The sequence below is a fragment of the Microcaecilia unicolor genome, chromosome 6 (genome assembly GCF_901765095.1).
Source record: "Microcaecilia unicolor chromosome 6, aMicUni1.1, whole genome shotgun sequence".
NCBI lineage: Eukaryota > Metazoa > Chordata > Amphibia > Gymnophiona > Siphonopidae > Microcaecilia > Microcaecilia unicolor.
The window spans coordinates 14,547,501-14,691,679 of NC_044036.1; the positions used below are offsets into that span (position 1 = coordinate 14,547,501).

Genomic DNA, 144,179 nt, shown 5'->3' on the forward strand with positions numbered 1-144,179 from the left:
CCGCACCCTGGTACATTCAAAGGTAATAAGCCATTTGGATTACTGCAACGCACTATATGCGGGCTGCAAAGAACAGACTATCAAAAAACTCCAACCAGCCCAGAATACTGCCGCCAGACTCATATTTGGAAAAACTAAATATGAAAGTGCAAAACCCCTAAGAGAGAAACTGCACTGGCTCCCACTTAAGGAATGCATTGTGTTCAAGATATGTACGATTGTACACAAAATCATTCACGCAGACGCCCCTGTCTACATGCTGAACCTAGTGGACCTACCTCCCAGAAACGCCACAAGGACATCCCGCAAATTTCTCAATTTGCACTTCCCCAGTTGTAAAGGACTAAAATACAAGCTGATGCATGCCACCACATTCTCCTACGTGAGCACATAGATTTGGAATGCCCTACCCACAGACCTGAAATCAATTGTCGAAACAAATAACTTTCGCAAATCTCTGAAGACACACTTCTTCAACAAGGCCTACAACGAGAACCAACAGCTTCACTAATTCACTTTCCCAACCCAACCAGTTATGAAAATCCACTTCTACTATCACCCACCCAATCACGTCCACTTTCTTCCCTTACTTAATCTCTGCACACTACTAACTGTATCTGATATTCTGGAATGACAATGTCATAACAAAACTATGTAAGCCACATTGAGCCTGCAAATAGGTGGGATAATGTGGGATACAAATGTAATAAATAATAATAATAAAAAACTCATTTTACATGGTATGTGATACTTTATACCCATGTTTGATTTGCCCTTGCCATTCTCAGGGCACAGACCCTAGAAGTCTGCCCAGCACTCTTCTTGTACTAAAAGTTCTGAAGATTCTGGAATCCTAAAGAGTTACAAGATTCCGGAATCCCAATTAGTAGCAACATTCCATGTAGAACCCCAAAGAGTAACATAGTAACATAGTAAATGATGGCAGATAAAGACCTGTACGGTCAATCCAGTCTGCCCAACAAGATAAACTCATTTTACATGGTATGGGATGTGCTGTTCTGAAGCAGCATCAAAGGAGCACTGATTTCTAAAAACTATTTGTGCTATAAATTATGGGGAAAGGGATTTTTTTTGTTTATTTTTGGTTAGAATTATCAAATTGTTTAAAACATTTTTCGCTGAATTGCACTCAAACGATAGTGGTGAATCAGAGCTAAACCAAGAGTAGGCCATGTAACCTCTCCCCCCTTTGACAACAGCTCAAGCCTATACCCCTCCTCAGGTAGCCAGCATCTCCCTTCCCTTTCCTAACCACCCCCAATTCCCCTCTCTACTCCCCAAATGAGTAGCTGAAGGACATCTTTTCTCTTCTTTGCTGTGGTCCAGCATCTCCCCTTCCTCTCCCCCATAGCCTACATCCCCCTCTCCCTTCCTACCCATGCCAAATGGCCAATAAGTTCCCCCCTTTCCTCTCTCTACACCTCCACCACACAGGAGTGCCTGAAGACCATACTTTGTGTCAGCTCATATAGGGGAAGGTAAAGATGCCTCAAGTGTCTTCACTTTCCCTGCCACTAAACCTCTTCACCCATTAATCCACTGTAACAATTCACCTCGTGTCCTCCCCCCACCACACACACATGCCAGTTCTTGCTCCTGAGGCACCATATGGTTCTCATCATGCTTCTGAAGTTAGCGTCTGACGTGTCAGCGCCATTTTGGAGAGACAAAGGCAGAGAGAGCTTGTGAGCGTTGCAACAAAGTGTTCCGAGCTGAAGAGTTAAGTACACCACTTTTGTGCTTCAATGTTTAATAAATCTGATCTTAGAAAGTTTATGCCGACAGTGTTTGGAACTGTAAGCACGAGTTCCTGACGAAGCCTCGCTAGGGGTGAAACGGTGGCCCCGTAGGACTTCATGAAAGTTAAGTGCACAGTTTTTCCACATATATCTTTTTTCAACCTATTTTATTTATTTGCTGCATTTGTATCCCACATTTTCCCACTTATTTGCAGGCTCAATGTGGCTTCCATTAACAGAGTAAGAGGTTCAGCATATTGTTACAATTAATGTACAAGAATAACAGGTAGGTAGGGTAAATAAAATGATAACACATAACATACAAGTGAGAGTAGGAAAAAATGTAATGTTCAATAATGATAATATGATAAAATAATCAAATCAGAAGGGATCAATATTGGTTGGTTCTGGTATAGATTAGGAAACATATGTGATTGATGCACACAGTTGAATACACAACATTGCGTGAAAATTTACAAAACAAACAAATAAAGGTTTTCTACACAAGGAGTGTTTTTGCCCAATGATTGAAACATAGTACTGGTTTTGCAAACATTGAACCGGACTTTATACTAAAGGCATAGGGCCAGATGCACTAAACCTTAACGACCCTTTTAACGACCCTTCACTGACCCTTAACAAAGAAATTTTCAACCGTAGCATGCATCAAAGGCCATTTTCCGACAAAGGTAGCAGCTAACGAAACCGGAATGCAAACGAGAAACTACCATTGAAATGTTGACAATTCGGAATGCACTAACCATACCGATGATAGCAACGAATCACTTACCGTCAGAAATTTAACGTGAGCTCAGACCTGTCGTTAAGGCCTGAGCTGTCATCTCTCTGATGGCCCCTGCACCATAAAAATCATTTTTAAAAAGAAAAGTGAGCTCCCCGCTTCCCTCTGCCTACAATAAAAATGAAACTAACAACAAAAAAGGATCGGGAGGGGGCAAAGGCGCTCATCAGGAGCGTCCTTCACAGACAGCCTTGCCCCCGTCCCGCCCCACCCGAATTCGCCGCTGCTCCCCACTTTCCCCCCCGCTTCAAAACCAAAATAAAAATAAAAATCAAACTAACTTTTAAGGCTGCCCCGGCCCCCCTCCCTTCCTGTCTCTTTCCCAGCCCCGCCTCCCGACATCCTCCGCCCTGTGCCCCGCCCTCTCTGCCCCCTCCTGGGGTCGTCACCGCCATTCCCCTCCTCCACCGGACCCCCTCCTACCGGGCCCGTGCAGCGTCTCTGCCTCTGTGTGAAGGCGCTGCACGGGCAAGAAGAACAGCTCAGCTGATGCCTTCGCCCAGTCTTCTCGTTCGCGTCTCTCTCCTCCTGGGCCCGCCCCCGTCTGACGTGGGGCGGGCCGGAGCAGTCTTAAAAGTAAGTTTTATTTTTATTTTTATTTTGGTTTTGAAGCGGGGGGGGGGAAGCGGGGAGCAGCGGCGAGTTCGGGCGGGGCGGGGGCAAGGCCATCCGTGAAGGACATTCCTGATGAGCGCCTTTGCCCCCTCCCGATCCATGCAACCTGTTCGGGTTTTTTTTGGTAGTTTTGACATTTGTGGCATGCGCAGAGCAGCCAGCATAACGCTTGGCTGCTCTGCGCATGCGTTAGGGGCCGATTACCGACGGGGAATACACAGGTTTGATGCATTGTACTTTACAGTACCGCACCGAACATGTGCAACTTTTTTTTTTGGTGCATCCTTCGTTTTTTAAAAATTCGTTAGGGACTTTAACGTTTCAGATTTTTTAATGTTTGGTTGATGCATCTGGCCCATAGTCCTTTAGATTCTGAGGGCTTTTCTCTTTCATAAGGACACTTAATCATCATTTATAAAAGTTCTAAGCTACAGCGTTGTGTTGGATATTTCACCTCCCCAGGCGTTTATTCTACACCTGTTCACAAAGGCAAAATTTCAACATTCAGAGAATCTACACTTCCCTGGGAACATATTGTCAATGCCACTAGGATAAAAGCACAGTAACCCTATTGTCATTCCATAGGAACATAACTAAAAGGCTCTGTAACCTGAACACGATAATCTAACACCTAAACTGAAAGAAGGGAGCAATCTGGAAATAAATATCATCATACGGTCTGTGCCAGAGCCGGTGGTTAGGAGGCAGGGCTACTGCTGGGCAGACTTATACGGTCTGTGCCCTGAAAAGGACAGGTACAAATCAAGGTAAGGTATACACATATGACTTTATCGTGTTGGGCAGACTGGATGGACCGTACAGGTCTTTATCTGCTGTCATTTACTATGTTACTATGTTACTCTTTGGAGTTCTACATGGAATGTTGCTACTAATTGGGATTCCGGAATCTTGTAACTCTTTAGGATTCCAGAATCTTCAGAACCTTTAGTACAAGAAGAGTGCTGGGCAGACTTCTATGGTCTGTGACCTGAAAAGGACAGGTACAAATCAAGGTAAGGTATACACAAAAAGTGGCACATATGAGTTTATCTTGTTGGGCAGACTGGATGGACCGTACAGGTCTTTATCTGCTGTCATTTACTATGTTACTATGTTACTCTTTGGGGTTCTACATGGAATGTTGCTACTAATTGGGATTCCGGAATCTTGTAACTCTTTAGGATTCCAGAATCTTCAGAACCTTTAGTACAAGAAGAGTGCTGGGCAGACTTCTATGGTCTGTGACCTGAAAATGGCAAGGACAATCAAACTCAGGTATAAAGTATCACATACCATGTAAAATGAGTTTATCGTGTTGGGCAGACTGGATGGACCGTGCAGGTCTTTTTCTGCCGTCATCTACTATGTTACTACTACTACTACTACTATCTAGCATTTTTATAGCGCTACAAGGCGTACGCAGCTATGTTTTTAAGTGTATTGGAGGCGCTGGAGTCGGATGCAAATGAAGTTCCTTCAAGGAGACTTTCCACTGTTTCTTTGATGAACAAATGTTTCCATCAATTTACTTTAATATTACAGTCGAGTTGTCTTTTAATTTTATTTCTCTTACCTTCTATAGATCTGTTAAATACTGGAGTGCCCAACAAAGGGACTTTTTAATCTTAAAGCCACTCTGGTCTCCCGGACCCTTTTTCCTTCTGATATTTTATTATACCTAACTCTGCTTTACAGTCCGTGAGCCCAGGTTTGAAGTTAAGGCAGAAGGAAAATCTCTTTGCCATAGATGTAACTGCCTCCGGGGTGAACCTGAGCTCCAACTAACAAAAGTATTTCCCAAGTCAGTCCTGGAGTACCACCTTGCCAGTCAGGTTGTCAGGATATCCACAATGAATATGCATGAGATTGATTTGCATATCCCGCCTCTATACACTGCTGGTGCTCTGTTTCTGATCTATTAATCAGAGTTGATCAGAGAGGGACAGTGGCTACATTACCAGTGTGATGGGAGTGCAACAGCTTTTACCGAAATCTGGGAAAGATCTTCACATCCTAATTGCCGTCGTGGGTGGCTCAGCTGCAGCCTTCCTCGCCCTGAAATGGCTTGAAAGAAAAGAAATAAAAAAGAATATCAAGAAAGCCAAGCAGAAGAGAGACGATAGCCTGAAGGAAATGCGAGAAGCAGTTTTACGCTTTAAAAAGCAGGTATTTTCTCCAAATCCTATTTTCATTTGCAGAAGCTCGGAATGATTCCTTGACATCTGTCGGCATATTTATAGTATTATTGGAGGGTGACACATTTCCTGGGATTCACTTATATACACTGCCAGCTAGCACATTTGCTTATTTCCGATCTGAGGAAGAAGGGCAACCTTGGAAAGCTAATCAAGAAATGTATTAAGTTATGTCCAATAAAAAAGGTATCATCTTATTTTCTTTTCCATGTTTTATTTTGTTTGATTTCTATTGATAACCTTAAGAGTGGACTAACACGGCTACCACACCTCTCTAATTAGGACAGAGAAACAGGACAAATAAGGGATAAGGACAAAAGGTAGCAAGATTCCGGAATCCCAAAGAGTAGCAAGCTTCTGTGCAGAGTCCCAAAGAGTAGCAAGATTCCGGAACACAAATAATAGCAAGATTCCGGAATCCCAAAGACTACTACTACTACTTATCATTTCTATAGTGCTACTAGACTTACGCAGCGCTGTACACTTGAACATGAAGAGACAGTCCCTGCTCGACAGAGCTTACAATCTAATTAGGACAGAAAGGCAACCTTCGAAAGCTAATCAAGAAATGTATTAAGTTATGTCCAATAAAAAAGGTATCATCTTATTTTCTTTTCCATGTTTTATTTGGTTTGATTTCTATTGATAACCTTAAGAGTGGACTAACACGGCTACCACACTCCTCTACCTGGGATTCTATAAATCGTGCCTTAATTTCCACGTGGAAATCAAAGCGTAGCAGTCTATAACAATGTGCGTAACTTCATTGCTTATCTAGCTAATCAGCAATGTTAATTGGATGTTAGTAAGCAATTATCGGCACTTAATTGGCATTAAGGTTTTTAATGTAATTAAATCTTTACTTTTGAGCTACATCCAACAATGCGAATTAAGAATAAAGAAACAATACAAAATATAGAAATAACAAGTAAAAGGAACCAAGACTAATAATAAGAGGAAAAATGGACTCTATATAGTCCACAAATATAAAGGGAGCAAGAATCGATTCCCCTCGAGGAATACTACTACTACTACGACTATTTAACATTTCTAAAGCGCTACCAGGGTTACGCAGCGCTGTACAATTTAACAAAGAAGGACAGTCCTTGCTCAAAGGAGCTTACAATCTAAAGGACGAAATGTCAAGTTGGGGCAGTCTAGATTTCCTGGATAGAGGTACAATGGTTAGGTGCCGAAAGCGACATTGAAGAGGTGGGCTTTGAGCAAGGATTTGAAGATGGGCAGGGAGGGGGCTTGGCGTATGGGCAATTAAAGAAAGTAAGGTGAATATCTATAAACTATAATGACCCAGATCAAGGAGGTAACTCTTCTCTATCTGTTGACAATGCTTTAACTTCCAGGAGAAACTGCAGCTGAGAAGCATCATTAAAAAAAACCCCATAGGTATGATTATCAAACTGAACCATACATTTGCAAGGGTATCGTAACTGAAACTTAGCTCCAAAATCAATGACAGGATGACGAAGGCTCAGGAATTGCCTGGGTCTGGATTGTGTAGACTTGGCTACATCAGGAAATAACAAAACCTTCCCTCCCAAGAACTTTACATCTCTATTCTTGAAGTAAAGATGCATTAAAGCTTCCTTATCTTGGTTACATGAGTACATAAGTATTGCCACACTGGGACAGACCAAAGGTCCATCAAGCCCAGAATCCTGTTTCCAACAGTGGCCATTTCAGGTCACAAATACCTGGCAAGATCCCAAAAAAGTACAAAACATTGTATACTGCTTATCCCAGAAATAAGCAGTGGATTTTCCCCAAGTCCATTTTAATAATGGTCTATGGACTTTTCTTTTACAAAGCCGTCCAGATGGTGTATAAAATAATGAGTGGAGTGGAACAGGTGGATGTGAAGCGTCAGTTCACGCTTTCCAAAAATACTAGGACTAGGGGGCTTGCGATGAAACTACAGTGTAGTAAATTTAAAACAAATCAGAGAAAATTTTTCTTCACCCAACGTGTAATTAAACTCTGGAATTCATTGCCGGAGAACGTGGTGAAGGCGGTTAGCTTGGCAGAGTTTAAAAAGGGGTTAGACGGTTTCCTAAAGGACAAGTCCATAAGCCGCTACTAAATGGACTTAGGAAAAATCCACAATTCTGGGAATAACATGTATAGAATGTTTGTACGTTTGGGAAGCTTGCCAGGTGCCCTTGGCCTGGATTGGCCGCTGTCGTGGACAGGATGCTGGGCTCGATGGACCCTTGGTCTTTTCCCAGTGAGGCATTACTTATGTACTTATGTAGACCTTTTAAAAACTCCGCTAAGCTAACCACCTTTACCACACTCTGGTAACGAATTCTAGAGTTTAATTACACATTGAGTGAAGAAACATTTTCTCCGATTCATATTCAATTTACTACTTTGTCCTAGTATTTTTGGAAACAGTAAACAAACAATTCACGTCTACCCGTTCCACTCCACTCATTATTTTATAGAGCTCCATCATACTGTCTTTTCTCCAAGCTGAAGAGCCCTAGGCGCTTCAGCCTTTCCTCATAGGGAAGTTGTCCCATCCCCTTTATCATTTTCATCACCCTTCTCTGTTACCAATAAGGAGGTAGACTGTTCAACAACTTCATCTTGAGATTTCTCCAAAATGCCAGTTACACCCAAAACGTCTGAAGAGACTTCCACCATAGAAGATTCTCTCACAGGAGTTGTCTGCTTCTTAGAAATTGGTAACTAATAAAGTGGGGGAAGAGCCGCTGGAACATGTGTCTAAGTGTATTCTGTAAAGTGATGCGTTTAAATTCTAAGTTGCATAGTTGAAAAGGGGAAATGGCCATGGGTGGGGATGTTTCTAAAATCTATGTGCATTATTAGAGAATAGTCCCTCTCCGCGCCTAATTTAGGCATCAGATTTTACGCCAAGTAAAACATGGCCTAAATGAACACAACCAAATTTGGTCGTGTGGAGAGGCGCTTGGTGTATTCAATGTACCGCGTGGAAATTTAAGCCCATTCTGTAAAATTTAGGCGTACTTTACAGAATACGCTTAGGCGTATTTTTTTTCCATTAGGAAATTTTAGGTGCCACATATAGAATCTAGCAAAGGTAAGGGGGCAGGCAATGGGAGTGGTGGCTTGTGGCAGACCGGTTCTGCCCCGGGTCCGGCTATGTCTCTGGGTGGCCCTGATAAAAGCAGTCAATTTAGCAGGGTTTAAAAAAAGTTTGGATAACGTCCTAAAAGAAAAGTCCATAAGCCATTATTAAAATGGGCTTGGGAAAATCCACTGCTTATTTCTGGGATAAGCAGTATAAAATGTATTGTACTGTTTTGGGATCTTGCCAGGTACTTGTGACCTAGATTGGCCACTGTTGGAAACAGGATGCTGGGCTTAATGGACCTTTGGTCTGTCCCAGTATGGTAATACTTATGTTCTGAATGGAATCTTGCTACTCTTTGGGGTTCTACATGGAATGTTGCTACACTTTGAAATTCTGCATGGAATCTTGTTATTCTTTAGAATTCTAGAATCTTGTTACTCTTTGGGGTTCTACAAGGAATGTTGCTATTCTTTGTTTTTCTGCCAGGTACTTGTGACCTGGATTGGCCACTGTTGGAAACTGGGCTTGATGGACCTTTGGTCTGTCCCAGTATGGGAACTCTTATGTTCTTATAGGCACACAGTGAACCATGTCCCCAACTGTATAGCGTTATAAGAGGAAGCACAAGAAACCACAGACTCTGTGACTTGTACACACTAGGATAGGTAATAATTCTTTTTTTTTTATTTCAGAATCTCAAAGATTATATAATGTTTCCAGTACTATGTCACTGCATATAGTTATAGTATGCTATTAATAGCTTATCTTTTATTTCATATGTTCTCCCCCTCTCTTTTTTCCATTGTTAACCGCTTACATAATGAATATTTTATATACACTATATCAAATAAAGATAAACTATAAACTGTAAGCTACATCACTACAGATAATTCAGAATTACCATTCAGTATCACCACAAACTCAGTTTCACAGCATACTTAGTGAACAGTATAACTCACGCTTATTAGATTTCTTCTAAGTATACCCTATCTATCCGGTGATTAAAACGTTCTCACCCTTCCTGGGTTGGCCGTTTTCCAGGCAATGCCCAAATTCTCTGTTCAAGCAAGCTCTCTCTCTCTCTCTCTCATGACTTGAAGCTGCTCCCAGGAACAGCTGAATGGTCGTTGCCACTGTTTCAACAGGAGCTGCTGGCCACAGTCCCAGAAGCTCAGTTTTTCAAGGTTAGAATATAAAAGTTAAATACATTTAAACGTGCTCAGAAAACAAACTGTTGTGGCCTTCACCAGTGAACGCTCACTGTTATCTATCTTTTGCACGAGTCCCAAGTCCAAAATTCTTTAGAGTATTATCTTAAACCATTGCAACAAAAAGTGAAAAATCAAAATCATTTATCTTTTTGGTGATGTTCAACAACCCTCCAGTAGCTGCGCAACCAGCAAAGTAGAGAATCCTCCAGTTCCAAAAGTTGTCTTTTCCTCAAGTGTGAGTAGTAACAGTGATATAATTTCCCAACTCGGATCTGGGTTTCGCCATTATGGCTTCATCAGGCGATACTAAATTTGAAAAAACGAGTAAACTCTAACAATTTTAACACATTGACAGGAGCAGAAACGCTACTGGTCCTTCAAAATGGCTGCCAGCGGTGAAAAGATGCCGTCAGATTTAAATAATGAACTAGCAAAAATTAGTTAGTGACTACTGGAGGGGTAAGTGGATGTCAGCACTGATTTCTTCCAGTGGTCATCTGGTCATTTAGGGCACTTTTTGGTTAATAAAACAGGCGTAGACCATAACGTCCAATTTATAATCCTGGATGTTTTATTCCATGTGGCAGAAAAAAGCCCAAGTGTTAAGAATGCCCAGATCCCACCCTTAACACACCCCTGACACGCCCCCTTGTAATTTGAATGCACTTCTGACAGACTTTGAAAATAGCAATTTGGATGTTTTTGTGAGAAAAACATGCAAATGCAGATTTATGACACTTTTTGAAAACGGACCCCAAAGTGTTGGCAGCAGGGATTTGAGTGTCCCACCGTCAGTAAGTATTCCTTTTGCACATGCAAAGCATCTAGACTGGCCTGGTGGGATGATTCTTACCTGCTAATTTTCTTTCCTTGAGTCCCTCCAGACAAGTCCAGAACCCATGGCTCTTAGCATAAATTTGTTTTTTTTTCCTCTTATGAAGTGTAAAGATTTTAATTTTTGCTAGTTCATTATTTAAATCTGACGGCATCTTTTCACCGCTGGCATCCATTTTGAAGGACCAGTAGCGTTTCTGCTCCTGTCAGTGTGTTAAAATTGTTAGAGTTTACTCGTTTTTCAAATTTGGTATCGCCTGATGAATCCATAATGGCGAAACCCAGATCCGAGTTGGGAAATTATATCACTGTTACTACTCACACTTGAGGAAAAGACAACTTTTGGAACTGGAGGATTCTCTACTTTGCTGGTTGCACAGCTACTGGAGGGTTGTTGAACATCACCAAAAAGATAAATGATTTTGATTTTTCACTTTTTGTTGCAAGGGGCGTATTTTCAAAGCACTTAGCCTTACAAAGTTCCATAGGTTACTATGGAACTTTGTAAGGCTAAGTGCTTTGAAAATGAGCAAGTGGTTTAAGATAATACTCTAAAGAATTTTGGACTTGGGACTCGTGCAAAGATAGATAACAGTGAGCGTTCACTGGTGAAGGCACAACAGTTTTCTGAGCACATTTAAATGTACTTACTTTTATATTCTAACCTGTAGAGACTGTGGTTGAAATATGATAAAAATTGCAAGACCTGGAATTAATGGATATAAATATCATGACATGTTAGTCCAGGGTTCAAATCTCTCTATATAAAACGCACCTCCAACATTCTAATGAAGCCTCACTTTCCCAACGTTCTAAAGTGAGGCGGCTGAGACCACTTTTTTGCTCCATGAGTGTCTGCCCCGCCCACGCGTCAAACGTAATGACGTCGAGGGCGGAGCAATGACACTCAGCAAATAACAGCGCTCAACGTAAAATGACGTCCCATTAGAAGGTTGGAAACACACTATCCACCCTTCCCAACTTCCCCCACCCCCCAAAGTCGCCGACCGTCACCAAAACACCCCCCCCCCAAGGTTGCCACCGCTAACACACGGAACAAAACCCCCCAGCACGTCCTCCACCCATCAAAGTCGCCACCCGTCACCAAAACACCCCCCCCCCAAGGTTGACACCGCAAACACACTGAACGCCACACCCCAGCAAACACCAACCCAGGCAGGGGAGGAGTAGAATCGCTCAAGACTGCTGCCAGGGGCGTAGCCTCGGCCGGCCCTAGACGGGCCCTGCCAGCCCACTTTTCCTCCACCGCGACAGCGCCAGCTCCAGCTCCCATTGCCGGCCACTGCTGCTTTTCATGTTCAGCAGCAGGGCCGGTGCTACAAAAAAAAACAAAAAACAATCAGCTGACTAACCTGAGCGCAAACAACAAAAAATGTAAAAAAAAACCACAGCACCGCAGGCAGCCTTGAGCCATTGGCTGCTGGCTGTGCAGGCTCCACCTGTCTCTTATGTCACACACACATTCCAAGGAAAACCTTGCTAGCGCCCGTTTCATTTGTTTCGGAAACGGGCCTTTTTTACTAGTATATAATAAAAGTTAAATTACAAATATTCCAAATAATTCATTTTCGATTTCCAAAACTTTGCCACGTGGATTTCTTAGAGATTGGGCAGGGTGCTGGAGCAGAGTAACTTTGCGTAACTTTTGAATATCACTGGCCTGATTCATGAAGGTTGTTTTCCCAATGCGAGTCGAGCCTTGTAGATGCTCTACTGCAGTGTTTCATGTACCGCTTCCTAAACACAAAGCAATCCTATCTGCTTTTTTGCAGAATCCAGGTGTTGACTATAGATCCATCCTTGCCCTATCGCTTTTGGAACTGACGGAGAAACTGAAAGAAGGCGCCTTGTCTCCAGAGAGTGTCCTCTATGTCTACATGAGGAAAGTGAGAGAAACACTGTATAGTTCTGTCATGTATAGTATTTATATGGATTTACAATTCTTGATTAACCTATGCCTCTTTCTATGCAGATTATTTTATAAAACTGTTTTCACGCGTATATTGAGAGCATGTATGCATAGAACAGTTCTAGAACTGTGAACCTAATGGTGGGGAACTAGAGGGCACCTGATAAGAGATTATTTTATAAAGGTAAGTAGGACACAGGCGAAAATATACCTGGATATTCAATGGGCCAAGTTGAGGCTCTGGGATTGTATATCAGGGGCAATGCCGGCATGCAGTGGCCGCCAGAGTAGGCCAGAGTGGCTCATGTGGTTTCTGGCCGAATCTCACCTGGGACCTGCATAACTTGATGCAGGGGCTTTCACCTCATCTGATTCCCTCCTCCCTCCCTCCAATTCCGATTTCCCCCTCCCCCCTCTCTGAACACGTCTAGCCCCCCCAGGCCTACCTATGATATCCATGGCGGTCTAGGGGCTCCTATGGGCGGGAGCGATGCCCACACGTGGCTCCAGGCCTGAAAATGGCTGCCGTGACCTCTAGCAGCAGTCTCACAGTATTTGCTAGAACCATATGGCTGTTTCCAGAGGTCAAAGAAGTAAATCACAATGGATCCATACAAAGGACAACGGAAAGCTACTGCTGGTGAGGTTTGGGAACCCCCGCCAGTCCAGGTATGTGGGGTTGCGGCGGGGGCAGAGAGCGGTGGGGAGGCGGGGTATAATGTGTGACCCCTGCCAGTCAAACCAGCAGTCTTTGGGGGGGGGGGGCTGAACCCAAATTGGGCTTTCTAGGCCCCCAAGTCCCCCATGGCTATGCCACTGTTGTAATGTATGACTTTATCGAAATTCCTTTCTTAGTAGGAAACATTGCCAGTACAGGTTAAGAGGTCAACCTTCAGAGGCTGCAGAAAATTGCAATATCTAGGAATATTCAGGCTCTTGGAATGGGACCAGCAATAACTGGGGGGGTCCTTGGTGTAAGGGATTACTCACTCTCAGGGTTCCCTCCAATAACAGTCCAAATTGCAGGTGGTTTTTCCAAACCAGAAGAGTGTTAATGACAAAATCAAATGGTAACACACAGGGCGGTATTAGGCAGGGTCGACGGCACAGGGCCTCACGCTCCCGGTGACCTCACAGCCCTCCCCAAACCTACCTTAATTCAAAGCACACTGGTGCTGGTGAAATGGCATACTAAGAGCGGGGAGGTGGGGGTGGAGCACCCTGGTGGCCGACCATGAAGGGATGCTGCATAAGCACCTAACTCCCTCCCCGACTGGTGCTGTATTCTTCTCCTTCCTCCCTCCACCTCCCCGCCCGCTCGCCTGCTGCAGGCTGCTGGCAGCAAGATCAGTGATGCAAGCGCTGCCTTCAGGCTGCCCCCGAAACCTTCTTTGTACAGCGTCCTGCCTATGTGGGAACAGGAAGTGGCTGTACAGAGAAGGGCTTCTGGGGCAGGCTGAAGGCGGTGCTTACATCGTTGCCAGTGCTGGCGGCCTGGAAGTTTAGATTCCTGCTCCTGCCTTATGGTTCTGGCTGCTCACTACTTGGCTCTCAAGGAGGGAGGCTGGGGCTGCGGGACACCATGCTGCCTCCCTCCTGTGCTCAGTTCCGGGCTTCATCCTCCTCTCCCCGGCTAACATCATCGAGCTCTGGTGGTAAGTGGCAGTAACCCCACCCCCCTCAACCAAGGGGCAGGGCTAGGCAAGGATCTGGGGGGGGGGGGGGGGGCCACCAAACTGGTCTGTACAGGGCCTTCGCAATTGCTAAGACCGGCCCTGGTAATGTTGCAGGAATTGATGCATGAATTACCCCTATTGTTAGCAGAATCTGTGGTACTTCAGGAGTCAAACAGCACACACCAGAATGAGGGAGAAATCTTCTTTATTTGCCAGCAAACAAAGTAGGACATCAGTTCTAGCTCTCTTCTCTCTCTCTCAGTGTTACAAGAAATTCTACCCAGTTCTCCAGCAATTAATATGTTGGAAGAAATGAGTTATTTTGGGGAAAATAGCTCTAGAGCAACTCGCCACTGCTTAGAATTTAAGAGCAGGTGCTGTATTTATATTGATTTCTCCACCAATCACCAAAGGTGATAATTGCAATAAATTAAATAAATTAAGTATATATATATATTCAGAACACAAAGAGACCATATTTTTAGCTTCAAAAAGATTGATTTAATTTACAATTGCACACAAGAGGTAGGTTTTAAAAGGGATCTTTACAGGTAATCTGTGCTTAAAATAGAACAAAGTAGCAGGTAGATCAAAAGTTGTTACTCACAAGTCCTTGTTACACAGTATGAACAGCATTAGGTAAGCACATGTTTTAGGCGCAAGGCTTCAGCGGAGCGGACCCCAAAGAGAGCAGCAGTTTCCAAGAGAGGCAGGTTTCCAGAGGAGGCAGGTCCCAAGAGAGGCAGGTTTCAAGAGCGGCAGGTCCCAAGAGAGCGAGCTGGGCTGTTTCCAGGCCTTTTATAATGTTAGCAGAGAAGCATGGTGTGTGCATGTCTTGGATATTTTGCAAGGCATTATGGTTAATGTAGTCTCATGTCTGCACACGACCCCTGAGTTGGTCTCATGTCTTATGACATCACGGTCTGGATTTTGCTGGCAAATGTCTTTTGATGTCCTGTTCAGTCTCTGGGGCAGATACACATTCCTTTCTGCACATGTCTGGAAGCTGATGGGAGGGGCAGGTATACCTTTGACAAGCAAATGTCCTGTTTATGCTTCCTTTGTTTTATTCAGGTGCCCACCTTAGTCCATCTTTTGTTAGGTGGGAGGACAGAGGAATAGAGTCAATTTAAAACTTTAAAGCAGTCTTAAGTCTTTTGTTTGAGGAATGAGAAAAGGCAAGGTGAGGCCCCAAAGGGGGAGGGAAGAGGGCTTTTGGACTGAGACTATTTTCTCTGCTGCTGTGTCAAATATATATTTTTAAAAGATACACAAATATATTGCTGTATATATATCCAGCAAATATGCTACATATTTCAGTAATAAACTGATACCGTTACATTCCCTCTCTTGGCTCCGAGTGAAAATAAATTTTTAATATATTGGAATGAGGAGCCATAAAATGAACTATAAAAGCTAAAATTAAAAAAAAACAACTCTAATCTAGTACAGTAGCATGATAGCAAAGGTACTGAACTGTTTACATGGGCATGTGTACTGGAAGAGGTGAATCTTTTAATAATGGACATTGAACAGACTGGGCCGTGCAGGTATTTTCCTGCCGTCATCTACTATGTCACATCACTATGAATCTTGGAATATGTCCATAGCTGGAATATGACTGTTATAAGCAAAAAGACTCATCATTATTACTTTTGTTTACTCATGACTTACATTTAGGTAGCTAGGGTTAAGTTTTCTGTGGTCAGTTTCATTAGGCTTCCATTCAGTCAGGTGGCAGAGTATGGCTTTGCTCTGGTTTAAAATAGGATTGCAAGTACACTTTATATGACTTCAGTCACACAAGCGTCATTTTGCTCTATTTCCAGAGACCACCTCTGTTTGTGTCACCTGCTCAGGGGCATAGGCTGCTCCCAAGTTTATGCCACAGGATATCTTACCCAGTATGCTAGCCAAATCAATGGCATGAGAGTGCGCAATTGACCAATTTACCACCGCAATGGGGTGGAACAATCTATTCAGTCATATTTTCAGCGTTTGACATTCCAAGGAAAAATATTCTATGAATGTTTCCTAACACTGTGAATGTTTCCCTATATTCTCTATTTCAGAGGCTAACTGAGGTATTCACAGCAGTGATAAGCAAGAGTGTAAATGTGGAGCTATTATACTACTGTTTCATTAGAAACAAGAAAGACATATGTATGCAATTATAATAATTTCCTAGGCTACTATTACACACAAAACAATTATTCCTATCAATCCTATGCAATAATATTTACTTAATCATTGACCAAATTAAAAAAAACAGAGTCATGGTATAGTGCCATGAACTACCTTTCAGAGAGAAACTTTTTATTTTTCAGAGAGAAACCTTTTATGGGTAATGAGTGTGGTAAAAGGTTACCATATTTATCTGCTTTAGCAGTGTTTAATGTAGCACTTTAATAGACAATACTCATGTGTTTAATGTTATAAAGAATTTAGAAAAGATATGTTAATTTTACTTTGCACACAGCCAATATTTCATTCCAGGGAGAGACATTGTGTGCGTCCTGGCTGTAATGTAGAATAAACTAAAATGGTCAGAAACATTCCCTGTACTGATTGTACCTGATAGATCATGTAAAGAGAAACCTTTGCTCATATTTTCAAATATACACCTGTGAATATATAACCTTAGATAGCAATTGGTAGAACTTAATATATGTGAGCCATAGCTTGAATGATTCTTTTCTATAGCTTGCCTGCCAGTGAAAATGGTCTCTCTTTTTTTTTTCTTGGGCAAGGACATGGTACAATGTGAACTAATGGAAGGACTGTTAGTAGGGAGGGTCTATGAATGTCTGTTTATAGTTCTCTGTGTACCCCATAACATAAAACAAACATGTAACATGGAGACCACATGACAAACAAACAAAGGACTCTATTAGGCCTTTAGGTCTCCGATCGTCCATTCCAGATCCAGGGTTGAGCTTAACCTGTAAGTAGAACACAAAAGCAACGTACGCGGCATCCATCTTGGATTTGCCAAAGCATTTTCATTCTTTTAGAAGTGAGCAACAATTAGCAAAATTAATAAAGCACGAAGAGCACCAAAAGCATCACCTGCGGCATCCATCTGGATTACCACCGCAGTCTCATTCATTTAGAAATAAGCAACAATTAGCAAAATTATATATGGTTTTTATCTCAAGTAGAACAGCATAGATCCATTTATTTTTAAAATATAAGTAGAACAGGATCGGATCTATTTATTTAGAAATATATCTGAGATAGCCATATATATATTAATTCCTAGCACCATAAAATCTTAGATTTAATCTTAGATTTACACTCGAACTCTGAAAAAGACAGAAAAACACATTATACATTAATTTAGCAGGTCACATGGCTCTCCGGTTCTGGTGTGGGATCCCTCTCTCGTTCACAGTTCCTTCCCATAATCTTAGACCATTGTATACGAGCAGCGTGCAGTGCAGACAGGCTTTATTTTCTTAAGCTTTAGTTTCTTTTCTATAAAAATAGCATATCTTGTTAATTCACATTAAAGCACAATATTAAGTTTCAGCTCCAGCGGGAGTTACCTATTATAAGGAGGCATTTTTAAAACTTCTTACCCAGTATTTTAGTTTCAACTCCAGTGGGAGTCACTCATCAGAAAAAAAAGACATTTCTAAATCCTTAAACAATATTATATCAAAAACAAATTACAACAGAAGCTATCACAGAGAGACATTTTAAATCTGACTTATTGCAAAGAGACATTACTAAATCTTAAATGTTCAAAAGAACAATAGGAGCTATATTTTAAATCAAGAGAACAATAAAAGCTACATTTAAAATTAAAAGAACAATAGAAGCTACATCTTTAATTCTTATCAGTGTTTAAAAGGTTAATAAGCAAAAACTTTTTCTATTTTCCTGTACAACCTATTCTAAAAATAGCAAAAACTTTTTCCATTTTCCTGTCCAACATATTTTTACAAATTAAGCACCTGGATTTCCCTGCCATCTGCAGAGTGGGTCATGCTGTGGAGAAGTCCAGTCCAGGCTGGATGCATCTCCTCATGTTTATTAGGAATTAAATTGCAGGAAGAGCTGACAGAATGTCAGTTTCTGGTCCAGCAGGACTTGCAGTTAAAAGTTTCTGTTTATCTGGCGGCAAATTTCTCTTTTTATTGTTAGCTATCTGCAATATCTGCAAGGCTACATGAGAGTTTAAAATGTCACATGCTTGCTTGTGGTTTTCAGTAGCTACATACTTAGGAGCTGATTTCTTTATTAGAGATTCCCTTCTATGGGAGCTTAGATCAGAATGCAGCCCAGTGTGCTGAGGAGCTGAATCATGAGCATTTAAATTAGACTGCAGAACAGGTTGTGCATATATGTGCTGAGGTTTTGGATGCTGAGAGGGGGCCTGGGAGCTAGTGGTTCTAGTTGAACCTCCTGCTACGGGTGTGGACTGTGATACTGTTACCATAGCTGAAACAGGCATGGCTGTAGCTGTATTTGGGTCTTGAGGAGCACATGGGAGATCCGTAATGGTTGAGACCTGCATACGAGCATCCTGTAATTTTTGTCTTAAGGTTTCTATCTCCTTGTGACAATGTGCATGCTCTACACCTAGAGTGGGAGTCTGCAGTGATAACTCTCTGACTAAATGCTTCAAACCAGGAACCTGGCTGGCTTGTATTTCTAAGGCTGAAATTTGGGTCTGCATCTGATTTTCTTGGACTACCTGCTGTTGGACTTGCTGTTTAAGAGAATCTACTTGATAACTTAAGCAACTAGTCATTGTGATTAAGAACTCCTTTTCATTCTCTATCTGCATACATTCTCTCTCTTTGGCTAGTAACTTCTCATTCAATTCTGCATGCTCTTTTAAGGCTTTCTCACACATGGCCCACATTAACCAAGTGCATGCAGAAATTCTCTTGCTCCCTTCCTTAATTGAATATAAATCACATTTTGTTTCAGTTACATTATGGGTCCAAGGATTAGGGACAGAGGATTCTACGCATTGCTTAGGCAAAGTGGGGTTATCTATGTCCTTCTCAAAAGAAACTGCAAAATTGTTTTTTATTTTATGCCAGAGCATGCCTAAAGATTTGATTATGCAATACATAAAATACATGAGTGCATAAGTACCTAAATAAGACCAAACATCCATCCAGCACAGCATTCTGAATACCTGAAAACCTTATCAATTTATCAATCGGAAATTTAATTAATGAAACCTGATACTCAGTTCTCTATAAAGCAGCAAAATACAAAAATATAATTTAAGAACACTGCTATTTTGGCACAATATTCCTGCGCGCAATTCTATTTGCACAGAATACCTGCCCCCGTTCTGCACCAATTAATATGTTACAAGAAATTCTACCCAGTTCTCCAGCAATTAATATGTTGGAAGAAATGAGTTATTTTGGGGAAAATAGCTCTAGAGCAACTCGCCACTGCTTAGAATTTAAGAGCAGGTGCTGTATTTATATTGATTTCTCCACCAATCACCAAAGGTGATAATTGCAATAAATTAAATAAATTAAGTATATATATATATTCAGAACACAAAGAGACCATATTTTTAGCTTCAAAAAGATTGATTTAATTTACAATTGCACACAAGAGGTAGGTTTTAAAGGGATCTTTACAGGTAATCTGTGCTTAAAATAGAACAAAGTAGCAGGTAGATCAAAAGTTGTTACTCACAAGTCCTTGTTACACAGTATGAACAGCATTAGGTAAGCACATGTTTTAGGCGCAAGGCTTCAGCGGAGCGGACCCCAAAGAGAGCAGCAGTTTCCAAGAGAGGCAGGTTTCCAGAGGAGGCAGGTCCCAAGAGAGGCAGGTTTCAAGAGCGGCAGGTCCCAAGAGAGCGAGCTGGGCTGTTTCCAGGCCTTTTATAATGTTAGCAGAGAAGCATGGTGTGTGCATGTCTTGGATATTTTGCAAGGCATTATGGTTAATGTAGTCTCATGTCTGCACACGACCCCTGAGTTGGTCTCATGTCTTATGACATCACGGTCTGGATTTTGCTGGCAAATGTCTTTTGGTGTCCTGTTCAGTCTCTGGGGCAGATACACATTCCTTTCTGCACATGTCTGGAAGCTGATGGGAGGGGCAGGTATACCTTTGACAAGCAAATGTCCTGTTTATGCTTCCTTTGTTTTATTCAGGTGCCCACCTTAGTCCATCTTTTGTTAGGTGGGAGGACAGAGGAATAGAGTCAATTTAAAACTTTAAAGCAGTCTTAAGTCTTTTGTTTGAGGAATGAGAAAAGGCAAGGTGAGGCCCCAAAGGGGGAGGGAAGAGGGCTTTTGGACTGAGACTATTTTCTCTGCTGCTGTGTCAAATATATATTTTTAAAAGATACACAAATATATTGCTGTATATATATCCAGCAAATATGCTACATATTTCAGTAATAAACTGATACCGTTACATCAGCTCTCTGGATGTTATGGCTTCTGTCTCAGCTGCTTCTCTTCTTCTGCTGTCTGTCTTCCTTCAGCTCTCTTTCTTCTGTCTGTTCCTTCTGACGTAAGCTGCTTCTACTCCCACTTATATACCGTGCTATCCCCCTCTCTAGCCCCCCTTACTTTCCAGATGGTAAAGAATAGATTAATTACCTTGTCTCAACCAATCATCTCTATACATATGTTCAAAATATCAGTTACATAGGTTCCAGACATATCCTAAACTGACCTATGACCTGGGGCCTCTCACACTAGACATTGTGGCTCCCATCTCTTACATTTTCATTATGATTAATTTCTCAGCTATAGCTTAAACTGAGTTCATTTAGGGGCTAAGGGACATTCTCATATTCCTAGTCAACTTCATACTAAGTGCTAACTGAACTCTGGCATTCATTAAGGGGTCAAGGGCCAGTCTTACTTAATAGCATACAGCTATAGTTTGTTATTACTTTCAGAACCATTCCTACATTTACCTATAATTAATCAAGACTTTTCTTGACCCTTTTCACCTATCAGCTTCACACATTAAACCAGCCAGGACTGCAGAAAACTCAAACCATATGCTGACCTTTTCACTGCAGTCTTACTTAGAAAGTCAGACAGAGAGTTGAACAGACATTCCACACAGAATTATTAATTTACACAGAATACAGCATATTCTAAAGTAAGCATCCTTATAAGACATATTCTACATACTTATAATGATCTCTATATCTATATCTATATCTAAGCTATCTCCTTCTAAGCATTTTACTAATCCCTTTTAAAACTACAATATGTCTGGCTCATGCCTTGTTCATAATAGTATCCCCTCAAGATTTAATGGTATACAGATGTATGTGCTAGCATTAGCAATCCATCACTCACAAGGTGTCAAAGAAAGTTTCTGTCTCTGACCTTTCTAACCTTTAGCTTAGCCAAAGCTAGACTTTCTAAGTAATTAAATCCAGCTGCCATTCCTTCACTTGCAGGGTGAAAAAGTTGAATTCAAACACCAAACTTTTAAACCCCAGCTTTTTAAAGAGAATTAACACTTAATATAATTTCTTATATATGTATAATTATGCCCATGCCGCCTCAGTAACACAGTGGGCGAAAAAGATAAGAAAACAGAAACAACACCATTTCCACTGCCATAGAAAATAATTTCATAATTTCTAGCACAGCGTTAACTCGGCAGTAATTGGTGCTGCCCAGTTACTGCAGGAGCCCTTACCGTTACCTCAGTGGGTGGCGGTAAGTGTTCCCCTCCCTCTCATGGCCACGCAATCTTACCACATGGCCATGCCTTGTTTAGTGGCTTTTTACCTGTTGCAGTAAAAGAGGCCCTGGCGCATGGCAAAAACGGCCCCCGCTGCTGCCGCAGGGCCCTTTTTACTGCAGCTTGCTAAAAGGACCCCTTTGTGCGTTCTATGCACAGATAACTACCCAAATATGTCGGTAAATTAGCGCAGAAAAATGGAATGTACCAAACAGCAGGGTAAATGTAAGCACATCCATTTTGAAAATTCATTAGTACTTGCACAGGGAAATCATGAGTTTATTTATTTATTTATTTGCTACATTTGTACCCCACATTTTCCCAGCTATTTGCAGGCTCAATGTGGCTTACATAGTACCGAGAAGGCGTTCGCCATTTCGGTTGATAACAAATACAAGGTTATATTGTGGTCGAACGAGATCGGTGTGTATCAGGGCACCATGATTGTCGGAGGGGATGAAGATTGTGTATTGTCCAGTACGACCATTGGTTATGTGGTGTTGCTGGGTGTGGGGAATTACTGTTTTAGGGGTCCTTTTACTAAGGTGCGCAGAAAAATGGCTTGCGGTAGTGTGGGTGTGAGGTTTGGGCAATCGCCAATCCATTTTTCAGCTCGCCTTAGTAAAAAAGGCCTTTTTAAAATTTTTGCTGAAAATGGACGGGCGGCAACATCAAAATTGCCGCAAGTCCATTTTGAGTCTGTGACCTTACTGCCAGCCATTTGCCTAGCGGTAAAGTCTCACGCGGTAACTGGGCGGTTAATGACCTACAAATGTCAAATGCCACTTGATGCGTGTCCAATATGTGCGGCCGTGCAGCAAGAGTAGCCCATGTGGTAACTCCATTTTGGCGTGCGGCGAGCGCGCATGGATGCTTACGCAGCTTAGTAAAAGGGCCCCTAAGCATTATAAAATTCCCCCCACCCTCAAAGCTTTAATGTCTATTTCTATGTATTTTAGACTTTGGAAGCAGATGAAAAAGTGAACTGTGTGACCGCATTTCTTCTGGATTGTGAAAATCATCTTCAGAAAGTGAAAAAGGAGACGCAGAAGGGTCTGCTGTACGGGGTCCCCATTAGTCTGAAAGAGCAGATTGGGTACAAGGTATTAAGACAGTTTCTGGTGCATTTTCCATGCTTGGAACATTGGCAAAAGCTATTTCTTCATGAAAATGGCTGTTTCTTTGCAGAAGGAGGTTTTGAAAATTTGCTCACTCTGTGTTTCTTTTCACCTGCATTTTCTCGGGTGTTCCTGGTGTGGGGAAAACAGCACTTGTAGGTTTTCATTTTCAAAACTGCACTTTTTTTTATTTTTTACTTTTGCTGGAAAATGTGCCTACATTGAAACCAGGGGCAAATCCCTATCGATACTTTATCCCTGGACAATTTTCAAAGGCAAACTCTGTCCATACCTTCCCTTTGAGGACTGGTGTAAAATTCATGAACTTTGCACTTGTACGCACTGATTTGAAAATCACCCTTTCAATTCTGTAAAATATAAAATACTTGTTGTTTAACGGACCTCTTATATTACTGGAGCTAAGGGATACCCCAGAGGTATATATCCTGCTATGGTATGTGCAGCCAGAATCACTCCTTTTGTGTTTCAGACTAGCAAGTTAGTTACTGGTTGTGTGTCTATTTCATATTTGTTCCTGAACATCTTAAATGTATCACATGGGTGTCTAGAGCAAAGTGAATGTGTTCTGAGCTACAAAAGAACTCCAGTTCTGTTTGTCATTGTACTGTGTCCCCTGCTAGAGTCGTTCTGGAAGCTAAGCCTATAGAGATTAATTTTTTGTTGAACGTACTGCAGATCTACGCTTGACGATACTGCAAGTCTGACCACCTTCTGTTGCTTTCCTAGGGATACTCCTCACCCTGTGGTCTGGCATTCTTCCTCAACGTCCTGGAGTCACAGGACAGTGTAATCGTCCAGGTCCTGAAAAAGCAGGGAGCAATTCCGTTTGTAAAAACCAACGTCTCTCAGTCTACTATCAAGTAACTATTCATCTCTGACTCTAGAAGTAGCACTTTCTGAGTTACTTTGTGCATCAACATTTTGATACAACCTTTATCTAATTTTATTTTGGGGGATATTTATTAACACTGCTGTTAATTTTTCCAATGAACAGGGATTAGGACAACTGGTTCCCTGCTCCAATAACAGTAATGCAACCACCTAAATTAATGCTAACACTGTACCATCTGCAGATTTGTCTTTTAAACAATTCATACTGAATCCGTATTGAAAAAGAAACCAGAATTATAATCTAACATATTTTCCTGAGTAGAACATAGCACTCCTTCAAGAACTGAGTTCTTCTGGTTCTTCCATTTAGCTATGACTGCAGCAACTCGATTTTTGGGCAAACCTTGAATCCGCTGAACCACAAGAAGACACCTGGTGGTTCCTCGGGGGGAGAAGGGGCACTGATCGCGGAAGGTGGGAGCATTCTTGGCATTGGATCTGACACTGGTGGCAGTATCCGGCTGCCAGCCAGCTTCTGTGGGCTCTGTGGGTTCAAGCCAACAGCGTATAGACTGAGGTAAGTCCTGGGTTTCGAATCCCGTATGGCTTTGGGATCCTGCCAAGCACCTGTGATCTGCACTGGGAACAAGATATTGGGTTTGATGGACTTGTTTCTGACCCAGTATGCAATTCTTATGCTTTTATGAGACGATCTACCACATTGAAAGAAGAAAACAATAAACCTTATAAAAAGCATAAAAACTATTCTTTTTAGTAAAATGTTTGAGAGACTTCCCTATGAGGAAAGGCTAAGACAGTTAGGGCTCTTCAGCTTGCAGAAAAGGCAGCTGAGGGGTGATATGATAGAAGTCTACAAGATAATGAGCGGAGTAGAGCGGACAGATGTGAAATGTTTGTTTACACTTTCAAAAAATAATAGAACCAGGGGACACAAGATGAAGCTAGAATATGGTAGATTTAAAACAAATAGGAGAAAGGTTTTCTTTACTCAGCGTGTAGTTGGACTCTGGAACTCGTTACTGGAGTATGTAGTGACAGCAGCTGACCTTACGGAGTTTAAGGGGGGTTTGGACAGATTCCTGAACATAGTAAAATAGTAACATAGTAGATGATGGCAGAAAAAGACCTGCATGGTCCATCCAGTCTGCCCAAGACAAACTCATATGTGTATACCTTACCTTGAATTTGTACCTGTCTTTTTCAGGGCACAGACTGTATAAGTCTGCCCAGCAGTATTTCCCGCCTCCCAACCACCAGTCCCGCCTCCCATCATCGGCTCTGGTACAGACCGTATAAGTCTGCCCTCCACTATCCTCGCCTCCCAACCACCAACCCCTCTTCCTCTCACCTGCTCCGCCACCCAATTTCAGCTAAACTTCTGAGGATCCATTCCTACTGCACAGGATTCCTTTATGCATATCCCACGCATGTTTGAACTCCGTTACCGTTTTCATCTCTACCACCTCCCGCGGGAGGGCATTCCAAGCGTCCACCACCCTCTCCGTGAAAAAATACTTCTTGACATCTTTCCTGAGTCTGCCCCCCTTCAATGTCATTTCATGTCCTCTCGTTCTACCGCCTTCCCATCTCTGGAAAAGATTTGATTGTGGATTAATACCTTTCAAATATTTGAACGTCTGTATCATATCACCCCCGTTCCTCCTTTCCTCCATTGAACATTATTAAATTTATATTTTATTTTATTTTTATTTTTTTGGGTTTTGCCAGGTTCTTGAAGCCTGGATTGGCTGCTGTCGGAGACAGGATGCTGGGCTTGATGGACCCTTGGTCTTTTCCCAGTATGGCGGTGCTTATATGCTTATGATTAAGCCCAGTATGCCTGATGTCACTGAAATGCCACAATGAACCAAATGTTATCTATTTATTTAGCTACAATTCTTATATACTGTAACCCTATCCTAAGATGACCACAGTGGTTTATATCACAACTACAACACCACAATAAATAAAATAAAATAAAATAAAATAATACAATTAAAACAATAAAATACGACCATGAATCAAGCAAAGATCTTCCAATCTACTTCTATATTACAGATCCTCAAAATAAAACCTTTAACCCCGGCCTGCTACTCAGCTAGCCAAAAACCAAGTCACTTCAAACTGCAGTAGTGTATCTTGATTTTCAGAAAGCATTTGACAAACTTCCTCATGAGAGACTCCTGAGAAAATTAAAAAGCAATGTCCTTCCGTGGATTAGGAATTGGTTATTGGACAGAAAACAGAAGGTAGGGTTAAATGGCCATTTTTCTCTATGGAGGAGGGTAAATAGTGGAGTGCCACAGGGATCAGTACTGGGACCTGTGCTATTTAACATCTTTATAAATGATATGGAAATCGGAAGGACGAGTGAGGTGATTAAATTTGCAGATGACACAAAACTATTCAAAGTTGTCAAAACACAAGCAGACTGTGAAACATTTGAAGGAAGACCTTAGGAAACTGGAAGACTGAGCATCCAAGTGGCAGATGAAATTTAATGTGGACAAATGCAAAGTGATGCACATTGGGAAGAATAATCCGAATCATAGTTACCTGATGCTAGGGTCCACCTTAGAAGTCAGCACTCAAGAAAAAGATCTAGGTGGTATTGTAGACAATATGGTGAAATCTTCTGTGCAGTGTGCTGCGGCGGCCAAAAAAAGCAAACGGGATGCTGGGAATTATTAGGAAAGGGATGGTAAACAAGACCAAGAATATTATAATGCCTCTGTAACGCTCCATGGTGCAACTGCACACTGGTCGCCGTATCTCAAAAAAGATATAGTGGAATTAGAAAAGCTTCAAAGAAGAGAGACCAAAATGGTAAAGGGGATGGAACACCTCTCGTATGAGAAAAGGCAGAATTGTGCTTAGTGGAGATTCGTGCGCCCAAACGTTAGGTGCCAGACTTACACCCACTGAAACCTGGTATAAATGCTGGCACCCATTATGCTCACTGACCCAGTATTATATAACTACACGCGTAACTTTTCAGAGCACCCCTGTCACGCCCATGCCTCTGAAAGCAGCAAAGTAGACGACCTGCAAGCTCCAAGATGGAAAAGCAACAAAGCAGATCGGTAGAAGACAAACTTGCATTTATTAAATGAAAATCAAATATTCAAATCAGCCCGACACAGGCCTTGTTTCACCCAGCAGGGCTGCGTCAGGGGCTACACAGTATTTCTTTCATTGTCAAGGTTTAGTGGATATGTATAGTGATGTAAACAATGTATAGAAGTCTGAAATCATAGATCTTCTAAAATATAGTTAAAAAACAGCACAACCGAATGATCATAACAAGTGGTGACGTGCAATCTGTCAATCTGTCAAAACCCCAAAGAATAGCAAGATTCTGGAATCCTGAAGAGTGACAAGATTCCATGCAGAATCTCAGAGTAGCAACATTCCATGTAGAACCCCAAAGAACAGCAAGATTCTGGAATCCTAAAGAGCGACAAGATTCCATTCAGAATCTCAGAGTAGCAACACTCCATACTACAAATCCCAGGGCAAGCAGTTGCTTCCCATGTCTGCCTAAATAGCAGACTATGACTTTTCCTCCATTTTTTTGCCTTCGAGAGTAACAGAATACTTGGACCTCTGAAGCAGGCATTGTTACGCTGAAACACAGGCCTTTATGAATAAAGCACTCTTGATTGTTCCAATCTTGAAGGCCCTGATGTGCTTTTTTTCTTTTGCTGCTTGTGTACTTTTGTACCCTCTCTTCTGTTACCTGGTGTGCACAGTATAATATCTCATTTGTATTGTAAGAACAGCATTAGCATCAGATATACATTATTTCAATGCATTGCTTATTTGGTGTTTCATTGGTATTACGCTGATGTTGCATCATATCTATGTTATTTGAATATTCTTCCATGTTGTCTATGGTCCAGTGGCTTAGGAAGGGGGGGGCAGTGGGGCGGTCCGCCCCGGGTGCATGCCGCAGGGGGAGGGGGGGGTGTCGTCTCTGCTTGTTCATTGCTCTCTGTGTCCCGGAACAGGTTACTTCCTGTTCTGGGGCAGAGAGAGCAGGGGAGGCAACGGAGCCGACGCAGCTCCCAGCGACTGCACTCGGGGCAGAGCGGTCCTCCTGCCCGCCCCCCTTGATAAGACTGCACTCCGGGGGAGGGTGCGTTCACGCTCTGGGGGGGGGGGTGCGCCATGCTGCACCCGGGGGGGGGGGGGGTGCAGCGGCGAACCGCCCCGGGTGTCAGCTGCTCTCGCTACGCTTCTGCTATGGTGTTGCTTGTATTGTACTGACATTTATCCTATTTCGGTTCTGCAGTGCTGTTAAATGTTTACATTTCTGATACTGTTTTGTGTTAATCCTATTATTAGGTTTCAGTTTGCCATTTCCAAGTTTACCTCATCGATGGTGCTTATGCTTATATTTGGTCATTTTGCTATTACTATGCTGTTAACAAAATAGTTTTATGTTACATTGTACTTCCTTGGGTGAATCTCTTCATAAAGGCAGTTAATAAATCCCAATAAACCATAGCAGAATGATCAAATATACAGTAAGCATAAATACAGTCAATGAGGTAAACTTGTAAACAGGCAAATTGAATCCTGCTACAAGAAATATCATGATACAGTATCAGAAATATGTACATTAAAACAGTACAACATCTTATGAAGTTTTAATGCAAAACCGCTTTATCTCTTATTCTGAATATGAACTCTTTATACTTGATTGCTTAATCTACTATGCCACTCATGATCTTTATGTAATACCACTTGTATCTCTCACTCCGGAATGGCGATCACCATGACGGAACAATGTAAGCCACATTGAGCCTGCAAATAGGTGGGAAAATGTGGGATACAAATGCAGCAAATAAATAAATAATTACATAACAAGAATTGGTACAAATGATAACAACAATCATATATCACAGATATGATAGCACAATGTAAATGAAACCCCTTAATAGGTAGCATACGGTTTGACACTGAAATTTATTTTAACGTCCTGGCATCAGAAATGGCCGAACTGGGCAGAATGACTAACACACTTTCATGACGCTGAAAAGTATTAATTTGTTTCCGTTTTCCACAGTTTGTCCGGAGTAACTGGCCCTGTAAGTGGCATGCAGTCAGGTAAAACACCTTCAAATCTTTCTTGTACGCATTATTTATTGGGATTTATGAAGAGATTCACCCAAGTGCTCATTGGTATTAGTGGAGGAGTAGCCTAATGGTTAGTGCAGTGGTCTGAGAACCAGGTTCAATTCCTGCTGCAGCTCCTTGTGACTCTGGGCAAGTCACTTAACCCTCCATTGCCCCAGGTACAAAATAAGTACCTGTATATACTATATAAACTGCTTTGAATGTAGTTGCAAAAACCACAGAAAGGCAGTACATCAAGTCTCATTTCCATATAAAACTGGCCCTGCATTCTCTTTGTAATGTGTATATATATGTTTAGCTGTAACTGTCTTTCTTATTTCATACTCTTGTACTTAACCAATATTCCTTAGGAAATATGGTTTAGGAGTTTTACCCATAAAAAATGCCTAAACCCTTAGCAGCTTTTCTCACATATCCTTTCCTTTCCTTTGACTATTGAAGTACCTCATGAAAGACTCCAGAGGAAATCGAAGAGTCATGGGATAGGAGGTAGTGTTCTATTGTGGATTAAAAACTGGTTAAAAGATAGAAAACAGAGAGTAGGAAATGGTCAGTATTCTCAATGGTGAAGGATAGTTAGTGGGGTTCCCCAGGGGTCTGTGCTGGGACCGCTGCTTTCAAACATATTTATAAATGACCTAGAGATGGGAGTAACTAGTGAAGTAATTAAATTTGCTGATGACATAAAGTTATTTAAAGTCGTTAAATCGCCGGAGGATGTGAAAAATTACAAGAGGACCTTATGAGACTGGGAGACTGGGCGTCTAAATGGCAAATGACATTTAATGTGAGCAAGTGCAAAGTGATGCATGTGGGACAGAGGAATCGTATTATTGAAATGAAAGATGGACGCCCATCTTGTTTTGATAATACGATCGGGGACGCCCCTTTACAGGGCCGTCCTTAGAGATGGGCGCCCTTAGAGATGGGCGCCCCTGTTCGATTATGTCCCTCCACATCATGCAAGGTTCCACATTAGGAGTCACGGACCAAGAAAGGGATCTAGGTGTCATCGTTGATGATATGTTGAAACCTTCTGCTCAGTGTGCTGCTAAGAAAGCAAATAGAATGTTAGGTATTATTAGGAAAGGAATGGAAAACAAAAATGAGGATGTTATAATGCCCTTGTATCGCTCCATATCCTCGAATATTGTGTTCAATTCTGGTCGCCGCATCTCAAGAAAGATATAGTGGAATTAGAAAAGGTACAGAGAAGGGTGACAAAAATGATAGAGGATGGGACAACTTCCCTATGAGGAAAGGCTAAAGCGGCTAGGGCTCTTCAGCTTGGAGAAAAGGCGGCTGAGGGGAGATATGATAGAGGTCTATAAAATAATGAGTGGAGTGGAACGGGAAGATGTGAAGTGTCTGCTTACTCTTTCCAAAAATACTAGAACTAGGGGACCTGCGATGCAGCTACAATGTAGTAAATTTAAAACAAATCAGAGAAAACTTTCTTCATGCAACGTGTAATTAAACTCTGGAATTCATTGTCAGAGAATGTGGTAAAAGTTTGGACGGCTTCCTAAAGGAAAAATCCATAGACAGTTATTAAATTGGGGAAAATCCACTATTTCTGGGATAGGTAGTATAAAATGTTTTGTACATTTTTGGGATCTTGCCAGGTATTTGTGACCTGTTGGATTGGCCACTGTTGGAAACAGGATGCTGGGCTTGATGGACCTTTGGTCTTTCCCAGTGTGGCAATACTTATGTACTTGGGATTCTGAATGGAATCTTGCTACTCTTTGGGGTTCTACATGGAATGTTGCTACAGTTTGAAATTCTGCATGGAATCTTGTTGTTCTTTAGAATTCTAGAATCTTGCTACTCTTTGGAGTTCTACATAGAATGTTGCTACTATTTAGGTTTCTGCCAGGTACTTGTGACCTGGATTGGCCACTGTTGGAAACAGGATGCTGGGCTTGATGGACCTTCGGTCTTTCCCAGTATGGCAACACTTATGTACTTATGTAATATGGAAGCAACAATCTGCTTGATGAGCTCAGTGAACTGCAGAGCAGCTGTCTTTCTAACTTTTGTACTCGGGTGCGGAACTGAGAAGTTTGAGGTTGTAAAACTACAATATTGTTGGGTTTTTTTTACAATTTTTTTATTTCTTTATTCTTTTTCTTTGACATTTCTAACAAATCAACATTGTCTAGTGGCTTCTTAGCATAGTATTACTAAAGTGGTGAGTTTAAGCAATGCTTTTAAACTAAGATTTAATTTCTTCAGGTTGCTTTTATTGCTATTGCTTAATTGTATTGCTATTAATTTAGATTTAGCTCATGTTTTTTCAGAGTTAGCTCAAAGTGAGTTATATTCAGGTACAGCAGATATTTTTGCATATTGAGAAGAGTTGACAATTTACAGTCATGCTATGTATTAATCACAGTACCAACCATGCTGGGACCTATAGCAAGGGACGTGGACAGCCTGGCTCTGTGCATGAAGGCGCTTCTGTGTGACCACATGTTCCGCCTGGACCCCACAGTGCCTCCCATCCCCTTCAGAGACCAGGTAAAGGAGCAGAAATAGCAAATGTTGACGTACTGGCAAATGTCTGAAGGCAAGGCATGTTGGCCAAGGTCCCTCTCCCTGTCTGTGCATATCAGCCTCTCACCTCCTAGGACATACAGCTCCCTTGGATTTCTACTCCCCAAATTCATCACTCTGCACTTCTTTGCATTCAATTTTAATTGCTGAACATTAGACCATTCTTCTAACTTTTGCAGATCTTTTTAAAATATTTTACATTCCCTCCAGGTCCACTCTGTTACAAATCTTGGTGTCATCTGCAAACAGGCAAACCTTACCTTATAACCCTTTGGCAATGTTGTTCATCTATATATACTAAACAGAATTGGCTCTAGCACCAATCCTTGAGGCACTCCACTACTCACCTTTCCTTCTTCCAAGTGAATTCCATTGACCACCACCCTCTGGCATCTGTCGGTCTGCCAGTTTCTAATCCAGTTCACTACTTTGAGTCCTAGCTTCAGCCTGTCGAGTTTATTCAAGAGCCTCCTATGAGGAACCGTGTCTAAGGATTTGCTGAAATCCAAGATGATTACATCTAGCCCATGTCATTGATCCAACTCTCTGGTTATCCAGTCAAAGAATTCAATCATATTCGTTTGGCATGATTTATCTTTGGTAAAACCATGTTGCCTCGGATCTTGTAACCCCTTTGGATTCCAGGAAATTCATTATCCTTTCCTTCAGCAATGCTTTCTTTTCCAATAGCTAAAGTGAGGCTTACCGGCCTGTAGTTTCCTGTTTCTTTGTCACCGCTTTTGTGAAGACGGACCACATCAGCTCTTCTCCAATCCCATGGAACCTCTCCCATCTTCAAGGATTTATTAAACAATTTAAGAGGACCCACTAGAACCCTCTCAACTCCCTTAATATCCTAGGATGGATCCTGTCTGGTCCCATGGCTTTATCCACCTTCAATTTTTTCAGTTGTTCAGAAACACTTTCTTCCATGAACGGTGCGATATCTATGCCATTCTCATTTGTATCTTTGCCAATCGATTGTGGCCCTTCTCAAGAATTTTCTTCCGAGAACACAGAAGTATTTGTTTTCCTCATCACTCTCCACATAGTGGTCCACAACATATTTCAGTCTCACAATTCCATTTTTATCCTTCCTCTTGAGTTTTTCCATATTTCATGAACGCCAACTCTTTTGCCTTTATTTCTCAGCTGCCTTCGAGAACCATATCGGTTTCCTTTTTCTCTTACTTTTATTTACTCTCCTCACATAAAGGTCAGTAGCCATATTTATAGCTTCTTTCAGCCTGGACCACTGTCTTTCCATTTCTCGTATGTCTTCCCATCCCATCACATCTTTCTTCAGGTCCTCCCCCATTTTGCTGAAGTCAGCATGTTTGAAATCCAGGACTTTGTGTTATGAGTGGCTGACTTCCGCTTTAACTGTTGTATCAAACCAAATTGTTTGATGATTATTACTGCCCGGGTGGGCACCCACTCGGACATTAGACACACTTTCCCCATTTGTTAGCACCAGATCCAGCATTGCGCCTTCCCTTGAGAGTTCCGTCACCATTTTTCTGAGCAAAGCACTTTAAAAGGCATCCACAATCTTTCTACTTCTTTCGGAATCCACATTCGCCAGGTTGAAATCTCCACGCAACAGTACCTCCCCTTTCTTTCCCAGCCTTTGGATATCTACAACCAGATCTTTATCAAGCTGCTCCAATTGTGTCGGAGGTCTGTAGACAACATCCATGTGGCTAGAGGTTCCATCTTCTCTTTTCAAGGCAATACATATCACGTCTTCGTTCCTGCTTTTCTGACCTATTGTTTCTCACATATAGAGCTACTCCTCTACCTTTTCAACCATCTCTGTTCTTTCTAAATAGATTATAGTCTGGTACATTTGCGTCCCGTTCATGAAATTTATTGAGCCATGTCTCCAAGACAGCAACAATATCCAAATCTACCTCTAACATCAGAGCTTGCAGATCATGAACTTTGTTTATTTATTTATTGCATTTGTACCCCACATTATTCCACCTTTTTGCACCTTGTTGCGTAGACAGTGAGCGTTTGTGGTCATTGCTTTCCAGCTACATTTCAGTGCCAGTCTCATCTTCTGTATATTTTTTTGTTTAGTTCAAAACATAAGCGTTGCCATACTGGGACAGACCAAAGGTTCATCAAACCCAGTATCCTGTTTCCAACAGTGGCCTATCCAGGTTACAAGTACCTGGCAGAAACCTAAACAGTAGCAACATTCTATGTAGAACCCCAAAGAGTAGCAAGATTCTAGAATTCTAAAGAATAACAAGATTCCATGCAGAATTTCAAAGTGTAGCAACATTCCATGTAGAACCCCAAAGCGTAGCAAGATTCCATTCAGAATCCCAAGTACATAAGTGTTGCCATACTGGGACAGACCAAAGGTTCATCAAACCCAGCATCCTGTTTCCAACAGTGGCCTATCCAGGTTACAAGTACCTGGCAAGATCTCAAAACAGTACAATACATTTTATGTTGCTTATCCTAGAAATAAGCAGTGGATTTTCCCCAAGTCCGTCTTAATAATGGCTTATGGACTTTTCGTTTAGGAAGCTAGCCAAACCTTTTCTAAATCCCGCTAAGCTAACTGCTTTTACCACATTCTCTGGCAACAAATTCCAGAGTTTAATTATACATTGAGTGAAGAAATATTTTCTCTGATTTGTTTTAAATGTACTACTTTGTAGCTTCATCGCGTGCCCCCTAGTCCTAGTATTTTTGGAAAGAGTAAACAAGCGATTCACATCTACCCATTCCACTCCACTCATTATTTTATAGACCTCTATCATATCTCCCCTCAGCCGTCTTTTCTCCAAGTTGAAGAGTCCTAGCCACTTTAACCTTTCATCATAGGGAAGTCGTCCCATCCCCTTTATCATTTTTGTTGCCCTTCTCTGTACCTTTTCTAATTCCACCATTTAATAGATGACGAGGGATAAAAGCTTCAGTAGCGATCTGGACTTGGAATAGGCATAAAACCTTTGCAAAGACAATTTATTCTGATGTCCTGTTTACATTATTAAAAATTTTAAATCATACATATTAACATATATTTTTGAATTTGTCTTTAATACCACAGATTATTACATTTCATAGGTTTTAATGTGATAATATTGTTTATTGTTTTATTATTTTTTAGTTTAGCTTATTGTTATAATTTAATTCCTAGTTTTTTGGATTTTATTTTTGAGCATTCACTCTCTGCTTTTATAATTTACATCTGTAACATCCCTGTCTATTTTTCTCTTACTTTTGAAAACCTGGAAAGCCAGGGTTCAAGGCCTGTTTCTTCCACTGAAAGTGCTTGGATAAGTCACTGCTTCACATATAACTTTAACTGTAAGTCCTTTAGGGTAGACAAATAATCACAGTACCTGAATTTTAACTCATCTTGAGCTCATATACGGAAAAGGCAAGTAAATAAATCCAAAACGGAAATGATTTCTGCAGTGAAAACATGCTTCATTTGCATGGTGTGAATTTCAGCAGGGACCTGTTTGTCATGGGTATGTGTTTTATGGGACGTGTTTTTAGGGGGTTATTTTATTGTTTATGGCTTGTTGTGTGATATGTGATGCAAATAACTGTTCGTGTGTACCCTGCCTACAATCGAGGATGGGTGGGCTAAAAATATTTTAAAGTGCGTAAGTAAACAAACATTAATAAAGGCAGAGGAGTTGCATTAATGTGTGACCCCCTCCCCTCTGCAGCTCTACTCCAGGTCTGACCACCTGAAGATTGGATATTATGAAACCGATGGCTTTTTCCTCCCACCCCCAAGCATGAGACGAGCTTTCCTAGAAACCAAGAAGCTCCTTGAGGCAGCAGGGCACAAGGTACGTGTCCTAAACTAAGAAACTGAACTTACATTTTGTACCATTATATTCTCACTTCAAGTGGCCAAGGTTTTACCCCGAAGGGTAGTGCAGCTTTTCAGCTTAGCCTTCATCTCTTCTTACACTGTCTTGCCAGAATTTTCTTTGGGGCCGTTTTACTAAGCAGCAGTAAGGACTAATGGGTGCTTACCGCACACTGAAAGGAACTACCGTGGAGGAGTTGCCTAGTGGTTACAGCACCGGTCTTGCAATCCAGAGGTGGCCGATTCAAATCCCACTGCTGCTCCTTGTGATCTTGGGCAAGTCACTTAACCCTCCATTGCCTCAGGTACAAACTTAGATTGTGAGCCCTCCTGGGACAGAGAAATATCCAGAGTACCTGAATGTAACTCACCTTGAGCTACTACTGAAAAGGGTGTTAGCAAAATCTAAATAAATAAAGATTCTAGAATTCTAAAGAATAACAAGATTCCATGCAGAATTTCTAAGTGTAGCAACATTCCATGTAGAACCCCCCAAAGAGTAACAAGATTCCTTGGGGTGGAGGAGTGGCCTAGTGGTTAGAGCACCGGTCTTGCAATCCAGAGGTGGCTGATTCAAATCCCACTGCTGCTCCTTGTGATCTTGGGCAAGTCACTTAACCCTCCATTACCTCAGGTACAAACCTAGATTGTGAGCCCTCATGGGACAGAGAAATATCCAGAGTACCTGAATGTAACTCACCTTGAGCTACTACTGAAAAAGGTGTGAGCAAAATCTAAATAAATAAATACTTGGGCATCCTGCAGTAGTTATGGGATTGGTGCACTACCAATGTCGTACAAAAAAATATAAAATACTTTTTAGTTTGGGGGCGGATAGTAGAAGTGCACTGCGCTAATTAGCAAATTGTCATGTGCTGCCAATTAGCATTGGTTTAGCATGAGAGCCCTTAACACCTAGTAAATAGATGGCAGTAAGGGTTCTTGCGCTAATGGCTGTGGGCCAATTGGGAAATTAGCGCATAGCCATTAAGAGAAAAAAAGATATTGTGGACATTTTACCAGTGCGCTAAAAGTGGACTCACTTTTTAGCATGGCTTAGTAAAAGGGTCCCTTTGTTTGTACCCAAATTCAGTACTAATTTCACTGCTGCTCCTTAAGCAGCCTCTAGATGGCACTGTACGCACATGACATCATTCGCCCTCCTTTCAAGAGCTACCAGTGCGGACTTCAACTGCAGTCTTAGCTCAAGTCAGTTCAGAGATCTGACAATGTAAAGTGCTCACCATTGAACACTGGCTACCCCTCCCCCTCTTTATAACATTTAACTAATTGACCATGTGTTATGAAGTCAGAATGGATCTGATTGAACTCAAGCCTGTAAGTCAATTTCTGGTGCGGGAATTCATGATCCAAGGACAGAAAATGATCCTTCCTATACATATTTTTATTGCATTTGTACCCCACGCTTTCCCACTCATGGTAGGCTCAATGCAGCTTACATGGGGCAATGGAGGGTTAAGTGACTTGCCCAGAGTCAGAAGGAGCTGCCTGTGCCTGAAGTGGGAATCGAACTCAGTTCCCCAGGACCAAAGTCCACCACCCTAACCACTAGGCCACTCTTCCACTCCATATCCTCACTCATTTGTGCAGGGCCGTGCCGATGCGGTAAGCGAGGTAAGCGCCGCAGGGGGGCGCCCACCTCTGGAGGGCGCCGCCGCGGTGCTTACCCTCGCCCCGGCGCCCCAGCCCAATCGTCGACTTCGGATGTCCCTGCTGCCCTCACAAGCGTAGCGCTTTTGCGAGGCAGCTCGGGGGCTCTCCCTCCTTCCTTCCTTAGTTCCCCGCTCTGGCTCCCCGATCAGCAGCCCCCTCTCCCCCCCCCCCGCGTGTTTTAACCTTTACGCGATGTCAATCAATGAAGAACGCACACCAGATTCGTTTCCAGCTTCTCTCTTCACACAGTGTCCCGCCTTCAGCGTCAGCGATGATGCATTTCCTGTTCCCGTGAGGGCGGGACACTGTGTGAAGAGAGAAGCTGGAAACGAGTCTGGTGTGCGTTCTTCATTGATTGACATCGCGTAAAGGTTAAAACACGCGGGGGGGGGGGGCTGCTGATCGGGGAGCCAGAGCGGGAACCAAGGAAGGAAGGAAGGAGGGAGAGCCCGAGCTGCCTCGTAAAAACGCTGCAGCCTGCCACATGTAGGGGGGAGGGCAGGGGAGAGGAGAATTGTTGGCCATGTATGGATGCAGGGCAGGGAGAGAGAAGAAATCACTGGACAGGAGGGGAGAGGGCAGAGCAGGGGAGAGAATTGCTGACAGGCATGGATGGGAGGGCAGAGAGGCATGGATGGGAGGGCAGCAGCAGGGCCCAGGGAGAGGACAAATTGCTGGAAGGGGATGGGAGAGAGGAGGATTGCTAGCTATGGATGCAGCAGGGAAGGGCAGAGAGGGACAAGGATGGACATGGGGGCCCAGGGAGAGGACGGATTGCTGGCTATGGATGGAGGAGGAGGGAAGCGCAGAGAGGGACAAGGATGGACATGGGGGCCCAGGGAGAGGACAAATTGCTGGAAATGGAGGGGAGGGGAGAGAGGAGGATTGCTGGCTATGGATGGAGGAGGGAAGGGCAGAGAGGGACAAGGATGGACATGGGGGCCCAGGGAGAGGACAAATTGCTGGAAATGGAGGGGAGGGGAGAGAGGAGGATTGCTGGCTATGGATGGAGGAGGGAAGGGCAGAGAGGGACAAGGATGGACATGGGGGCCCAGGGAGAGGACGGATTGCTGGCTATGGAGGGAGGAGGAGGGAAGCGCAGAGAGGGACAAGGATGGACATGGGGGCCCAGGGAGAGGACAAATTGCTGGAAATGGAGGGGAGGGGAGAGAGGAGGATTGCTGGCTATGGATGGAGGAGGGAAGGGCAGAGAGGGACAAGGATGGACATGGGGGCCCAGGGAGAGGACAAATTGCTGGAAATGGAGGGGAGGGGAGAGAGGAGGATTGCTGGCTATGGATGGAGGAGGGAAGGGCAGAGAGGGACAAGGATGGACATGGGGGCCCAGGGAGAGGACGGATTGCTGGCTATGGATGGAGGAGGAGGGAAGCGCAGAGAGGGACAAGGATGGACATGGGGGCCCAGGGAGAGGACAAATTGCTGGAAATGGAGGGGAGGGGAGAGAGGAGGATTGCTGGCTATGGATGGAGGAGGGAAGGGCAGAGAGGGACAAGGATGGACATGGGGGCCCAGGGAGAGGACGGATTGCTGGCTATGGATGGAGGAGGAGGGAAGCGCAGAGAGGGACAAGGATGGACATGGGGGCCCAGGGAGAGGACAAATTGCTGGAAATGGAGGGGAGGGGAGAGAGGAGGATTGCTGGCTATGGATGGAGGAGGGAAGGGCAGAGAGGGACAAGGATGGACATGGGGGCCCAGGGAGAGGACAAATTGCTGGAAATGGAAGGGAGGGGAGAGAGGAGGATTGCTGGCTATGGATGGAGGAGGGAAGGGCAGAGAGGGACAAGAATGGACATGGATGGGAGGGCAGGACCCAGGGAGAGAGAAGAAATTGCTGGAAATGGATATAGAGCAAGAAATGAAGAAGAAAGGAGGAAAGTAAAGAAATAAATGGAAAGGAAGCCCTGGAAATGGAGTTAAGAGGACAGATAGCAGCAGACTCAGATACTGGGCCAGCATGATCGGAAAAAGAAAGTCACCAGACAACAAAGGTAAAAAAAAAATTATTTTATTTTCATTTTAGCGTTTGGAATATGTCCACTTTGAGAATTTACATCTGCTATCTTATTTTGCAATGTATAGCAATTTGTTTCTAAGAATATTGCTGACAGTTCCTGTCAGTGTGGCAAGTGGTGAGCGATCATTTTCACCGGGGGGGGGGGGGGGGGGGGGGGGGGGGGGGTGATCATTTTCACGGGGGGGGGGGGGGGGCGCCAACTGATAGTCTGCAGGGGGGCGCCAGAGACCCTAGGCACGGCCCTGCATTTGTGACAAAACTATTCATTTTTTGTTTTAGAACCAACATTTACTTAAAGTCTTTCCATTTGAAACTTGCAGCTTATTATGTTCATTCCTCCTCGGGTTGAATACGTTTTGAACGAACTTTTCATCAGAGGCATCTTTGCTGATGGAGCCTCAACATTGCTGGAAAAGTTGTGAGTAACTCTGCTAAATTAAGATATAGGATTGTTCGCTGTGGGAGTTTTTGTGGGGATCTAGAGTTTTCCTTTGTATCAGTGGCCTTCATAAGAACATAAGAATAGCCCTTATTCACCTCTTTGGTATCCATGTCTGTTTTAATCATCTATATATCTTCTATATATATATAAAGGGCACCTCCAACGTTCCAATGAAGCCTCAAGCCGGAAACTTGAGGCGCCAGAGATATCCGGTTTATCGGAAGGGGGACGTGTGCTGCAGCCTCTCCCCTTCATTAATGCTGGCTGTTGTTAAAAACAGTGATGGGGAACATGCAGGGACGCAGCTTCAGGCTGCTTTGCAAACAGGAAATGAGGGCGGGAACAGCTGAAACAAAAGGAAAGACAAAGCTTAAAGAACCCTGAAATTGCATCCTTCCGTCCCTACTCCCCTTCACTGTTTTTTACAACAGCCAGCACTAATGAAGGGGAAAGGCTGCAGCACACGTCTCCCTTCACATAGGAGCACAAAAGACTGGAATTTTTCTTTCTTCCAGTCTTTGCAGTTGGCAGCAGCTCACAGGTTCTTACAGCTCAGCCTCTGCATGTATACAGCAGCAGCTTCAGTGCAACACTGAACCGGAGCACGGGCTGCAGCACACGTCTTGCTTGCACTGTGGGCCCACAGACACTGACAGTGGGTGCATGGCACCAGAGAGAGAGGGGGGGGGGGAAGGGGGTCCAGGAATGAGAGGGGGGCAGGGGCTCCAGGGATGACAGATGGGGGGAGGAGGTCCTGAGAACTGAGAGGGGGGGTCCTCACACCAGTGAGGTGGGGATGGAAGGGGGGGTCCTGAGACCATAAAGGGGGGAAAGGACGAAGGGAGTGGCAGCGACCTCGGGGGGGGGGGGGGGTTGAGGGGAGGAGCGCTGGCACCCTGGGGGGGGTGGAGGGGTCAGCAGCGCCGCTTTGACGAAAACCTTGCTAGCGCCCGTTTCATTTGTGCCAGAAACGGGCCTTTTTTACTAGTCTCTTAATAATTACCAAGGGGTCCTTTTACTAAAGTGCAGTGAAAATTGGCCTGCGCTAGAGTAGATGTGTGTATTGGACATGCGCAGGCCAATGTTTCAGCGCACCTGCAAAAAAGGCTTTTTTTTTTTTGGACGAAAATAGACTTGTGGCAAAATAAAAATTGACCTGCGTCCTTTTTGGGCGTGAGACCTTACCGCCACCCACTGATTTGGCGGTAAGGTTTCACGTGTTAACCGGGTGGTAACGGTCTACGCATGTAGAATGACGATTATTGCCCGGTTTCTGCCATGCGCTGGAAAGTAAAAAGTATTTTCTGGCGTGCAGAGCAGACACGCATAAAAATCAAACTTACCGCCTGGGCCACGTGGTAACTCTTGAATTGACATGTGTTGGGTTTGCGTAGCCACCTACGTGGCCTAGTAGAAAGCCCCCATAATTCCTTGATCCCTTATTGTCCTGTTTATCTTGAATAGATTGTAAGCTCTGTCGAGCAGGCACTGTCTCAAATGCGTTGTTTGTACAGCGCTGCGTACGTCTAGTAGCGCTATAGAAATGATAAGTAGTAGTAAAATTTGCAGATGGTGCCTGAGGTCCTTCAGAATGAGAGAGCTTCGTTTACAGTTTTTGCTACTTTCCAACTCCCCCAAGGTTCCCTTCTTGCGCCTATGTTGTTTAACACCTTTTGGTCCCCACTGTTGTTCTTGATACAATATTTAGGGCTAATGTCCAGAGTACCTCTGGACTCTGTGGATGCCACTTCATTGGCAGCAGTTAGAATTAAAGTGTTAAACTGGACTCCTGGCTTAGGGCAAATAGCCTACAACTCAATGTCCAGAAAATACATTTGCAAGTTTTTAGTAGAGTTTATTTATTTATTTGTTGCATTTGTACCCCACATTTTCCCACCTCTTTGCAGGCTCAATGTGGCTCACATAGTACCGTGAGGTGTTAGCCACCTCCGGTGATGAAACAAATACAGAGTGATGTTGTTACAGAACATTAGAGAATCAAGAGAAGAAGAGGGATACATTGTTCATTGCAGGTTATGGCTTCATTGTGTTGCTGAGTTCAGTTACTTAAGTTGGATCAGTAGCGTATGCCTTTTCCAACAGATCGGTCTTTAGTGATTTCCGGAAATTGAGGTGATCCTGCGTTGTCTTTATGGCTTTCGGTAATGCGTTCCATAGTTGTGTGCTTACATAGGAGAAGCTGGATCCGTAAATTGATTTGTACTTGAGTCCCTTGCAGCTGGGGTGGTGAAGATTTAGGTATGTTCGTGATGTTCTAATTGTGTTTCTGGTCAGTAGGTCTGTGAGATCAGCCATATAACTCGGGGCATCGCCATAGATAATCTTGTGGACCAGGGTGCAGATTTTGAAAGTAATACGCTCTTTGATTGGGAGCCAATGCAGTTTTTCTCGTATGGGTTTGGCGCTGTCGAATCGGGATTTACCAAATATAAGCCTGGCTGCTGTGTTTTGGTAGTCTGTAGTTCAACACTCTTGTAACTTGCCAACTTTGAATGTAGGCAAGGCTACCTTGGTGCTTAGTGACTTCATTAAGGTACTAAGGGCCTAGTTTACAAAGACACGCTAGCATTTTTAGCATGCGCTAATCATGTAGATGCCCAGAGGAATATTATGCGCATCTACACAGCGCTCGCTAATTTTTAGCGCATGCTAAAAATGCTCGCACTCCTTTGTAAACAGGGCCCTAGGAGTCTTATTAGACTCCAATCTCTCCTTTAAATCGCACGTGTCATCCATAGTTAAGACCTATTTTTGTTATTTAAGGCACCTTCAGTCATTCTGACATCTCTTTTGATCAAGATGCGTTACGTATTCTTATCTATGCATTTTGTCATCACGTGCCTGGATTATTGTAATATGCTTTTGAAAGGGGTTGGTCAGAGGGAGATCAAGCGGCTGGAGTTAATACAAAATTATTGCCGTTAAGTTACTGCATAATTTTTAAAAAAATGACCGTGTGATGCCTCTGCTGCAACTTGAGCACTGGCTTCCGGTGGAGCAACGAAGATATTATTGTTGATTTATAAAATCCCACATTCAGGTTCCCTTGTGTTTTTGTCCTCTCAGTTGTTACCTTTGTCCCCTTCAGGACACTACACAACATCTGCTGGATTTGCCTACAGTACACAATATGCTTCTGGGCACATATCGAGCATCAGCGTTTGATGTAGTGGATCCCACTATGTGGAAAAGGCGATCTCCCTAAGTTCAAAGCCCCGCTGAAGGCTCATTTATTACGTTCAGCATTTCCCTGGTGATCCGGGCTCGTGTATAGGGTATGACCGGCCTCCCAGTCAGGACCTGTTGGCCCACAGCAGAATTATTATTACTAATGTTTTTCTTATTGTTTTACATTGTTGGTTTTTGGTATGGTCTGTAGTTTCTATGGTGTCCGTTTACTAAGGTGCAGGGCCGCTGAGAGGGGGGGCAGGGGGGGCAGGGGGGGCAAAATTCCCCAGGCCCGGGCCTCCAAGGGGAGCCCGGCGCCGGGGTCAGGCTGCCGACGCTGCAGTCCTTGGTCTCACCTGCCTGGCTCCTCAGCTGTGGGCCCCCTGCATTCAAAGCGGCAGTCGCAGATCGCCTCTCTTCTGGCCTTCCCTCCCTGTGTCCCGCCCTCGTGGAAACCGGAAGTTATATCAGACGAGGGTGGGACACAGGGAGGGAAGGCCAGAAGAGAGGCGATCTGCGACTGCCGCTTTCAATGAAGGGGGCCCGGAGCCGTGGAAGCAGGCAGATGAGACCGCGGATTGCAGCGACGGGGGGTGGCAGCGGTTGGGGGCGGAGGCAGGGCGGCCTTGCCCCAGGCCCGGCCTAGTTTCTTGGCGGCCCTGCTAAGGTGAGCTGAAAAATGGCCTGTGGTAGTGGAGGTGCATGTTTTGGGCGCATGCAGATCCATTTTTCAACGAGCCTGCAAAAAATGCCTTTTTAAAATTTTTGCCAAAAATAGATGTGCGGCAAAATAAAAACTGGCGCGCGTCCATTTTGGGTCTGAGACCTTCCCACCAGCCATTGACCTAGCGGTAAAGTCTCACATGGTAACCGGCCAGTAATGAACTACGTGTGCCAAATGCCACTTGGCAGGGCCGTGCCAACACGGTAAGCGCGGTAAGCGCCACAGGGGGGCGCCTTCCTTCAAGGGTGCTGCGCCATAGTTGTATTTTTAAAAAAAAACCTTACTCCTCCGTTCCATCCCCGATTCCCCAGCGCTTTAAATTTACCTTGCTCTGCCTCCGACATCTGTGCAGCGTCAGTGAAAGCGCTGCCTGTCTGACGTCTCTTCACCAGCCTTCCCTTCGCTCATTCGTTCCCTCTGTGTCCCGCCCTCAAGGAAATGACATCAGAAGAAGGCGAGACACAGAGAGAACGAACGAGTGAAGGGAAGGCTGGTGGAGAGACGTCAGACAAGCAGCGCTTTCACTGATGCTGCGCAGACGTCGGAGGCGGAGATAGGTAAATTTAAAGTGCCGGGGAATCGGGGCACGCGCCAACAGATAGTCTGCAGGGGGGCGCAAACTGATGGTCTGCAGGGGGCACCAGAGACCCTAGGCATGGCCCTACACTTGGCGTACTTAGCGGACATGCGCAAGAAAATAAAAATGATTTTTTGGACGCGCGTAGCGGACATACACTAAAAATAAAATAACCGCAAAAGCAATGCAGTAGCCCGGCTTGGGGGTTGGCACGCGTTGGGTGCGCTTAGACGCTTACACGGCTTAGTAAAAGGGTCCTTATATTTATTATTTTAGTATATGTAACTGCTTTAATGGTCTGACCCTAAGAGGATAATCAAATAAATATAACCTTGAACCTTGAATCGGTGGCGTAGTAAGGGCAGGGCGGTGGGGGCAGTCCGCCCCAGGTACATGCTGCTGGAGGGTGCAAAGAGCAGCCGCGCGCCTGTCGGCTCCACTGGTTCCCTGCTCCCTCTACCCTGGAACAGGTTACTTCCTGTTCCGAGGCAGAGGCAGAGGGAGCCGTGAGCCAGTGGAGCCGACAGGCGCGCGGCCGCTCTCTGCACCCTCCAGCAGCCAAGAATGCACCCGGGGGGGGGGGGGACTTGATGCGCCGGGGAGGGGGGTGTCATTGCACTGAAGGGGGCTTGATGCGCTGGGGAGGGGCATGTCATTGTGCCGGGGGGGGGGGGGGGTCATGTTGCACCCTGGGGGGACGGACGCCGCTGCACCCGGGAGGGGGGAGAGGTGTGCAGCGGTGATCCTCCCCGGGTGGCAGCCGACCTAGGATCGCCACTGCCTTGAATATAATGCTCTCTACAGTTTTCTTCTCAATGCACAGAAACCTGTACAGTTCAAAGCCGAATATAAACCCTTGTCTAGATTTTATATGACAGGTTGTCCGTCTATTTTGTCCTAGTGATGTGGACATTGTTGATCCAAGCTTGAAGCCACAGATCTTTCTGTATAGACTCCCGCATTTGGCAAAGAGAATTCTGGCTTTTCTACTGAAGCCATTGGTAAGTTACAGTTTTGTGGTTTTTTTTTTTCCTGACACAGGTCGCACCCACTTCCTGGATGTTAGGGGGACAGTAACACCTTCCAAATAAGTGTCAGGACTTTTTTTTTTATTTAAATAGGGTTCTATTCTAGGTGGGCAATTCTGTAACAGGGCACCTCCAGTCAGGTACCTCAGTAACATGTGAAGGGAGGGTCGCTGAGAGATTGAACTGGGCCCAAGGCAAACACCCCCCAGGCCCCTACATGGGCCCGCCTCCCTTCACAGGCTCATCTCCCCCCCCCAACAATAAATCAGACACATGAACAAAGAACTTAAAGAAATAGAAAGGAGACGAGACCAAAAATGAAAATAGAAAATAGCCATTGAAAATAAAAATAATATTACCTTATTCATTAAACTACTTCAAAAACAATAGTATGGAGAGCCTGCACTGTTGATAGTGTAAAACAAAACAACAAGTTTTGATTGAATAAAAGAACCTCCATTCCAAAGAGACTTGCATAGTTCTTTGAAGTCCATTTTCCTTTTCTTTTTAGTTTTGGTCGTGTATCTTTTCTATTTCTTTTTAAGTCATTTTGTTGATGTGACTGATTTGTTTGTGTTTATTTGTTGACGGACGGATATATGTGTAGTCCCGCTCGTTAACAGAGATATAATTGTCCCTGATTCAGGTGACTAAATGCCAAAACATGGTGGGCTAATAAACATTGTTAAGAAAAAGTCTGGACATGTAACAAAACTAAAGGCCATCTTTTTATACCTTTGTGTCTAATAAAATTGGGTTGACCCGACTGGCTTTCCCACTGCTTTATGTACCCATAGTTGGGAGTTTTATTGGTTGATTTGGGAATTCCCCATGCGAATGAATAATTCTATGGGGTCGAAATTCGAAAGCGTTTTGACTGGTTAAACCCCACTGAGCTTAACCAGGCAGTGCTGCTAAATCTCTCTGCTAACTGGGCATCCTCTAACCAGATAGGTTAGGAGCAGCCCGGGGGTGAAGCCAGCACTTAGCCGGTTAGCGGTGATATTCAACCCACTAACCGGCTAAGTGAGCACTGAAAGTTAGGACAGTAAATAGGCCGTCTTACCTTTATGTACCAAATTAACTTGGCATCAGTCTGAATATCGGCTGGTACCCAGTTAACTTTCTGGACAATGCACATAACTGACTGTTACTGTTCCCTCTAAACTGAGCAGGGATTCTCCAACTGCACTGCTGCCAGGGGGGGGGGGGGGGACGATGCTTCACTATTGTGTTTTCAATCTCTAGGAACAGGCAGGTTTCCTGGAGTCCTGCAGAGCTTGTCAGTACTTCACTATTGAAAATGTGAAGCAGCACCCCCTACTGGCAAGACTGTAGGTGAAGGACTCCCGCTCAGCTTAGAGTTACCATATTTTGTCCTCTCAAAAAGAGGACACATGTCCCGCCCCTGCCCCGCCCAGTCCCACCCCTTTCACATCCTCACCCCGCCCCCGTCACATATTCCCCTCCCCTCCTCCCCGGGTCACCTTCCCTCCCCTCCCCTTACCTTACTACTGCCCTGGTGGTCTAGTGACCTCTTCGGGGCAGGAAAGAGCCCCCTCTTTCCTGCCCGGAGCTCTGTGCTTGCCCTGCATCCTGTTGCTGTGATGGTCTCGGCATTCAAAATGGCCGCCGAGAGTTGAAGTCTCGCGAGGCCACCTCAACTTTCGGTGGCCATTTTGAATCCTGAGACCGTCACAGCAACAGGATGCAGGGCAAGCACAGAGCTCCGGGCAGGAAAGAGGGGGCTCTTTCCTGCCCCGAAGAGGTCACTAGACCACCAGGGCAGTAGATAGTAAGTAAGGGAAGGGGAGGCTAGGATGGGCCCGCCGCCCGCCCGCCCGTTTGTCCAGAAATCTGGACAAACAGGCGGACTGGCAAAACCCGTCCAGATGCCCGGACATGTCCTCAAAAAGAGGACATGTCCGGGTAAATCCGGACATATGGTAACCCTAGCTTAGAGGGAACAGTGCTGAACATTGTGGGGTCCTTTTACTAAGCTGCAGGAATAAGGGCCCTGCGGTAACGGCAGGGGCCATTTTTCATGCTGCCAGGACCCTTTTTACTGTGGCCCTCCAAAAAATGACCACACGGTAAGATAACTGGGAGCACTTACTGCCACCCACTGAGTTGCCAGTAAGGGCTCCAGAGGTAACTAGGCAGCACGCGGCAATGCCTGATTACTGCCAGGTTAGCGCCGCGGTAGGGAAAACATTTCGTTGAGCACCAGAAATGGCGCATGCTCCGGCCGGAACTACCACTGGCAGCCATGTTTGACTGGCAGTATTTCCATTTTAGCGTGTGGTAAGGGGCTTACTGCCGCTTTGAAAATGACCCCCTCAATGCCACACAGGCTCTGGCATCGAATGTCCAGGGTTAGTTCAGCCCATGGCTGGAAGTGGCTTACAAACCACTTACCTCTGTGGGCTGAATATTACCTCCCATGTGATTTGCATAAAATTGACTAAATGGGAACTGGGGATGTAGCTGGGGGTGGAGCTTGGGCCACCCTCAAACAAAAAGGTAATTTACTGTCCCTGGAGTAAGAGTTTCTCCAGAGCTAAAGAATAACTTCCATTAGCCAATGTGCTGATAGTGTCGCTGTTCACAAGGCTCAGTGATCATAAGAGGACTAGTGGAAGTTGGGTTAAATTAAAATATTTCACAGAGAAGTAGTACATTTTTCCAGCTAAATTGATCATGCTGAATGCTTTCTTTGAGATCTTTATATTTTTGTCTCCCTGTAGTTCCCTAGATTTGCCAACAACTGTAGGTCACATTGCGGCGTGAGGTAAGATATTCATTACTATTCAAAATCTCCTCTTCATACGGGTTTGCCTTGCTGTCAGTCAACTGGCATAAAATGCAATGTTCAGAGCTCTTTAGATTGTTAGGTGATGCTTAAAGTGTTCCAGGAAGAAGCTAGGGTATTATAGCGGCGGGTTCGGCATTTGATGGGGGTGTGCCTTGGAAAAGCCGATAAGGCGAAACATGGTGGCAAACACATTTTCCCTTTGGCTGATCTGGACGTGTTGATAAAATAAGTTTATAAAGTTATATGCTTTGCAGTATAATCTGAAATAAGATATTGAAAAAAAATAAAGATTTTTATGGACCGATGAGGAGGTGGGTGAATAAAGTTTACAGCAGTGAGAGATTTTGAGCTCTAAGTAGCATCCCGCTGAGGTGCACAGTAAAAATGTGAAAATTGTTATAATTATGGAAAATGATATTGAAGATATTGGTTTTTGATTGAAGACCTACTGGGGGCATAGTACAACTGTGTTGGGATTCCCACCACATTGTATATCACTCGAAGGCTGGTGGAAAGGTTTGTGCATCAGTACTGGCAGATAGACACGTAAATGACAGTATTCTGGTCGCAGTTTTTGATATACTCCTCCCCAGGTGCTTCGGTTCGCTCAGCAGTGCCAGCTGGTGATGTCGTCTCCTCGAGTAACGCTGCTTGTGGACTGCTCACCTGTGCTGAGTTTTTGCTATTTTCTCTCACTTTGTTGTTTTTATTTTGCCATCTTTTCAGACGTGGATGGTGCAACATTCGCAATCTCCTTTTTTTTTTTTTTTTGATTATTGAATGTTAACCCTGTATTGCCGTCTGAATCAATTTCTCTTGACTCCCGAGGCATGCATCTTTTTGTGCAGCACTGCATTGAGTCTACTGTTCATAATTCAATAAACGATTGCCCTTGTGTTGGAATTCGATTGGTCCTTTCCCATTTTTTTTTCTTTTGGTGCGTTTGGGGGTCCGTCTTCTCGTTTTGTATTTAGGTGCCGTCTCCTCGCCAAGTTTCCCTGGTTTCTTTGTGAAACTCTGTGCTTAGTGTGGTTGGTTCTATGCTCTGGATCCAGCTGCCATTTTTTTTTTTTTTTTACAGATGTAGAGACGTGTGGTAGCCATGTTAGTTTCTTTTCCATGTTTTATTTTGTTTGATTTCTATTGATAACCTTTTTACAGATGGAAACCTCCCTAATATCCTTTAAAAAGCTGCTAAAGACACATCTTCTTCAAGAAGCTCTCAATGTAGATTTTTAATCCGGCCCTTCACTGGTAAATTGTAAATCTAGGCTACATGAATGGGACTATACTTTGGGGTCTGAAGACATGGTAATTCAGCAGCTCTCTCAAGTACATAAGTATTGCCATACTGGGACAGACTGAAGATCTATCAAGCCCAGCATCCTGTTTCCAACAGTGGCCAATCCAGGTCACAAATACCTGGCAGAAACCTAAATAGTAGTAACATTCTATGTAGAACCCCAAAGAGTACCAAGATTCTAGAATTCTAAAGAATAACAAGATTCCATGCAGAATTTCAAAGTGTAGCAGCACTCCATGTAGAACCCCAAAGAGTAGCAAGATTCCATTCAGAATCCCAAGTACATAAGTGTTGCCATACTGGGACAGACCAAAGGTCCATCGAGTCCAGCATCCTGTTTCCAACAGTGGCCAATCCAGGTCACAAGTACCTGGCAGAAACCCAAATAGTAGCAACATTCCATGTAGAACCCCAAAGAGTAGCAAGATTCCATTCAGAATCCCAAGTACATAAGTGTTGCCATACTGGGAAAGACCAAAGGTCCATCAAGCCCAGCATCCTGTTTCCAACAGTGGCCAATCCAGGTCACAAGTACCTGGCAGAAACCTAAATAGTAGCAACATTCTATGTAGAACCCCAAAGAGTACCAAGATTCTAGAATTCTAAAGAATAACAAGATTCCATGCAGGATTTCAAAGTGTAGCAACATTCCATGTAGAACCCCAAAGAGTAGCAAGATTCCATTCGGAATCACAAGTACATAAGTGTTGCCATACTGGGACAGACCAAAGGTCCATCGAGTCCAGCATCCTGTTTCCAACAGTGGCCAATCCAGGTCACAAGTACCTGGCAAGATCCCAAACAGTACAATACATTTTATGCTGCTTATTCTAGAAATAAGCAGTGGATTTTCCCCAAGTCCTTTTTAATAATTGCTTATGGACTTTTACTTATTTATTCATTCTTGTATCCCATTGTTATCCAAAAACAAGTTTTGGTTCAAAGTGTCTTACAGATTACATTCTGGTTAACAATTAAAGTACTGGTTTCTTTTAGGAAGCTATCCAAACCTTTTTTAAACCCTGCTAAGCTAACTGCTTTTACTACATTCTCTGGCAAAGAATTTGAGAGTTTAACTACACACTGAGTGAAGAAACATTTTCTCCACTTTGTTTTAAATTTACTACTTTGTGCTCCCTAGTCCTAGTATTTTTTGAAAGAGGAAACAAGTGATTCACGTTTACCCCTTCCACTCCATTCATTATTTTATAGACCTCTATCATATCTCCCCTCAGCCATCTTTTATTGTATCTTTTTTTTTTCTTTATATTGTTGGAGTTCCTTTTGGACAACAGTCCTGATTTTTATATTGTTTATTATACTCCGCTTTGATGGCTTTCCCTATGCGGTTAATGAAATAAAAGTAACCTGAACCTGATAGCTTGCCATGCCCCGCCCATGCCCCTCCTAGGTCCACACCCCCTTTCACACATCATAGAAATTAAGCCCTTGGTTTATAGATTAGGGGCGTAAATCAGTTACATGTGTAACTACAAGTTATTGGCAAGTGCTTGTTAAGGCCAATTGATATAATGGTGTGAATTCCGAGGGGAGATATGATAGAGGTCTATAAAATAATGAGTGGAGTTGAACGGGTAGATGTGAAGCATCTGTTCAGGCTTTCAAAAAATACTAGGACAAGGGGGCATGCGATGAAGCTACAATGTAGTAAATTTAAAACGAATAGGAGAAAATGTTTCTTCACTCAACGTGTAATTAAACTCTGGAATTCGTTGCCAGAGAATGTGGTAAAGGCGATTAGCTTAGCGGAGTTTAAAAAAAAAGGTTTGGACGGCTTCCTAAAGGAAAAGTCCATGGACTTGGGGAAAATCCACTATTTCTGGGATAAGCAGTATAAAATGTTTTGGACATTTCTGGGATCTTGCCGGGTATTTGTGACCTGGATTGGCCACTGTTGGAAACAGGATGCTGGGCTCGATGGACCTTTGGTCTTTCCCAGTATGGCAATACTTATGTACTTATGCACTTCTTTCAAAAAGGCGGTAAATAAATCCTAATAAATAAATAAATAAATAATTGTACTTAAGTACTGTAATGAAGTAACTGTACTTTGTTACTACCCATCTCTGTGCATCACTTACAGTTCAGTCTGTTACGCACGCTACATGGCACACTCAGGCATATCCATTTGTCCTTCACCTGGCATAAATGAAACCTTGATGCACACAAGCCATTGTAGAACAGTTAATCAGTGCACTGCATCGACATGCCTAAATGGTGGCCCAACTTATATGGTGGGCCCATGTGTAAAGTGCTCCAGTATATGCTAAATAAAACCTGCCCCTTGAATATTTAGGTCAGTGCAGGAGCTTTGGAGACACCATGCTGCTCTGCAGGTAAGTGGCTTATTGGTTCATCCAACGCACTGCTTTGATCTCTGCAAACAGCTTTGCTTAGTGCTTTCTGTTTATGTGGAGGGGCATTAGATTGCACTGGCGTAAATGTCACTGTTCCCTCTAGGCGGGAGTCCTCCAACTACATTGCTGCCAGTGGGGGGCAATGCCTTCAATATTGCGTTTTCAATCTCTAGGAACAGGCAGGTTCCCTGGAGTTCTGCAGAACTAGCCTGTCTCTCTCTATTGAACATATGATAGTGAAACAGCACCCTCTACTGGCAGGACAATAGGTGGAGGACTCCCGATCAGCTTAGAGGGGAGAGGCTTAATCAGAGGACCCTGACCACTAATAATGAAATTGCTTCAGCTGCGCTGGTGGCACTAGGACAGATGTACTTGAGGGGGGTGGTACAGGGGAAGCAAACCTCAAGGCCCTCTCTCCCACCTTCAAATTGTCTATAAAAGATATTATAAGGCCTTAGAAACTCATTTAGCCAGTTTCAACCATCCAATCAAAATAGGTATTATCTGATAGCATCATTCAACGAACTCTTCCATAAGGGAGTGAAGTCTGGAGACCAGGGGCGTATCTGGACCGCTGGTAGGGGGGTCCACAGCCGAGGTGAGGGGGCACATTTTAGCCCCCCCCGGCGACCCCCCCGCTGCCATTGCCTCCGCCACCCGCCGCCAGAACCACCTCCATGGCCCGCCCGACGACCGTCTCGACCGCCGCCGACCCTCCGCCCGCTGTCGCCTACCTTTGCTGGCGGGGGACCCCAACCCCCGCCAGCCGAAGCTGTCTTCCTTCATTGTTTCTTCTTTCTGAGTCTGAGTCTGACTCTGACGTCCTGCACGTACACAACGTGCAGGACGTCAGACCTGCACGTTGTGTACGTGCAGAGTCAGAGTTAGACTCAGAAAGAAGAATCAAACAACGAAGGAAGACGGCTTCGGATGGCGGGGGTTGGGGTCCCCCGCCAGCAAAGGTAGGCGACGGCAGGTTGGCGGTGGGAGGGGGGGTTGCGAGGGCCATTGATAGGGGGATCCAGGGCAAAATCTATGGGGGCCCTGGCCCCCGTGGCCCCATTACAGATACGCCCCTGCTGGAGACTAGAAGATGGGATGGAATCTCAGTATAAACCCATCATTTTCGGTTCTGTTACAACCTCCACATTCCGAACAATGAAGCCAGGATGATTACCTTTATAATTCAGCATACAAAAATATATATTTCATCTGTAGTGTCATCTTGGGAACACACTCATCTTCCACTAGAAACGCTTTGCCGACACTTAGAACCTACCATTCCAAAATAGCACTAACGCCCACAATTCAAATGGCAAAAACTCTAAGTGTGAAAAGGCAACACTGCAAATATTGCACCAGGCCGTAGAACATTCAATACACCTCCTGGATAGGTTGCCTTACATGTTACATCCAGTGGCATTCCTGGGGGGGGGGGGGGGGGGGGCGGTGGGTGCAGTCTGCCCCGGGTGCACACCGCTGGGGGGGGTGCCGCGCACCTGTCTGTTCTGCTCATTCCGTGCTTCCTCTGCCCAGAAACAGGTTACTTCCGGGGCAGAGGGAGCATGGAACGAGCGAAGCCGACAGGCGCGCGGCACCCCCCCCAGCAGGTAAAAATGCACCCGGAGGGGTGTCCTTTCGCCGGGGGGGGGGGAGGTGTGTCCTTACGTGGGGGGGGGAGGTGGCCTTTTCGACGGGGGGGGGTGGGGGGGGGTCGCGCGGCACCGAGGGGGGGGGGGGGGGGCATCAGCGACCCGCCCCGGGTGTCAGCCACCCTAGGAACGCCACTGGTTACATCTTAAAAATTCCACAGGGAACCTTTCTTTGGGATGATGCAAGTTTTACAGCAAGCATTAGCAGTGAATGTGAGCGTCTGAGACCATATTCACGTGCCCTGGCTTAGGAGTGAGGTTCATTCCTGTCACAGTTTGTGCACAACTAACTCATTTGGAGAAATTGCCCAGAAGGAAATGTAACAGATCAAACTGCTAGAGATCCCAGGAACTGCACACTAGCTTAACCTTTCACCTCAGTCACGTTTGCAGAATGGTGACACGCCCTCATCTAAAATAGAATAAAGGGATCGACAATTAGAAACAGACAAAAATTGAAATAGAAAGTCCTCAAAAAGCTAGCCTGAGAAGTGCAGGAAAAAAAAAATCTCTAATGCATTTCCTCCTGTACTTTGCAGAGTTCAGTCCCTAAAAATGGAAAACTAATGCTTTTCTTTTCTACCTTTGTTGTCTTGTCATCTTATTTCTCTAACAGTCTCTGTTTTCCATTTATTTTTGTCAGTCTTCTAGGTTCTTTTCCAGGGTCTCCTTTCCATTTCTTTTGTCATTTTCCATTCCTCCTTATATCTGTTTCCTTTTCATCTTTTTCTCCATTTTGTCTTCTCTGCCTCTCTATTCACTCCTATCTAGTTTACCATTTTCCTGATTTTCAGCCTTTTGTCTCCTTTTTATTTTCACTCACTTACCAGCTTTCCATCTCTCGCTCTCACCTCTTCAACAGAGCTCCCTGACCTCTATACTTCACCCACTCCCCTTTATTTCCACTCTCTGCACTAAGCTCCTCAGCCCTCATGAACCTTCCTCTACCTTTTATCTCCCCCACCAGTCCCAATCCCTTCCCTGTCAGCTATTTGCTCCCTAGTCTCCATACTTTTGTCTCTTATCTCCATCCAGCCTCTCATTATCCCATTTTTCGCCATTAACTCTGCCCCATTTTCACCCTCTCTCACCCCCTTTAGAGATGACTTTTTCATCTCTCATACCTCTCCACAGCACCTCCCCAGTCCTCCAGGTCTTTCATGGTGCTCATTAGCACCTTTCCCCATGTTCAGTGTGGCCTTCCAGCTCTTGCAACGAACAGAGGAAGCAATGCATTCTGCGGCAACTCTCCTCGCAGGCCCGCTGCTCTTTTGAACCAGAAGTGCAAATAGGGGAAGAAGGTAGGCCTGTGAGGAAAGACGCTGAGGAGTGCGCTGCATCCTCTCAAATATGCCAACTCTGCATTTTTCCCGCAGGGTTGGGTGACTTTTTCTAGTTGGCCGCGGGCACTTTTCCCAAGTTGTGGGTTGCGATTTTCTGGGTGGCTTTGAGATGGTCCGGCGGCCGCATGGCCCACGCTGGTTGGCTCTGTCTCAAGTGGTCAGTGCCCACCCTATTGGTCAAATTTGGAGCCGGAATGAGGCTCGGTTTATCTCTGAGGCCTCATTCTGGCTCCAAATTTGACCAATAGAAGGTGAGGTGGGTGATGAGGTCATCAGTTGATGATGATGACTCATCACTTCATGCTGGAGACTGGACTGGAGCAGCGAGCGCACTGAGAGGAGCAGCGAGAGGAGACGAGAGCGAGCACATGGCCTCGCCAGAGGACAGAGTCAGAGTACATTGGTGAGCAGGCCAGGGGGAGGGGGGGTTGTAGGGCAGCTTGGGCTATTTTTGGGCTCCCTTTGGGCGCGAGTTGGGCTGGGAAATTTCTTCCCATCTGGCAGCACTGTTTCCTCTGTTTGCTGCGAGGTAGCAGGCCAGGCCAACCACAGGGGGAAGGCGCTAATGAGCAGAAAAGCCTCAGGGCAGGCACTGGCAAAAGGAGCCCTTAGATGGCCACACCTATGTTCAGCTGCTCTGGTCTATGCTAATACCTTACAAGTGAGACTGTACCATGACAAACAGCCAGTCCAGAGTAGTCCCCTGCCACTGAAAACCCCTATATAAGAATTGTTTTTTATAAGTGGTATTCCTGACTGCTGTACCCATTTCTCTCCTAGACCTACTCCCAGGAGTTCATAACTGAGTGGAGACGGCTAGATCTGGATGTTTTGCTTTGCCCCATGTTGGGTCCTGCTTTTAACATTGGATATCCTGGAAAACTGGTTGGTAGGAAGCCTCTTGTTGTAGAAATGAAAGTTAACATTATGTCACTGGTTAAAAAAGTCTTGATGTATGGTCGAAGGTGTCCATATATCAAAGGTCATTGCTGTTGATGTGAACAGAGGTCTCTAGTCACCTTTCTTCTACTCTGGCACATTGTGATAAATGGAAAGAAAATGAGGAGAAAACCAAGCCCACACAGTCAGGACTACCACACAAAAAAGGGTTGGGAATGATCAAAGTGGTGAACCAGGATGAGTAACCAAGTTCTTCATTAAGAACAGGATAAACAAGTCCTTTGAGAGGAACATCCAGCAACAGTGGCTCGTAGATATGAGGCACAGCAGACGGTGTAAAGATACTTGCTTGAAGATGGACTCAACATGGTCCATGTTTCAGCAAATACGCCTTCATCAGGAATCCTCATGAGCAAAAAATCGCAAACAGAACGCATATGTGTGAACAAAAAAATGAAGGGCCCCTTTTACCAAGCTGTGGCAAAAGGAGGCCTATGCTGGTTCTGGCACGTGTTTTTGACGTGCGCCGAGGCCCTCTTTTACCGCAGTGGGTAAAAGGTAGGTCTTTCATTTCTTCATGAAATTGCCGTGCAGCAAGTGCTTCACTTGCCACGTGGCCATTTTGGGGGTGAGCCCTTACTGCCACCCATTAAGGTGACAGTAAGGGCTCCCACTCCAGTGCTGTACTGCCCGACAGGGGCGTAGCCAGACTTCGGCATGACTGGGGTCCAGACCCCAAGGTGAGGGGTCACATTTTCCCCCCCCCCCGGCACCGCCGAGCCCCCCTGCCATTTTGACCCCCTTGCCACCGCCGCCACTGCCACCACCACCTTTGACCCCCCCCCGGTGTCAACCCTTTCGACCCCCCCCTTCCTGCCACCGCCAACCCACCGTCGCCATCGGGTACCTTTGCTGGTGGGGATCCCCAACTCCCGCCATCCGAAGTCCTCTTCTCCGGCGCAGCCACGTTGCTGATCTGCAAGCAAGGCTTCTGTTTCTGTGAGTCTGACGTCCTGCACGTTGTACATTACGTGCAGGACGTCAGACTCACAGAAACAGAAGCCTTGCAGATCAGCAATGCGGCTGCGCCAGAGAAGAGGAACATGCAAGATGTCACACTCAAAGAAACAGAAGCCTTGGAGATGAGCAACGTGGCCGCGCCCAAGAAGAGAATCATGCAGGACGTCAGACTCAAAGAAACAGAAGCCTTGCAGATCAGCAACGCGGCCGCGCCGGAGAAGAGGACTTTGGCTGGCGGCGGTTGGGGACCCCCGCCAGCAAAGGTACCTGACGGTGATGGTGGCAGGGGAGGGTTGGCGGCCGGAGGGGGGTCGAGAGGGTCGGCGGCGGGGGGGCCAGGGCCAAATCTAAGGGGCCCCATGGCCCCACGTAGCTACTCCCCTGCTGCCCGATTACCACCGAGTACATACCAGTGCTACAAAAATAAAAATATTTTTGTAGCGCCGGACATGACAGCACGCTGGGGGTGGGAACTATCGCCAAGCTGTTGCGGTAGCCCTGCAGTACTTCCTTTTTAGCGAGTGGTAAGCTCGCATTGGGCTTACCACTGCTTTGCAAAAGGGGTCCCTAGAGCACATAAAAATCAAGGGTGAAAAATATATAAAATATAAATGAAACAGAGGAAAGGGGGATTGAATGAGAATGTGAGTGAAAAGTGGACTTAATGAAATGTGTCAAGCTATGGTGCGCAAAACGTTGTGCAAAAGTGGTGCAGTGAAGATGGGAAAAGCACATATCCCAATAAAAACACAGAGTATAAATTACATATCGATTCCTCAACAAGCTTGTAAATGCACCACGTGTCTAATTGCACTGAACACCTATATAAAATATACAAAATGAAAACACAAAGGAAAAAGGGAATGAGAGGCTTAAACTAGCATTACAGGATAATTGCAGTAACAACCAATGAGACAACAAGTGCATAATGCACTTAAAAACCACAAGGGATTATGCAACAATGGCTAAACAACTGAGTATCATCAACCCCTAAAAACAAAGTTGTAAACCAGAAGCCCAGATGTGCCAAAAGAGCTAAAAATATAAAAGATGACCATTCAAATGAAATGAGACACTAACAAAATCAAACCTAAATCTTATTAAAGGACCGCTAGAAGTGCTGTCAAAAAATGTAAACTTCCAGTCGCCCAGCATGTCGAAATAACCCTGAAATCAGCATCTAGTAACACAATACAGATGCCGATTTCAGGGTTATCCCGGTATGCTGGGCAACTAGAAGTTTCAACTTTTTGACAGCACTTCTAGTGGCCTTCTTCTGGTGCTGTATGTTTGGTTGAAAATTATGTTTTTTCTATGTGTTTTGTTTTTATAATTTTTATAAATATTTTAACTGGAATCCGCTAAAAACTACAGTTTAGTGGACTATAAAATAAATAAATAAATAAATAAATAAATAAATAAATGTGTATGCACAATCCATACCACCCCCCCCCCCCCCCCCAATAAAACCGGTCAGGAACAGCTTCTGGCTGGTTGAATGGCGTTTAAGCACCCGACCACGGATATTCAGTGGGAGATAACCAGTTATCTCCAGCTGAATATCCAGATTAGTGGCTAACCAGATAGGTACATAAGTACATAAGTAGTGCCATACTGGGAAAGACCAAAGGTCCATCTAGCCCAGCATCCTGTCACCGACAGTGGCCAATCCAGGTCAAGGGCACCTGGCACGCTCCCCAAACGTAAAAACATTCCAGACAAGTTATACCTAAAAATGCGGAATTTTTCCAAGTCCATTTAATAGCGGTCTATGGACTTGTCCTTTAGGAATCTATCTAACCCCTTTTTAAACTCCGTCAAGCTAACCGCCCGTACCACGTTCTCCGGCAACGAATTCCAGAGTCTAATTACACGTTGGGTGAAGAAAAATTTTCTCCGATTCGTTTTAAATTTACCACACTGTAGCTTCAACTCATGCCCTCTAGTCCTAGTATTTTTGGATAGCGTGAACAGTCGCTTCACATCCACCCGATCCATTCCACTCATTATTTTATACACTTCTATCATATCTCCCCTCAGCTAGTGCCAAACTAGCTATGTTGAACGGTCAAAATAGCAGGCCTATCTTTGACCACTAAAAAGTTAACCGATTAGTGCTGAATATCAGCCTAGCTACTTAACATTTTAGTGGCCAAAATAAAACCCAGATATTCAATGTTGATTGCCAGAAACAGTCCAACATTGAATATATGGGTTTAAGGCTGGCAGCAGACAGAAAATGCACTGCCCGCTGCTGGCTGAATATTGGGTCCATTGTGTGCACCTGTAAGATGCTGGTTCTGGGAGGGGTCTGTGCGTGCACTGGGGGTGCCCAGCACTTGTGCACTTAGGTTAAAGAATAATATTAGTTATGCACCTAATTGATGGCAGTTATGCGCGGACATTTAAATTAGCCATTGAGCTCATGCGCCTAAAGCTAGGCGCATAACTGCGGACTTACACTACTATTTCATAACTGCAATTGCCGTTATAGAATTTGCACTTAGCAATGCATGTGGCATCCTGGTGCTTCATGTTAGGTAACCTGTAGAGAATTGCCTTCATGAATGACTATAACTGCCTCATGGAAACCAGATACCCGCGACTAAGTGTATTCTATAATCAGCACCTAGATACGCTTAGTTGATATTTCATTGAAAATGTGGCGTAAATCTCAGTGCATAGATTTATTTATTTATTTATTTGTTACATTTGTACCCCACATTTTCCCACTTATTTGCAGGCTCAATGTGGCTTACATAGTACCGTAAAGGCGTTCGCCAGTTGTGCTTGAGAGTCTGGAGAGATAAGTGATTCATTTAGAACCGTTAAGAATAAAGAATAATAATTTGGTTCTAGGAGCACAACTTTTGAGAGTTAGGAGGTTTTTATGCCTGTGATGATTTAAGGGGTCTCCCTAAGGTTGTAAAGATCAACAACGAAGTATTCCCTTTGCATTTGAGGCTTTTCCTCCTTAAAACAATTTATAGCACATCATTAATTACTTGGAGATCTATGAGGTCTGTCATGTATCTTGGGACTACGCTGTAGATAATTTTTAGGTGCCATATTCTATAACTAGGCGTGTAAATTTCAGAATGCCCGCAAAATGACCATTTCCCCACCCATCACCATGCCCCTTTTTGCCTGTGCGTGTTGGAAGTTCAGCGCACATTGTTACAGAATAGGCTTAGCGAGTTGTGTGCCTAAATTCTAATCATTGCCAATTAGTGTTCATTATTTCTTGTTACATGTGGTTATCAGCGATTATATTAGCCTGTTAAGTTACACGCATTGTTATAGAATCTGTGCCGATTTCGGCACGGATCTCTAGGTGCGCTATATAGAATCCAGGGGATAGCAGGTGAAAGTATTTCACCCTGAAAAATCGAGCTCTCTAGCTCTGTACTTAGGTGCTTAGATTCCCTTTAAAAATTTGCCCCTCGCTTTGCACAGACATAGAATAATCGACCAGGTCCTATGGAACCTCTTTAGTTGCTGTAGTTTTATATAAAGCATATTTCAGGTGAGTTTGAAAGTATCTGAACATCTTCTAGCATAAAGCAATCCTTGGCAACGTCAACTTGAGGTGTTGATTGTGTGTACAATCTCTTGCAGCTGCCGTTTCATATACAATGCTATACAACGTCTTGAACTTCCCAGCTGGTGTCGTGCCTGTAACAAGAGTGACCAAGGAAGACGAGGATGAGCTGAGATGCTATAAGGGACATTACAACGATGCCTGGGACAGGACCCTAAAAGAGGTCAGTCTGTGGGAGAATGAGTGAATAACTTATTAGTTAAGTCCCGATAGGCTTTTTGCACAGTGCTATGTGCAAGTCTCTTCCTTTCCTGCTCCTCAGCGGTACTGGGACAGATTTTCACTTTGTAATATTCCATGTATTCCGTTCCATGAATTCACCACCCTTTCTGAGAAGAAGTAGCTCCTCAGGTTATTTCTGGATCTATCCCCTTTCACCTTCATCCTACGCCCCCTCGTTCCAGAGCTTCCTTTCAGTTGAAAGAAACTTGCCTCCTGTGCATTTCTGCTGCATAGGCATTTAAATGTCTCTATCATATCTCCCATCTTGGTGATTTTGAGAGAAAGCCTGAGGGGGTAAATTTATAAATGATCCGAATGTATAGAACAACATCTTACATTCTTATACAGGTGCTTATATTATCAGAGATGCAGAACGGATGGAGCAGGTGTACTTTATGTGGGAGCTACCTGAGAGGCGATAAACATAAGTGCCTAACCAGCTTATTTTCGAAGGAGATCGCCGGCCATCTTCCGACACAAATCGGGAGATGACTGGCGATCTCCTGAACCCAGCCAAATCGGTATAATTGAAAGCCAATTTTGACCGGCGTCAACTGCTTTCCGTCGCGGAGCCTGCTAAACTTCAAGGGGGTGTGTCGGTGGGGTAGCGGGGGTGGGACAGGGGCGTGGTACGAGATGGCCAGCTTTGCCCGATAATGGAAAAAAGAAAGCTGACCTTGACGAGCATTTAGCCGGCTTCACTTAGTCCCTTTTTTTTTTCATGACCAAGCTTCAAAAAGGTGCCCCAACTGACCAAATGACCACCAGAGGGAATCAGAGATGACCTCCCCTTACTCCCCTAGTGGTCACCAACCCCCTCCCACCCAAAAAAAAAAAAATATTTTTTTGCCAGCCTCTATGCCAGCCTGAAATGTCATACCCAGCTCCCTGACAGCAGTATGCAGGTCCCTGGAGCAGTTTTAGGGGGTACTGCAGTGCACTTCAGGCAGGTGGACCCAGGCCCATCCCCCCTTACCTGTTACACTTGTGGTGGTAAATGGGAGCCCTCCAACCCCCCCCAAAACCCACTGTACCCACATGTAGGTGCCCCCCTTCACCCATAAGGGCTATGGTAGTGGTGTAGAGTTGTGGGTAGTGGGTTTTGGGGGGCTCAGCACACAAGGTAAGGGAGGTATGCACCTAGGAGCAATTTTTGAAGTCCACTGCAGTGCCCCTAGGGTGCCCGGTTGGTGTCCTGGCATGTGAGGGGGACCAGTGCACCTCGAATACTGGCCCCTCCCACGACCAAATGCTTTGGATTTGGCCGGGTTTGAGATCGCCGTCATCAGTTTCCATTATCGGCGAAAACCGATACCGGCCATCTCAAACCCGGCCATCTCTGACATTTGGCCGGCCCCAACCGTATTATCGAAACGAAAGATGGCCGGCCATCTTTTTCGATAATACGGTTCGGGACTGCTCTTTGCGGCGCCAGCCAAATAGATGGCCGGCGCCGTTCGATTATGCCCCTCCACGTTACCTTTCTAAAATACTAACATATCCAAAATACAAAACGCAGGGAGTTTCTCAATCAAACAAGTCCTGTAAAGAGACTCAACTAGAAATAAGAAATGTAATTGTTGCTGCAGGAACATCAGAAGATACATATCTGTGGAATAATATCCCAGGATATTCACTTCAAATCACTTCCTCATAGGGCCAGTTTTTTCAATTCTCGCCACTCATTCCAATTTTCCATAGCCATCAAAATAGTCTTCTTCTATAATTGTTATATTATTAATCAGTCCTTAATATCAAACATGAAATTCCAGTCATAATCCATAAACTCTCAAATTAGCAATAGAGATTAACCGCCCCCCCCCCCTTATCTGAAACAACCAAGAGCCAGCAACTGACATGGATCCACATTTTGATATACTGTGTCAGGGTGGATGGCCACCATATTATATCTGTACCTCACTGTTCCCTTAGGCCTTGCCAGAGCGTTAATGCCTTTATTAAAAATACACAGCATATGTATCTAGGAGCCGCATTCTGCAACTACCATCTCAGTGTCTAAGTGCAGGACCTGATGCTGAGAATACTGTGGAAGCCCGAAGCTATTCACACTGCTTTCCTGGTATTTTTTCTGAAGTCTGTAAGATTGTAGTTCGTTGGTCTCTGTCACCTTTTGCACCAGAGTGGGTGAATCAGCATGATGCAACGGGAAATGGTGCACATCTGTAGAAGTCGAACATCAGATCAAATCTTGACCCAGATCATAGGAGCCAACTTTTCAAAATGATTGAGGGTGCTTAATTTTTTTTTTTTTTTTTACAGGTGGTGCATTTCTCCCCCTCCTCTCCCCGCCCCTCCTTGCCCCCCCCTCTCCCCTCGCCCCCCTCTCCTCAGAGTTCCAGGCCCCCTCCCTCTCCTCAGAGTTCCAGCCCCCCCCCTCAGTTCCAGGCCCCCCTCCCTCTCCTCAGAGTTCCAGACCCCCCTCTCTTCAGAGTTCCAGACCTCAATCCCTCCCTCCCTCCTTCCTCAGAGTTCCAGACCCCCCCCTCAGTTCCAGCCCCCCCTCCCTCTCCTCAGAGTTCCAGGCCCCCCCTCTCCTCAGAGTTCCAGGCCCCCTCCCTCTCCTCAGAGTTCCAGCCCCCCCCCCTCAGTTCCAGGCCCCCCTCCCTCTCCTCAGAGTTCCAGGCCCCCCTCTCCTCAGAGTTCCAGACCCCCCTCTCTTCAGAGTTCCAGACCTCAATCCCTCCCTCCCTCCTTCCTCAGAGTTCCAGACCCCCCTCCAAGTTCCAGACCCCCCCCTCCGAGTTCCAGACCCTCCCTCTGACTCGAGTTCCAGCCTCGCCTCTTCTCCCACTCCCACAACAGTCCTTTGCCTGCCCCTCGCCTTCCTGCATGCCGCCCATAACTTAAAAGTCATCTTACCGGGGTCCCGGCAGCAGCAGTAGTGAAAGGCAAGCACGAGCAGGCTCGGCGAGTCGGCGCTAAGTTCAGCCTGCCTTCCCTTCTCGTTGCTCTCAGCTTTGCCTCTGGTCCCGCCCTCATTTCCTGTTTCTGCAAGGGTGGGACCAGAGGCAGAGCTGAGAGCAACGAGAAGGGAAGGCAGGCTGAAGCGCCAACTCACCGAGCCTGCTCGTGCTCGCCTTTCACTACTGCTGCCGCCGGGACACCAGTAAGATGACTTTTAAGTTATGGGTGGCATGCAGGAAGACGAGGGGCAGGTGAAGGACTGTTGTGAGAGTGGGAGACGAGGTCGGGCAGCGGGCTGGCTCCTGGGGAACTTCCGGTTCCGGCGAGGAAATATTGGGGGTGCTCGAGCACCCATAGCACCCACGGAGTCGGCGCGAGTGACCCAGATCGCCAATACTATGATATCTTCCCGGCCTTGAGTACAAGCCTGGCACTCATTAAAGGCAGAGGAACCAGAAACAGTAGCCCAACAAGAACATTCAAAGACACGGGTTTCATTTTTTACGCCAAGGGTGAAGCAAAGCTTGCCACTTATTACTGGGAATATAAGAGTCTTAACTTTGGAGTCCTTTAAGTAAGGTGCACCGAAGACCTGCGGTAGTGTAGGCGCTTGCTTTGGGCGTGCGCAGATCCATTTTTCAGCGCGCCTGCAAAAAAATGCCTTTTTAAAAGTTTTGCCGAGAATGGATGTGCGGCAAAATCAAAATTGCCGCGCGTCCTTTTTGGGTCTGAGACCTTAGCGCCAGCCATTGACCTAGTGGTAAAGACTCACGTGGTAACCGGGTGGTAATGACCTACGCGCATCAAATGCCACTTGGTGCGCGCCCGATATGCACATCCATAAATATTTTGGAACCACTTATCGGACGCATGCCAAAAATGAAATTACCACAAGAGCCACGGAGTAACTCCATTTGGCGCGTGTGGCTTAGTAAAAGGGCCCCTTTATAAATATTTTCACGATAGCCTGAAGGTTTATAATGGCTGATTCTTCTTCTTTCCCTGCAGGCTGTGGAAGGAGGGGTGGGGCTGCCCGTGGCCGTTCAGTGCGTGGCATTACCCTGGCAGGATGAACTCTGCCTGCGGTTCATGAAAGAGGTGGAGAGGCTGACCCAAGAGAAGAGGACAAGGAAGTAAACCTGTGCATACCACTCTCATGAAATTCATTAGTGGAGCCACTCTTAAAAAGTTAATACAGGAAGAATATTATTCGAGCATCTTAGAAAAACTGAATCGACCTCTGTAATATGAGGACAAAAAGGGCTGCAAATATTTGCAAATGGCTTGTCCCATCAATAGTGGATTTACGAGTGGCCCACTGGTGATGCATAATGAGGCCCTTTTCCGAAGGCACGGTAGGGTACTCAAAAACAGCACTAGTTCTACCACGGGGGGTGTTCCCAGCAATAATCGGCAGCGCACCCATTTTGTCACATGTTGCCTGATGACCATCAGGTTAGTGCGTGAACCCTTACCGCCTTCTAAATAGGAGGCAGGAAGGACTGACATGGTAAATGGCCAAGCACTAAATTGGAACTTTGCGCCTGACCATTACTGCCGCAAATGCAAATATTCAATAGGCACCAAATATCATTACAATTTGAAGGGAGCTCACAGTCAGTTAGTTCAGAATACGCTCTGCTTCATCACATTAACCTACATTTTCTAAAGCTCAATAGAGTCAGGGAATCGTAGTAGGATCTATCAGAGCAGCGTACGTGTCCCTATTTTGGCTAGATCATTCAATGAGCCAAGCATATTTTTTCAGGGCTGGTATCGCAATCCTCATCAATCCTGAGATATTACTCTTTTTAATTATACTTTTTTAGTGCTTTTTTCATTAGCATTTTATTTTCAGTTTTTCAATTTTTTATATGCTATACCCATATAGCGATTTCAAAGTAATACTTAGCTTTTACTAAGTTCTCAATACTGGAGACAGGATGTCACCGACATAGATCCATGTTTCGCGTTTCAACGCTGTTTCAAGGCAGTCTCCAAGAGTGTTTCTAACGGACGGCAGCTAAGAAAAAAATATGCTTGGCTCGTTGAATGATCTAGCCAAAATAGGGGCACGTATGCTGATCTGATAGATCCTACTATGATTTCCTAATGACCTTTAGAAAATGTAGGTTAATGTGGTAAAGCAGAGCGTATTCTGAACTATATGTAAATGCAAATAGCGCATTTTTGTAGCTGCGCTAAGGGGTGGCCGGCCACCTAATAGCTTGCCTTTGTAAAAGGACCTCAATATGAGAATTATTCCTGTTATGAATTTTAAAAGGAGCAGCTCCACAAATAGATTTTTAAAAAAAATCTTAGTGGCTTTAATGGAAATTTCAATTTCAATTTAGCATATATTTTCATACTGCTCTAATTAACCCTTTCCTCAGCGACCCTCCAGACCGGTCAAGACGCGTGGGTTATGTCCTCCTACCAGCAGAGGGAGACTGAGAAAACACTAAGCTTTTGAAGCCTGTATATATAACCTGTGCAGAACCTCCACTAGTCAGTATTTTCTCAGTCTCAGCAGAGGTAGCAGTTGACAGCCTGTGCAGTCTCCAATAGTCTGGTGAGGTAGTTTGTCATTGGGTCGTAGGATTTTTTCCTTCCAAACTTTATTCTGTTGCAGTACCCTGTACGTGTGTGTAAAAAAAAAAAAAAAAAAGTGCTTTGGGGCCCTGGATCCGGTGGGGCCCAGTTTTTCCCCCTGGGGTGTTACACCTATGTTTGGGTCCCTCCCCCTGTGCTGCTCTCTATTTCTGTTTGCTTGGCAGCTTTGTGCCTCGGCTGCTTTCTCAGTATTGTAGCCTTGAGTGCCTTACAATTTCCAGATGCCAGAGTTAGAGTACTGTGCCTTTAAGGTCAGTTATTCTATTTTGTTTTGCTTGGCAGCTTTGTGCCTCGGCTGCTTTCTCAGTATTGTAGCCTTGAGTGCCTTACAATTTCCAGCTGCCAGAGTTGGAGTACTGTGCCTTTAAGGGCATTTATTTCTTTATTTTCAGCAGACCGAACGGGGGTTTCAATTCCTTGCTGGAACGAGGGAGCAGCGCTTTCTTCAGTGCTTTTGCAGTGTGAGTGAGTTTTTGGTTTGGCGCGTTTGCGGAACAGCTTTTCCCTTCCCTCGTGGTTTATGGCGGCCCAGCTCCTCCGATGTCGCGCGTGCTTGTGGCGAGGGCTAGAGGCGCCGGGCGCTCAGTGTAGCTTTGCGGTGTGCCTATAAAGGTGGCTGCAGCTCCCCCCATCTTGACCGCGGAGGGATCGATGGTGTCGGGAGTCTCCGGGTCAGCGGGAGCGTAGGCAGAGCCGCTGTCAGCGGGAACAGTTTCGGCGGGAACGGCCGCCATCTTGAGTCCAACGTGGCCTGTGGAGCCAGCTGTTTTTGGGCCTGCGGCCTCCGTTTTTTGCACAAAAGGGCCTAATGACGTTCCAGGAATGGTGGGCTTTCCTCCAGATTTTGTCTGGACGCGGTATCAGGCCTGGAGATCGGGACCCCCCCCCCAATTGGAAGAGGGGGCTGTTTCCGTCTTGGCTGAGAGACCACGGTTAGAGTGGTCAGAGGACAGGCAATGTTTTTCTCCTGTAGCTGCAGAAGCTGCGCTTAGTGATCTGGGGGAGTCAGATGGAATTGTTGGCTCTCAGGAGCAGGATTGTTGGATTCCTGGAGAGGATCCTTCAGTAGTGCGGATTTTCCATAGAGATGAGCTGTCAGAACTCATAGATCAGGTGTCGTCCACCCTTCAGTTTGGTCCTGAGGTGGCTTTGGGGGAAACTGTCCAAGATCCGTTGGTGAAGGGCATTCAGCGTCAGGCGTGATCCTTCCCTATGAACAAGGATCTCCGGGAGATGATTTGTCAGGAATGGGATTTGCCATGTAAGGTGGCAAAGGCAATGGCGAGGCTTTATCCCCTCCCTCAGGACGATAGGGATTCCTTTAAGGCTCCCACGGTAGATGCAGTAGTGACGGCAGTAATTATAGCTACGGCTATCCTGGTTGATGGAGGAATGGCCCTCTGTGATCCTCAGGATAGGAGGTTGGGATCTTTTCTCTAGCGTAGTTTTGTTTTGTCGGCTCTAGCCCTGCAGGCCTCAGTTTGTGGGGTTCTGGTAGCTCGGGCATGTTTTCATTGGGCCGAGAAGCTCCTGGATGATTCGGTAGATGTTGGTTCTTCTGGGGGTCAGGAGTTAGCCAACTTGGACATGGGTTCATCCTTTTTGTCTGAGGCTTTTATGATGTGTTGCGTACTTCAGACAAAAAATATGGCTATGGTTGTGGGTCTCTGCCACTTAAGGGAGCTATGCTCTTTGGAGAAGATTTGGACAAGTTAGTGTGAGGTCTTAGTGATACCAAGGTTCTATGGCTTCCAGATTTTCGGTTCAAGGCAGGGGCCAGAACTAGTTCCTCTTGGGGACGGTTTAGGGAGGCTCAGCGATATAGGCCAGGCAGATCGAGTGGGACCTACCCCTAGCTGTCTGTTCGTCTGTCCAATTTAGATTGTAAGCTCTGTTGAGCAGGGACTGTCTTTTCATGTTAAGTTGTACAGCGCTGCGTAAGTCTAGTAGCACTATAGAAATGTTTAATAGTAGTAGTAGTAGTAGTAGTAGGACCTCTAGGGGTCGGTTTTTCCAGCGCACACAGTTCTTTCGTGAGAGTCATCGCGGAGGGCGTGGCTTTTCCACGGGAGGTTAGTATTCAGGCCGCAATTCCCAATGAAGGTGTGTGGGCTCAGGCGCTGGTGCATGTTGGGGCTCGGCTGAGTCTGTTTTACCAGAGCTGGGCCCAAATCAGGTCAGATCAGTGGGTTCTCGAGGTGTTTCGAGGTGGATATGCGCTGGAATTCGAAAGCTGTTCTCCCGAAGTGTTTCTAGAATCCCTCTGTCAGTCTTGGAGCAAGAGGGCAGCAGTGAGGGACACTCTGCGGTGGCTGCTCGCGTTGGGAGCCGTGGTTCCTGTTCCTTCAGATCAGCAACGCTCAGGGTGCTATTTGATCTATTTTGTGGTCCACAAGAAAGAGGACACTTTTCGTCCCATTTTAGATCTCAAAAGGGTCAATGCGGCACTCAAGGTGCCCTCTTTTCGGATGGAGACGTTGCGGTCGGTCACTGGTGCGGTCCGGAAAGGAGAGTTTCTCACTTCTCTGGATTTGACGGAAGCTTATCTTCACTTTCCTTCGTGCGGCCTTTTGGTTCCAAGTTACAGGGTCCAATTTGTCGGTTCCTTGCAGAGAAGGCGCCGACGGCCCGTACTTATTGTCAGGTCCTGGGCCTGATGGCGGCGACCATAGAGGTAGTTTGATGCTGCTTTTAACTCCTAACCCTTATTCACTTGTTCAGAACCCTTATTTTATCATCCTCACTTTAATATTCCCTTATCTCGTTTGTCCTGTTTGTCTGTCCTAATTAGATTGTAAGCTCTGTTGAGCAGGGACTGTCTCTTCATGTTGAAGTGTACAGCGCTGCGTACGTCTAGTAGCGCTATAGAAATGATAAGTAGTAGTAGTAGTAGTAGTAGTTCCGTGGGCCAGGGCGCACATGCGTCAGGTACAGTCAGCTCTGCTCAGTCATTGGTCCCCTCTGTCGCAGGACTTGGAGATGTGTTGTCCGCTGTCGGTGGTCCCTCATCTCAGTCTCCGCTGGTGGCTCAACCCGCGCAATTTGGGAAAAGGAATGCCGTTGGAGTCCCCACAGGGGCTGGTAATGGTCACGGATGCCAGTCTGCAAGATTGGGGGGCACATTGTCTCGGTCAGGTAGCTCAAGGCCGCTGGTCTCGGGCAGAAGCAGAATGGTCCATCAACCGGCTGGAAACTCGGGCCATTCGAGTGGCGCTCCAGGCCTTGCTGTCGGTGGTTCGCCACAAGGCAGTCCGAGTGCTTTGCGACAACACCATGGCAGTAGCGTATGTCAACCGTCAAGGGGGGACGAAGAGCCTTGGCAGTGCAGTTGAACTCATCTTCAGGCTCTCTTGGCAGCGCATGTGGCCGGGGTAGGTCACATAGATGCAGATTATCTCAGCAGGCACACTCTAGATCCCAGAGAGTGGTCTTTTCTTCGGTCAGTGTTCCAGCGAGTTGTGTCGGTCTGGGGACTTTCGGTGATAGATCTTAGGGCAACGGCTCGCTATGTGCAAGTTCAGAGATTTTTTTTTTTCAGTCGCTGAAGAGACCCTCGAGCAGAGGGAATCGACGCTCTTCTGTTGCCTTGGCCTCGGTAGTGGCTGTATGTGTTTCCTCCGTGGCTGTTAGTCGGTCAAGTAATATAGCGCATCGAACTTCACTCCGGTCGGGTGATTCTGGTGGCTCCGGATTGGCAGCGTCGACCATGGTACGGAGACCTGGTGCGGTTGGCAGGGGCGGCGGCCCTGCCTTTGTTGGGATCAGTTCTGTGTCAAGGCCTGATAATCATGCCGGATCCGGCTCGGTTTTCGCTTACGGCTTGGCTCTTGAGCGGCACAAGTTGAAGAGGGGGCTTTCATCCAGTGGCTTTGCTACGATGTTGAGTTCCCGTAGACGATCCACTTCCTTGGCGTATGTCCGGGTTTGGAGAATCTTTGAGTACTGGTGTGAAGACCATCGAGTTCGGCCGTGTCGCTCTTCGGTGGCGGAAGTTTTGGAATTTTTGCACGATGGTGTTGATAGGGGTCTGGCCTTATCTACACTGAAGGTTCAGGTGGCAGCTTTGTCATGTTTTCGTGGGAAGCTTCAGTGAAAGTCCTTCGCTTCTGTGCCTGAGGTAGTGCGTTTTTTGAAGGGTGTTAAGTTGCTGCGTCCGCCTCAGTGACGGATGGTGCCTCCGTGGGATTTGAAGCTAGTTTTGGATGCTTTGATCGGGCCTCTGGTATCGGCATCTTGTAAGGATTTATCTTTAAAGACGGTCTTGTTGGTGGCGATTACTTCAGCACGGAGGGTTTCAGAGCTTCAGGCTTTGTCTTGTAGGGAACCATTTTTGTCCTTTCTGAGGGAAAGGTTTCGTTGCGGACGGTGCTTTCCTTTTTTGCCCAAGGTGGTTTCCGAGTTCCATGTTAATCAGATCATCTCTCTGCCAGTGTTGGGTGATATGGCTGGAGATTCGGAGCAGCGTGGTATTGCCAAGCTGGATGTCAGGAGAGTTTTGAGTTATTATCTCTCTGGAACTCAGGACTTCAGAGCCTCTGACCGTTTGTTCGTTCTTCATGCTGGCCCAAAGAAGGGTGCAGCGGCTCCTAAGGTGACCATAGCACGGTGGTTGAAGGAGGCGGTTTCATCTGCTTACTTGGTGAAGGGTCCTGTGGTGCCTAGGGGCTGGCCTGCTCATTCCACTAGGGGAATGGCAGCCTCGTGGGCGGAGAATAGTATGATTTCTCCGTTAGATATTTGTCGGGCTGCGGTTTGGTTTTCGTTGCATTCCTTTGTGAAGCATTATAGGATTCCTGTGCATGCAAAGGACAAGGTGCGCTTTGGGGCAGCAGTTTTGACCTCTGGCCTTAGTAGGTCCCTCCCGTAAGTTAGTTACTGCTCTGGTACGTCCCACGCGTCCTGACCGGTCTGGAGGGTCGCTGAGGAAGGTGAAATTAGATCTTACCTGCTAATTTTCTTTCCTCTAGGCCCTCCAGACCGGTCAAGAGCCCGCCCTGTCTGTATTGGAGGCCAGGAGGTGTGTTTGTTGGATAATTCTTGGCTTCTGTAGATTGTTGTTTCTCTAATTGCAGACTCTGTTTATTTCTGTTTTCTGATAGGAGTCTGGGACAGGTGGGGCTCTTCTTTGATGGTCCACCTGTAGAAGCCCAACTGTTTTATCAAAGGCAAAGGAACATGTTTCCGTAAGAGCAAGCGGAAGATGTTTCTTGTTTTTGCAGTTTACTGTGACCACGTACAGGGTTGCTAGTTGTTGTTAGTGTTTTTTGTTTCTCTGCTTTGTCAGGGTTATACTGGCTAGTGGAGGTTCTGCACAGGTTATATATACAGGCTTCAAAAGCTTAGTGTTTTCTCAGTCTCCCTCTGCTGGTAGGAGGACGTAACCCACGCGTCTTGACCGGTCTGGAGGGTCTAGAGGAAAGAAAATTAGCAGGTAAGATCTAATTTCACCTTATAGTAGATTTAACCAGCGCTACAATTCATGTTCATTGCTGAAAACAATTAATCAACAAGAGCCTTCAAATCCGGAACAAGCCCTTTAATCAGTTGTATAAATAGATGCTGTACATCATTGACCCGACACAGGCTGTGTTTCGGCACTCAATGCCTGCATCAGGGGTAGAACAACATAAAAGTCCAAAATGACATAGCCCAACACCGGGCTTCTGATAATGATAATTGACCTGTCAGGGAGTTGATCTTCTAGCGATCCGTTCACCGTAGAGCAGACAAAATATGACTCCATGACAGATCAATTATTATTATCAGAAGCCCGGTGTTGGGCTGTGATGAAATGGATAAGAAAGTGAGGTATTTTACATTGTAAACATTCATAAGTTTGAAATAATTGTAACATTAATCTAATTGTATAAAAAGAAATGCACTAAAATAAACAAGCAGATAAAAATGAGATCAAAATGAGATTTAACAACTGATGATGGATGGATGATAATTAGATTAATGTTACAAATATTTCAAACTTATGAGTGTTTACAATGTAAAATTCATTTTATGTATGTCACTATTGTTTATTCATAAGTACATAAGTGTTGCAATACTCAGAAAGACCAAAGGTCCATCAAGCCCAGCATCCTGTTTCCAACAGTGGCCAATCCAGGTCACAAATACCCGGCAAGATCCCAAAAAAGTACAAAACATTTTATACTGCTTATCCCAGAAATAGTGGATTTTCCCCAAGTCCATTTAATAGTGGTCTATGGACTTTTCCTTTAGGAAGCTGTCCAAACCCTTTTTAAACTCCGCTAAGCTAACTGCCTTTACCACATTCTCTGGCAACTAATTCCAGAGTTTAATTACACATTGAGTGAAGAAACAATTTCTCTGATTCATTTTAAATTTACTACATTGTAGCTTCATCGCATGCCCCCTAGTCCTAGTATTTTTGGAAAGCGTGAACAGACGCTTCACATCTACCTGTTCAACTCCACTCATTATTTTATAGACCTCTATCATATCTCACCTCAGCCGCCTTTTCTCCAAGCTGAAGAGCCCTAGCCGCTTTAGCCTCGTCCCATCCCCTTTATAATTTCCGTCGCCCTTCTCTGCACATTTTCTAATTCCACTATATCTTTTTTGAGATGTGGCGACCAGAATTGAACACAATATTCGAGGTGCGGTCGCACCATGGAGCAATACAAAGGCATTATAATGTCCTCATTTTTGTTTTCCACTCCTTTCCTAATGATACTTAACAATCTATTTGCTTTCTTAGCCGCAGCAGCACACTGAGCAGAAGGTTTCAAAGTATCATCAACGACGACACCTAGATCCCTTTCTTGGTCTGTGACTCCTAACGTGGAACCTTGTATGAAGTAGCTATAATTCGGGTTCCTCTTTCCCACATGCATCACTTTGCACTTGCTCACATTAAACGTCATCTGCCATTTAGATGCCCAGTCTCCCAGTCTCGTAAGGTCCTCTTGTAATTTTTTACAATCCTCCCACGATTTAACGACTTTGAATAACTTTGTGTCATCAGCAAATTTAATTACCTCACTAGTTACTCCCATCTCTAGGTCATTTATAAATATGTTAAAAAGCAGTGGTCCCAGCACAGACCCCTGGGGAACCCCACTAACTACCCTTCTCCATTGAGAATACTGACCATTTAACTCTACTCTCTGTTTCCTATCTTTTAACCAGTTTTTAATCCACAATAGAACACTACCTCCTATCCCATGATTCTCCAATTTCCTCTGGAGTCTTTCATGAGGTACTTTGTCAAACACCTTCTGAAAATCCAGATACACAATATCAACCGGCTCACCTTTATCCACATATTTGTTCACCCCTTCAAAGAAATGTAGTAGATTGCTGAGGCAAGATTTCCCTTCACTAAATCCATGTTGACTTTCCTGCTTATAATCGAACGAGAAAAACGCCCAAGTTCCGACCTAAATCGGGAGATGGACGTTTATCTCACAAAAACGAATAAAGCGGTATAATCGAAAGCCGATTTTTGGACGTTTTCAACTGCACTCCGTTGCGGATGCGGACAAAGTTGATGGGGGCGTGTCAGAGGTGTGGCGAAGGCGGAACTGGGGCGTGGTTATCTGCCGAACAAAGATGGGCGCATTTTACTGATAATGGGAAAAAAGTATGCGTTTTTAGCTAGAATTTAGGACACTTTTTCTGGACCCTGTTTTTTCAAGAATAAGGCCCCAAAAAGTGCCCTAAATGACCAGATGACCACTGGAGGGAATCGGGGATGACCTCCCCTGACTCCCCCAGTGGTCACTAACCCCCTCCCATCACAAAAAAATGATGTTTCACAAATTTTTATTTTCACCCTCAAATGTGATACCCAGCTCCCTGGCAGCAGTATGCAGGTCACTGGAGGAGTTGTTAGGGGGTGCAGTGGACTTCAGGCAGGTGGACCCAGGCCCATCCCCCCTACCTGTTACAATTGTGCTGCTTAATGCTTATTAGTCGTCCAACCCCCCAAACCCACTGTACCCACATGTAGGTGCCCCCCTTCACCCCTTAGGGCTATAGTAATGGTGTAGACTTGTGGGCAGTGGGTTTTGAGGGGGATTTGGGGGGCTCAACACACAAGGGAAGGGTGCTATGCACCTGGGAGCTCTTTTACCTGTTTTTTTGGTTTTGTAAAAGTGCCCCCTAGGGTGCCCGGTTGATGTCCTGGCATGTGAGGGGGACCAGTGCACTACGAATCCTGGCCCCTCCCACGAATAAATGTCTTGGATTTATTCGTTTTTGAGCTGGGCGCTTTCATTTTCCATTATCGCTGAAAAACAAAAACGCCCAGCTCACACATTGTTGAATAAAACATGGGCGTCTATTTTTTCCCAAAATACGGTTCGGTCCGCCCCTTCACGGACCCGTTCTCGGAGATAAACGCCCATAGAGATAGACGTTTTCGTTCAATTATGCCCCTCTTTGTCTCATTAATCCATGCTGTAACTTGTTATTTATTTTGCTTTCGTATGTAGATCCAATAGACCCCTGATGCAGGCCTATGTGCTGAAACACGGCCGTGTCGTGTCATTTTTTAGCTGTTGATATTAAAGACTTCCTGAGATCCTTTTTGCGCAGTCCTCTCTTTCTTATCCATTGCTTTTGTTGCACATGAGGGTTTTCTGCTGCCCGTCTCATCTTCCGCCAGGGTCGCTTTTACTCATACTACCCCTCTCTTCAAGACCCTTCACTGGCTCCCTATCCGTTTTCGCATCCTGTTCAAACTTCTTCTACTAACCTATAAATGTACTCACTCTGCTGCTCCCCAGTATCTCTCCACACTCGTCCTTCCCTACACCCCTTCCCGTGCACTCCGCTCCATGGATAAATCCTTCTTATCTGTTCCCTTCTCCACTACTGCCAACTCCAGACTTCGCGCCTTCTGTCTCGCTGCACCCTACGCCTGGAATAAACTTCCTGAGCCCCTACGTCTTGCCCCATCCTTGGCCACCTTTAAATCTAGACTGAAAGCCCACCTCTTTAACATTGCTTTTGACTCGTAACCACTTGTAACCACTCGCCTCCACCTACCCTCCTCTCTTCCTTCCCGTTCACATTAATTGATTTGATTTGCTTACTTTATTTATTTTTTGTCTATTAGATTGTAAGCTCTTTGAGCAGGGACTGTCTTTCTTCTATGTTTGTGCAGCGCTGCGTATGCCTTGTAGCACTATAGAAATGCTAAATAGTAGTAGTAGTAGTTTTCCTCCTCCTTTTTGTTTTCCTGTTGACCCCTGAAGAAGGCGTTGAGTGCCGAAACACAGCCCTGTCGGGTCAATGATGTACAGCATCTATTTATACAACTGATTAAAGGACCCATTCCGGATTTGAAGGCTCTTGGTGCTTTTTTTCTTCTATTGCTTGTTGTGTTCTTCGAATCTCTCTCTGTACTGCTGAAAAAAAAAATTAAGAACATATGAATTCAACATCTCCTTGTAATAGTTTGATTCCAGCATTTAAAACGTTTGTTTTCACCCTCTGTAAAGCTCCCTGTAACTCAATATGTTTTTCTATATAGTAGCCAAAACCGAAGTTTGATAGTCCCTCTCTCCAGTACTTCTGGCAGATTTTGCCCTCTATCTCGCAGGAATTTCCTTTAATAAAAATACAAGCTATTCACGCTATGATTTGTCTGGTTGTGGTGGTCTTACACATTGTTGGGATAAATAAAATAGAGGATTTAATGCCACAGATACTTTACTGGAAGACTTTACGGGAGGCGGGGCTGGTGGTTGGGAGGCGGGGATAGTGCTGGGCAGACTTGTACGGTCTGTGACAGAGCCGGTGGTTGGGAGGAGGGGCTGGTGGTTGGGAGGCGGGGATAGTGCTGGGCAGACTTATACGGTCTGTGCCCTGAAGAGCACAGGTACAAATCAAAGTAGGGTATACAGAAAAAGTAGCACATATGAGTTATCTTGTTGGGCAGACTGGATGGACCGTGCAGGTCTTTCTCTGCCGTCATCTACTATGTTACTTCAACAAGAGCAGGTCTTACAATAAAATGCCCAACGTGGAACAATTTTTCATTTTTCCGAATTGGTGGCCATGCATTAATATTAACTTTCAAACAATCCCTCACTGAAAAAAAACAGTGTACAGAAATTGCACGGAGGAAAAAGCCTCAGCAAGCCTTATCTGCAATCATAGGCATAAAAACCTCCCCATTATGTGAATATTTTTACAAGTTTTATATTTGATTTGAAAACCCTTCACACTTAACATAGCAAAATGGCCACCTCCACAGCAGCGAATAGTCAGCTTAAGAAGTGCCGGTATGAAATCAAACATAAAAATTGTAAAAATATTATTCACATAATGGACATGGGAGGTTTTTTTATGCCCATGATTTCAGTTAAGCCTTGAAATGACCACTTTCTGAATGGTTAAGGCTTGCTGAGGCTTTTTCCTCCGTGCAATTTCTGTACACTGGTTTTTCAGTGAGGGAATGTTTGATTAATTGTGTAGCTCACTTCCTTCATCGTGTGTTAGTGCATGTCTTAAGTTTGCCATTAGTGCATGGGCATTAATAAAAAATTAGTGCATGAAACCTTATCGAAACCTATTTTTCAGGCAGTAAGGGCTCGTACAGTAATCCTGCATTAATCAGTTAGTAATGCAGATGCACTGATTAGAGCAGAAAAGCCCACCCTTTGCTCTCAGACACTGGATAGTTTAAATTTACATGTAACATTATGTACAATTAAAAAAAAAACCCTGAGAAAACAGAAAAGAACAGAGCATTTGAAAAAGTATAAACCTTGTTAGTTCCAATAGTTAGTGGGGGAGGGAGACTGTGGAGGTCTCCTGAGGTTATCCTCTATATTGTCACCTATTGGTTGCTATCTGACTTTGATGGCAGCAAGTCTGGTTGTTCTTTCAGCTATGGACAAATCGTTCTTTCTGACTGGGTACTGTGTGTTCCACTGAAATGGAGATTTAGAGAATTAGCATCTTTCTTGTTTTCCAGCATCACCTGCAACGCTAACAAAAAGCAAATATTTATTTATTGCATTTGTATCCCACATTTTCCCACCCATTTACAGGCTCAATGTGGCTTACAGAGTCTTGTTATGGTTTTGCCATTCCAGGATATTAGATATGATTAGTGATGTAGAAGTGTTAAATAGGGAAAGAAGAAAAGGTTTAGGTGGATAAATAAAGAGATTAAAGAAATTAGACTGTCGTAGCTGGGCGAGTTGGCGAGGTGATTTAGTAAGGTTATGGGTTTTCTTTGTAAGCCTTGTTGAAGAGATGTGTCTTCAGAGATTTTCCTTTTTTTTTTTTTCTGAGGGTTGGAAAGATTTTTCACCTATGTGTACATGGGAAGTACATGCATGTTCTATAGAATACTGACACAGGTGTGACCGTTACATTTATGTAAGTGTGAGCTGGGCACTAACAGTGTTCTATCTGGCTGATATTGAAAGTGATTTAAGTGGGCAAGAGAAGCTCCTGTTTGCTCAAGTTGCCTGGGGCCTTCCAACAGCCAATATTCAGCGGCACTTAACTGGGCAGGAGTCTGACCAGGCCCCCCCCCCCCCCCAAAGTCAGGGAAATCAGAAAACAGCAAGGCAGTTGGTCCGCCAAATCCAATGTGGAAAATAAAATAATGAAGCAGACCTTGTAAAAAAACAGTCTTTATTAGTAGAATATTAGTGGTTTTTTTGAGAGACCGTTCCCAGAATTTAGTTTCTATGTTTTTACAGCCACACCAGCCTGGTTTATTTTGAAGTTTTTATCAGCTGGTGACCTATTTCCCCAGACGCAGCCATTTTTATACTGGCGAAACATGGCCACGTCGGGCATTTCATGTTGAATACCTGGCAGCTTTTAATCTACTAATAAAGACTTTGGTTTTTTTTTTACATGGTCTGCCTCATTGTTTTATTTTCTAAGTCAGGGAAGGTACAGGGGTTGGCATTGGGGAGGAGCTGGCTGTTATGAGGGCGCTGGGACATGTATAGCTAACCGGCCAAGTTATAACATCTCAAAAACTGTTCTAACCTGATCGATGTAGCTATGTGGGTCCACTCCCAGCCGATATTCAGTGTCGCATAACTTTTTAAAAAAGTTTCTTTCTCCTTCCTCCCAAACTCCTTCCCCCCCCCCCCCCCCCCCCCCGAGCAGCCCCTTTCCTTCCAGCTTGTGACATTACTGAAACCCGCTCCCCCTAGAACATCCTTCCAGCCCCCAAAGGCTCAATAGCCCCCCCCCCAGGTCTACCTCTTATTATTGGTGGTCTGGCAGGGGCAATGGCGGCAGGGCCACTCACTCCTGCTTCTAGTGGAAGCTATGTCAAAGTGGCTGACGCAACCTCTCATAGCAGCCTTATGGTCCTACACGCCACAGATTATAGCCAATTAGGAGGTAATTTAATAATTAAATTACATTCACAACTGACACTATTCTGTAACCTGTGTGCACAGCTTTGTGTGCTCAGCATGAAATTGTGCGTGAAAATGTATAGAATTAAGGGGTTTCTGTACAGTTAAGCAGTTTAGAAAGCAGAGGCGTAGTCAGACATGGGATTTTGGGTGGGCATGGGCCCAAAGTGGATGGGCACACAATTTCTCCTCCCCCTGCACTTTCGGCCCCCACCCCTGCACCAGCGACCCCCATCAAATAAAATACCTGAGCTGGCGGGGATCCCCAAGCCCCACCAGCTGGAAGAGTTCCTCCAATGGCCAGAACACGTCAATCCCCTAGCTGCTGCAGTCAGTGACAGTATCCATGTGTTGCTGCTGCACTGGCCTCTTCCCTCCTGCACATGCTCAGTTTTCACGCCAGGGGCATAGTCAGACTTCAGCGGGAGGGGGGTCCAGAGCCCGAGGTGAGGGGGCACATTTTAGCCCCCCCCCCGACGCCGCTGACCCCCCCCCCCCCACTGCCACCACCACCACCAACAACTTTGATCCCCCCCGCCAATGACCCTGCTGAGAGTCTCGACCCCCCCCTCCCGCCGTCAACCCTCCCCCGCCATCGCCGACCTTTGCTGGCGGTGGACCCCAACCCCCGCCAGCTGAGGTCCTCTTCTTCCGGCGCAAGGCTTCGTTCTGTTTCTGTGAGTCTGATGTCCTGCTTGTTGTACGCGACAGCCAGCCTAGGAAACATGCTAGAACTGCAAATATGCAGACGACGGAGAACATACACACCACACAGCCGTGGGAGCAGAAAAACTACACTGTCATAGCTACTCTTATTGGTCATGTAGGTTTGTCTTCAGTAGATTGTAAGCTCAATAGACCAGGCGCTGTCCGTTATGTGTGTCAGTACAGCGCTGTGTACACCTGGTAGCATCATAGAAATGATAAGTAGTAGGAGCAGTAGTACTGGCGATGAAGCAGAACTAGAGACTTCTTGTCAAGTCATAGACATAGAAAAGCTCCACAGTCCGCACATTTGGGGAGGAGAATTACAAAGCTACGATTTGTAAAGGGAGCCGAAAAAGAAGTTGGATTGAGACTTACACTGTTGCTGTGTGAGAGCTTTGTCCTTCATTTCAATCGGAGGAACATATCACAAACATTTTGGAAAGCATCAGCCTTTTTGAAATAAGCCTCCTTTGCCATTGGTGTGACCCCTGACGCAGGTGGGGTAGCACCGAAACACGGCCCGTGTCGGGTCTTTCTTCAATCAAAGTTCACTATTAAAGGATTTTTTTAAAATGAAAGAACTGTGTTCCTTTTGTTTTTAAAGGTCCTCTGTGCTGTTTTTCTTGCTTGGTGTTTCTTGTACTTAGTTCCCTCTCTTTGTTACATTATTTATGAAGACGTTTTGCAAAAAAATACATGCAATTAAAACTTACTTGATACAGAAAACATGGCAATTAATGCTGATGTAGCAATTTGGAAAAAGAAAAGAAGAAAAAAGAATATACTCAGGAGCTCAGTCAAGATCGGGAGGCGGGGCCGGTGGTTGGGAGGCGGGGATAGTGCTGGGCAGACTTATACGGTCTGTGCCAGAGCCGGTGGTGGGAGGCGGGGATAGTGCTGGGCAGACTTGTACGGTCTGTGCCAGAGCCGGTGGTTGAGAGGCAGGGCCGGTGGTTGGGAGGCGGGGATAGTGCTGGGCAGACTTATACGGTCTGTGCCAGAGCCGGTGGTGGGCAGCGGGACTGGTGGTTGGGAGGCAGGGATAGTGCTGGACAGACTTGTACGGTCTGTGCCAGAGCTGGTGGTTGGGAGGAGGGGCCGGTGGTTGGGAGGCGGGGATAGTGCTGGGCAGACTTATACGGTCTGTGCCAGAGCCGGTGGTGGGAGGCGGGGATAGTGCTGGGCAGACTTGTACGGTCTGTGCCAGAGCCGGTGGTTGGGAGGCAGGGACGGTGGTTGGGAGGCGGGGATAGTGCTGGGCAGACCTATACGGTCTGTGCCAGAGCCGGTGGTGGGCAGCGGGACTGGTGGTTGGGAGGCAGGGATAGTGCTGGACAGACTTGTACAGTCTGTGCCAGAGCTGGTGGTTGGGAGGAGGGGCCGGTGGTTGGGAGGCGGGGATAGTGCTGGGCAGACTTATATGATCTGTGCCAGAGCCGGTGGTGGGAGGTGGGGCTGGTGGTTGGGAGGCGGGGATAGTGCTAGGCAGACTTATACGGTCTGTGCCAGAGCCGGTGGTGGGAGGTGGGGCTGGTGGTTGGGAGGCGGGAATAGTGCTGGGCAGACTTATACGGTCTGTGCCCTGAAGAGCATAGGTACAAATCAAAGTAGGGTATACACAAAAAGCAGCAAATATGAGTTATCTTGTTGGGCAGACTGGATGGACCGTGCAGGTCTTTTTCTGCCGTCATCTATGTTACTATGTTAAATTAGTCACAGCAGTAGCACATTTTCCCTCAGTCTTCAAACCCAAAAGGACCCCAGAAAACTCATAGGAATAATACCAAAGAAAGAGCACTTTAGCTCCTTATAAGTAAAAAAAAACACACCAAACATGCCGAAATTCTAAGCCCCATCAGCGGTTTACCTACTTTAGTTGTCACTAGGGGCAGAGCACCCCCTCCTCTGAGCAAGGGGGTGGGAGGAACGGGCACGTGGCTGTCAGCTCTGCTGGTCCCCTGCCCCGGAACAGGAAGTTGACATCAGAGGGGGCAGGGGAACGACAGAGCCGACAACCACGTGCCTGCTCCGTGCACCTCCTGGCGGACTGCCCCCCACCCTTAGTATGCTAGAGACCCATATTGATGTCTAATGGTTTATCAGCTACCTGACTAGCAGCTGCTATTTGGATAGGAAACTTATTATCAAGAAAAGATTGCAATTGTTTAGGGTCAAAGACAACATATCAAAATTTTAACAAACATTTCTTGGGAAATCTAAAAACAAAACAAAAAGACTCCATTATTCTGAAGAACTTCATACGAAAGCTCAGAGAGTTCCCCTGTGTATACAACTGGAAAACGTTTTAGGTCTGTAGTATTATAATATAGTTTTGAGGCGTGAGTGCTTATAAATGCCACAACTCTGCAACACATCAACATCAAAGATCGTATTGGACATTATCTAACCCTTCCTATCTTCAACCCCTAATGTGCCTGAATCTTACCTACCTTATTCCGCCCTAACATCTATTTTTTTTATATTTTTTTATTACATTTGTACCCTGCACTTTCCCACTCATGGCAGGCTCAATGCGGCTTACATGGGGCAATGGAGGGTTAAGTGACTTGCCCAGAGTCACAAGGAGCTGCCTGTGCCTGAAGTGGGAATCCAACTCAGTTCCTCAGGACCAAAGTCCACCACCCTAACCACTAGGCCACTCCTCCACTGTTGCTACTATTTGAGATTCTACATGGAATGTTGCTATTCCACTAGCAACATTCCATGTAGAAGTCGGCCCTTGCAGATCACCAATGTGGCCGCGCAGGCTTCTGCTTCTGTGAGTCTGACGTCCTGCACGTACGTGCAGGACGTCAGACTCACAGAAACAGAAGCCTGCGTGGCCTTCTACATGGAATGTTGCTAGTGGAATAGCAACATTCCATGTAGAATCTTCAATAGTAGCAACATTCCATGTAGAATCTCCAATAGTATCTATTTTATTTTTGTTACATTTGTACCCTGCGCTTTCCCACTCATGGCAGGCTCAATGCGGCTTACATGGGGCAATGGAGGGTTAAGTGACTTGCCCAGAGTCACAAGGAGCTGCCTGTGCCTGAAGTGGGAATCGAACTCAGTTCCTCAGTTCCCCAGGACCAAAGTCCACCACCCTAACCACTAGGCCACTCCTCCACTGATTGTATTTGTTCCTCTACCGGACTTGGCGAATGCCTTTACGGTACTATGTAAGCCACATTGAGCCTGCAAATAGGTGGGAAAATGTGGGATACAAATGTAACAAATAAATAAATTAATTCCCTTCGAAGCACTCAGTGAAGAATGCACTCACTGATTAAGTGCATGCATTCATTATTCATTCCTATGTGTGCGCCAAGGTATCAGAAGGTCTCCACTAATCAAGCTGGTTAGTAAAATACCCAGTCATAGCAAAATGTTTATTTTACTCACAGCATAAATTAAAATTCCTTGGGGGTGGGGGGGGGAGCAGTTACAATGTGCTTTCAGAGCAAGTCTGTACAAGTTCTATTAACACGTGTGAAGAAGGGGATAAGGGAACAGAGAGGGGGGTACCGGCGGAGGAGAAGATAAGGCCCAGAGGAGGGGACAACCCAGACTCTTAGCTTAGGGAGTTCCACATGTCAGGAGAAAGCATAGATCATTTTCCCCAGAGGGCAGGAGGCAGGGTAAAAACTACAATTCCCAGCAGCCCTTGAGGAAGTCTTACAACAGAATCAAAGACTTCCTATCCCAGCAGCCCCCAGTGGAACCCAAGGGAAAGGCAGGTAAAGGTGAAACCCAAGACACAGAGGGGAGGCCAGGAATGGAGGGGAAGCCTCTAAGTAGAGCTAATCAGGGGGAGGAGGATCAGCTGGGGAATGGGTGGGGCGAGGAGCCCATGGAATGGAAGGGGGAAGAAAAGGAGGAAGAAGTGAGGCAAGAGGAGCCGATGGAGATTGCAGCTCTGGCAAGATCCACAAGTAAAAGGTTCAGACAGCAGGTAACTGCTTAAGGGTGCGGGGTCTTGGTAAACAAGGGAAGGCAGTGGCTATTGTGGAGGAGCCAGGGAGCGACGGGGTCAAGTGGGAGGAAGCCAGGAGATAGAGCTGGCCAGAGGAGGGAGGGGACCCCTGGGAGCTCTCTGCCTCTGAACTGCTGATGGGATTTCTAAACTGCCTGTTTGGAAATGCTTGTTTTCTTTGAACTGCTTGTTTTTATTTGTGGAATGTTTTTTGCTTTTGGGATTACTTATTTTGAATTGCATCATTGGGACTGCTGAGATTCATGTCCTGTTGGTTTATGAACTGCATTTTTGACACTGTGGAGATGCCTGAACTGCTTTGCTTTTGGAACTGCATTATTAAAAACTACTTTTTCTAAACTGTTTGTTTTGGGATTGCATTCTTGAAACCGCTGGAATAATTTCCCTGGTGGATATCTCAGGAGCTGTGCTGGAATAGTACTGCTGACGTACCTCAGGTCAGAGGGTACACCTGGAGGATTACAGGGAGTTGTACCTAAGTGGAATATCATATAGAAAACTTGGGCCGGAGGCCAGATTTTTCCTGAGAGAAGAGGAGGGATCCTTCACAAGTGGTGGCAGTGGTGGGATCTGGTCAGCAAACTTCCAAGTGGAAAAGGGCAGGGACCCTGTCTGAAGGAGCAACGGCCAGGAAGCCTCAGCGAGGTGGGGAGAGCCAACGCAGAGACAGGCACAGACCCGTTTCTGGTTCTGGTAAGCAGAATCGGGGGCAGGGACAAGGGAGGTGGTGAGTGAGGGTCCTGGGGGTGGGACCTGGAGAAGTGGTACCGCACTTGGAGGTCTCTGTGTTTTCCTTTCTCATAGGTGGTGGCCCGGGAGAGGTATGGATGCCAAGGATGTTTTTTCGTGGATGACGCTACAATTCCAAAAATAGCAGGAATTAGCAGAAAAGACGATTGGGGAATCTTTGGCGGCCACTCGGGCCCAGCAGCAACCGTTGTTGGACATGTTTCAGGATTTCATGCAGAGGGTCCCTCCCCAGTCCTCAGGGGAGCTCGAGTGGAGTAGGAGAGCAGAGCCGGAGCCAGCCTGAGGGAGATATGGAGGGACCTTTGTCAATGAACTGGCTTACCTGGGGCAAGTTGTCAGAAGGAGACAATGTAGATAACTTTTTATGTGCCTTTGAGAGGGTGGCTGGAGTGGCGAGGTGGCTGCCGAAACAGTGGGCCCTTCGGTTGGCTTCTTCCCTGTCCAGGGAGGCTCTAGCTGCTTTCAGGGATTTGCCACCCGCGGAAGCGGCCGATTATATGAAACTGAAGGACACTATTAGGGATAGGTATGGGCTGAGTGCTCAGGCCTATCGGAGACAATTTAGGGCCACCCAATGGAGCAAAGGGGAATCCCCTAGGGCCCTGGCAACCAAGTTGTTGGACCTGGCTAAGAGGTGGCTAGAACCTGAGAGGCATACAACTGTGGATATACTGCAGGAGGTGGTGTTAGAACAATTCCTACAGTCTGTACCTGGGGACATAAGGGTATTGGTAGTGAGGAAAGAGGGTGGATTACCTGAGGTAGGGCTATCCCCTCCCTGTCCCAAGGTCTTTGGGCTCGGGAAAGAGCAAAGGGGAGGAGTTCAGGACAGTCTGTGCTATCGATGCGGGGAAAAGGGACACTTCCGGAGTAGCTGCCCGGGTAGGGTGGGGTGGACCTCGCGGAGCTTCCCCAGGGTTAATTCAGGTTATACCCAGGAGGTGGAGAGAATCCTGGTGGTGGCCCTACTTGACTTCAAGGCAGATCAATCCATGTTTTCGAGGATGCTGTGGGAGAAGATAAGGGCGAAAAAAGGAGAGCAAGGGGAGACCTATGAGGGAGAGGTGAATATCCAATGTATCCACGGAGCCAGCACCCAGTACGCACTCCATAGGGTGAGCATCAAGGGGCCCGCAGGAAGGCTAAGAGTGGCGGTAGCTGTTGTGCCCTGGCTCCCTCAGGCAATGATCCTGGGTAAGGACTGGCCCCCGTTTGCGGAATGTTTGGGAAGGAAGGAAGGAAGTGATGGTAACTACCTGAGCTCAGGCTCAGGGGGGAATCAGAGACAGAGCCGGGCTTGGCCCAGATTTTCCTTTTCCAGGAGGGGGTACTAGGAGCCCTGGGGAAGACCCAGAAGGGAAAAAGAAAAAAAAGTTCAGAACAAAGGGAAAGGAGAGAGGCTTTAGAATGGGTACAAAGGGAGAGCTACCTACCTAGGGATTCAGGGTGGCTTAAGGAGCAGTTTCCCCATTTTTATAGGGAACAGGAGGCCGACCCTACACTGGAGTATGCCTGGGAGGGGGCTAGCAAGGAGGGCTAGGAAGTAGAAGAGGGAATATTGTACCGAATTCCGCCCACCTGGGAGAAGGGGAAACAACTAGTGGTACCCCGGGCATTTAGGCCCTTGTTGGTACGGATGGCCCATGACCACCCCCTTGGAGGGCGTAAGGGAACCCAAGCCACCCTAACTCAGGACCTAGACCGATTCTACTGGCCGGGCATTTATAAGGAGGTAGAAAGGTATTGCCACTCCTTTCCCAATTGCCAAAAGGTTGCGGATTGTGCGCCCCAGCGAGCACCCCTCTGTCCCTTGCCCAGGGTGGGCCAACCCATAGCCCGTATGGCTATGGACATTGTTGGACCAGTTACCAAGTCAGGAAAAGGGTATAGGTATGTGTTAGTAGTTATGGATATGGCTACCTGCTTTCTGTGGGCTATGCCGTTGAAGAATATCTCCGCTAGGGTAATTGCCACTGAATTAATTAAAATCTTCTGTGAGGTTGGATTCCCCAGGGAAGTGTTAACTGATAGAGGGTCGAACTTTATGTCCCGCACTTTGCAACAGGTTTGGGAAGCATTCCAGATCAAGCATATTCGTACCTCGGCCTACCATCCACAGACTAATGGGATGATGGAGAGGTTTAATAAAACGCTTAAAGGAATGCTGAAGAGGGGCTTGGGCTCAAAGCAGGAGAACTGGGACCAGCTCCTACCTTTCATGCTTTATGCATGTTGGGAAAGTGTCTAAGCCTCCTTAGGGGTATCCCCCTTTGAATTGATGTTTGGGAGGCGACCAAGGGGGATCTTGGACATCTTAAAGGAGCAGTGGGTCCCTCCAGAATCAGTGGACAAATCAGTAGCGTCCTACTTGCAGGACTTGAAAGGGAGGCTCAATAGATTATGAGAGTACTCCCAGGAAAATCTGAGGCATAGTCAAGAACGGCAGAAAGCCTATTATGACCGAGGAACTCAATGGCGGGAATTTAAGGAAGGGGACCGAGTCTTGATCTTAGTGTCAGAGTCACCCCACAAGTTTGAGGGTAGGTGGAGGGGGCCATGGACAGTGAGAAGGCGATTTGGACCCCTCACTTATGAGGTGGCCAGTGAAAAGGGAAGAATTCAAACCTTCCATGTGAATATGATGAAACCCTGGATCGCAAGGGAGGGATTGCAAGTCCAATCCCGGGAGGAACCTGAGGAAGAGCTAGGTTCACAGATAAATGATATTTTTCAGCCAGGGGTACCTGAGATTAATTCCCAATTGGAGCCCACTCAACAATGGGAGATGAAACAGCTCCTGGAGGAATTTGGGGATGTCCTCACCTCATGTCCAGGACAGACGGGGCTTCTAAAGCATGAAATTATAATGGAGGAGGGGAGGGTGATTCAAAAGAGGCCTTATAGGTTGTCCCAGCAGAAGAGACAGGAGGTCTGTAGGCAAGTACAGGAAATGCTGGGGTTTGGAGTAATTGAAGAGTCTAATAGTCCCTGGTCCAGTCCGGTGGTGTTGGTGCCTAAGGCTGATGAGTTCTGGAGGTTCTGTATTGACTTCCGGCAGCTTAACACTATCTCCAGGACCGATACCTATCCTATGCCTCATATAGATGAGCTATTGGGTAGGCTGGGTTCGGACAGTTTCCTGACCACCCTGGACTTGACCAAGGGGTATTGGCAGATACCCCTTTCAAAGGAGGCTCGCCCTAAAACGGCCTTCAGTACTCCCCTAGGGCTCTACCAGTTTACCCAATTACAGTTCAGATTAAACTCGGCGGCGGCTAGTTGCCAGCGCCTGCTGGACCGGGTGCTAAGACCCCATCAAACCTATGCCGCAGCCTACACGGATGAGGTGGTAATTCACAGTAAGAACTGGGGAACCCATGTGGAGCGGGTCTGGGGGGTCCTGAGGTCCTTTAGGGAAGCCGGGTTAACGCTGAACCCCCAACAGTGTCGCTTTGCCCAGCATCATTCCAAGCCACAGGGGACCTTGGGGGCCTAACCTGCCTACCAATTTAGGATGAAGCCCCCCAAAATATAGACACAGTCTGCTGCTTTGGCTGGCAAAGGTCCCCAAGTCCCACCAGCGGAAGCCCTCCTCCTTGCGTAAGCCAGGTAGTTAAGGGAGCTTTTCCTGGGCTGCTGCCGTGCTAGTCAGAGTTGACAGATGGCAAAACATTTTCTAGCACTGGCAAAAAAGGAGCCCAAACCTAGCCAAACAAGCTAATATTCGGCAAATCAAAATACGAAAGCGCGAAACCCCTACGAGAAAAACTCCACTGGCTCCCACTTAAAGAACGCATCACGTTCAAACTTTGTACCCTAGTCCATAAAATCATCCATGGTGACGCCCCAGCCTACATGTCAGACCTAATAGAATTACTACCCAGGAATGCAAAAGAATCTTCTCGCACATTCCTTAATTTTCATCCTCCCAAGTGCAAAGGTCTGAAATACAAATTAATGCACGCATCTACCTTTTCCTATGTGAGCACGCAGCTCTGGAACGCGTTACCATGCAACCTGAAAACGGTCTATGAACTGACCAATTTCTGAAAACTACTGAAAACCTATCTCTTCGACAAGATATATCACAAAGATCAGCACATGTAACTGTATAATCTTTAATATATCCAGAAATGTCTTATATCGTCTTTTGCTTTAACACTATCATGTATTTCACTACCATGTAACCGAAAACCCTCTGTAAAACCAAATGTATATTCTCTTCTTATTTCCAGTATCCATGATGAATTGTAAGCCACATTGGGCCTGCAAAGAGGTGGGATAATGTGGGATACAAATGCAATAAATAAATAAATAAAATATAAAAAATGTAATGAGCAGGGGTGGGGGTCGGGGTGGGGGTGGGGGGAATTCGTCCCATGTAGTCACTGCTTGCTGCTCTACTTGCTCAATCGGTCATCATCAGCTGATGATCTCATTACCCACCTCACCCTGCTATTGGTCAAATTTGGAACCTCATTCACGAAGTGGTGCAAAGAAAAGGTACAAAAATGGTATTGGATTTGCATTGCAAACCGTACGAGGAGAGACTTGCCGACCTGAACATGTATACCTCGGAGGAAAAGAGAAACAGGGGTGACATGATACAGATGGTCAAATATTTGAAAGGTATTAATCCGCAAATGGACCTTTTCTGGAGACGGGAAGGCGGTAGAACTAGAGGACATGAATTGAGGTTGAAGGGGGACAGACTCAGGAGTAATGTCAGGAAGTATTTTTTTCACGGAGAGGGTGGTGGATATGTGGAATGTCCTCCCACGGGAAGTGGTGGAGATGAAAACGGTAACGGAATTCAAACATGCGTGGGATAAATACAAAGAAATCCTGTTTAGAAGGAATGGATCCACTGAATTTTAGCAGAGATTGGGTGGCAATGCCGGTAATTGGGAAGCAAAACCGGTGCTGGGCAGACTTCTACGGTCTACGCCCTGATCCTGACTGAATAGATATGGATGGGCTGGAGTATAAATTTTAAGGGGTTTCGACGTTAGCTTCAGAACTTAGTACAAGAACAGTGCTGGGCAGACTTCTACGGTCTGTGCCCTGAGAAAGGCAGGGACAAATCAAACTCAGGTATACATATAAAGTATCACATACCATGTATAATGAGTTTATCTTGTTGGGCAGACTGGATGGACCGTACAGGTCTTTGTCTGCCGTCATTTACTATGTTACTATATTTACTATGAAAAGTGACAGAGGCTGGAAGTTGGGAACAAACTAGCATAGCTGCCTGCCACCCAAAAAGTCACAACCCACGTCTGTGTTTGAAGTTCCCGTGGACTACTGAAAAAGTTGCCCAATCCTGCAGGAAAACCACGGAGCATAGCCAGACATAGGCGCCCGGTATAAGAGGCTTGGAGAGGCTAAGCCTCCCCCCTGCTGCAGCAGAATGGATCAGCTGTGGAGTCCAGCTGCTCTGAGGGGATTAAATTGTTGATTTACCTCCATTCTCACAGCAGGAGCTGCAGTGAAAGCCCTCTAGCAGTTGTAGAAATTGGTTTATGGTTTGTTTACCTTACTGCTGGGAAAGCAGGGGGGGTTGGCTGGAGGTGTCCTGGGTTGCCAGAGAGATATTTAAGGAAGATGACTTCCTGACCTGCACTGAGGACAGATAGCAGCAGAACGGATACTGGGCCAGCATGATCAGAAAAAGTCACCAGACAACAAAGGTAGAAAAGATCATTTTATTTTCATTATAGTGTTTGGAATATGTCCACTTTGAGAATCAGGTGCTCAACATTAAAAGTTTATATTTATTTACTTATTTATGGCATTTTATCCCACATTAAACATGAATTAGGGTGTTTTGTGGCTCTGCATGAGAATTGTGATATTGTGATCCCTTGTTTCATATTGTTGACAGTCTGCATTTTCCGTATGGGTGGTGTATTGGTATATTAGGTCTGCCCAGTGTAATATTTATGGTACAGTAAGGTTCTGAGTGTGTTTTTGGACAAAGTTGTGCATAGTGTTTTGCAGTTGAGCGATTGTGCTTAGAATATGCTTTGAGCAACCACTTTATTCTTTGACATATGATTCATATCTAATATCTACATTTAATAAAAGGTATTAATTGTGACTTTTATTTTTATTTATTTTTTCTGTGTGTTATCAGACAATTATGGATTTAAGCTCCACCCCTGGCCCCACCCCTAACCCCGCCCCCTTTAGCCTCCCCAAACAGTTGGGCCACCGACCGCCTTAGCCAGACGTCACCCACACCTACTGAACTGGTGGGGGGGGGGGGGTCCCTAAGCCCCGCCAGCAGAACCATCCTCCTCCTTGCAAGGCCAGGCAGTTGTCAGCATTTTTCCTAGGATGCTGCTGCCACATGGGGGAAACACCCCTCCCCCCCCGCACATGCTTGTTTTTTTTGTGAAATTGAGCATGCACGAGGGAGGTCCACCCCCTGCACATGTTTATCTTTTGCACATGAGTGGGGGAAGGGCCTCCGTTGCACAAGCTAAATTTCACAATGCTAGCCAATGCAACAGCAGCCCAGGAAAAATGCTGGCAACTGCCTGACCTGGTGAGGAGGAGGGCTTCCGCTGGCAGGGCTTGGGGACCCCCACCAGTGCAGGAATGCGGGTGAGGCAAAATTTCTGAGGTCTGGCTATGCTCCCGGTGTGCATTATATAAGATGGGTGAGTTATTGGCATGAAACTTCCATTTCCATCCCTCCAAACTGTATTCTGTTCATTTCCGTGACAGCCCTTGGCTGAGAGCCTTGCAACAACTCCTTTCTGAAACCTTTCTGTCACGGACCTTGGATCTGTCCACTAGATTTCACCCTTTGAACCATGGCCATTTATTTATTTATTTATTTTGCTGCATTTGTATCCCACATTTTCCCACCTATTTGCAGGCTCAATGTGGCTTACAATATAATACAACTACAATCACAATGATGGAATAGAGAATCGGAGTATATATAACAGATAAGGTGCATAGGAATATTATGGCAATCATATTAACGGAGAAGAATTTCAGAATTATTGCTATTAAGGTTCATACGAAAATTATGTTGATTACGAAGTGGGTAAGTGGATAACAACATAATATAATGATATCAGGACAAGGTATAATTGTCAGTAATTAGAATAAACGGATAATAACATAACATAATGATATCAGGACAGGGTATGATTATCAGTCCCAGAGCCGGTGGTGGGAGGCGGGACTGGTGGTTGGGAGGCGGGGATAGTGCTGGGCAGACTTATACGGTCTGTGCCAGAACTGGTGGTGAGAGGCGGGGCTGGTGGTTGGGAGGTGGGGATAGTGCTGGGCAGACTTATATGGTCTGTGCCAGAACTGGTGGTGGGAGGCGGGGATAGTGCTGGGCAGACTTATACGGTCTGTGCCAGAACCGGTGGTGTGCAGTGGGACTGGTGGTTGGGAGGCAGGGATAGTGCTGGACAGACTTGTACGGTCTCTGCCAGAGCCGGTGGTTGGGAGGCAGGGCTGGTGGTTGGGAGGCGGGGATAGTGCTGGGCAGACTTATACGGTCTGTGCCAGAACCGGTGGTGGGAGGCGGGGCTGGTGGTTGGGAGGCGGGGATAGTGCTGGGCAGACTTATACGGTCTGTGCCAGAACTGGTGGTGAGAGGCGGGACTGGTGGTTGGGAGGCGGGGATAGTGCTGGGCAGACTTATACAGTCTGTGCCAGAGCCGGTGGTTGGGAGGAGGGGCTGGTGGTTGGGAGGCGGGGTTAGTGCTAGGCAGACTTACACGGTCTGTGCCAGAGCCGGTGGTTGGGAGGAGGGGCTGGTGGTTGGGAGGCGGGGCTAGTGCTGGGCAGACTTATACGGTCTGTGCCCTGAAAAAGACAGGTACAAATCAAAGTAGGGTATACACAAAAAGTAGCACATACAGTATGAGTTTGTCTTGTTGGGCAGACTGGGTGGACCGGGCAGGTCTTTTTCTGCCGTCATCTACTATGTTACTATGTAAGTAATTAGGGTGTAAATAAAATAGGCAAAATAAAAGAGTTCCAATATAAAATTGTGTCTGGTGTAGTTTAGGAGTCAGATCGTTATGAGGGATCCATTTTGTACGCTTTTTTGACTGCTCTTCATCAACTACCCCAGTTCTTCTAGAAACTGGAGCACCAGACAAACAGGGGATCTTCTAGGCTGGCCAGTTTTATTCACTGAATTACAAACTAACAAGTGCAGTCAGTTTTCACGGTATCAGGCGTCTACTCACAAGCAAAAGCACTAACATAGGCAGGCTGCACGCTCTCTCGCCCCCCTCCCTCGCTTTTACCCCTCAAGCACTCAAGATTTTGGGAATAAATGGCCACAGCTTTATTCAACCTACTATGGTATCCTTTTTTTGTTTTATTTAGTAGAGGGGGTATTACTATATCTCACAAAACATTACCCAACTCTCAATATACTTCAACCATGCTTTTATATTCATCAATATTGCATTTTTTAGAATCCTTCAGATTTTCCTATCACCATCACACAGGCTAATAACGTGAGCCAGGCACTTTTGTGGTGGGTAGGTATTGCTCATTTGATCCGTTTTAGTTTTACTTTTAATTTTAACAAATTTTTCTCTTATATTTTATAAAAATCAAATTTCAAATATTCAAAAAAAGCACTTGATACAGCACTAGTTGCGAAACGTGAATTCATGTCGGTGTAAATCTCCGACATGAGTGACCAGTTCGTGTTAAAATCTTTTGAAATGAACGAAGAAATGTAAAGCGATGCTCCAGTTTTGAAGCTAAGTGCTTTTTTTGAATATTTGAAATTTGATTTTTATAAAATATAAGAGAAAAATTTGTTAAAATTAAAAGTAAAACTAAAACGGATCAAATGAGAAATACCTACCCACCACAAAAGTGCCTGGCTCACGTTATTAGCCTGTGTAATGGTGAAAGGAAAATCTGAAGGATTCTAAAAAATGCAAGTAATACCCTTTCATGAATATAAAAGCATGGTTAAAGTATACACAGCTTTATTCAGACATGCAACGGAGATTAACATTTAAATCTCGCATTCTTTTCTCAACGTGCATGATATTATTTACCATCTGAGTAATTGAATTCAGAAAATCCAGTTCAGGTTTCATGCTCTGTTCTGCACTCTGGGTTGGGCTGATGATGTGGGGTGGGCTGGACTGAAGAAAAAGCACCAGGGATACACGTTCTGAACAGTTCAGAGACTTTTACCTGTGTCTGAAACACCAGGGATAGATTTTCACTATGATCCTGGAGAAGCTCAGGCACCTTCTTCCCACATCTGCTGCAAACCCCTATATTGCGTGTGCCCTTGTCTGCTGCTCAGTTGCCACAGTTGTGCTGGTGAAATGGATGAGACAGAGACAGATCAAGAAGAAACTCGACGCAAGAAAAAAGAAGAAAGAACAGAACCTGATCCAAATGCAAGAAGCTGTCCAGTGCTTCAAGAAACAGGTGTGTGACCTTACAATCAGAGTCCTGCCAGCCTGGTAGGAATACACCTCCCCTCTCCCACCCCATGGAAGCAATTTTTTTTTGTTTTTTTTTGTTACATTTGTACCCCACGCTTTCCCACTCATGGCAGGCTCAATGCAGCTTACATGGGGCAATGGAGGGTTAAGTGACTTGCCCAGAGTCACAAGGAGCTGCCTGTGCCGGGAATCAAACTCAGTTCCTCAGTTCCCCAGGACCAAAGTCCACCACCCTAACCACTAGGCCACTCCTCCACTGTTGCTACTATTTGAGATTCTAAATGGAATGTTGCTATTCAACTAGCAACATTCCATGTAGAAGTCGGCCCTTGCAGATCACCAATGTGGCCGCGTAGGCTTCTGCTTCTGTGAGTCTGACGTCCTGCACATACGTGCAGGACGTCAGACTCACAGAAACAGAAGCCTGTGCAGCCTTCTACATGGAATGTTGCTAGTGGAATAGCAACATTCCATGTAGAATGTCCAGTAGTAGCAACATTCCATGTAGAATCTCCAATAGTATCTATTTTATTTTTGTTACATTTGTACCCCACGCTTTCCCACTCATGGCAGGCTCAATGCGGCTTACATGGGGCAATGGAGGGTTAAGTGACTTGCCCAGAGTCACAAGGAGCTGCCTGTGCCTGAAGTGGGAAATCCCTTTTCTTGGGTCCCTCCACAGGCAGCACTTGTTTCTTAGCCCTTCTCCCCCAAAGGCAGCACTTACCCCCCACAGGCAAAACTTTTTTTGTCCTCTTGGCCCCCTCCACTGACAGCACGTATCCCTAGGGGTGGCTCACGGAGGGATGAGGGCCCCCTGGAAACCTGATTAGGAAGGAGGGTGAGGATGTCCCCTCACTCTAAACATTAGTCAGACAGTTGCCCCAGAAAAAAAAAAAAGAATGCCATTTATATCCCCAAGTTATACAAAACAAAACAGAAAACCGCCAACACTGGTTATAATCAACAAAAATTATTTGAGTTAAATTATGTTGCTTGGAACTCTAATACAAAAAAAATATATAAAAGAAATACTGATCCCTGACGCTGCATTGTTGCAGTGTTTAATGCAAACAGTAGTCCTCCAATTAGAGAAGAATTACAATTCTTAGCAAGCTTCTACAGAACGATAAAAATAAATATATATATACAATTTGCTTGGCAATTCTTAAAGGTTTCCGGAAAGAATAATAGGAGCCAATTTGCCTAATCCGAAGGGGAAGCTGATTCCATATTTTCATTCCTTGAAATTCAAAAGAAGATTCTTATATATATTTTTGATGACTATTTTTGCAGACGGATAGCCTAATTTCAGGCACTGCGTACTGCGGGCAGAAACAAGTGACTTAAGTATATTTAGATTAGGTACTAGCCTTTCATAATTTAGTTCACGTGGAGGGGCATAATCGAACGGGGCGCCCAATTTTTCCTGAGGACGTCCCGGCGAAGGGGCGGGGAAACCCATATTATCGAAACAAGATGGGCGTCCATCTTTCGTTTTGATAATACGGTCGGGGACACCAAATCTCCACATTTAGGTCAACCTTAGAGATGGTCATCCTTAGAGATGGTCGTCCCCGGTTTTCGGCGATAATGGAAACAGAGGACGCCCATCTCAGAAATGACCAAATCCAAGCCATTTGGTCATGGGAGGAGCCAGCATTCATAATGCACTGGTCCCCCTGGCATGCCAGGACACCAACCGGGCACCCTAGGGGGCACTGCAGTGGACTTCACAAATTGCTCCCAGGTGCATATCTCCCTTACCTTCAGTGCTGAGCCCCCCAACCCTCCCAACCGCCCCAAAACCCACTCCCCACAACTGTACACCACTATCATAGTCCTAAGGGGTTAAGGGGGGCACCTACATGTGGGTACAGTGGGTTTGTGGTGGGTTTTGAAGGTCTCACATTTACCACCACAAGTGTAACAGGTGGGGGTGGGGGGATGGGCCTGGGTCCGCCTGCCTGGAGTGCACTGCACCCACTAAAACTGCTCCAGGGACCTGCATACTGCTGTCATGGACCTGAGTATGACACTCGAGGCTGGCATAGAGGCTGGCAAAAAATATTTTGAAAATTATGTTTTGAGGGTGGGAGGGGGTTATTGACCACTGGGGGAGTAAGGGGAGTTCATCCCCAATTCCCTCCGGTGGTCTGGTCAGTTTGGGCACCTTTTTGTGGCTTGGTCGCAAGAAAAAATGGACCAAGTAAAGTTGGCCAAGTGCTCGTCAGGGACGCCCTTCGTTTTTCCATTATCGACCGAAGACGCCCATGTGTTAAGCACGCCCCAGTCCCGCCTTCGCTATGCTTCCCACATGCCCCTGGGAACTTTGGTCGTCCCCGTGACGGAAAGCAGTTGAGGGCGCCCAAAATCGGCTTTCGATTATGCTGATTTGGGCGACCCTGAGAGAAGGACGCCCATCTCCCGATTTGTGTCGAAAGATGGGCTCCCTTCTCTTTCGAAAATGAGCCCAATATAGATTTAAAAACTAAACATGCTATTTTAAATTCTAGCCTTGAGTTTACTAGAAGCCAAGGCAGCCAACAAAGGAGATGCCTTCTCATACTTAACTACCCTAAAAATCAATCTCGCAGATGTATTTTGCAGTAATTGTAATTTTTTCCCCTGTAATTTAACTGTAACCCCACAATATAGGGAGTTACCATCCTATATAATAATTTGCACCATGAACGTTCCATGAAGCTGCCTGGGCCCATGCCTCCTCTATTCTGATTGGCTGTACCTAGGACTGAAGCCTCGGATGACATCATCCAGAGAGCCCAAGCAACAGCAATGCAGGCCAAGGCAGCTTCGTGGAACGTTCATGGAAAATAAAAGCTAAGAAAAAGAAAGGACAAAAACCAACCCCCCCCCCAGAAAAGCAGATTAAAACAGCTTTGCTTGCTTGACCTCCTGCCGGCCACCTGAACAGCAGCGCTGCCTCCAAACTCTCATGAGCACATGCACAATAAGCAGGTTCCAGCGCGCGCGGAGCTCACCAGGCTGCTGCAGGATGCCGGCGGTGCAGCAAACACTGAGCAGGAGGGAGCAGAGGAAGACTCCTTGGCTCACGAGCTGCTCTCTGCTGTGCCGCCTCAAGCCCTTCACGCGCCAATGGCCAGGAGGGGGGGGGGGGGGGGAGACCCTGAAACTCGGACAAAGGAGGGGGGAGACCCTGAAACTCAGACGGAGGAGTCCCTGAAAGTCAGAGGGAGGGAGGAGATGACCATGGCACTCAAACAGAGGGGGGGGGGGGGGACCCTGGAACTGGGAGGGGGGACCCTGGAACTGGGAGGGAGGGAGAGAGAGGGGGCCTTGGGACACACTCTCATTCTCACACACACACTCTCTCACTCACAAACACACACTCACCCAGTCTCACTCTCTCACACACACTCGCACATTCACTCTCCCTCACACAGTGACTATCACACACACTCTCTCAAACAAACACACTCCGAGGAAAACCTTGCTAGCGCCCGTTTAATTTGTGTCTGAAACAGGCCTTCTTTACTAGTAATCTAATAAAGAAGCAGAATAGATTGTGCAATGCTTCTAACACTTTGGAAACTCAGAAATGAGCTAATTGCCCCTAACTGTCTTCAATTGAAAAATAATTTATTAATCAAGTCATTTATCTGGGTTTCCAATGTAAGTTAAGAATAGCCATACTGGGTCAGGCAAATGGTCCATCTAGCCCAGTGTCCTGTTTCCAACAGTGGCTAATCCAGGTCACAAGTACCTGGCAGAAACCCAAATAGTAGCAACATTCCATGCTACCAATCCCAGGGACAGCAGTGGCTTCCCCCATATCCATCTCAATAACAGACTGTGGACTTTTCCTCCAGGAACTTGTCCAAACCTTTTTAAAACCCAGATACACTAACCGCTGTTATTACATCCTCCGGCAAAGAGTTCCAGAGTAGAGAATGACACAGGGACGGAGACCTACGGTAACTGCAGGGACGGGGATAGGGACAGAATCTGAGGGGACAGGGTGGGGATGGGGACAAACTTTGTCCCCGTGTCGTTCTCTACTTTGAATCCTGTTAATGAACTGGACCATTTTATGTTTGAGTGATGTAGACGATATTTTGATTTTTTTTTTTGGAAAAACAAACTAACGTGTTTGCCACAACTGGCAAAATTTGCATGGGGGATCCTGAACATCCTGCTACCAGCACATCTTCTGAGAAGACAACTTCTATTGCAGGAAGGACTGTGGAAGACAGGAGAGCTAGACTGAATCCTGAAATTGTTGATGACTTCTTATTCATCCACAGATTTAAAAAATCATAACAGTGCTTCATAGGACATATTTCTTTAATAAAAAGATTTAAATATATAAATCATAAGTGTTCGAGGCTTCTGTAGATGAGGACAGAGCCTGTGGGGTGGGGCAGGGATGGGGACAGAATCTGCAGGGACGTGGTGAAGACGGCAACAGAGCCCATGGGAACTGGATGGGAGTGGAGTCAGAACCCGTGGCGATGGGGTGGGGGTGGGGATAAAACCCATGGGAACGGCCAAACTTTGTCCCCGTGTCATTCTGTGTTCCAGAGCTTAACTATTCATTGAGTGAAAAAAATATTTCTTTCTATTTGTTTTAAAAGTATTTCCATGTAACTTCCTCGAGAGTGATTAATAAGTGTTATTTTTGCAAATTAATAAACAAAGAAAATCTATATATATAAAACTCACCCTCAACGTTCTATTGTCTGCTGACGTCACTGAAGCCAAGGTTCGTATGTTCGAAGCTCTGAAGCCACGAAAATCACAGTCTCTGGGCCCCGCCCTCACGTCAAACGTTATGACGTTGAGGGCGGAGCAGATTCTCACCTCCAACGATCTACTCAGGCCACAAACTCCGGATTTCCACACTGTAGCTCTGCTCCGCCCTCGCGTCAAAACGCGATGACGTCGAGGGCGGGGCACGAAAACCACCACCCACACAGAGCTACAACGGAAACAGCAGCGGTGCACGCCACAAACCACGTAAAACCGCGACGAGCCATGCAGCCATGAAACCCTTGCTAGCGCCCGTTTCATTGCGCTCAGAAACGGGCCTTTCTTTACTAGTAATATAGATTTTGACATATTACAACACTCAAGTCCACTTTAAAGGGAGACATCCTTTACATAGGAGAAATTAAAGAAAAAGAAAATATCTATTTAAGAAATCTTATATCTAGGAGACAATTAAACAAGGTTAATTCTATTTCACTCCTTCAATTGTGATGGGTCCATGAAAACATATTTTTGTGACTTATAACATACAATACATTTACAAGGAAATCGAAGGTCAAATGTAACGCCTAGCCACAATACTTCTGGTTTCAATATCAAAAATTGTTTACATTTTTTGTGTGTTTCTTTCGAAACATCTGGACATTTTTCATCTGAATCTTATTCACATGTAATGCCATTTTCTTTCTTTGCTTTCCAGAATCCTGCTGTTAACCTGGAATCCATCGTCTCCCTCTCTCTTCTGGAACTCACTGAGAAGCTGAGGGAAGGCTCCCTCTCTCCCGACAGCGTCCTCTATGCCTATCTGGGAAAGGTGAGTGAAGGGCACTCTTATAGCACCGTCTCCATTCCAGCGTGGGACTCTCTGGCACCCCCCATAGGTTATTCAAGGAGATGGAAATACGGATGAGTGGATGATTACATGGTACTTGATGTATCAATTGGTTTGTTTTTTAAAGGCCATAGAACTGGATCAGGAGGTGAACTGCGTGACAGATTTCATTGAGGAGAGCAAAGCGCAGCTCCAGGAACTGAAGCAGATGAAAGAGAAGGGTTTGCTCTATGGAGTCCCAGTCAGCATCAAGGAACACATCGACTACAAGGTAGAATTTTAAAAATAAATTTAAAAGGGTTAAGCAGAGGTTTTCAGGGCCAGTAGTTTGAGCCACATGAAATGGAAGCTGAACTGTAGGGACTGGGCGGAGACGGATGACAGGTTTTTGTGGCCCCCTGAGCCAACTAGCACATAGAGCCCCCCCCTTTCCTGGCTGCAACGACCAAGTACACAGTTTTACTGTCTATCACACGAGGAACACCTCTCCTCCCGATATTCAGCCAGCGGCAATCAGCGTTAAAGTATCCCCATATTCAATGCCAGGCTATGTCCGGGCACCAGCACTGAATATTGGGGGATAATTTTGGGTGGGCTGGATGCCCGGCACTTAGGCAGACCCGGTCAATACTCAGCTGGGGCCGCAAAAACAATTATGCGGCCCTAGCTGAATATCAGGCTGGCTGACTGACATAACTGTCAGTGTCCCCACTTTCCCTCCCCTCTCCCAATCCGCGTCAAGGCACCTTCCCGGAAACCCCCCTGCCCTGTACAATGCCAGAAAATACCTTCCACTTATCTGAGAAAATACCATCTTTTTTAACAGTATAAAACTATTCTCAAAAAAACCCTGAAACCAGTTTTGAACCTGACCTCAGATACTACACTTAGGGCCCTGTTTACTATGCCGCGCTATAGGGGCGCTAGTGTTTTTAATGCACACTAATGCAAGAGACACCCATAGGAATATATAGGTGTCTCTAGCATTAGCATGTGCTAAAAACACTAGAGCAACTTACTACTAGTACTACTACTTATCATTTCTATAGCACTACAAGGCATACGCAGCGCTGTACACCATACATGAAAAGACAGTCCCTGCTCAAAGAGCTCACAATCTAAATATGGAATGTTGCTAGTGGAATAGCAACATTTCATGTAGAATCTCAAATAGTAGCAACAGAATCTCCAATAGTAGCAACATTCCACGTAGAATCTCAAATAGTAGCAACATTCCATGTAGAATCTCAAGTAATAGCAACATTCTATCTAGAATCTCAAGTAATAGCAACATTCTAGAATCTCAAATAGTAGCAACATCCCACGTTCCACTGCACTAACCACTAGCCTACTCCTCCACTAGCAACATTCCGTGTAGACGCCTGCTCTTGCAGATCAGCAACGCGGCCGCGCAGGCTTCTGTTTCTGTGAGTCTGACATCCACCACGTGGCCTAGTGGTTAGGGTGGTGGACTTTGGTCCTGGGGAACTGAGGAACTGAGTTCGATTCCCGGCACAGGCAGCTCCTTGTGACTCTGGGCAAGTCACTTAACCCTCTATTGCCTGCCGCATTGAGCCTGCCATGAGTGGGAAAAAGTGCAGGGTACAAATGTAACAAAAAAAAAAACAAAAAAAAACATTGGTCTGGATGCTGGTTGAGATTTCAGGGGTAGAGAGCTGGATCTGGGAGTCGTCAGCGTAGAGATGGTATTGAAAGCTATGGGATGATATCAGAGAGCCAAGGGAAGAAATGTAGATGGAGAACAGGAGAGGACCAAGAACAGAACCCTGAGGTACACCGATTGGTAGTGGGATAGAAGTGGAAGAGGATCCACCAGAGTGTACACTAAAGGTCCGAAGGGCCCTTAAAGAAATGTGTGCACTACATGGAAGTAATGCACACTGGTAATGACATTCATTTTAAAACAAAACAAACAAAAACACGAAACAAAATCCTTACGGCTCCTTTTACCAAGCTACCTTGTGCTTACTACAGTTTAAAAGGGCTTACTGCAGGGCACGCTTGGGGTTGCATACATATACAACACGTGCTAAAAAGTTATTTTTGTTTTTACCACAGAGGAGGCATGTCTGGCAGCAGCAGCAGCAGCAGCAGCCCAAGGCAAGATGCCACCTAAGGCAGGGCTGAGGTATTCCCCCCCCCCCACACAGACCAAGTTCTGGCATCTCCCCCCTTCCTTCCTCCACACTGTGTTATGTTTGATCGTGAGTCCTTGGACCTAGGCCAAGGCCTAGGCCAGACTAAGCCCACACTAGCACAGAGACTAAAAGGCAAGTCCAGCATGCTCAGTGAGACCAGAGAACACAACCAGGAAGGAAAGCTAGAACACACATATGGGCCGCAAGGCCAAACTGGAACCCACACATAACAGTGTGCTTATATAGGAGAAGTTGGGTGCATAAGGTATGATCTGGGAAATCACAGACCGGTAAGCCTGACTTCAGTGCCAGGCAAAATAGCGGAAACTATTATATTTTATTTATTTTATTTTAGTTACATTTGTACCCCGCGCTTTCCCACTCATGGCAGGCTCAATGCGGCAGGCAATGGAGGGTTAAGTGATTTGCCCAGAGTCATAAAGAATAAAATTATGGAACACACAGACAAACATAGATTAATGGACAGAGTCAGTATGTGTTCAGCCGAGGGAAATCTTGCCTCACCAATTTGCTTCATTTCTTCGAAGGCGTGAATAAACGTGAGCTGGTTGATGTAGTGTATCTAGATTTTCAGAAAGCGTCTGGCAAAGTTCCTCATGAGAGACTACTGAGAAAATTAAAAAATAATGGGATAGGAGGCAATGTCCTCCTGTTCAGTAAGTAAAGGGTTAAAGACAAACCCACACAGAGAGACAGTACACAGCTGTCCCGGAAAGCACAGACCAACAGAACAGCAGCTCACACAGACTCAAACAACAAATTCAATAAGTAATGGGTTAAAGCTAAACCAGAGAGAGAAAGAGAGAGAGAGAGAGAGAGAGAGAGAGAGAGAGAGAGAGAGAGAGAGAGGGCTCACAGCTGTGCCAGAAAGCACAGACCAAACAGAAGAGCAGAAGGTAAGAGCACAGCTGATGGAATTAACGCTAGAGCGTCCTATACAAGCAGAGGTAGGCTTAAATAGGATCTGACATCACTGCCTCAGATGCCAGCTCAATCCCTGACATAGCCAATCAGGTCCGAGTCACTGTCACTGCCATGCTTGTCCCAGTAAGATCATGACACCCCGTTCCCTGATTTTACCTTCTTTTTACGTTTTTTAAAAGCCAGTGGTGGCAGCTTTTCCCATAGGCTGCCCTGCTGCTAGAACCGGCCTCTTCTCTACTGCAGCCATCTCTGAGGAAACAGGAAGTTATATTAGCGAGGCGGCTGCAGTAAAGGGAAGAGGTGGGTGCCAGCCACAGGGCAGCGTATGGAAATCGCCAGCTTTTCAAAAATGTAAAAAGAAGGTAAAATCAGGGAACAGGGTGGAGGAAGGAAAGGGGGGGAGATGCCACTCCCGAATGAGTGCCGCCTGAGGCCCCCGCCTCAGGTGGCCTAATGGTCGGGTCACCCCTTTGTCTGGGGGACAGACAGTGGGCGGTTCTGCGGTAATCAGCGCAGCTACATTGCCGCGTGCTAACCGATTAGCACATGATTAGCGCATGAGCCCAAAAAAACAAACTTCAAAACCAAAGGCAATGACTACGAAAAATCCTATCAGTATACACGCCAAAGTAACAATCAGACTAAAACAGCAGTTCAAAGCTTCCTGTAGGTTTTTCTTCCATCCTCTACCTCTGCAAAGGAAGAGAATGTTATTCCATTACTTCAGTGCCTACATTAACTACAGATCACTGTAAATCTGCCCTTCGTATTCTAACCCACTCATTTGTTATAACCAGCTCGGATTATTGCAACTCACTTCTCAATGGAACCTGAACTCAAGACATCCATTGCTTAAAGATTCTTCAAAATTCGGCAATAAAACTTATAGCGGGTTCTAAAAAAATATGACCATGTCACCCCCTTAGAAAGAAGATCACTGGTTTTCAGTCTCTCATAGAATCACCTTCAAAATCCTCTCCTTAGTATCTTCAGTACATCACTCTTTCATATCTCTCTCGTTTCCTTATTCCCTACGTCTCCTCTAGGACACTCCGTTCCTCACAAGGCAATAATCTCACCACTCCCTCATTTCACGTCAACTGCTATGAATTTATTTGCACCTAAATTTTCAGTGTAACAGGTCCTGTCCTCTGGAATGCACTCCCTTACACCCTACTCTTAGAGGAATCTTTCATAAAGTTTAAATCTGCACTTAAAACCTTCCTAGTTAAAGATGCATATGATCTATAATACTCTTCATGCTCTTTAGAGGACAGGTCAGAGAATGTTGCTATATCTATACTCTCTCTACCTTTGGCTTTCATATCTAGTGATATATATTCTCTTATTGATTAATTATTGCAAACTGTCCAGAAAAGCAATTGATGAGCAGTATATCAAGTACTAATAAACTTGAAACTTAAGAGTAACATATTCGCTCTGGGGACTCCTCGTAACCACATAAGCAGTAGAGTAGCATATTCGCTCTGGGGACTCCTCGTAACCACATACGCCCCTGATTTTGTACTCTCAAGTCACTTATAAAATTACTCTCGGTCTAATGTTATATTTACTCTATCGATTGTTCAGTTCTCTACCTTGAGCATTCTCAGAAAGGTAGACTATAATCACCTCTTTTTTTTCTTTCCTGAAAGTCAGCCAGGCATAGAGGTAAGATACGAATCTTTGGCATGTTTCCTGCAGTCACTTAAGGACAAATCAGTAATGCAACATCAGGTGATAAAATCCTTGAAACAAACTATTGCAAAATGGGTTTTGTTTTGTTTTTTTAATCCAGTGCAAGTCAGATATGCACATTGTGAGAGGAAAGCCCTGCCATGGAAAGAGAAGAGGGGGAAAGGAGAGGGAAGAAGGCAGGAAAAGTCCAGCAGTTTTCTCTGTCCCTCAGGAAAACTGAAAGAAACTGAGAAAAACTGTCCTTACCTAGGAATTCTTGCTGTCAGACTTGGGAGGATGGGCAGGCAGGAAACAAAACACAGGAAGCTGACCATGCTCATAGGTTGAGAAATGTCACAAGAATTATAGGGATTGTAGTAGCTTAGAGTATCAAGTACTAATAAACTTGAAACTTAAGAGTAACATATTTGCTCTGGGGACTCCTCGTAACCACATAAGCAGTAGAGTAGCATATTCGCTCTGGGGACTCCTCGTAACCACATACGCCCCTGATTTTGTACTCTCAAGTCACTTATAAAATTACTCTCGGTCTAATGTTATATTTACTCTATCGATTGTTCAGTTCTCTACCTTGAGCATTCTCAGAAAGGTAGACTATAATCACCTCTTTTTTTTCTTTCCTGAAAGTCAGCCAGGCATAGAGGTAAGATACGAATCTTTGGCATGTTTCCTGCAGTCACTTAAGGACAAATCAGTAATGCAACATCAGGTGATAAAATCCTTGAAACAAACTATTGCAAAATGGGTTTTGTTTTGTTTTTTTAATCCAGTGCAAGTCAGATATGCACATTGTGAGAGGAAAGCCCTGCCATGGAAAGAGAAGAGGGGAAAGGAGAGGGAAGAAGGCAGGAAAAGTCCAGCAGTTTTCTCTGTCCCCCAGGAAAACTGAAAGAAACTGAGAAAAACTGTCCTTACCTAGGAATTCTTGCTGTCAGACTTGGGAGGATGGGCAGGCAGGAAACAAAACACAGGAAGCTGACCATGCTCATAGGTTGAGAAATGTCACAAGAATTATAGGGATTGTAGTAGCTTAGAGTATCAAGTACTAATAAACTTGAAACTTAAGAGTAACATATTTGCTCTGGGGACTCCTCGTAACCACATAAGCAGTAGAGTAGCATATTCGCTCTGGGGACTCCTCGTAACCACATACACCCCTGATTTTGTACTCTCAAGTCACTTATAAAATTACTCTCGGTCTAATGTTATATTTACTCTATTGATTGTTCAGTTCTCTACCTTGACCATTCTCAGAAAGGTAGACTATAATCACCTCTTTTTTTCTTTCCTGAAAGTCAGCCAGGCATAGAGGTAAGATACGAATCTTTGGCATGTTTCCTGCAGTCACTTAAGGACAAATCAGTAATGCAACATCAGGTGATAAAATCCTTGAAACAAACTATTGCAAAATGGGTTTTGTTTTGTTTTTTTAATCCAGTGCAAGTCAGATATGCACATTGTGAGAGGAAAGCCCTGCCATGGAAAGAGAAGAGGGGGAAAGGAGAGGCAAGAAGGCAGGAAAAGTCCAGCAGTTTTCTCTGTCCCCCAGGAAAACTGAAAGAAACTGAGAAAAACTGTCCTTACCTAGGAATTCTTGCTGTCAGACTTGGGAGGATGGGCAGGCAGGAAACAAAACACAGGAAGCTGACCATGCTCATAGGTTGAGAAATGTCACAAGAATTATAGGGATTGTAGTAGCTTAGAGTATCAAGTACTAATAAACTTGAAACTTAGGAGTAACATATTCGCTCTGGGGACTCCTCGTAACCACATAAGCAGTAGAGTAGCATATTCGCTCTGGGGACTCCTCGTAACCACATAAGCCCTTGATTTTGAACTCTCAAGTACAGCACTAGGGATCAGCCGGTCTGGAGAGAGAGAGAGAGAGAGATTGGTGCACAGTGGTAAAGGTGGTGGGAAAGTATGGTATATCCTGAAGAAAGTCTCTTTTGAAGTGTTGTGGTTGCAGAGAGAGGGAGAGAGGTGGGTAGGAGGGCTCAGAGGAAGCTAATCCCTAGTGCTGCAGAGAAGATGCAGACAGAGAAAGCTGGCAAGGGAAAATGCATGGAAAAGTCAGTAGGAGCTTACATGTAGCCCTTGAAGACTAACCCTGGTAAGAACAAGAGAATCATTGAGAAACCCTGGGTTAGGGAAGTGCCTGAGCAGGGAAAAGTTTGTGAGTCTGAAATGAGCTTCTGAAAGAGAAGAGTTTAACTTCTATTACAATTCCAGAGGAAAGGTTACGGAGGAGAGGACGCTTGAATTCTGGTTAGCCCATATATGTTGCAGCAATTAGCTAAGGCATGTTTAGTGCTGTTTATCGTGTACATGCTTTGTTGTTCAGACAAAAAAATTTGTATAGAGAGTTATAAGTTTCTTCTTCCAGTGTTAAGTAGAGGAGTGTGGTAGCCGTGTTAGTCCACTCTTAAGGTTATCAATAGAAATCAAACAAAATAAAACATGGAAAAGAAAATAAGATGATACCTTTTTTATTGGACATAACTTAATACATTTCTTGATTAGCTTTCGAAGGTTGCCCTTCTGTCCTAATTAGATTGTAAGCTCTGTCGAGCAGGGACTGTCTCTTCATGTTCAAGTGTACAGCGCTGCGTAAGTCTAGTAGCACTATAGAAATGATAAGTAGTAGTAGTAGTCTTTGGGATTCCGGAATCTTGCTATTATTTGTGTTCCGGAATCTTGCTACTCTTTGGGACTCTGCACAGAAGCTTGCTACTCTTTGGGATTCCGGAATCTTGCTATCCTTTGTCCTTATCCCTTATTTGTCCTGTTTCTCTGTCCTAATTAGAGAGGTGTGGTAGCCGTGTTAGTCCGCTCTTAAGATTATCAATAGAAATCAAACAAAATAAAAAATGGAAAAGAAAATAAGATGATACCTTTTTTATTGGACATAACTTAATACATTTCTTGATTAGCTTTCGAAGGTTGCCCTTCTTCCTCAGATCGGAAATAAGCAAATGTGCTAGCTGACAGTGTATATAAGTGAAAACATTCAAGCATTACTATGACAGTCTGACAGGGTGGGAGAAGGGGAGTGGGTAGGAAGTATGCATGGGGACATCAAAGCATATCATTGATATTCTAACAGGATATTCTAACCCATCCTGTTAGAATATCAATGATATGCTTTGATGTCCCCATGCATACCTCCTACCCACCCCCATCCTCCCACCCTGTCAGACTGTCATGTGGTAGATGACAGTATATATAAGTGAAACATCAAAGCATAACAGTCCACCAGGGTGGGGTTTATAATGGGCTAGAAAACCCAGATCCTTGTTAAGTCCAGGGGCGTATCTGTAATGGGGCCAACGGGTGCCTGTCCCCCGTACATTTGGCCCTGGCCCCCACTATTGCCGCCAACCCCCCCCCCCCGCTCCGACAATGGAAGCCTATGGGGGGGAGGGGAAACGGCCCCCGCACTTCGGGCTCTGGCCCCCCCTACCAGGGAAAGTCAGATACGCCCCTGGTTAAGTCCTGTCTGTTGGGTGTCAAAATATTCCAATCATTCTAACTTCAAAGGTCTTACGTTCCTGTATTATTTTAAAGTTACCTTTCAGGATTCTTACTATGAAATCACTGGTACAGTGGTCTGGTTTTGTAAAGTACTGCCCCACAGGGGTGGAATCCTGGCTGGCACTGGCATTCTTCATGTGATGTCTATGTAAATTAAATCTTGTCTTTAGCATCTGGCTTGTTTCTCCAATATAGCATCCTTCGTTACATTTTTTACACTGAATGATGTATACCACATTAGAAAATGAGCATGTAAAAGCTTCCTTTATGTTGAAAAGAGAGAAATTCATACATTTGAATTAAACTGAATAAAGAAGTGACACTTTGAATTTAAGAGCATAGTCTTTTACTGAATGCCAAGGAAGCTTCTGATGGGATAGCAGCTGGGGATGAAAAGAGGGAGGGCCTGCCACTAGAGGGAGGGGGAATCAATTTAAATGGTCAGGCACTTATCTTATAAATGAGTGGGAGCTATACTAACTGAACCACACAAATGCTTTCATCATTTTTTTTTGTTTTTTAAAATCTATTTGTAAAACACAAAGATAAAGGCTGGCATGTAGCCAGTGGCATATCTAGGTGGGGCCACGGAGGCCTGGGCCACCCCCCCAAATTTGCTCTGGGCCCCTGGTCGGCTGGCGGGGGTCCTCAACCCTGCCATCTGAAGACTTCATCCAGTGCTGGTCTGCGGCGCCGCCACCGCCGCATTGCGTGCCCTGCTCTCTCTTCCCCTTACGTCGTGCACGCTCCTTTTAGTGAAATCGAGCATGCTCAGTTTCACTAAATGCCGGACGTGAGGGGAAGAGAGAGCAGGGCAGGCATTGTGGCGGCAACGGAGACCAGCGCTGGACAAAGTCTTCAGCTGGCGGGGGTCGGGGACCCCCACCAGCCAAGATGTTACAGCGGTGGCAGTGGGCGGCGACGGGGTAGCGACCAAAATGTGCCCCCCCCACCTTGGGTTCTGGTACCCCTCTCACCTTGCGGTCTGGCTATGTCCCTGCATGCGGCATATAGGTCCACACCCTGATGCAGCTGGGGGGGGTTTAATATCCTGCGAAACACAGTCCGTGTAGGCAGCGGATCTGGAGACCTATTAAAAAAGCTAAGTAGCTAACTAAGTTTTAACTAATATTTGAATATATGAGAGTAGTTAAATATTAAATCAATAAGAGCCTACCCGTAACCTCCGCTCCCAAGACAAATCCCTCCTTTCAGTACCCTTCACCACCACCGCCAACTCCAGGCTCCGCCCTTTCTGCCTCGCCTCACCCCATGCTTGGAATAAACTCCCTGAGCCCATACGCCAAGGCCCTCTCCCTACCTATCTTCAAATCATTGCTCAAAGCCCACCTCTTCAATGTCGCCTTCGGCACCTAACCATTGTACCTCTATCCAGGAAATCTAGACTGTCCCAACTTGACATTTCGTCCTTTAGATTGTAAGCTCCTTTGAGCAGGGACCGTCCTTCTTTGTTAATTTGTACAGCGCTGCGTAACCCTAGTAGCGCTCTAGAAATGTTAAGTAGTAGTAGTAGTAGTAACCTACATATAGAGTGTCTTTGACCGATGACGAGGCAAGTGAGTCATGAGCCGACAGATCATGTGACTAGAGGGGGGGGGGGGGGGCAGAGTACAGTTCAGACACAGCTCCCTCTTCAGGACAGTGCCTCCCTGGCTGATGCTGGCTCCAGTACAGGGAATTGTTGCCCAGGCAGTGAGTGGAGTGAACCTGGGAACAGAAACCAGGGCGCCCCCTAGCTGTGATATAATATATTGCCAAAATTCTCCCTAAAATACACGTGTACCACAGTTAAGTGTACACATACGTGGAGTCTGGGTGGAGCACAGTTGGAACTCACACTTACATCGCTCCATGGTGCGACTGCACCTTGAGTATTGTGTTCAATTCTGGTCGCCGCATCTCAAGAAAGATATAGTTGAATTGGAAAAGGTGCAGCGAAGGGCGACTAAAATGATAGCGGGGATGGGACGACTTCCTTATGAAGAAAGACTAAGGAGGCTAGGGCTATATAGCTTGGAGAACAGATGGCTGAGGGGAGACATGATAGAGGTATATAAAATAATGAATGGAGTGGAACAGGTGGATGTGAAGCGTCTGTTCACGCTTTCCAAAAATACTAGGACTAGGGGGCATGCGATGAAACTACAGTGTAGTAAATTTAAAACAAATTGTAGAAAATGTTTCTTCACCCAACGCGTAATTAAACTCTGGAATTCGTTGCCGGAGAACGTGGTGAAGGCGGTTAGCTTGGCAGAGTTTAAAAAGGGGTTAGACGGTTTCCTAAAGGACAAGTCCATAAACCGCTACTAAATGGACTTGGGAAAAATCCACAATTCCAGGAATAACATGTATAGAATGTTTGTACGTTTGGGAAGCTCACCAGGTGCCCTTGGCCTGGATTGGCCGCTGTCGTGGACAGGATGCTGGGCTCGATGGACCCTTGGTCTTTCCCCAGTGTGGCATTACTTATGTACTTATGTACATGCTTAATTTATAGAATACTATGAGGTACATATATATCACTGGAACTTAGGTGCACACTCTAATGCCAGCTCTATGCCTTGCACAATTACTTGTGACTAATTTCTTGGTGTGTATTTTTGCCGTTAAGGTAGGATTCCATAAAAGGAAGCAGGCACCCGTGTTTCTTTATAGGATAGGTTCCTACCAGGCAACCCTCTGCTCATCTAGTTATAGGTATCTAGTTTAAGGGCAGGCGGAGGACTGGGAGAAAAGGGCTGGCAACGCAGGTCAGGCTGCCACTCAGAATGGAGAGAGAGAGAGAGAGGGAGGGAGCAGTGGCGTTCCTAGGGGGGCGGACGGCCGGGGCGGCGCCCTGCCCCCCGGGTGCGGCGCCCCCCCCAATGCAGTGCGGACCCCCCCAGCGAAAGACCCCCCCGTGAAAGAGCCCCCCCCGGGTGCATGCCGCTGGGGGGGGGGGGGGGTGCCGCAGCGCGCACCTCCTGTGAGTTTACTAACTTTGCTCGTTCGCTGCAGCTCCCTCTGCCCCGGAACAGGAAGTAACCTGTTCCGGGGCAGAGGGAGCTGCAGCGAACGAGAGAAGTTAGCGAACTCTCGCAGCAGGCGTGCTCCGCGGCACCCCCCAGCAGTGTGCACCCGGGGCGGACTGCCCCCACCCCCCCCCCTTGGTACGCCACTGGGAGGGAGGGAGGTGCGGGGGTCTGGAACTCGGAGGAGAGGGGGCATGAAACTCGGAGGGGAGGGGAGGAGAAGGAGGTAGGGGGAATGGAACTCGGAGGGGAGGGGGGCCTGGAACTCGGAGGGGAGGAGAGGGAGAGAGGGAGAGAGGGAGGGGGCATGGAAATTGGAGGAGAGGGGGGAGGGAGGGGGCCAAGCTGGAACTCATTTGTGTGAGAAACGGGCCTGTTTTACTAGTTTGTACTGAAATACTGCTCTATTTATAATTTTTTTTTTGTTTTCCTTGTAGGGTTCTGAAAGTTCATGTTGCCTGGTGCAGTATCTCAACATTGAAGCAGAGAAAGACAGTGTTGTTATCCAAGTCTTAAAGAAACAGGGGGCCATTGTATTTGCGAAAACCAATATTCCACAGGGCCTCTACAGGTACATATTTTCCTCCTTGTGATAATGTGGACTAGCGTTCCAAGCTTGGACCCTTCATAGACACAGGCAGCAGACAGGGTAAACCGAAAGATAAATATGAACAAAAATGACCAAAAGTCTGTTACTGTCACAGATGCAGATGGCATTCATTTCACACAAAAAGAAATTTCAATGTGGTAGGTATCCTGAATTCTAGCTTCATTAGCCCACACCTGCTAGCATTCATAGTGACTGCTCCTAGCAGGCTCACTTCAATACTTCCCTTGTAATCTGGATACCTTCCATGTGGTAAATACTGCAAAATATAAACCTCCTACCTTGACCTGTCTGCCACAGGGGAGTAGCCAGATCTCGACGGGAGGGGGGGGGGGGCAGATCCCAAGGTGGGGGGCACATTTTGGCCTGCCTCCCCAATGCCGTCCTCCTGTTGCCACTTCTGCTTCCCCCCCACCGCCGCTCACCCCACCGCTGCTGGAAGGTACCTTGGCTGGCGGGGGTCCTGTTTTCAGCACCGTGCACGCTTGTTTAATGAAACTGAGCAGAGCATACTCAGTTTCATTAAAACAAGCGTGCATGGGTGCCAGGCAATGTAAGACCTGCACGGCACAAACGCCTTAGCTGGTGGGGGTTGGGGACTCCCACCAGCTAAACCAGGGGCCCAGGTCCCCGTGTCCCCCCGTAACTTGACATGCTGCCTTTCTGAGGTTTTTGCAACTACATTCAAAGCGGTTTACATATATTCAGGTACTTATTTGTACCTGGGGCAATGGAGGGTTAAGTGACTTGCCCAGAGTCACAAGGAGCTGCAGTGGGAATCGAACTCAGTCCCCCAGGATCAAAGTCCACTGCACTAACCACTAGGCTAGTCCTCCACTCATTCCACCAATAAGAGCCAACCTCATCAGTGATGTCACAATGGCTTGATTACCCGATACTTGGCTCACTTCTGATATTGTGATGTCATAAGGGAAAGGGGGAAATGGAAATGGGACTTGATATTCTGCCTTTCTGAGGTATTTTGCAACTACATTCAAAGTGGTTTACATATATTCAGGTACTTATTTGTACCTGGGGCAATGGAGGGTTAAGTGACTCACCCAGAGTCACAAGGAGCTGTGGTAGGAATTGAACCCAGTTCCCCAGGATCAAAGTCTGCTGCACTAACTAAGCTACTCCACCACTCCTCCAAGACTCACTGCAAAAAGTGCAGAATCATGCATTTGGGGTGCAGAGTTCTGAAGGAGTAGTACCTGTTGGGAAGTGAGGACTGATGTGCACTGCAGGAGGGACCTTGGACTCAGGGTGATAGTGTCTGATTATTTCAAATTGATGGAACAGTGTAATAATGTGCTGGCCGGGGCAGAGGAATGTTGGGGTCCATAGGTAGATTATAACCAGCAGCAAAAAAGGAGCTAATAGTGCCCCCCTGAACGGGTTGTTGATATGATCTGACTTGGAATATTGCGGTCAGTTCTGGATGCCATGTCTCAAAAAGGTAGAGAGAGGGTCGAGGTGGTTCAGAAAAAGGCAACGAAAGTAGTCTAGGGTTTATATTAAAAGCTATATGAGAACAGCATGAAGGATCTAAATATGTATACACTGGAGATGACAGGATATCGGGGGTATGTAATAGAGATATTTAAATATATGAAAGACATTAATGCGCAAGAGATAAAACTTTTTTAACTGAAGGGAAGCTATGGAACCGGAGGGTACCCAATGAAGCTACTAAGTAGTAAAAAAAATAAATAAATAAAAAAAACCCGGAGAAAATATTTTTTCACTCAACGTGTAATTAAATTTGGAATTCATTGCCACATAATGTGGTAAAAGTAGTTAGCTTAGCAGGGTTTTAAAAAGGTTTGGCTAATTTCCTAAAAGAAAAGTGCAGAAGCCATTATTAAGATGGACTTGGGAAAATTCACTGCTTACTTATTCGGTCTGTGCCCTGAAGAGCACAGGTACAAATCAAAGTAGGGTATACACAAAAAGCAGCAAATATGAGTTTTCTTGTTGGGCAGACTGGATGGACCGTGCAGGTCTTTTTCTGCCGTCATCTACTATGTTACTATGTTACTTCTAGGATAAGCAGCATAAAATCTGTTTTACTGTTCTGGGATCTTGCCAGGTACTTGTGATCTGGATTGGAAACAGGATACTGGGCTTCATGGACCTTTGATCTGTCCCAGTATGGCATCGCTTATGTTCTTAATATGCAGTAGAAAACAGGAGGTAAGAGGTAATGGTGTAAGTTGAAATTCTGAGCCCCAAAAACCTTGAGTTAAGCAGGAAGTGACCTTGGCAAACACTGTGCATAAGTGATGAAACCTCACCTACCAATCTTTTGCTTCAGTTAAATTCCCCAATCCCAGCTGGAGCAGGAGAAGCACTTAAATACACTTTTAAAGGGAAACATAGGGTTCGCTGTGTTTACCTCTGACCCTGAAATTCATGGATCGCTGGGCCCCCTATTGACTGTGTCCTGCTTCCCCCAACCCATACTTCAGGGCTACTTGGGCAGTTCTGTATCTACACAGATGATATCTTACCGGTTTTTCCTCAATGTTCATCCTCTATTGATCTTTCTGCTCTTCAATCCTGTCTGGATCAAATTGTCTCTTGGCCTACTGCCAACTGTTTGGTCTTAAACCCCCCTCAAAAACAGTTGCACGTTGAGTTTCGGGCCATGCCCTAGCCCTCTCCCTTTCCCCTTCCCTACACAGTGCTCCAGTCCAACTAGTTCCGACTCTCAAGTACCTTGATGTGACTCTCAGCTATCCTTTGGCCTTCACATTTCCTCCACTGTGAAAGCTTCCTTCCTTCTGCTCGCTCCGGTTTATCCTCTCTCTTCGCCCATACCTGAATGATGCCTATTATGCTTTTGGCCCTGTCTCACACATCTCGATTATTGTAACATTGTCTATTCTGGTCTCCCTCGACTCACCCTTAAGCATTTTCAAACTGTTAAAAAACACTGCGGTCCGTCTTCATTCTCATGCGCATAAATTTGGCCATGTTTCTCCCCTCTTTGCCCACCACCACGGGTTACCATTTTGTTCTGCATACTGTTCACGTTTCTGACTCCAGCTCATAAGGCACTGTACACACAGGGTCCAGTCTATCTGTCGACCTTTATTTCCCTATATACCCATATATGTCTAGGTCCTTACATTCAGCCCTCTCCTATCGCCTTTCCCTCTCTCCTACCCGCTGTTCTCACCTGGAATCTATCTGTCGTTCAGGTTTTTTTTGTGTGGTCCCTTCCCCTTGACTTCCGTACACAAGAATACTAGTCCCATTTTCGGATCCTCCTCAAGGCGCGTCTTTTTGAAGTAGCTTTTCCCTGTCTATCGACTGTGTGGTAGTGTCATTCCTTTTGTCCTGGAATGTTTGTGCTTCTCTTTTTTTTTTCTCCTCTGCTCCAGGATGGTTGGGAGGCGGGGCTAGTGCTGGGTAGACTTACACGGTCTGTGCCCTGAAAGAGACAGGTACAAATCAAGGTAAGGCATACACAAAAAGTAGCACATGTGAGTTTATCTTGTTGGGCAGACTGGGTGGACCGTGCAGGTCTTTTTCTGCCGTCATCTACTATGTTACTATGTTTGTCATAGATTCTGTGACTGGTTGCAGGGGGCTTGGCTGTTGTGGGGTGGGTCCCTCAGTGATCACCCCACCCCTGAAGGGTGGCCTGGCATTTGAGTACCGGCACCTTTTTTGCTAGGAAAAACACATTGGTTTTACACCACTTTGCTCTGAAGGGCAATATATCAAATTCCAAATAAACTAAACGACTGTAAAGGGGCCATAACATGAAATCCATCTGGCAACCAGCATTATGCATTCAGCATTGATGATCAGCTTCAATTGGTAACCCCACTATTTTATTCTAACTGTTCCCCTGTAGCTGTAGCTGTTTGAAACATGCATTCCTATCTGATGGTGATGTTCCAGATGACCTCACTGTTCTCATTATGGCTGCTTCCAAGCTATTGGAAAAGAAATGGCTTCAAGACGTCTTTTTTTTTGTGCGATAGAATTATAGTCTGATTGAAATAAGGTTATGTCTGTTTCTGCTTTTGTCTCATTCAGTTTGTCAACTTCCAATCCCATTTTCGGGCTAACTCTAAATCCCCTGAACCATAAAAAGCTTCCTGCGGGGTCTTCAGGAGGTGAGGGGGCTCTGATTGGAGGTGGAGGCTCCATATTGGGGATTGGTACTGATTTGGCCGGAAGCATACGCTTGCCTGCCAGCTTCTGTGGAATCGCAGCGTTCAAACCAACAGCGCCCAGGCTCAGGTATGTTCTGTGATCCCCATCTTGCATGGAGAAAACCTGTTTTCCTTAACGTAATACCTGTTAACGAATGCTGAATACAGTAGAGTCCTGATTATCCAACGTAGACAGGATAATACGGATCACATGATTAATCCATATAGAATGCGTAAATAAAAGGCAGAGAGCGTCTGCTTTTCAAATATTGTTTATTAACGTTATCCTATATAATAATTCTCAGCTCCAACATTCTGTGCCTGGCTTGAAGCCACATTCTGAGGTGGTTTGCTAGGCTGTGTTAGCTCAGTGTCACACACAGACACTCTCTCTCTCTCTCTCTCACACACACACACACACACACACACACACACTCTGTCTCTCTGTCACACCCACACTCTCACACACACATACACTCTGTCTCACTGCACACCCCTGTGCTCCTGCAAGGGCTTGCCGGAAGGAGGAGGATATGGAGACGCACACACACACACACACACACACACACACACACACACACATATACTCTGTCACGCACACACACACACGCTCTCTCTCTCTCACACACAGTCACTCTCACACACACTCTCTCAAATATACACAGTACGAGCAAAATCTTCATGGTGCCCATTTCATTTGTGAAATTACACACAAAGGAACGCAATGCACAATGTGAAGATGCAAAAAATAAATTAACAGCAACACAACACATGGGTTAATGCACAAACACACAGACAAACCCGTTTGGAGAATTACAAATTAACCAAAAAACAAAACAAAAAAAAAAACTTACTGCACATGGGACGAGGATTACTGCACACGGTGGTACAACACGGCAACACATGATTTACACATTAAAAAAAACTACAATTACACACTCATGGATCATCTTCTACATTATACAAACTACACAAATATTCCTTCTCATTATAACACTTTTCAAACAATTGTTTGGTTACAAAAAAAAAAAACCCTTTCAAATAAAACCTTGCTAGCGCCCGTTTCCTTTAAAACAGAAACGGGCCTTTTTTACTAGTTCAGTAATTAACTATTGCTTGATCTAAAGCAGACATTGTTAACAGAAATACTGATCAGTATATTCTAAATAAAAGAATTGTACAGGCCATGATTGGAGCCCCATTCCTCAAGCTCATTGCGTTGCTATTATTCAGCAGCAGTCTAAAAATGAGCAATCTGAAAACAGTATAGTATTGTACAATTGTACACTGACGTAGTGGGCCCTACCATTAAAGAGGACCAAGGGTGGAAGAATACCAAATCCAAATGACCAGTCCAAACAAGGAAATAAGAGCTTCAGAGTAAGTTTATTAGGACCCAACACGGTCCGTGTTTCGGCAAAATGCCTTCCTCAGGGGTCGCGTAGCATGAAACATCAGCTCAACACCAGAGAACATGGAGGAGCTGTCAACGCAAAGGAAGGAGAACGCTGAGTCCCCCAAAATACACAGTCTCGTGTTGGGTCCTAATAAACGTACTCTGAAGCTCTTATTCCCTTGTTCAGACTGGTCATTTGGATTTGGTATTCTTCCACCCTTGGTCCTCTTTGTTTGCATTTCTGTGGAAGACGTGGACCCTTCCCCCCTTCTTCCTTGGCCCTACCATTAAGCCAACTGAGGCGGGGGCCTCAGGTGGCACTCTCCATGGAGCAGCACTCTCCTCTTCCTTCCTCAACCCTCTTCCCCATATTTACCTTAATTTTTCTTTTCTAAAAGGCGGCAGTGGCAGCACCAGCGATTCCCATAGGCTGCCCTGCCACCGTCACCGGCCTCTTCTCCCTACTGCAGCTGGCCTCTTCATGTAACTTCCTGTTTCCTCAGAGGCAGGAAGCAGTAGAGTAAAGAGGCCGGTGCCAGGTAAATGTGGGGAAGAGGGTTGAGGAGGGAATGGAGGAGATGCTGGAGGTTTAAGGGATGGAGCGGCATCTCATCTCTGCCTTGGGTGGCAGATTGCCTTGAGCCACCTCCGCAGCAGAGTACTGCATAGGGTCAAGCACAGTAGCAATGCAACTGGTAAACATAAATTACAAAAGTTATTAAAAAAATTTTTGTGATTAAGGTTTGTTTTCCTGTTTTACTTTTTTCTTCCTCGTGGTGAGGTCATGCCAGCGTCTGAATTACATTACATCAGTAGCAGTCACTTCCTCTTGTTGTTCTGTATAAGTCAGTGCTGCTTCGATAACCTTGACTCCTTCACTATGACTGATTTTTACAATTTTTATCTAGCCCATGTGCAGGTTCACTTGAGTTGTCTTCATCATCACCATCATCTTCGTTCTCACGCCCGTTTACCATAGCAGTCACATCACTTTCTTTCTCGTCTTTCTGCATCCATTCCTTTATATCATCTTCACAAGCTTTCTCACAGCCCGGTATTTCTTGTAACAAAGGAAGGAGAGATCATCTACCTCGGCTGCTTCTTGTTCATTTCCATCTCAGAAATTAACGCTCGCCATGATCTTGCTAGGGTTTGGGGTCCGATTTCATCCCATGATTGAGCAATCCAGTAAATAATGGGCCCGATATTCAGTGCTATTTAACCGGCCAGGAACGGGGAGGCGGTGGGGGGGCGTTGGCGGGGCTCTGGCCCCCTTCCGTGGCCATGCCCCTGGCTGGCAATATTTTAAAATTTAACCTGGTTTCATTACAATTGTATATCTGGTCCCTTGAAACTCCTTTTTAAATAAGATGATGAAATATCGATTTGAATGTGCTAAACTCCTCAGAATCTGCTGACAGTTTTCCCCCGAGAAATATTGAGTCATCTTATTCCATGTCTTTTTTTTTTCCAGCGATCAAGCCGTCTGACGCTAGTAGTGAAATCAGAGTCACCGTCATTGAATTCCTGTTGGATAAACAGGCCAATATCAGTTTAGACCCTAATATTGGCATGCTTTTGAGGGGCATAATCGAACGGGGCACCCAAGTTTTCCTGGGGCCGTCCTCACAGGATGCCCCCACGAAGGGGCGGGGAAACCCGTATTATCGAAATAAGATGGGCGGCCATCTTTCGTTTCGATAATATGGTCGGGGACGCCTAAATCTCCACATTTAGGTCGACCTTAGAGATGGTCGTCCCTAGAGATGGTCGTCCTCGATTTTCGGTGATAATGGAAACCGAGGATGCCCATCTCAGAAATGACCAAATCCAAGCCATTGGGTCATGGGAGGAGCCAGCATTCGTAGTGCACTGGTACCCCTGACATGCCAGGACACCAACCGGGCACCCTAGGGGGCACTTCAGTGGACTTCAGAAAAAGCTCCCAGGTGCAGCACCTTGGGTGCTGAGCCCCCTAACCCCCCCCAAAAACCCACTCCCCACAACTGTACACCACTACCATAGCCCTAAGGGGTGAAGGGGGGCACCTACATGTGGGTACAGTGGGTTTGTGGTGGGTTTTGAAGGGCTCACATAGGGCGTAGCCAGACGTCAATGGTAGGGGGGTCCAGGGCCGAGGTGAGGGGGTACATTTTAGCCCCCCCCCCGGCGCCACCGACCCCACCCACCCGCCCGCCATTGCTGACACCTCCAACAACTTTGACCTCCCCTGCCGATGACCCTCTCGATCCCCCGCCCGCCGTCGCCTACCTTTGCTGGCGGGGGACCCCAACCCCCGCCAGCCAAAGTCTTCTTCCTTTGTTTGGTTTCTGACTTAGTCTGACGTCCTGCACATACAACGTGCAGGATGTCAGACTCACAGAAACAGAACGAAGCCTTGCAATCTGCAGGGCTTCGTTCTGTTTCTGCGAGTCTGGCGTCCTGCATGTTGTACGTGCGGGACGTCAGAGTCAGAAACCAAACCAAGGAAGAAGGCTTCGGCTGGCGGGGGTTGGGGCCCCCGCCAGCAAAGCTAGCAGGCGGCGGGTTGGCGGCAGGAGGGGGGGGGTTGAGAAGGCCGCCGGCAGGGGGGTCCAGGGCCAAATCTAAGGGGGCCCAGGCCCCCGGGACCCCATAGCAGCTACACCCCTGCTCACATTTACCACCACAAGTGTTAACTGATTGCATCAGGGGCAATTTTACCATTTAAATAAACTTGGACATCATATACACAACCACCTTAAAAAAGAAATCAAACAATATCAATAGAAATAGAAATGAAATGACATTCCACTGCATTGTTCTATCTTGTGCAATATTTAACATCAATCAGATTATTAAAATGTCTTGCTGTTGTATCATGTCCTCCATTGACTGAGTTCTTTTGGTTTCTGTCCTGTAGTACTATCGGAGTGACTACTCCCTTACAAGGCTTTTTATCAGGTAAAGCAATTTAGAACCTATTCTGTTCTAGACAGTTTTGCGTTTCTTGTATATTCTAATTCTATTTCTAATTTAGGATTATAACCCCTGATACTCAGCTGGCAGCAGGCAGGTCATGGGATAGGAGGAAATGTCCTATTGTGGATTAAAAACTGGTTGAAGGATAGGAAACAGAGAGTGGGGTTAAATGGGCAGTATTCACAATGGAGAAGGGTAGTTAGTGGGGTTCCTCAGGGGTCCGTACTAGGACCGCTGCTTTTTAATATATTTATAAATGATTTAGAGATGGGAGTAACTAGCGAGGTAATTAAATTTGCTGATGACACAAAGTTATTCAAAGTCGTTAAATCACGACAGGATTGTGAAAAATTACAAGAGGACCTTACAAGACTGGGAGACTGGGCGGCTAAATGGCAGATGATGTTTAATGTGAGCAAGTGCAAGGTGATGCATGTGGGAAAAAAGAACCCGAATTATAGCTACATCATGCAAGGTTCCACGTTAGGAGTTACGGACCAAGAAAGGGATCTGGGTGTCGTCGTCGATAACACACTGAAACCTTCTGCTCAGTGTGCTGCTGCGGCTAAGAAAGCAAATAGAATGTTGGGTATTATTAGGAAAGGTATGGAAAACAGGTTTGAGGATGTTATAATGCCGTTGTATCGCTCCATGGTGCGACCGCACCTTGAGTATTGTGTTCAATTCTGGTCGCCGCATCTCAAGAAAGATATAGTAGAATTGGAAAAGGTGCAGCGAAGGGCGACTAAAATGATAGCGGGGATGGGACGACTTCCCTATGAAGAAAGACTAAGGAGGCTAGGGCTTTTCAGCTTGGAGAAGAGACGGCTGAGGGGAGACATGATAGAGGTATATAAAATAATGAGTGGAGTGGAACAGGTGGATGTGAAGCGTCTGTTCACGCTTTCCAAAAATACTAGGACTAGGGGGCATGCGATGAAACTACAGTGTAGTAAAATTAAAACAAATCAGAGAAACTTTTTCTTCACCCAACATGTAATTAAACTCTGGAATTCGTTGCCGGAGAAAGTGGTGAAGGCGGTTAGCTTAGCAGAGTTTAAAAAGGGGTTGGACGGATTCCTAAAGGACAAGTCCATAAACCGCTACTAAACGGACTTGGAAAAATCCAAAATTCCAGGAATAACATGTATAGAATGTTTGTACGTTTGGGAAGCTTGCCAGGTGCCCTTGGCCTGGATTGGCCGCTGTCGTGGACAGGATGCTGGGCTCGATGGACCTTTGGTCTTTTCCCAGTGTGGCATTACTTATGTACTAACCCCGGATGTTCATTGCTGGGCTGCATCTGGCAACCGGCATTGAATATCCGGTTTCAGTCTTGTCTGCGGCGATTTAAACTGTTAGGCAGATATTCCGAGCTAACCGGTTACGGGGCCCTTTTACATAGGTATGTGTCGAACGCATGTAAAATCAGAACTACCGCCCGGCTACCGCATTCCCCGGGCGGTAATTCCATTTTTGACGTGCGCTCAAGACATGCGGTAGAAAGTATTTTCTATTTTCTACCACATGGCGCTTACCCGGCGGCAATCGGCAGTTTACGTGCACTGGCTGCTGACCGCCCAGTTAGCACTTGAGACCTTACTGCTAAGGTCTCAGGCTGAAAATGGACGCACGCTGGTTTTAATTTTGCTGCACGTCCATTTTTGGCCAGAAAAAAAAATGCCTTTTTTCCAGGCGCGCTTAAAAAAATGGACCTGCGCACATCCAAAACATGCGCCCACAGCAGCACAGGCAATCTTCGTAAAAGGGTCCCTCAGTGCTTAGCGGTTAAAGATAGGTCGCGTAAATAGAAGCCCTATCTTAACCCCTATTTAATTGGCTAAGTGGCACGACAAAGCTGGTTAGCAGCTAGCCGCTATCCCTGTATTCTATATAGCATGACTAGGTTTTTACGTGAAAATCCAGGTGGATTCTGTAACAACACGCGTAACTTAATTGGCTCAACAAGCTAATCAGTGTTGTTAACATCACTTAACAAGAAATAACAAGCACTAATTGGCATTAATTAGAATTTCTGCACACAAATCCCTAAGCATATTCTGTAATGCAGTGCGCCTAAATTTTAATGTGTGCAGGCAAAAGGGGCGTGGTCAGGGGTGTGCTGGTAAATTGTTAACAGGGGGCTCTCTCTCGCCAGCAAAGTAAAAGAGAATTCAGGAGGGGCCCAAGCCCACATTTTGGGATCCATTTGTTAAAGTAGCCATGGAGAACCGGCTCCCAAAATTCTTAAAAACTTAACAAACGGCTCTCGAGAGCCTGTGAGAGCCTGCTCCAGCACACCACTGGGCGTGGTTATGGGTGGGGAAATGGGCGTTTGGTGGGCATTCCAAAATTTACGTGCATTGTTACAGAATATGGCCCAGTGCATGTAAATCTGCTTGCAGAGATTTACGCCACATTTTCGTTGGTGTATATGACTGCATAGTTTTAGTTGCAGTGGGGTCCACCTAGGCATATTCTATATACTGCGCGTAAATCTAAGCGTTGCTTATAGAATACGCCTAGATGGAAATGTTTAACGCATGGATTTTTGTAGGCACCATATACCAGGTGCGTAGCCAGACTTCGGCGGGAGGGGGGTCCAGAGCTCAGGGTGAGGGGGCACATTTTAGCCCCCCCCCCCCGGCGCCGCTGACCCCCCTGCCATTTTACCCCCCCCGGTGCCATTTTTGACCCCCCTTGCTGCCAGCACCACCTTTGACCCCCCCCTCGGCACCAACCCTTTTGACCCCCTCTTCCCCCCACCGCCAACCCTCCCCTGCTGCCGCCGTTGGGTACCTTTGCTGGCGAGGGCCCCCAACCCCCGCCAGCCAAAGTCCTCTTCTCTGGCGCGGCCGTGTTGCTGATCTGCAAGGGCAGGCTTCTGTTTCTGTGAGTGTGACGTACAGAAGCCTGCCCTTGCAGATCAGCAATGCGGCCGCACCGGAGAAGAGGACTTCGGCTGGTGGGGGTTGGGGACCCCCACCAGCAAAGGTACCCAACGGGATTGTTTTATGGGACCCGGGACCAGAACTAGATCCGGATGAGACCCAGGCTACACTTATATAGATCAAAAAACAAAAAGTACCAGGGGCCTTAAAAAAAAAAGGGGGGTAACGCCTTTAATTCCTTGAATGGACCCGACACGGTCCGTGTTTCGGCGCACAGCGCCTGTGTCAGGGGTCTACATTAAATATAAAAATGATGAATTAAAAATAGTATTTATAAATACACATATATTAAACTTAAAACATTAGGAACCATAGATTTTAGTCCATAAATACAACATATACATAACATATAGAGCCATGAAAATCGTTAAAAAATCTTTAGAAAAATATGTATCTTATCAGACATTTAAAAAGACGATAAGAATGTTGGTCTAAATACATAAGATCATATGATCAATATCATAAACGCATCTGTGCATCTCAGTATGTTGTCACAGTGTGCATCTCCCATACCACAATTATTAGCTGTTGCAAGCAATATATATATATGTATAAGTACATAAGTGTTGCCATACTGGGAAAGACCAAAGGTCCATCGAGTCCAGCATCCTGTTTCCAACAGTGGCCAATCCAGGTCACAAATACCTGGCAGAAAAACAAAGAATAGCAACATTCCATGTAGAACCCCAAAGAGTAGCAAGATTCTAGAATTCTAAAAAATAACAAGATTCCATGCAGAATTTCAAAGTGTAGCAACAATCCATGTAGAACCCCAAAGTGTAGCAAGATTCCATTCAGAATCCCAAGTACATAAGTGTTGCCATACTGGGAAAGACCATCGAGTCCAGCATCCTGTTTCCAACAGTGGCCAATCCAGGTCACAAATACCTGGCAGAAACCCAAATAGTAGCAACATTCCATGTAGAACCCCAAAGAGTAGCAACATTTCATTCAGAATCCCAAGTACATAAGTGTTGCCATACTGGGACAGACCAAAGGTCGATGAAGCCCAGCATCCTGTTTCCAACAGTGGCCAATCCAGGTCACAAATACCCAGCAAGATCCCAAAAATGTACATTTTAGGATTTTTCAATTATGTGCAATGTGGTACCCATATGATCTGTCTTTTCAAGGGATAACACAGTGGTGCAGCACATCGTAGACCCCTGACGCAGGCGCTGTGCGCTGAAACACGGACCGTGTGTGGTCCATTCAAGGATTGTTTTCTACAAAAATATATGATTAAAGGCGTTACCCCCTTTTTTTTGAAGGCCCCTGGTACTTTGTGTTTTTTGTTCTTTGGATTTTGTTTGTACTTTGCTCCCTCTCTTTGCTACTCTACACTTATATAGATACAGTTTGGAGGGGGATATGAGCAATTGGGGATTAAAGGGAAAAAGTCCCTTAATCTCTCCTGTAATGGGTGGCCCAAAAATCCTGATGTTGAAATATCGGACAAGTAAATGTAAAAAGGTGAGAGGTACTCAATATTAGTAGCAAGTACACTTGTTAGTCTTCGGAGGAAAAGGCCTCGAGAAACCCCTTGACTTATAAAAAGGTCAATAAGGAGTTGGACTTCCTCATCATTGGCCAGAAAAACCTCCGTGTGGGATATTTCTTTATAGTTCTTTGACAAACTTCTAAACTTAGTCAATCAATGATTAGATAGACTTAGCTCAATATTAGTCGATCTCTGTATTTCTTTGTTGACATTGACCGTGATCAACGGCGGCCAGCGTTTCGAATTCGCATGTTCTGCTTCAAGATCACTGGACAAACAATTCCCGCTCAGTTTTGCCGGCGGATGCAACAGAGACATACATGAACGTTTCCTGCCCAAACCACACCCACTTGCAATCTACAATAGTGCAGATTTACATGTGTAAGTACAGGCTTGTAAAATCAGGCTTTACACACACTTGTATTTTCACGTGACTTCTAAATCAAGGGCCTATACATATAGCGGATAGGGGAAGTTCAGATGGAGGAGGGGGCTGATAAAGATTCATTATCTAATATAATAATTCGCACCGCCAACATTCTGAAGCTGACTCCATGGCAGCGTGGCAGTGAAGCCGTGTAGCGTTCGTAGGGTTCGTAATCGCACTCCCGATCACTGCCCCGCCCTCGAGGGAACTCTGTGGTTTCACTTCTGTTTCTGCAGTTCCTCTGGTCCCGCCCTTCTGCAAACAGGAAATGAGGGCGGGACCAGAGGAACAGCTGAAACAAGCGGTGTCTGTACTTGCTGCACTTCAGTGTGGCCGGACGAGCAGGAGGTAAAACTTTTTAAACAGCAGCTGCCACGTACGAAGGGCTGGGTCACCCGCACACGTCCTCCTTGCTGTCGGAGGCCACAGAGACAGAGGGAGGGAGGTGCTGGCCGGCGAAAATGGGAGGGGGGCACGGACATCGGAGGAGAGGGGGGCCAGGATAGAGGGGGGGTCCTGAGACGAGAGAGGGGGAGGGAGGTGCCGTGATGACAGGGGGGAGGGGGTCCTGAGACAAGGGGGGGAGGGGGTAGAGGAGGGGGGAGAACATTAATAGCAGAAGGTCATTACCTCGCTAGCGCCTGTTTCATTTCAATGAGAAACGGGCTTTTTTTTACTAGTATTGTATAATGTTATATTGTATTGTGCTATGCTTTTGGCAGTATTGATGGTAAATTGCTGCACGTGTATGGAAGAGGCAATTAATATACTATATAAATATATTTCACTATTAAATGTAGAGGTTTCTGTATTGCCCTTGCCCTGTCTCAAACCACTCCTTTCTTCCTGACATAGAATGGTCAGATTTGTACGTAAAGGTGGTGGATTTTAAAAATGTAGATATATATTTATGTAGTTGGTATTGTTAACGTCTACTACTACTACTACTTAACATTTCTAGAGCGCTACTAGGGTTACGCAGCGCTGTACAATTTAACAAAGAGAGACAGTCCCTGCTCAAAGAGCTTACAATCTAATAGACAAGTGAACGGTCGGTCCGATAGGGGCAGTCAAATTGGGGCAGTCTGGATTCACTGAACGGTAAGGGTAAACGTCTGCGTAAATGTACCATCCCTTGCTGTTACCGTTGCCCCAGTTCCCTTTTCTCCCCTAAACGGTTTACTTTAGCCAGAGAATTATTCTTCTGTTTCCCCAAACCCCTCCTGTAGGGGGCTTTCACTCTCCTCTCCTAAATTTCTTGTTGTTCTCAACAAGACCCCGTATTTTATCTCATCCCCCACTTGTACTGAAGTTTTCAGATGTTTTCTTACCCCTCCTTTATAACAGGCAGGGCAACTGCTGGAGTGCTTCTCTCAAAGGTACTTGGGTTGGGTTTCCAGAGCTGTCATAGGTCATCCTTAATGTTGGTTTCACAGTCTTTCTGGGTTCTTTGATGATAGAAATCAAAGCACAGTTGGCGTATGAGGTCGCAATCTTGGGTTGCTACTTTTCAGCTCAGCTCTTGTCTTAACCTTCCAAGACCCAAGTTTTAATTCCTCTAAGCAGCCTGTCCCTTTCCTCATTGTGTCTTCAGCATACTGTAAAAATGCTTTCTCCTGCATTAAAGAGAAAGTAGAATAAGGTCTGAGCTATGAACGCACCCTGTTTCCCCCCCTTTCATTTCATTTTAGTGTGTTTTGCCCTTCTGGACATGACACTTGAGCTATATAATCCATTGAATAAATAGCGTAACCATATTGTTTAATCAACTCATTAAGACCAGCTGCTTCTCTAATCCCAGTGCTCCTGGCATTAGGACCGATGGCGAGGGATGTGGACAGCCTGGTTCTGTGCATGAAGGCGCTCCTGTGTGACCACATGTTCCGCCTGGACCCCAGTGTGCCTCCCATCCCCTTCAGAGATGAGGTGAGAAAGAGAACTCGAAATATGAGGGTCAAATTTGAGTGGAGGAGTAGCCTAGTGGTTAGTGAAGTGGACTTTGATCCTGGGGAACTGTATTGGGCAATCAAGCCATTGTGACATCACTGATGAGGTTGGCTCTTATTGGTGGAATGAGTGGAGGAGCAGCCTAGTGGTTAGTGCAGTGGACCTTGATCCTGGGGAACTGAGTTCAATTCCCACTGCAGCTCCTTGTGACTCCGGGCAAGTCACTTAACAAAGTAAATCTCCATTTTTCTCGTCGTCGTCAGGCCTTCACTCACTGGGTTCCGCCCTCGCGGAAATAGGAAGTTACCTCAGAGGACGGCGGGACCCAGTGAGTGAAGACCCGACGACGAGGAGGAGAATAGAGATTTACTTTGTTTACAAGCAGGGCAGCCGCGAGGCGCTGCCTGCCACGCCGCTTCACAGCTTTTTCTTTAAAGGCAGGTGGCAGGAGACGAGGGCTGACTGCAGCGCCAGCGGAGCACCCCCCCCACCCACTGACACCTGGGGCGGACCACCCTCACCGCCCCGTCCTTGGTACGCCACTGCTTGGAATGTTGCTACTATTTGAGATTCTGTTGCTACTATTTGAGATTCTACATGGAATGTTGCTATTCCACTAGCAACATTCCATGTAGAAGCCTGCCCTTGCAGATCCGCAACGCAGCCGCGCAGGCTTCTGTTTCTGTGAGTCTGACAGAAACAGAAGCCTGCGCGGCCACATTGGTGATCTGCAAGGGCAGGCTTCTACATGGAATGTTGCTAGTGGAGGAGTAGCCTAGTGGTTAGTGTAGTGGACTTTGATCCTGGGGAACTGAGTTTGATCCCACTGCAGCTCCTTGTGACTCTGGGCAAGTCACTTAACCCTCCATTGCCCCTGGTACAAAATAAGTACCTGAATATATGTAAACCGCTTTGAATGTAGTTGCAAAAACTTCAGAAAGGCAGTATATCAAGTCACAGTTCCATTCCCCCCCCCCCCCTTTAGATATTGTGAGTCTGCTATAAATGGGTTTATTTTCTTTATTTGCAGTTAGCTCACACCTTTTCCAGTAGTAGCTCAAGGTAAGTTACAATCAATTACATTAGGTATTTCCCTGTCTCTGGAGGGCTCACAATCTAATTATGTACCTGAAGCAATGGAGGGTTAAGTGACTTGCCCAAGATCACAAGCTGCAGTAGTGGGATTTCAACTGGCCACCCCTAGATGTTAAGCCCTATGTTGTAACCACTAACCTACTCCTCTAATAAACTTAGGGGTCCTTTTACTAAGGTGCGCTGAAAAATGGCCTGTGGTAGTGTAGACGCGTGTTTTGGGTGAAGGCAGAATTATTTTACTACTACTACTATTTAGCATTTCTATAGCGCTACAAGGTGTACGCAGTGCTGCACAAACATAGAAGAAAGACAGTCCCTGCTCAAAGAGCTTACAATCTAATAGACAAAAAATAAATAAAGTAAGCAAATCAAATCAATTAATGTGGACAGGAAGGAAGAGAGGAGGGTAGGTGGAGGTGAGTGGTTACAAGTGGTTACGAGTCAAAAGCAATGTTAAAGAGGTGGGCTTTCAGTCTAGATTTAAAGGTGGCCAAGGATGGGGCAAGACGGGGGCTCAGGAAGTTTATTCCAGGCGTAGGGTGCAGCGAGACAGAAGGCGCAAAGTCTGGAGTTGGCAGTAGTGGAGAAGGGAACAGATAAGAAGGATTTATCCGTGGAGCGGAGTGCACGGGAAGGGGTGTAGGGAAGGACGAGTGTGGAGAGATACTGGGGAGCAGCAGAGTGAGTACATTTATAGGTTAGTAGAAGAAGTTTGAACAGGATGCGAAAATGGATAGGGAGCCAGTGAAGCGACTTGAGGAGAGGGGTAGTATGAGTAAAGCGACCCTGGCGGAAGACGAAACGGGCAGCAGAGTTTTGAACCGACTGGAGAGGGGAGAGGTGACTAAGTGGGAGGCCAGCAAGAAGCAGATTGCAGTAGTCCAAACGAGAGGTGATAAGGGTGTGGATGAGGTTTTTGGTAGAGTGCTCAGAAAGAAAGGGGCGGATTTTACGGATGTAAAGAAAGAAGCGACAGGTCTTGGCGATCTGCTGGATATGAGCAGAGAAGGAGAGAGAAGAGTCAAAGATGACCACAAGGTTTCGAGCTGAGGAGACAGGGAGAATGAGAGAGCCATCAACAGAAATAGAAAACGGGGGGAGCGGGGAGGTGGGTTTGGGGGGGAAAATGAGAAGCTTGGTTTTGGTCATGTTTAATTTCAGGCACCTACAAAAAAATGTTTTTTGTTTTTTTTTTTGCCGAAAACGGACGTGCTGCAAAATGAAAATCGTCGCATGTCCATTTTGGGTCTGAGACCTTATCGCAAGCCATTGACCTAGTGGTAAGGTCTCATATGGGTGGTAATGGTCTACACGTGTCAAATGCCACTTGACGCGTGTAGCTGCCATGTGCTGGAAAATAAAAAAATATCTTTCAGATGCGCGTAGCAGATGCCTGCCGAAATTGAAATTTCCGCAAGGGCCACACGGTAACCGGGTGGTAACTCCAATTTGGCACATGTTGGACGTGTGTAGGGGCCTTCGCGGCTTAGTAAAAGGACCCCTTAGGCTAAGCACAGTTTGGAAAAACATTCAAGATGCACAGGAAGAGGACCTGCCATGGATATTCCATTCATAGACCTGCCCACAATGAGTTAAAATACACAAGGAACAACCCCCCTTCTATTTTGGGGGCTGGGGGGGATTTGCTTCAAGGCCTGTAGGACTAGGAAAACTTTCTTAGGGTGTAAGGAAGACACATCCACACCAGTTTGTGCTGTTTTAAAATGAAAGGACCTGATATTAAAAAGAGTTGAGTTCCTAAATTTATGCTCCTAAATTAGCCTCCTAAATTTATGCCCTATTTTCAGCCAAACTTAGGAGCATAAGATTTCAGCTGAAAATTCATTTTAATTTAGGAGCGTAAAAGTTATGCTTATAAATGGACACCTGTCATTCATGTGATTATATTTATGAGCCCAATGCTGAAAATCAGTGCTAAGTTCCTAAATTGTTTTTCCCCCAACCTATATCCACTTTTTATGCTCCTAAATTTAAGAGTTTAGTGAAATTTTGGGGCATATCTGTGGACGGAACAGGGACGTGTCATGGGTCTTCCGACTAATAATGCGCTCAACTTACAGAATGCTATCAGTTGAGTGCAGAGCAAAGTGTACATAGGCTAACTTACGCCAGCCATTAACCTGGCCTAAGAGGTTGGGCCTAAATTTCAGCGTAACAAAACAGGAGACCAACACTCTGCGGTTTCGACACAGGCAGCAGCAAACAGCAGAGGTGGTCCAGAGAAGGAGAAGACAATCGTAGGCTCGCCACATGTAATTTTATTGTAAAGTAACCCGACTCGGCCAAGTTTCGGCACTACGACTTCATCAGGGGTCAGTAAACTCTTGAATACGGAAATGAGTAAATGGCGCATATAAACAAGCTCCCAGTCAGACCACAATTATTCCTGTGGTAATCAAGACAGAGAGCTGAAAGGTCATTACCCCACGTCATTATATCTGAAAGATAAGTATTGAAGACGCTAAGTTATAGCATTTAAATTGGCTAGCCCTGTTATGAGTTTTAAATATAAGATGTTTCTTGTTTTTCCAGTTATACTTGACTATGAAACCCCTGAGAATTGGATACTATGACACAGATGGATATACCATGCCTGTTCCCTGCAAGAGGCGGGCCCTCCACGAAACCAGGAAGCTGCTTCAGGAGGCAGGGCACACAGTATGTTGTACTCGACAATCCAGCAGATTTATCTTTTTTTTTTTCAAGATGTTTTATTGAATTTTTAAGAGCATAGAAAATACAAAACATTTATCTTTTTAATGCAAGGCATAATATTGGCTTAAAGTTGTTATCAATTTTTAATTTGTGTCCACACAGCTGAACACTACTGAATGTTTATCGAAATAGCCTGTTTTGTTAGCGTCTAGTTAGACCTATTTTAAATTTACTGTTTAGCACTGGAAAGTTTCCTGGCCATTATAATAATGGTTTGCGGCTTTCGCTTTGTCAATTTGCTCTTCCACTTATTACTAACAATGAAGCTTTTGCAATGCAAGGTCCAAAATTGTGAAACAATCTGCGTTTAGAACGTCATCAAATCTAATGGTTTGAAAAATTTAAACTGTGCATGCTCCTCCAAGGTTGTAGGGGGTGGTGTCTGATGACTGATGTAATGATTGATGTCACTTCCCATCACGTGACTCATCCAAGATGGCAGCAAGTCGTGTGAAACAGTACTTGCCTCCATCTTGAAAAAGAGGTGTAGCTTAGGCAAAGTTATGACATCACTTCCCGTAATGTTGCCAAGGGGGTGTTTTGGGGCGGGGATATGCAAATGTAGCAAGTCTTGGGGTGGGGCTATGCAAATAGGGGCACGGTGTGGAATTGAGGTTATGCAAAAGGAGTGGGGCTATGATGTCACACCCAATGATGTCATCAAAAGGGGCAGGGTGGAGTTGGGGAGTGGGTGTGGTTTGCCTGAGAGTGGGCATGGCTTGGACGGATCCTCGATTCTGATTGGGTGAGAATCCGGAAGCAGGCATGGCACCTGTCAAAACCAGTTTGACAAAAGCTATGTAACTTATACTACTTCCTTGGATAATTCCTATGTGACACCAATGAAATTAATTGCAACCTGTCATCAAGCCATACCTATAAATTAATCTGAATTTTCAACTTTCATGACAAGAATTTATGGTGTAAACCAGCAATTTATCATGCATAACCAATGAAATAATCCACCAGAATATTGGATCGAATCATCAGTAGCACACACTAATTGTCCACTAATTCAAGCTGGCTGGCACATGACAAGTCTTGGTTCTGGCTGTAAATAGAGGACTTGGGTAATAGTGGCTAAACAATGACAGTCCATGATCTCCTGTCCTCACTATAATCAAGGGATCGATTATTGTAAGAAGGAGGTAACTGCCAAAGAAAGAGAGAACAGTTCAGTGAAGAGGGTAACTCAGGAAAGTCCTTATACCACGTCTTAGTGTAGCAGGAAGCCATCGTTAGAAGCATCTTTACCTAGGAGAACAAGAGACGTATTAACAGATGCTTTCTGAACAATCTTGTTTTCCATACAGCTGATCCCTTTTACACTACCACGAGCTGGTTATGCCATGGAGGATCTTTTCTTCAAAACATTTTTTGCTGATGGATGCCAAATTTTATATAAAGAACTGTAAGTAAATTAAACTCAGTTCCCCAGGATCAAAGTCCACTGCACTAACCACTAGGCTACTTCTCCACTTTCCAGAGTGCAGAGTGGATGGAGTACCGGTAGGAAATACTTTTTCACAGAGAGGGTAGTGATGCTTGCAACGCTCTTCCAGTAGAGATGTTGCAGTCAAAAACAGTGAAAGAATTCAAAATTGCGTGAGATAAGTACAAGGGTTGCCTAAATAGGAGGATGGAAACAAAACGTGGCTGTTGAGGTATTATGTTGGACAAGAGTAGTTGGGAATTAAGGCCAGTCCCAGATAGAGCAAATGGCAAAAGACAGTTGAAGATCAAGTCTGCATATTCTATATCACCTTATTATCATACTAGTAAAAAAGGCCCATTTCTGACACAAATGAAACGGGCGCTAGCAAGGTTTTCCTCGGCTCCCCTGCAGCCACCCATGTCCAGCGACCCTCCTCTCCCCCTGCAGCCACCCATGTCCAGCGACCCTCCTCTCCCCCTGCACCCACTGCAGCCACCCATGTTCAGTGAACCTCCTCTCTCCCCTGCCCCCCTCCTGCCACCCATGTCCAGTGACCCTCCTCTCTCCCCTGCCTCCCCCTCCAGCCACCCATGTCCAGCGACCCCCTGCCCCCTGCAGCCATCCATGTCTAGCGACCCTCCTCTCTCCCCTGCCCCCCCTCCAGCCACCCATGTCCAGCGACCCTCCTCTCTCCCTTGCCCCCCTCCAGCCACCCATGTCCAGCGACCCTCCTCTGGACATGGATCAGCTGTGAGGCATGATTTCCCCCCCCCCCCCTGGGTTCTGAAGTTGACATCATAATGGCTACGGTGATGTCAGCCTGATCTACGGAGCCTAGCAGACCAACTCGGAATGAGCCACGGTCCCAGGCAGCAAGACAGAATGTTGGAGGTGAGAATTATTATATAGGGTGCTATGAGTGAGGGTGCTGTGCATTTCAAGGGAGAAGAGAAAACATCTTAATGTTGAGATTAGCAAGTTAAATACTGTTAGCAATACTTTTGGTTATAAAATATTGTCATATTGAACTACTTGTATGTGGTCGGCATGATGGAAAACTGGCAACCAGTGGTTTTTAGCATGAATGACTATAACCTGCACAGAGTGGCAGGTGCAAATCTTTCCCAATAATCCCTGCTGCAATATTACGTACAAATATGGAACAGAAGCAGTGAACTAACTGGTCAGCCTTTCTTTGTTTTCTTTTTACAGAGAGCAGAATATTATCGATCCTAACGTAATCGACCAGTTTTTCATGTACAAACTTTTCCATTTTGCAAGGAGGATTCTGGCTTTTGTGACAAAACCAGTGGTGAGTTCCATGCTCCTCCGTTATCTGCTTTGATACAGGTTGAACTGTGCCAAACAAACAGCAGTTTTAGGACAGTAGGCAAAGCTGGCAGAAGCATGCAGCCTCCCTGTTTTGGGGAACATGGTTGTGTGCCAGTTTGTGTGTAGGTGCTGCTGATTTTGAGCGCACTGACTGATCAGAGTACAAAAGTTATAGGGCCCCTTTTACTAAGCCGCTTAGGTGCCTATCGGGCTCATTTTCGAAAGAGATGGACGTCCATCTTTCGTCATAAATCGGAACATGGACGTCCATCTCCCAGGGATATCCAAATCGGTATAATCGAAACCTGATTTAGGACGTCCCAAACTGCACTCCGTCGTCGCAAGGACATCCAAATTTCAAGGGAGTGTGTCGGAGGTGTGGTGAAGGCGGGACTTGGGCGTGCCTAAGACTTGGACGTCTTTGAGCCATAATCGAAAAAGTCCTAAAGTAAAACTTGGACATTTTCACCTGGATGTGTTTTTTTACGAATAAGTCACAAAAAGGTGCCTGAAATGACAAGATGACCACCGGAGGGAATCGGGGATGACATCCCATTACTCTCCCAGTGGTCACTAACCCCCTCCCACCCTCAAAAAACATCTCTAAAAATATTTCATGCCAGCCTCTATGCCAGCCTCGGATATCATACTCAGGTCCATGACAGTGCATGCAGGTCCCTGGAGCAGTTTTAGTGGGTACTGCAGGGCACTTCAGACAGGCGGACCCAGGCCCCCCCCCCCCACCTGTTACATTTGTGGAGGAAACAGCAAGCCCTCCAAAACCCACCAGAAACCCACAGTACCCACATATAGGTGCCCCCCTTCACCCGTAAGGGCTATGGTAGTGGTGTACAGTTGTGGGTAGTGGGTTTTGGGGGCTCAGCAAACAAGGTAAGGGAGCTAAGTACCTGGGAGCAATTTGTGAAGTTCACTGCAGTGCCCCCTAGGGTGCCCGGTTGGTGTCCTGGCATGTCAGGGGGACCAGTGCACTACAAATGCTGGCTCCTCTCACATCCAAATGGCTTGACTTTGGAAGTTTTTGACATGGACGTCTTTGGTTTTGAAAATCGCCGAAAGTCAAAGATGTCCATGTCTAAGGACGTCCAAATCTAAGGACGTCCTTCGTATTTTTGAAACGAAAGATGGACGTCCATCTTTTTTTGAAAATACGCTTTTTCCCGCCCCCCCCCCCCCCCCCCCGGAGTTGAACGCTCTACAAAGACATCCAAATCCAAACATAGACTTTTCTTTCGAAAATGCCCCTCTATGTGTGCCCAACGCGCCAATTCGGAACTACCGCCCGGCTACTGCGTGTCCTGGGCGGTAATTTCATTTTTTATATGTGTCCACTACGTGCGCTGGAAAATATATTTTATTTTCTGGCACACGGTGCTAACCGGGCAGTATTCGGCATTGTACGTGTGCTGACAATTATCGCCCGGTTAACGCGTGAGACCTTACCGCTAAGTGAATGGGTGGCAGTAAGGTCTCAGGCCCAAAATGGAAGCGCGCCAATTTTCATTTTGCTGCATGTCCATTTTCAGCCAAAAAAAGGCCTTTTTTACAGGTGCGCTGAAAAATGGACCTGTGCACGTCCAGAACACGCGCATACTACTATTTAGCAATTCTATAGCTCTACAAGGCGTACGCAGCGCTGCACAAACATAGAAGAAAGACAGTCCCTGCTCAAAGAGCTTACAATCTAATAGACAAAAAATAAAGTAAGCAAATCAAATCAATTAATATGAACGGGAAGGAAGAGAGGAGGGTAGGTGGAGGCGAGTGGTTACGAGTCAAAAGCAATGTTAAAGAGGTGGGCTTTCAGTCTAGATTTAAAGGTGGCCAAGGATGGGGCAAGACGTAGGGGCTCAGGAAGTTTATTCCAGGCGTAGGGTGCAGCGAGACAGAAGGCGCGAAGTCTGGAGTTGGCAGTAGTGGAGAAGGGAACAGATAAGAAGGATTTATCCATGGAGCGGAGTGCACGGGAAGGGGTGTAGGGAAGGACGAGTGTGGAGAGATACTGGGGAGCAGCAGAGTGAGTACATTTATAGGTTAGCATACTGGGCCATTTTTCAGCGCACCTTACTAAAAGGACCCCTTAGTGGTTTTCACATTCAGATGAGTGTTTTGGCCCATTCAGGGATGGCTAGCTGGGAACTCTTAAAAAACCTAATTTTATGCTCTTTAACATGTGAATATTACAAGCATTTTATACTTATTTATTTGTCAAACTTAACTTATCATCTTTCTAAACGCAACTGATGTCCATCCATGTTGCACATGAACTCTCCAAAGAGAGCAGGTAATCAATAGAAATAGAATAAAATAAAACATGGAAAGGAAATAAGATGATACCTTTTTTATTGGACTAACTTAATACATTTTTTGATTAGCTTTCGAAGGTTGCCCTTCTTTGTCAGATCAGAGCAGGAAATCCACAGGAAGAAAATACGAATACTGTATTATATTATATTGTATTGTATTCAGTCATTTCTATTCCACTTGTAACCTTGTGGTTAAAAAAGTATCATCTTATTTTCCTTTCCCTGTTTTGATTTATTTCTATTTATAACCCAAACGGATTGAATTACATCGAGAAGCAAGCGGCACACTTTCTTAATGTAGCTGATTTAAGTGGTTATAGGTCAAGATAGCTGAAGTGAGGATAAATATGTTTTGAACGCTTTGCGAAAAAGAATATAGGGTGTAATTAAAACAAATTTCAACAGGTATACTATTCCATGTTATAGCTCCCTGAGATGTAAATGAGCATTTCCATACTGCTTTTCAATTTATCTTCTTTGCAGAAGGAAAATCAAGTGATCTATTTTTAAAACTTCTCAAATGAGACCTGTCGGTTGGAAATAGAAAAAGCTTGCTGAGTGACTCAGAGTTCAGACCATAAAAACTTTTGTTCCCTAAGGGGCCCTTTCACTAAGCCATGTAAACATCTACGCACGACCAATGCGTGCCAAAATGGAGTTACCGCCTAGCTGCCACGTGGCTCTAGCGGTAATTTCATTTTTGGCACGCATCCGATACGCATATCCCAAAAATCATTTTTATTTTCTGCCGCGTGTATCGGACACGCACCAAGTGGCATTTCACAGAAAGGGTGGTGGAGGCGTGGAATGGCCTCCCAGTGGGTGGAGGTGGTGGAGTCGAGGATTGATCCAGAATTTAAAAAGGCATGGGATAAGCATGTGGGATCGCTTAGGAACAGGAAGAATCAGGGGTTACACTAGATGGGTCATATGGCCTTTATCTGCCATCATGTTTCTATGTAGGTCGTTACTGCCTGGTTACTGTGTGAGACTTTACCGCTAGGTCACTGGCCAGCAGTAAGGTCTCAGACCCAAAAATGAATGCGTGGCAATTTTCATTTTGACGCACGTCTATTTTTGCAAAAATACAAAAAAGGCATTTTTTAACAGGTGCGCTGAAAAATGATTCTGTGTGTGCCCAAAAATCGCATCTACACTGCCGCAGGCCATTTTTCAGCGCGCCTTTGTAAAAGGGACCCTAAGCAATTTTAAAATGAATTCTGGATTCTAACTTTAGCCAATGTAAATTATTTAAAAGGGGACTAGCCAAACTAAGGGTTTTATTTTCTCACAAAGGCACTCTAGCGGTTTTATTGCACGCTAATGATTAGCGAGCGCTAAACGCTAGAGACGCCTATAGAAATATAGCTAAAAATGCTTAGCGCACCTTTGTACAAAGGGGCCCTCAATGTTCCCAAGTTAAAGATTAGTCTAGCAGATGCATTTTGTGGCCGTTGAAGTCGCTTTAATGATTATCCTTTCCTTTATTTGCCTCTACATGTTAAACTTTTTTATCCTCAAAACCCCACTCACTGCTCATAATATTCTCCTTTAAGACTTTGTAATTGGAATTATAAATACTATGTAAGCCATGCTGAGCCTTCAACGTGTGGGAAAGTGCGGGGTACAAATGTGATAAATAATAATAATAATAAATAATGATTGTTTATTTAAAGAACAATAGATCGAATTGCAAGAACCCAAGAAAGGTAGCAGGACTGGCCCTACATACCCCCACCCACCTGTCCCCTACTCATCACACATGTTCTACATTGCTGCACTCTCACTCCTCACACAAACCCACAACCCACACACTTCTATGCGCCCTTCAGCGGCTATGATTACCACACTCCTTTTTTTCTGAATGTGCACACCAGGAATGGCCACCCGGCTGTTGATGGTAGTAGAACCAGCCAGTGCTTCGCTTGTAAGTGTGCGTGCACACGCGTTATCTTGGTGAGCGTTTGTACACTGTAGCTCTAATTGCGTGCCAGTTTGTTTTATGGCAAAACCTAAGTCAAATCTCTTCTTGTCTTTAGTTTTCACGCTTTGCCAAACTTATGAACGCATCGTGTGGCGTAAGGTAAGACTTGGTCCTTAACTGAATCAGAAGTGGCCTTTAGTGGGAGTCCAGGCCCAGAACGCTTCCTACAGAAGTACCCGGGGTTTTGAATTATTTCTTCTCCTTAATCCTTTAGATTGGCCCAATCATTATAGTGACAGTTCTTGGGCAGAGGCTACAAACGGATGCTGTCTTCAGACCTCGGAATCCATACACCCCCCAGAGTCTCTGCAGCATCCCCACCACCAGCGAGGCCAGAGCATCGAACCCTTATCTCCTACAGGGTAGCGAATAGCCCTCTGTTTGTGAACCCAAAGATTACCATATACAGAGTCCCACTAAACACACGGGTCATGTCCCACTAGTTGCCACACTAGTTGCAGATGAGGTGAATGAATTTCTGAGAAACACCCTTTTGCCTATCATTTGCAGATTCCAGGGGTGGACTGACCATTTGGGCATGCCACTGGTGATCTAGTGGTCTCAGTGGGGGGGGGGGGGGGGGAGGGCACATGTTCCTTCCTGCCCTGCCCGCTGGGCTACCGCTATTTTCCCCTCCCCGCTCGGCACCACCGTATTTTAAAAGTGGCGGCCGAGACTCCCTGCGGAAGTCTCGCGGGACTGTCAAGACCCGTGAGATTACTGCGGGAAGTCTCGGCTGCCATTTTGAAAACACGGGGGGAATAACGCAGCGAAGCGGGCAGGAAAGAAGATGCTCCCCCGCAGAGGCCACCAGACTACCAGGACCCCTCAGCTAGGACGGGGGCAGCAGGGGCGTCGGCTATGGCGGCAGGGGCAGCAGGGGGGTGTCGGGCAGCGAACGGCATACCCGGGGGCCAAGGCCACCCTCACTCCGCCCCTGGCAGATCCTCCCACTCACAGATAAGCACCAGTTTCTATCCCTACTGTCTTTCCTCATTTCTCCACTGACAGTAGAGGTGACTTCCTGCTGACTATCCTAGTTGGTGGGCTATTTGAGAAGAGAAAGGAGGAGGGAGATGGAAGGTTTCCTTTGCTGCACTGCTGCTGCTGTGTTTGTGTGTGATGCCCAAGTATGTCTACCCAGCTTGCAACCCTCTGGCTGCAGAGTCCTCAGGAGGTGCTAAGTCCAGGACATTTCTATGTTTACGTGCCAAGTGGAATGAGATTATCATTAAACTAGGGTCGTAGCCAGACGGCAGGAGGGGGGTCCAGAGCCCGAGGTGAGGGGACACACTTTAGCCCCCCCCCCGGCGCCGCCGACCCCCGCCATTGCTGACACCCCCCGCCATTGCCGACTCCCTCCGCCGCCACCACCACCAACAACTTTGACCCCCCCCCCTTGCCGACGACCCTCTCGACCCCCCCCCCTCCCGCCACCAACCCTCTCCCACTGTCGCTGTCGCCTACCTTTGCTGGTGGGGGACCCCAAACCCCGCCAGCCGAGGTCCTCTTCTTCCTTCGTTCTGTTTCTGAGTCTGACGTCCTGCGTCAGACTCACAGAAACAGAATGAAGCCTTGCAAGGCTTTGTTCTGTTTCGGTGAGGGGTTGGGGGTCCCCCGCCAGCAAAGGTAGGCGATGGCGGGTTGGCGGCCGGAGGGGGGGTTGAGAGGGTCGCCGGCAGGGGGTCCAGGGCCAAATCTACGGGGACCCAGGCCCCTGTGGCCCCACGTAGCTACACCCCTGCATTAAACACAGTGAAATTGTAGACTTTTTGGTGTGACCACCCAATGATTTTGGCGCATTAAAAATGTTCGCGCTAAAACATCATTCAAATGATACAATTAACAATGGGTCAAAAATTTCGCAGTCACTGTGTCCACCCCCAGCTTTAACACAGGCCTTCAGACGCTTTGGGAAGTTTTTAACAGCCTTGTCGATCGGTCCCTGTGGCAGTCTGTCCCAGATCATCTGTAGCGCTTCCTTGAGTTTGGCGATTTGTTTGCAGCTTTGGGTGAAGATTGCGATAGGCCTCCAACATTGCTCCCCAGACAAAAGTCTCCGTCACTGTGATGCCATTAACAGTAAACTGGGGGTGGACGCTTTGAGCATTCACAGTGACCGTGAACTTTGGACACAAATAATGGTAGTTTTACAGTGCAAACATTTGTGAACACGTGAAAATCGCTGGGTGGTCACGCTAAAAAGTCTGTAACTTCACCGTGTTACGTTGGTACATAAATGTAGCTAGTATCAACAAATAAAGCTGTAAAATTTCACCTTGAAATTCCAAGCGGTTGCTGAGAAAACGAAAAACTCTAGAGGTTACTTTTTTTTTGCACCACCCTGTAGATGTCAGCCAGGAAGTACATAAATGATAGTATTCTATAAAGAATGCACATATTTGTTTCCTTTGCCCAAATTCCACCTGTGTGCATGCCCACCAGCAAAGCAGGGGCGTATCTGCGTGGGGCCACAGGGGCCTGGGCCCCCGCAGATTTCGCCCTGGACCCCCCTACCACAGACCCTCTCCACCTCCCCCTCCCTCCCGCCCGCCACCAACCCGTCGCCGACCTTTGCTGGCGGGGGACCCCAAGCCCCCGCCAGCCGAAGTCCTCTCTTCCATGCTGGATGCAAGTTTCAACGCTTCCTGTTCTTCTGAGTCTGACGTCCTGCACGTACAACGTGCAGAACGTCAGACTCAGAATTTGGAATTCAGTCTGACGTCCTGCGCGTTGTACGTGCAGGACGTCAGACTCAGAAGAACAGGAAGCGTTGAAACTTGCAGCGGCGCAGCCTGCATGGAAGAGAGGACCTCGGCTGGCGGGGGGTTGGGGTCCCCCGCCAGCAAAGGTAAGTGACAGCAGCGGGGGAGGGTGTCATTGGTGGCGAGGGGGGGGTCCGGAAATGGCGGGGGGGGGGATCGGTGGCGCCGGGGGGGGGCTAAAATGTGCCCCCTCCCTCTGGCTCTGGCCCCACCTACCGCCCGAGTCCAGATACGCCCCTGCAGCAAAGTATGCACTTTCAAAACATGACACATACTCTTCCACTAGTTGGCTTTCTATTATAGGTCATTTATTCAGGTAAATGACTAGGCTATCAATATTTGTGCGCTTTCCTGTCACCATAGCAGTGGCACCGGGTAGAGCAGCAGCGGTGGGCAAGAAAGAGTGGGGTTCTTTCCTGTCCCTGAAGAAACCACTAGACCACCAGGGTTCTTCAAAGTAGGCCTGGGAGGCTGTAGTATGCAGAGGGGTTCTGGAAACAAGGGTGGGGGTGGCAGCAGGGGCCCAAGGGGATCCAATGACTCTGCCGGGGGGTCCAGATCATTGTCAGTCCGCTCATGGCCTTCTCGGTAGACTCAGTACTCATGTAAAAGTGACTCCTTACTCGAATCTATGAATGGGAATTCATTCAAGGTAATTTTGAGCTCAGGAGAATGGGGAAACAAAGCTCCGGGTCCCAGTGTCTATTCACTCCAGCGGTCCATAGGGGCGGATTGATCAAGGGCTTGCCAAAGTGCATTCATTGCTCCTCCAGTTTTGCTCTGGCACTCTTTCCAGGGTACTGGGAGTGCCCTTTACAGAATACTAGCGTAGTGTACTTCCTGCGCCTAACTTTGGGCATGAGGTCGTACCCTTGCCAAAGGCTGGTGTAAAACCTCACGCCCAACTGATGGTAGTTGAGTGTACAAATCCAAGTTTACTATAACATGGCGTATACTTTCTGGGAATGCTCCTGACCCGCCCATACCCGCCCCATGGTCACACCCCCTTCTGAGTTGCGTGCTATGAAATTTAGACAAGAATGCTCTAGAACAGACCTAGAGCAGATCCAAAAATACATCCTAATTACTGCCAATTAAGTGCTTGTTAACATTATTGACTGTTAGCGCTTAATTGGCTAATTAGTTTACACACAGATCTGGGATCCGCACCCAACTGTAGACAGCCTATATGGGGGTATGAGGATAGTACTGTGGTGATCCAGGGGCAGAACCTGAGTGGAGCCGGGAGTTGCCTGGTGACCAGCAATACTCAGCATTGGTATTCAGATAACGATCCGGATAATTTAGGATTTGGGCAACAGCACTTCATCTCGCCATTATCCAGGTAACTCCTGGTGTTCCTTGTTATGTCTGGAAATTCAGCGCCAGTGGATACTGGATATCGCCACTGAATTTCCAGCTATAATTTAAGCATGAAAACCAGGCCAACACTGCCCACCGTTTTGTCCATCAACCTCTAATTCTGTTGTCTAACCCATGAATTTCATACGTTGATTACCTGTGTGTTTCACTGTTTTTGTATTGTCCGATGAATCTTTAGGTCTGTAAAGGAACTCTGGGAAATGAATGCTGCTATCCAGGTATCTAATTAGATATTTCAGTATAGAAATACATTTAGATTTTCTTTGTAAGCAAATACGTTTTGATTTTGATACAAATGAGGCTGTCCCTCAATTCGCATGCTGAATCTCAGGCTAAACCAATGACTTAAACCCCGTCAAAGAGAGGTGAAGAACCCGCAAGAGACAGTCCACAGTCAGAAGACAGAGCTGGAAAAAAAAAATCAAGAAAACAAAGCAGTACTGTAAAAAATCTTCAGTAATGTTTAGTTCATTTGCTGGTACAAAAGTCACCTGCCTGACGCAGCCACATTTCGGCTTGCAGCTGCTTCAGAGACATAGAGGGGCATAATCGACCAGAAACGCCTATCTCCATGGGCGTTAATCTCCGAGAACGGGTCCGTGAAGGGGCGGAGTGAACCGTATTTTTTTAAAAAAATAGACGCCCATGTTTTATTCGCCAAGGTGTGAGCTGGGCGTTTTTGCTTTTCACCGATAATGGAAAATGAAATCGCCCAGCTCAAAAACGAATAAATGCAAGGCATTTGTTCGTGGGAGGGGCCAGGATTCATAGTGCACTGGTCCCCCTCACATGCCAGGACACCAACCGGGCACCCTAGGGGGCACTTTTACAAAAACAAAAAAAAAGGTAAAAGAGCTCCCAGGTGCATAGCACCCTTCCCTTGGGTGTTGAGCCCCCCAAATCCCCCTCAAAACCCACTGCCCACAAGTCTACACCATTACTATAGCCCTAAGGGGTGAAGGGGGGCACCTACATGTGGGTACAGTGGGTTTGGGGGGGGTTGGACGACTAGTAGCATTAAGCAGCACAATTGTAACAGGTAGGGGGGGATGGGCCTGGGTCCACCTGCCTGACGTCCACTGCACCCCCTAACAACTGCTCCAGGGACCTGCATACTGCTGCTTGGGAGGAGGGTATGACATTTGAGGGTGAAAATAAAAAGTTGTGAAACATCATTTGTTGTGCTGGGAGGGGGTTAGTGACCACTGGGGGAGTCAGGGGAGGTCATCCCCGACTCCCTCTGGGGGTCATCTGGTCATTTAGGGCACTTTTTGGGGCCTTATTCGTCAAAAAACAGGGTCCAGGAAAAGTGCCCTAAATTCTAGCTACAAACGCATCCATTATCGGCGAAGGGCGCCCATCTCTGTTCGGGTGATAACCACGCCCCAGTTCCGCCTTCACCACGCCTCCGACACTCCCCCGTCAACTTTGTCCGCATCCGCGACGGAGTGCAGTTGAAAGCGTCCAAAGTTCGGCTTTCGATTATGCCGCTTTATTTGTTTTTGTGAGAAGAACGCCCATCTCCCGATTTAGGTCGGAACTTGGGCGTTATTCTCGTTCGATTATAAGCTGGATAGGATGTTATCTTAACAGGGAATCTCAAATTTAATTGTCAAGATATTGTGTGCAATTCTGGAAGAAAAAAAGAGAAGAGTGGGGGAAGATAGGCAGTGGCGTACCAAGGGGGGGGGGGCGGTGGCGGTGGTCCGCCCCGGGTGCACGCTGCTGGGGGGGGGGGGGTGCCGCGCGCCTGTCGGCTCTTCGTTTCATGCTCCCTTTGCCCCAGAACAGGAAGTAACCTGTTCCAGGGCAGAGGGAGCATGAAAACGAAGAGCCGGCAGGCACGCGGCACCCCCCCCCCCAGCGGCGTGCACCCGGGCGGGGGTGTTCTTTCGCCGGGGATTACGCTACACCAGGGGGGGTTCTTTCACCAGGGGGGGGGGCGTCGCGCTGTTCCGGGGGGGGGGCGCGCTGCACCCGGGGGGGGCGGGGCGCATCGGCGATCTGCCCCGGGTGTCAGCCTCCCCCCAGGAACACCACTGAATAAGGGAGACGTATATTTGTTCCATTGTTTGTACAACAAGTGTCATATCCTTTACTTACATATAAGCATTTTCTCCTTGTTCCACATCATTAGAAGTACATGTACATTGCCTACAGTGGCTAAATGTTTGCATCGTTTTGTGCTTCGTTTTACAAATGTGTTAACCATGTCACTGTTTTTCCGTTTTTTTAAAATTCCTTGCTTAGAGTTTATATATGATATTGTTGTGTCATTCCTACCTCCCCGCGCATTTTAGGAATTTAAGTTTTCATTTGCAACTCCACATCTTATTTGGTTTTGTTTGTTTTTAATTATGTTTTTAATTTTGTTTAATTTGCAATTACTTTTCGTGGAAACATTTCATGCAGTTTTGTACTTATAAATTTATTTGATGTCTTTTTTTTAATTATAATTCATGCTTTTACAGATGTCTTCTACGTTAATATATCTATCATATTCTTTTATGATCATTGTTGTTTACAGTTTACAGTCATATTTATGTTTTATATTTGGCTTTGTAGACTCCTGAAGAAGGTGCTACGTCGCCGAAACACGGCTGTGTCGAGTCGACCTGTTATAATAAACATTATACTTTTTCCAAATATACGTCTCCCTTATTGATTGGAAAGAGCCCGTCTTCCCCCACTCTTCTCTTTTTCCTTCCTGTATTGTTTCGTGGGGATTAAGTGCACCTCCACACTTTGTGTGGCTTCTGTTTTTAGAGTGCAATTCTGGCCACCGCATCTCAAAAAAAGATATAGTGGAATTAGAAAAGGTACAGAGAAGGGTGATGAAAATGATAAAGGGGATGGGACAACTTCCCTATAAGGAAAGGCTAAAGCTCTTCAGCTTGGAGAAAAGACGGTTGAGGGGAGATATGATAGAGGTCTACAAAATAATACTGTGTTTGTCCCTATTTTTCCTTGGAGACTTTCTTTTAAGTAAATCATTGGTTCAGGACACCATTTCTGGCCCGGACTCTGTTTCTGAGTGCTAGAAGAGTGTAGTGTGAGTGTCAGTTTTTAGCATATCTGAGTTGAAATAAGGTTTGGACAAGTTCCTGGAAGAAAAGTCCAT

At 45.7% G+C, this 144,179-nt stretch overlaps 2 protein-coding genes across 2 annotated transcripts in view; both read left to right on the forward strand.

Moving 5' to 3' along the window:
* Nucleotides 1-5,142: 5,142 nt before the first annotated feature.
* LOC115471769 (vitamin D3 hydroxylase-associated protein-like) lies at nt 5,143-64,803 on the forward strand. Its single transcript, XM_030205590.1, has 15 exons — nt 5,143-5,343; nt 12,287-12,400; nt 22,766-22,909; nt 23,672-23,805; nt 24,147-24,353; nt 28,869-28,909; nt 31,338-31,462; nt 35,200-35,325; nt 39,380-39,477; nt 44,893-44,992; nt 47,767-47,810; nt 51,455-51,494; nt 55,294-55,402; nt 60,052-60,197; nt 64,190-64,803. The coding sequence occupies exons 1-15, from the start codon at nt 5,143-5,145 to the stop codon at nt 64,316-64,318; spliced, it is 1,758 nt and encodes a 585-aa protein (XP_030061450.1). The 3' UTR covers nt 64,319-64,803.
* A 28,020-nt stretch (nt 64,804-92,823) lies between these two features.
* Nucleotides 92,824-144,179, forward strand: part of LOC115472755 (vitamin D3 hydroxylase-associated protein-like) — a 73,249-nt gene continuing 21,893 nt past the window's right edge. Inside the window, exons 1-12 of the mRNA XM_030207145.1 lie at nt 92,824-93,076; nt 98,543-98,656; nt 98,802-98,945; nt 110,480-110,613; nt 114,703-114,909; nt 119,120-119,160; nt 125,859-125,983; nt 129,653-129,778; nt 131,149-131,246; nt 132,483-132,582; nt 136,966-137,009; nt 141,237-141,276. Of these exons, the coding sequence (XP_030063005.1) occupies nt 92,867-93,076; nt 98,543-98,656; nt 98,802-98,945; nt 110,480-110,613; nt 114,703-114,909; nt 119,120-119,160; nt 125,859-125,983; nt 129,653-129,778; nt 131,149-131,246; nt 132,483-132,582; nt 136,966-137,009; nt 141,237-141,276 (1,383 nt within the window). The 5' untranslated portion in view covers nt 92,824-92,866. The remainder of the gene's footprint in view (nt 93,077-98,542; nt 98,657-98,801; nt 98,946-110,479; nt 110,614-114,702; nt 114,910-119,119; nt 119,161-125,858; nt 125,984-129,652; nt 129,779-131,148; nt 131,247-132,482; nt 132,583-136,965; nt 137,010-141,236; nt 141,277-144,179) is intronic.

What these genes read in the sequence shown, in the direction of transcription:
- LOC115471769 (XM_030205590.1), top strand. Translation starts at nt 5,143, where the DNA reads ATGGGAGTGCAACAGCTTTTACCGAAATCTGGGAAAGATCTTCACATC. An exon ending in GTCTCTCAGTCTACTATCAA is followed by an intron (nt 23,806 to 24,146) that starts GTAACTATTCAT and finishes TCTTCCATTTAG; the next exon opens with CTATGACTGCAGCAACTCGA. An exon ending in ATATCCTGGAAAACTGGTTG is followed by an intron (nt 55,403 to 60,051) that starts GTAGGAAGCCTC and finishes AATCTCTTGCAG; the next exon opens with CTGCCGTTTCATATACAATG.